This window comes from Microtus oregoni, unplaced genomic scaffold (assembly GCF_018167655.1).
Source record: "Microtus oregoni isolate MIOR12 unplaced genomic scaffold, Mior012 000015F_ref0000493, whole genome shotgun sequence".
Lineage (NCBI taxonomy): Eukaryota > Metazoa > Chordata > Mammalia > Rodentia > Cricetidae > Microtus > Microtus oregoni.
The window spans coordinates 3,892,181-3,999,094 of NW_024543074.1; the positions used below are offsets into that span (position 1 = coordinate 3,892,181).

The 106,914-nt window shown below is 51.7% G+C and overlaps 3 protein-coding genes across 8 annotated transcripts; 2 read left to right on the forward strand and 1 right to left on the reverse strand.

Annotated features, from left to right (window-relative positions):
• Positions 1-41,015: 41,015 nt before the first annotated feature.
• Itga3 (integrin subunit alpha 3) lies at positions 41,016-71,682 on the forward strand. Of its 2 annotated transcripts, XM_041664772.1 has the most exons (26): positions 41,016-41,678; positions 48,904-49,031; positions 49,428-49,507; positions 51,483-51,732; positions 53,486-53,572; positions 53,958-54,165; positions 54,588-54,784; positions 56,181-56,269; positions 56,373-56,509; positions 56,669-56,755; positions 57,631-57,698; positions 57,788-57,924; positions 58,477-58,626; positions 58,714-58,811; positions 59,051-59,198; positions 59,415-59,483; positions 60,009-60,088; positions 60,168-60,245; positions 61,825-61,927; positions 62,089-62,271; positions 62,456-62,578; positions 63,229-63,342; positions 64,326-64,424; positions 69,122-69,247; positions 69,589-69,731; positions 70,411-70,547. In XM_041664772.1, exons 1-25 carry the CDS (start codon positions 41,473-41,475, stop codon positions 69,697-69,699), a joined length of 3,156 nt encoding a protein of 1,051 aa, XP_041520706.1. In that variant the 5' UTR covers positions 41,016-41,472; the 3' UTR covers positions 69,700-69,731; positions 70,411-70,547. The 2 variants fall into 2 exon arrangements, with proteins under 2 accessions (XP_041520706.1, XP_041520705.1); XM_041664771.1 differs by lacking the exon at positions 69,589-69,731 and having other exon boundaries at positions 70,411-71,682.
• Positions 71,683-74,636: 2,954 nt separating this feature from the next.
• Positions 74,637-88,715, forward strand: Pdk2 (pyruvate dehydrogenase kinase 2). Of its 2 annotated transcripts, none has more exons than XM_041665595.1 (11): positions 74,637-74,901; positions 76,517-76,658; positions 83,508-83,579; positions 83,894-84,078; positions 84,890-84,979; positions 85,164-85,241; positions 86,080-86,156; positions 86,256-86,354; positions 86,449-86,556; positions 87,027-87,140; positions 87,636-88,715. In XM_041665595.1, the coding sequence occupies exons 1-11, from the start codon at positions 74,784-74,786 to the stop codon at positions 87,774-87,776; spliced, it is 1,224 nt and encodes a 407-aa protein (XP_041521529.1). In that variant the 5' UTR covers positions 74,637-74,783; the 3' UTR covers positions 87,777-88,715. The 2 variants fall into 2 exon arrangements, with proteins under 2 accessions (XP_041521529.1, XP_041521528.1); XM_041665594.1 differs by lacking the exon at positions 74,637-74,901 and adding an exon at positions 75,166-75,285.
• A 205-nt stretch (positions 88,716-88,920) lies between these two features.
• Positions 88,921-104,103, reverse strand: Samd14 (sterile alpha motif domain containing 14). Of its 4 annotated transcripts, none has more exons than XM_041663807.1 (11): positions 103,501-104,103; positions 102,701-102,766; positions 100,103-100,157; positions 94,775-94,936; positions 94,075-94,363; positions 93,164-93,251; positions 92,995-93,069; positions 92,756-92,915; positions 91,379-91,498; positions 91,142-91,297; positions 88,921-90,431 (listed from the first exon to the last, which is right to left on the reverse strand). In XM_041663807.1, exons 3-11 carry the CDS (start codon positions 100,112-100,114, stop codon positions 90,276-90,278), a joined length of 1,218 nt encoding a protein of 405 aa, XP_041519741.1. In that variant the 5' UTR covers positions 100,115-100,157; positions 102,701-102,766; positions 103,501-104,103; the 3' UTR covers positions 88,921-90,275. The 4 variants fall into 4 exon arrangements, with proteins under 4 accessions (XP_041519741.1, XP_041519739.1, XP_041519740.1 ...); XM_041663805.1 differs by having other exon boundaries at positions 94,770-94,936; positions 103,501-104,099; XM_041663806.1 differs by lacking the exon at positions 102,701-102,766 and having other exon boundaries at positions 103,501-104,102.
• Positions 104,104-106,914: the final 2,811 nt, after the last annotated feature.

Consider the following 106,914-nt stretch of genomic DNA (forward strand, 5'->3'; position numbering starts at 1 on the left):
AGTGGTTGGCAACAGGCCACATGGTTCTGAAAAACTGTTCAGTAGCCAGGCACGTGGGTGCACGCGTTTAGTCCCAGCACTTGGAAGGCAGAGGCAGGAGGATCTCTGTGAGTTTGAGGCTAGCCTAGTTCATAGTTGAGTCTAGTATAACCAGGTTTATATATATAGAGAGAGACCTTGTCTCGAGAAGACAGGGAAGAAGGAGAAAGAGGAGGAGGAGGGAGGAAGAAAAGGAAAGACTAGGAATGGAAGCTGGGAGCCTGACATTTTATGGCGGCTGAGCCTCTGACCCGAAGAGATGGTCTGGGAGAGAAGGAGACTCCACAGGGCCGAGAAAAGCGGCATCTGGTGGTCAGAGATGGGAAGCCGTGCAAAGGGCCCTGAGTGTGTGTGGGGGGTGGCTCTGAAGGAGAGCTTCCAAGAGGAGAATGTGGCCAGGAAGCCCCAAAGGGGCCATGTGGCCTGGCTGGGGCAGCATAAGGATGCCACCTCTCATGGAGTCGGTTGGTGATGGGGAGGAGCAGGGGGCTGTTTACTGCCTGTGCTGAGCTGAGTAGGAGGGAGGGAAGCTCAGGGCAAGTGCAGGCAGCTCTGTCCTGTCGCCTGTGGAGGCTGGAGAGGGGCAGAGAGGGTGGGAGCTGCAGGGTGCCGGCTTGTTGGGAGCAGGGATGTGAGTGTTTGAAATGGGAGCAAGCCTTTTTTGATGTCCGTTGGAGCCAGTGGGTGCCAGGTGCTGGGTGCCATTCCTGAGGAGGTAGGCGGGAGGGAAGGATCTGGAGCCCCATCAAAGGGGTGATCTCTTATGTTGAGTCAGGAAGGAAGATGAAGTGATAAGAAGGCAGCTCTTACTCTGGGCCAGGCTCTGCTCAACAAACTCGAGTTCCCTCACCATTCCCCATGAGCCCCGAGGCAGGCATCCTTGTTCCTGCCTTCTGACAGAGGGGGAAACTGAGGCACAGAGAGGATAAGTAAATGGTAGATTCAAGATGCGAACCCAGATAGTCTTTGTCCTCTTCCTCCTCCTTTGAGACAGGGTCTTACTCATCAGTTCAGGATGGTGTAGAACTGACCGTCTCCCCGGACACAGGATAACTGGCTAGGGCAGGCAGTATCAACTTACTGGGGCTAGGCAGCTTGGTCTTCTGGTTTATTGGCCAAAGGTTATTTGGCAAACATAGGAGCTGACCGTGTGGGCATTTGCTAAGCCAACCCTTGAACTTTTCTGTATGTTTAGAACATCTTAGGGTAAGAAGATGGTTCAAGATGGTTGGGGCTTCCCCACTAGTATGGATATGGTGTACGTGTGATGTTAAGCTATGGGGAGAATTGGAGGAGCCAAAGGCACAGCAAGTCTAAAGGGAATCTGTTGCTGAGGGGACTAGAAAGGGACCGACAGGGTGACAGGGCACAGAGGAAATTTCTGGGTGTGCCGGTGCACTCTCTGGGGTGGGGACACCATAAAATTGTAAGGACGCCAGGGATTGTGGTGGGGAGGCGAGGCTCTGGGCTGCAGAAGGCAGAGGGGTCGACCAGGGTAGAGGCTTGCTTGAAAGGCAGGTGGTGTGTTAATGCGCGCTTCTAATCCCAGAACTCAGGAGGCAGAGGTAGGGCAGAGCTCTGTGAGTTCGAGGCCAGCTTGGTCTACAGAACAAGTTCTGGGGCTACACATAGAAACCCTGTCTCAAAAGCCAAAAGCAAAAAACAAACAAACAAAACATAGAAAGAAAAAGAAAGAAGGCCAGAGAGAAACAGCCAATAGCAGGGGTTGTTCAGGAGTCCAGGTTGAATGGGAAGAAAAGAAAGAGTGGACTGGGCAGCTGAAGAAAGGAGGGAGAAGTTCTAGGTTGGAGAACCTGAGGTCAGGAGAGGCCAGAAGAGGTGCTGGAAGGAGGGGTCCATACACCCAGCAGAACTATCAAACCCAAGTACCAGCCCATACCAAACGCTGGAAGGGAGCGTGGGGTGATAGGAGCTCTCATCCAGTGATGGAGAGTATGTAGGAGAATTCGAGATGTGATGGGCAGATGCTTACAAAGGCAAAAATGAAGATGCAGCTCGGTTGGTGGCGCGCTTACCCAGCACGCATGAAACCCTGGACTCTAACTCCAGCGTGGCCTAAAGTCAGGCATTGTGGTTCATCCCTGTAATCCCAGCCCTTGAGAGATGGGGGCAGAAGAATCAAGAGTTCAAGGCCAGGGCTCTGCTTCTGCTCCAGTCAGTAAAGTGCTTGACTTTGATCTCTGGAACTCATGCTAAAACAAAACAAAACAAAACATAAAGTTGGGCATGATGGATCTTGCCTTCAATCTCAGGAGGAGGCAGAGACAGGCAGATCTCTGAGTTTGAGGCCAACCTATTCTACAGAGCGACTGCCAGGACAGCCTGTGCCACGACCACCTGGCTGAAATGGAAACTTATATTCACACGGCAACTTGCACACAAATGTCACAGCCGTCTTTTCCATAATGTCCACGAACTCAGAGCAACCAAAATGTCCCTGTGAGTAGGTGGGAAAAGGAACTATGGTGCACTGAGATCAAAAAAGAAAGTGAGGGGGCTGGAGAGATGGCTCAGTGGTTGGGAGCGCTGACTGCTCTTCCAGAGAACACGAGTTCAATTCCCAGCACCCACATGGCAGCTCACAGCTGTCTTTAGTTCTAATTCCAGGGGATCCAACACCCATGGCAAAACACTAATGCACACAAAGTAAAAATAAATAAATTAAAAAAAGAAACCGAGCCACCAACATATACAAGGATGGGTAGCTTAACCTTTCTGGAGCTCACAATCCTCCTGCCTCAGCCTCCAGAGTACTAGGACTATAGTGGTGTGTCACAATGCCCAGCTTTTGTTTACAGTTAGTAATAATGTATACTTCAAAGTTGCTAGGAGAATGGATACAAATACTCTTGTATTCTTGCTACTTTTCTCTCTTCCTGTAAATGCACTAGGGTGGGGGTGGTGTCAGTAGTCCCAGAGATCCTGGGGCAGGAGGGCATGAGTAGGTGGAAGTTGGAGTTCTTGGGACAGTGAAGCTATTCTACACATCCTATAATGTTAGGTTCCTGTGGTTAGTTGTCTGTCAAAACTCAAAGAATTATCGGTCACAACGCGTGAACACTGTGTTAACCATGGGCTTTTAGTTCAGCATGAAATGCCAACCCTGGGAAACACATTGCAATAGATATGTCACATTAATACAAATGATAGCAACAGGGAAAGCGGAAGAGGTGGGGAGATGGCTCAGTGGGTAAAGGTGTTCACTGTGCAAGCCTGCTGATGTGAGTTCGAGCCCCAGATCAAGCACCATGATGGTGGAAGGAGAGAACTGACTTCACAGAGCTGTCCTCTGGTCTCCACAATGCTTCCTCATGCTATGGCCTCACGTCTTCACACTGTGAACAGGCACACAATGACAATAGTACATTTAAAAGGGGAGAGATGAAAAATTCCTGGTACCACGTGCTCAATTTATCTGCAAAAATGATCTAACTTTAGGAAAATGAGACAGAATTTTTTGGTTTTGTTTTTTTGTTTTTCAAGACAGGGTTTCTCTGTAGTTTTGGAGCCTGTCCTGAAACTTGCTCTGTAGACCAGGCTGGCCTTGAACTCACAGAGATCCGCCTGTCTCTGCCTCACGAGTGCTGGGATCAAAGGCTCGCATAGCCTTTATATTCAAAGACACTTTCATAAAGCTAAATGCTTATACATGGAGACTTCGCAATCCTCCTGTCTCATCCTTCCGAATGCTGGCATTACCGGTGTGCCTCGTGATGCCTGACTTAAAAAACTCACTCTTTTTTGTTTAGGCTAGCACTCTTGACTGAGTTAGTCCCCTCATGCTCTTTTATTTACTTCTTTCTTGTTTTTTTTTAAATATTTATTTCTTTATTATGTATACAATATTCTGTCTGTGTGTATGACTGCAGGCCAGAAGAGGGCACCGGACCTCATTACAGATGGTTGTGAGCCACCATGTGGTTGCTGGGAATTGAACTCAGGACCTTTGGAAGAACAGGCAATGCTCTTAACCTCTGAGCCATCTCTCCAGCCCTACTTCTTTCTTGTTAACTTTCTAAAAAAGATTTATTTATTATGTATACAGTATTCTGTCTGCATGTATGCCTGTAGGCCAGAAGAGGGCACCAGATCTCATAACAGAGGGTTCTGAGCCATCCTGTGATTGTTTGGGAATTGAACGCAGGATCCTCTGGAAGATCAGCCAGTGCTCTTAACCTCTGAGCCGTCTCTCCAGGCTGATTGTTAACTTCTAATTTTTAAGCATTTATGCATTTATTGGGAGGTGGGGACATACAGATGTCATGGAGCACGTGTGAAGTTCAGAGAACAACTTTCAGGACTTGGCTCCCTCCTTCCGTATGGGTCTCACGGATAAGTCTGAAGTCATCAGGTTTGGTGACAGTCACCTTTACTCTCTGAGTCATTGCTGGTTGCCTGTTTTTTTAAGGGGGGGGGGGAGGTGTTCAAGTTTTTTTTTTTTCTGTGAAACCATGGTAGTTTGGAACTAGCTGGATAGCTAAGGCTGGTTTCAAACTCAGGGATCCACCTGCACCTGTCCCCCGAGTGCTGGGCTTAAAAGCGTGTGTGCTGCCATGCCCAGCTTCTGCTTTATACTCTTTGTCTGGTATGACTGTGTCACAACTGGCTCTCTAAAACTTTGGTCATGGGGGCTAGAGAGGTGACGCGGCAGTTAAGAGCACTGTCTGCTCTAGCAGAGGACCAGTATAGTGGTATATTATTTGTATTTTAATAAATAAATCTTGCCTGAAGACCAGAGGCAAAGCAGAACCACCAGAGGTCAGGTAACGGTGACACACACCTTTAATCCCAGGATTTGGGTGATAGAGTCAGATGGATCTCTGTGAGTTCAAGGCTACTCTGGGCTACGTAAGATCAGTGCAGAAGCAAATCCAGGTGGTGGTGCCTCACCTTTAATCCCAGCACTAGAGGGAATATACAATGAGAGGAGAGAGAGGCTTAGTCTATTTTCAGTCTGAGCTCGCCCAGTTTTGGTAGAAGTAAGTGTTCTCTAGTTGGTTGCTTTGCTTTTTCTGGTTTCCAGGTTGCACCCCAGTTTCTTTTTTCTTTTTTTTAAAGTGTTGGGTTTTTTTTAAATATTTTTTATTATGTATATAATATTCCGACTACATGTATATGCCTGCAGGCCAGAAGAGGGCACCAGACCCCATTACAGATGGTTGTGAGCCACCATGTGGTTGCTGGGAATTGAACTCAGGATCTTTGGAAGAACAGGCAATGCTCTTAACCGCTGAGCTATCTCTCCAGCCCCTGCACCCCAGTTTCTGTCTCTGGATTTTTATTACAAACCAGGGTTCTTGTCTCAGTACTAAGAGAGCTGCTAACACCATTGGTGACTTCATTTGCAGGGGTTCTGGTACCTTCTGGCCTCCTTAGGACAACAGGATGCAGACGTAGAAGGTAAAACACTAATACATATAAAATAAATAATCTTAAAAAAAAAGGGTTGGAGCCGGGCGATGGTGGCGCACGCCTTTAATCCCAGCACTCGGGAGGCAGAGGTAGGCGGATCTCTGTGAGTTCGAGACCAGCCTGGTCTACAGAGCTAGTTCCAGGACAGGCTCCAAAGCCACAGAGAAACCCTGTCTCGAAAAACCAAAAAAAAATAAAAAAATAAATAAAAAAAAAGGGTTGGTCACCTGAGGTTGAGGGGACTGTTGCTTTCTGCAAGTCAGGGCCAGCTGGATACCTTGAAGAGTCTGGTGTCTTCAGGTTTAAGGTGCTGTTTGCGGTCCATGGGTCCCTGTCCCTTCTCTTAACTGGATTGTACTTCCATCTTCTAGCAATCCCGGTAGAAAGAGCAGTTCTCCTGACATGGACCTGGGATTGAGTCTAATTAAATACCACTGGGTCACTGGGCGATGGTGCCTTTAATCCCAGCACTCAGGAGGCAGAGGCAGGCAGATCTCTGAGTTCAAGGCCAGCCTAGTCTACAGAGCAAGTTCCACACAAATGTCACAGCCGTCTTTTCCATAATGTCCACGAACTCAGAGCAACCAAAATGTCCCTGTGAGTAGGTGGGAAAAGGAACTATGGTGCACTGAGATCAAAAAAGAAAGTGAGGGGGCTGGAGAGATGGCTCAGTGGTTGGGAGCGCTGACTGCTCTTCCAGAGAACACGAGTTCAATTCCCAGCACCCACATGGCAGCTCACAGCTGTCTTTAGTTCTAATTCCAGGGGATCCAACACCCATGGCAAAACACTAATGCACACAAAGTAAAAATAAATAAATTAAAAAAAGAAACCGAGCCACCAACATATACAAGGATGGGTAGCTTAACCTTTCTGGAGCTCACAATCCTCCTGCCTCAGCCTCCAGAGTACTAGGACTATAGTGGTGTGTCACAATGCCCAGCTTTTGTTTACAGTTAGTAATAATGTATACTTCAAAGTTGCTAGGAGAATGGATACAAATACTCTTGTATTCTTGCTACTTTTCTCTCTTCCTGTAAATGCACTAGGGTGGGGGTGGTGTCAGTAGTCCCAGAGATCCTGGGGCAGGAGGGCATGAGTAGGTGGAAGTTGGAGTTCTTGGGACAGTGAAGCTATTCTACACATCCTATAATGTTAGGTTCCTGTGGTTAGTTGTCTGTCAAAACTCAAAGAATTATCGGTCACAACGCGTGAACACTGTGTTAACCATGGGCTTTTAGTTCAGCATGAAATGCCAACCCTGGGAAACACATTGCAATAGATATGTCACATTAATACAAATGATAGCAACAGGGAAAGCGGAAGAGGTGGGGAGATGGCTCAGTGGGTAAAGGTGTTCACTGTGCAAGCCTGCTGATGTGAGTTCGAGCCCCAGATCAAGCACCATGATGGTGGAAGGAGAGAACTGACTTCACAGAGCTGTCCTCTGGTCTCCACAATGCTTCCTCATGCTATGGCCTCACGTCTTCACACTGTGAACAGGCACACAATGACAATAGTACATTTAAAAGGGGAGAGATGAAAAATTCCTGGTACCACGTGCTCAATTTATCTGCAAAAATGATCTAACTTTAGGAAAATGAGACAGAATTTTTTGGTTTTGTTTTTTTGTTTTTCAAGACAGGGTTTCTCTGTAGTTTTGGAGCCTGTCCTGAAACTTGCTCTGTAGACCAGGCTGGCCTTGAACTCACAGAGATCCGCCTGTCTCTGCCTCACGAGTGCTGGGATCAAAGGCTCGCATAGCCTTTATATTCAAAGACACTTTCATAAAGCTAAATGCTTATACATGGAGACTTCGCAATCCTCCTGTCTCATCCTTCCGAATGCTGGCATTACCGGTGTGCCTCGTGATGCCTGACTTAAAAAACTCACTCTTTTTTGTTTAGGCTAGCACTCTTGACTGAGTTAGTCCCCTCATGCTCTTTTATTTACTTCTTTCTTGTTTTTTTTTAAATATTTATTTCTTTATTATGTATACAATATTCTGTCTGTGTGTATGACTGCAGGCCAGAAGAGGGCACCGGACCTCATTACAGATGGTTGTGAGCCACCATGTGGTTGCTGGGAATTGAACTCAGGACCTTTGGAAGAACAGGCAATGCTCTTAACCTCTGAGCCATCTCTCCAGCCCTACTTCTTTCTTGTTAACTTTCTAAAAAAGATTTATTTATTATGTATACAGTATTCTGTCTGCATGTATGCCTGTAGGCCAGAAGAGGGCACCAGATCTCATAACAGAGGGTTCTGAGCCATCCTGTGATTGTTTGGGAATTGAACGCAGGATCCTCTGGAAGATCAGCCAGTGCTCTTAACCTCTGAGCCGTCTCTCCAGGCTGATTGTTAACTTCTAATTTTTAAGCATTTATGCATTTATTGGGAGGTGGGGACATACAGATGTCATGGAGCACGTGTGAAGTTCAGAGAACAACTTTCAGGACTTGGCTCCCTCCTTCCGTATGGGTCTCACGGATAAGTCTGAAGTCATCAGGTTTGGTGACAGTCACCTTTACTCTCTGAGTCATTGCTGGTTGCCTGTTTTTTTAAGGGGGGGGGGAGGTGTTCAAGTTTTTTTTTTTTTCTGTGAAACCATGGTAGTTTGGAACTAGCTGGATAGCTAAGGCTGGTTTCAAACTCAGGGATCCACCTGCACCTGTCCCCCGAGTGCTGGGCTTAAAAGCGTGTGTGCTGCCATGCCCAGCTTCTGCTTTATACTCTTTGTCTGGTATGACTGTGTCACAACTGGCTCTCTAAAACTTTGGTCATGGGGGCTAGAGAGGTGACGCGGCAGTTAAGAGCACTGTCTGCTCTAGCAGAGGACCAGTATAGTGGTATATTATTTGTATTTTAATAAATAAATCTTGCCTGAAGACCAGAGGCAAAGCAGAACCACCAGAGGTCAGGTAACGGTGACACACACCTTTAATCCCAGGATTTGGGTGATAGAGTCAGATGGATCTCTGTGAGTTCAAGGCTACTCTGGGCTACGTAAGATCAGTGCAGAAGCAAATCCAGGTGGTGGTGCCTCACCTTTAATCCCAGCACTAGAGGGAATATACAATGAGAGGAGAGAGAGGCTTAGTCTATTTTCAGTCTGAGCTCGCCCAGTTTTGGTAGAAGTAAGTGTTCTCTAGTTGGCTGCTTTGCTTTTTCTGGTTTCCAGGTTGCACCCCAGTTTCTTTTTTCTTTTTTTTAAAGTGTTGGGTTTTTTTTAAATATTTTTTATTATGTATATAATATTCCGACTACATGTATATGCCTGCAGGCCAGAAGAGGGCACCAGACCCCATTACAGATGGTTGTGAGCCACCATGTGGTTGCTGGGAATTGAACTCAGGATCTTTGGAAGAACAGGCAATGCTCTTAACCGCTGAGCTATCTCTCCAGCCCCTGCACCCCAGTTTCTGTCTCTGGATTTTTATTACAAACCAGGGTTCTTGTCTCAGTACTAAGAGAGCTGCTAACACCATTGGTGACTTCATTTGCAGGGGTTCTGGTACCTTCTGGCCTCCTTAGGACAACAGGATGCAGACGTAGAAGGTAAAACACTAATACATATAAAATAAATAATCTTAAAAAAAAAGGGTTGGAGCCGGGCGATGGTGGCGCACGCCTTTAATCCCAGCACTCGGGAGGCAGAGGTAGGCGGATCTCTGTGAGTTCGAGACCAGCCTGGTCTACAGAGCTAGTTCCAGGACAGGCTCCAAAGCCACAGAGAAACCCTGTCTCGAAAAACCAAAAAAAAAAATAAATAAATAAATAAAAAAAAAGGGTTGGTCACCTGAGGTTGAGGGGACTGTTGCTTTCTGCAAGTCAGGGCCAGCTGGATACCTTGAAGAGTCTGGTGTCTTCAGGTTTAAGGTGCTGTTTGCGGTCCATGGGTCCCTGTCCCTTCTCTTAACTGGATTGTACTTCCATCTTCTAGCAATCCCGGTAGAAAGAGCAGTTCTCCTGACATGGACCTGGGATTGAGTCTAATTAAATACCACTGGGTCACTGGGCGATGGTGCCTTTAATCCCAGCACTCAGGAGGCAGAGGCAGGCAGATCTCTGAGTTCAAGGCCAGCCTAGTCTACAGAGCAAGTTCCAGGACGGCCAGAGCTGTGTAAAGAAACTCTGTCTCAAAAAACAAACAAACAAACAAACCCCAAAACCAAAAATAAAATTAAAAAACCCACCAACAAACAAACAAAAGACCAAAATCACTGGGTCACATACCTATCCCCAAACCAGTTAATGTCTCCTAAGGGAAGGGCCAATCTGGGTCCTTGGCTCACTCTCTTGGTGTAAAAAACAAAAAAAGACCCACCCTCTTCAGGGTGAGAGGGTGTGTGTGTGTGAAGGCCCTTCCCAGAAGAGGGTCTGGATGCCGCACAGGCAGAGGCATCAAGGCTGGCCATTACCCCCTTGGCAGGGAGCCAAAGTGCTTTCCGTTAAATCATTTTGGGCTTAATCCCTGGAGCCAAACAAACACGTATCCATTTTATCACTTCCCGTATTATGTTGAAGTGACCTATTGATGTTTCTCTCCCTGAGCAACAAGCTCTCAAGGGCAGGGATCACATTTGCTTCCTACCCTGTCCTCTTAATCTTGCCCTCAGCCTCTGGGATCCTGCGCCAGGTTTGCGCTGGGCTGGCACGCTGTAGTATCGAGATCAGATCATGCTGGGCTACAGGAATCCCTGTCCTGTGTTTTTTCTTCCTTCTCTTCCTGGATTCCTTTAGCTCAGTCACCTGGACATGACGATGGACCCTGTCACAACCGGTCACTTCCCGGTTTGGAAGCCACACTGACTCATGCGTTTCTTCTCTCCTTTCAGCCCATCTCACTAGCTACTCGCTGGACCCCTGAGCTTTTCCCCTGGAGGTTCAACCCTGCTGCTCCCCACCCTGACTGATGCTCAGGCATCAGTAGCCTCCGTCCCCAAGGCGATGGGTATATGGAAGGGGTTAGACTCCATAAACTGCTGATGTTACGTGCGGCTTGTCTGTGCTGTGAAGTCCCCAGACAAACCCTGGGAGGTGTCAGTCTCAGCAGCTGTGGAAGCCTATTCCTTGTCAAAAATCTCCTAGGGGTTCACACAAATCTTGTTCCCTAAATATGGATACAGGTGCCTCCCCAGAATACCTGGGGGGAGCAGGTAGAGAGAAAAAAAAACAGGATTTATCTTAAAACGGGAAGGGATACAAAGAATATGACAGCCAAGATACCTGCCTAGCACCGTGAACTTAGGAGGAACTCCCAGTGGTTAGACAGGTGTGTGAGACAGCCTGGTGGCCCAGGTTCTGCTTGAGTTGAACACTGCCCTACAGCACAAAGAATCCGGCTTGAAGCATTGAGAGAACCGCGCCCCCCCCCCCCCCGCCCCGCCCCAGCATGGGAACTGGCCTCACTGGGACACCATGGAGGTTTTCTGGGCAGAGTACCTCAGTCAGGACCGCGGCAGGGAGGAGTCAGTCCAATACTCCCACCTACTGCTTTCAAACAGTCTGTGCCCTTCCAAGGCCCCCCCTTTCTGAAGGCCTAGAAGACTTTATTTGCGCCAGTTAAATTGGGGTCCTATACCCAATGAGGGTATCAGAGTAAATATCAGTGATTTCATCACATCTGGGCGTGTCCTCCCAGGGACAGAGAGCAAATAAGCGGCCGAGTGTATGTGTGCCCTGCCTCTGGCTCTGGAGGCTGAGAAGCAGGATAAAGGGGGAGAGAGGTGGAGGGTGGGGAATGAAATGCTGAAGACATTATTCAGTACAGGCAGACGAAGACACAGCATCTTAGAGCCATAGTTTCACCAACTCTGAACTCAGAGAGGGAGAGAGACCTGCCCAAAGTCACACAGCGATGCTTTCTGTCTCTCCGGGGTAGAGACATTTCCTCTAACTGGAGCCTCTGAGCTTGCACAGGACCCTGGTGATTCTCGTCACTGCCCTAGGAACAGTGGAGGGTGACTCTGGGTTGAACCTGCCCTCTTTCTGGAGAGAGAAGCCAGGCTGTTCCTTCACTGGAGTTGAGAGGCATCAGCTAACTTCCTAGATCTAGAAGTTGGAAAAGAGACCGATGGCAACACCCAGAGTTCCTTACAATCCTCCTGTTGTGGTGTGGGGAGAGCAGGGAGCCTGGCTACCCTCTCTCCGCCTGGGGGAGCGAGAGAGAGGGAAAAAAAGATCAAACTGCAGGTGGATTTTCCCAAGCATCAGGAATCTCTTTCCCCGGAAGAAAAATAAGAGGCTCGTGGCACACGCCTGTCAGTCTACAGCTTCAATGTTTACGAGAACAAGATGGGTGGATTGTGGGTTCAAGGCCGGCCCGAGGAAGAGCCAAATTCGAGAGTCCTTCCCTGTGGGGAAAGCGCTTATCATGGCTGCAATTACCCTTGTCACCACCAGGCGGCAGGCCCGCCCGCTTCCAAAGAACTAGCGGCTGGGACTTATGATAACTCGGTTGGATGATAGATTTGCTTATTCATCCTTCGTTCATTCATTCGATTATCATTCATTCATGCTTTTTTTCTGAAATTTATTTCCCAAACACTTTGATTGCTCACATGTGCCAGCAGACACTGTTTTCGGTGTGACCAGGACGGGGAGGATGTTCTAGGCGCTTCACCCTCCGTCTCTGCTCAGCAGCCTGTGCAGGCTGTCCCTCGCCAGGACTCCAATGGCGGCAGGTCGGCAGGTGTCTGTGGGCCAGGTCTGAAGCCGCAGGGCCTACTGCCTGGGTTGCTTCCCGCTGCGGACACTTGGAATAATGCCCCTATTCCTTCGTTCTGTAGCAGAGCCAGCGGGCAGAGGGCCCTGAACGAAGTTTGGATTGCTTCCCCATCAATCAGGTCACCCGCAGTGGGTCTCAGGTGTAGCCACACAGTGGTCCCTGGGGCTGAGGTTTTTTTCTCCATCTCTCTTCTTCCTCTAACAAGCTCAACCTCAAACCACCGATCCCAACCCCCCTCTCCTGCCGCTTCCTTCTGCTCTCTTCAGCCACTTTCTCTAGAAGTATATGTCTAGGGAGAGAGCCTTGGGCCCGGGGTGCCTGGGAACCCATCTGTTTTCTTCAGCCCCGCCCCCGCCCCAGCCCCCTGTATTTATTTCCAAGTCACTAGTTTCCTGTGTGTTGGAAGCATCTACTCTTCGGCTGTTGACAGATCCCTCGGAAGCATTTCCTCTAGAGACCGGAGACTTCGGGCTGTACACTGTCCAGGCCTGAGTTCCTTGCACACAGCCTGCCTGCACGCCCCACATGAAGGGGGCTGCATTACTCAATGAAGGCAACTGCACACAGCTGCGAAGAGGGACGGCATGGGAACCTACCTGTGCCTGGGCAGGGTGGTGTGCCCTGAGACGACACTGAAGAACTCGCCCAGTATGTGACACCCTTTGTCCACGAAGCGACCCTGATTTACAGTGGAGAGGTCTGCTTCCCACCCTAGTAAGGGCCAAAGGTCCTCAGTTTACTCTCTAAGGACCCTGAGCCCTGGTGGGCCTGGGGCATCTTGAACAGGTCCCTGGCCCCAGAAGAGATCTGCTACTCCTGCTCCAGCTTCCCCCTCCCTGGTGACTCAACAGCACAGCTCAGCCGGGAGGCATCTGGCTGTGCCCACAGCTCTGGCATCTGGCCGCTGGCTCCACACACGAGGCATCTACTGAGACCTTCTCAGCCATTCTCCTCCTCTTCAGCACTGCGTTCACCGAATCCCCCCAAGTACATCCCGTCTAAGGAAGGGGGGGAGGCCTGGTGCCCCAGCCGCTCCCGTGCCAGGTGCAGTGGGAGTTCCCCTCTTATCAGCTCATCACATTCCGAGCATTCCCACTGGGCTGAGTGGGGGAGGTCAGCCGGCTGAAGAATGCTGAGGGCCTTCAAGTCCAGGGTCTGCATCTGCCGGTCAGCCTTAGCTGGGCTCCTGCGGTGCTGGCCCGCTCGCTCTCCTCCCTGCACCCCTCACAAGCCTCCCTCCACCTCGTACAGGGCTCCCCGGTCTCCTCTCAGGGGCTGTGCCTCCCCGCTGCTCCCCCCACCCACCCACTCTCCTCTTCCTTCCCCTCCATTTTTCTCCACCTCCTTTCTCAGCCTTCTTCCCTCTGCCATCCCTGAATGCCGGTGAGTTGAGAGACAGATGCATAGGGTTCCGTTCTGGCCCTTTCTGCTCTGTGCTATCTTGTGTGTCTTGGGTCTAGGACTTGGGTTCCTTCCACTTTGGGAACACTGTGTTCTGGGTTTCCAGTCCCTGGCTCTAGCCTTTACTTCCTCTCCCCTGAAACATACCACACACATGTGCACACACACATACACAGCACACACACACACCACATACACCACACACACACACACACACACACAGAGAGAGAGAGAGAGAGAGAGAGAGAGAGAGAGAGAGAGAGAAATCTATATCCTGGAGAGATTTATTTCCAAGGGTTCTTCCCAATCCTTACAAGGCTCAAGTAGAGGCCAGCCTCCCTGCCTCCCATGTGGACCCAGGCCCCTTCCTCTCCAGCTGCAGGAGCGAGGGCAGGTATTGATTGGGTCAGTACGTCAAAAGAGTTGTCCTAATCCTAAAATTGGGTATGCTAGCCAAGTGCTCTACCAATGAACTGCATCCCCAGTTATCTGGAGCATGTGTAGTCAGAAACAGATGTTTGTGTCTTTCCTCACTGTCAGAATTGATTGAATAACCAACACATCCACAAGCTGCATTGGGTTGGCTGGCAGCAATTTGCCAAGTGGTCCTGATTTTTCCTGTGGTTGTCAACACACAAAAACACAACACAGCTTTATCTTTTCTCTTCTTTCTTTCTTTCTTTCTTTCTTTCTTTCTATGTTTTTGTTTTTTTTTTTTTTCAAGACAAGGTTTCTCTGTGTAGCTATGTTGCCTGTCCTGGAACTAGCTCTTGTAGACCAGGCTGGCCTCGAACTCACAGGGATCCGCCTGACTATGTCTCCTGAGTCCTGGAATTAAAGATGTGCACTACCACTGCCTAGCAACACAGTTTCTTTTATGCTAACCTTAACTATTGATATTAGTTCTCAGATCACACATTAACACTTCATTTAATAGCAGGGCAGGGGTGTAAGGGGGTAGCTCATGTCTCTAATCCCAGCATTTAGGAATCAGAGGCAAGCTAATCTCTATGAGTTTGAGGCCAGACTGCTCTACAGAATGAGTTCCAGGACAGCCAGGGCTACACAAAAGAAATCCTGACTCAAAACAGATGAGCAAACAAGCAAACAAACACCCACAACACTTCATCCAATAACACATAGACACACAGGTTACAGGATCGCTAAGATTGAGGCGGTGGAGTTCACAGAGGCCGTCCTACAGTGGGAAGCAGAGCTGACCTGAGGTCTAAGGAAGTCTGTGGATGACCAGATAAGGAGTCTTACTACAGGAAGGAAACCAGATAAGAAATTTTATGAACTGCAGGCCCAGAACGACTCAGGCACACAGCTGTCAAATGCAAATCCAGGTGACAGGCCGTCTGAGGGTCAGTTTGAAACGTGCTGGCTGTCATTCATGAGCAGGAGAAACTGAGTTGACGTTGGAGCGTGGAGACAGAGGCAGGAGTCCTAGGATGTGATAACTGTCCTGGACAGAGTTTGTGACAAGGGACCAGGCTAGTCAGTGGGCCTGTCCTATTTGAACTCGGCTGCCCCTTCTTCCCAGGGAGAGGGTCCTCTTGGGGAAGGGGATGATGAGCTCTGATGTTTGTGATGGCTGGGTGTGTGCTCAGGTGTCGCTATAAATCTCTGCCTCCTGGTGTGTTGGTAATGAGATACAGAGTCGTGGGGCAGAGATGGTTCGGGCTGTAAGGAACTTGCTGGTGAACCTGACATTGGGACTGCCATCCCTGGGCCTCACACAGCACAAGGAGAGAACCAGCTCCCCAAAGCTGAGTGTGGCATGGTAGGCACACACACACACGTGCACACACTCGAGTGTGCGTGCGTGAACATATCAGATGAAGAAGTAAAAATGTGCCGAGCCATGGTGGCACACGCTGTTAATTCCAGGACTTGGGAGGCAGAGGCAGGAGGATCTCTGTGAGTACCCAGCGAAACCCTATCTCGAAAAAAAGAAACAAAAAACAATTAAAATAAATAAAATAAAAATGTAATGAAAAAAGATATAGCAAGGTGTGGTAGTATACACGTTTAGTCTCAGCACTTGGGAGGCAGAGGCGAGTGGATTCCTATGAGTTTGAGGACACCTGTCAAACATGAAGAGTTTCAGTCCAACCAAGGTGACATAGTGAGACCATGTCAAAAAGGAAAAAAAAAAGGACACAAAGTCATTGTTTCTTTGCATTTATACTCAAAGTGAAGTGGTTGGGTCAAGGTCGTTGCTTTCTAAAATGGAGTCAGTCTGGGTCAGGCACAACCTGAAGGTTGACATTGGCACAACACCGAATAACCTGGAACAATGACAGCCTGTCCTTACCAGCCCCTTAGCCCATTAGTTTTTTAGTTTAAGTAAAGATCTCACCATGTGGCTCAAGCTGTCTTTGAGATTGCAATTCTCCTGCCTCAGCCTCCTAAGCACTAAGACTTCAGGTGTAGACTGCTATACATGGCTTACACATTTCTTAGCTAAGACACCAGGAATATCTAAGTATAAAGGTGAAATCTGAGAAATTATTACACATTAAAATTGGAATTAAGTGATTATTTGAGAGACAGGCAGGAGAATGACAAGTTTGAGACTACATAGTCTGTGTCTCAAAGAGAAGAAAAAAGTCACCATTTAGCAAATGTCAAAGGGGACTGGAGATGGAGATACTGTGGGAATTAAGCAGGAGCTAATCTAGCACAAGGCCCTGTGTCCGTCTTAAAAAGAGAAAGAGGCCGGCAATGGTGGCGCACACCTTGAATCCCAGCACTAAGAAGGCAGAGGCAGATGGAGTTCGAGGTCAACCTGGTCTATAAGAGCTAGTTCCAGGACAGGCTCCAAAGCCACAGAGAAACCCTGTCTCGAAACCCCCCCCCAAAAAAAAAGAAAGAAAAAAAGGCAAAAAGGGTACCTTTTGGCGGGCCTTGCCAAGGTATGCCACTAAGCAAACACACCATGGACAACAGAGTTACTGCAAGAAGTTTATGGGGGATGGGGAATAGGCCGTGTTGGACTGGGGACATGAGAGAGACAGGGGGACAGAGAGACAAGAGGAAGAAGAAGGGCAAGAGAGGAGCGAGAGACAAGAGCGCGAGCTGGGTCTGGCGGGCACACGTGGCGCAGCTGACGGTGGAAAGGCATCTGGCAACAGATGACGACAGAACTGCTTTGGTGGCAGAGGTGGGCTGCTGCTGCTGGTGCTGGTGCTGCTGCTGCTGTTGCTGTTGCTGGTGCTGAGGTAGAAACTAACAGATGGGGCTGGAGGTGAGGGAAGTGCAGCCCTACAATGAGCAGAAATAAGAAGACCCCACAGGGAAGTGAACCAAATTCTTGTGGCAACTGGGGGAGTCCGCACACCGCTTTGACATCAACTAGAGCTGAGCATTTGCAGTCTGTTTCTGGGCCCAGCCAACAGAGACGCGTACCCAGTGTCCTGAAAGACACACGCAAGGATGTCCATCCCAGTGCTGTGGTTGGTTGACAGTCCAATTAAAAAACAACAAGAAACAAACGAAACTCAGATGTCCATCAGCAGTGAACACAGAAGCGATGTCATGTTTCTAGAATGGCAAACTACACAGCAGTGCAAAACAAGAACCAACACCCACAAGAACAACCTGGACCCATCTCACAAGTTCACAGGTATAATGTTGCAAAAAATAAAAACAACCTGTAACCCCCGTCACCAATGACAAGGGGGCTGGAGAGAGGGTTCAGTGATGAGGAACACTGGCTGCTCTTGCAGGGCACCCTGTTTGATTCTCTTTACTAACATAGTGGCTCAAAAAACATTTGAATTTCCACTTCCAGACTTAAGACCCTCTTTCGGCCTCCATGGGCTCTGGGCACGTATAGGGTACGTAGACAAACATCGAGACAAAATACCCATGCACATAAGACAAAATACAATAAAAATCTAGACACGAAGGGCACTTATTCTATAGCTGTGTTGATAGCAAGTTCCAGACAGGTGTAACTAATCTATGGTACAGAATGAAGGTGACAGTGGCATTCAAGAAGGCAGAGGTTGGCAGGTCGGACAGGAAGCTTGGGAAACGCTGGGACTATCCTATTTCAAGACCTGAGTTCTGGTACTCACCTGTGGCTCTTTTTGAAAAGCCATGCAATGGTCTGTCTTGGTTTACATCTCAATGAAGCCTTTCTGTTGAGGGATGAGCAGGAGTCTGAGTGGGTACAATGTTTGCCCTGTAAGCATGAGAACTTGAGTTCGGATCCGCGGACCCCTTGTAAAGCCACACAGAGTAGCATAGAGCTATAACCCTGGCTCTCTTATAGTGAGGTAGGAGGTGGAGACAGGAGGATGAGTCCTGGAAGCCCTTGGGCCAACCAGTCAGGCTCATGGAAAGCTAGCAACATAAAAGAAACTATTGTCTCAAAGTGGAATGTGAAGTCGACACCTGAAGTTGCTCTCTGACCTCCATGACACCCCGGGGCGTGCACGTCCTCACATTCATGCATGAATGGAAACACCCTACCTACCTCCCCATCCCCCGCACTGATTAGAAAACATTTCCACTAACACAAAAGTGGTCCAAAGAGAGCTATCTCTTCAGCCACCCAAAGTCACAGGGCTCTGGGATGGGAAGTTCAGGTTCTCCTTCTGTTTTGTCCTCAGTCTGGAAGACTCTGGACGTCCCTTCCCCTTCTGCAGCTCACTTTCCTCATCTTTATAAAGCAGGAAGGAAAGAACCCATGCAGGCACTGGCTATCGTAAAGGATGCCCGTGAAGCGGGCATCTCTATTGGGCCTTCTAGAATGTGAAGAGGGCAAGAGAGGTCTAGTTAGTGTATAAGCCAGAGTGAAGTGAAGCTTCCAGGGAACACTTCCCATGGTGTGAAAAGAGCTGAGGATAATGGACCGAGAGGAGGATGAAACCCACAGTAACGACAAGCAGGGGCAGCCAGAGCACACATGACTGCCAGGGTCCACACTGGTAAAAGCTGGGGGAACACGACTGCCAGGATCTTACTGTGTAAAGGGCTGACTCCTTCCTACTCCTTCCACCTCCAACTGGGATGTGGCAGGCCCCAGTGAGAGATAGCCCAGGGATTTGGGTTTGGTTGCATTCCATACCTGGCCTGACAAGAGTTCAAAGCCACTGGCTTCTTCAGGCAGCTGAGAGACAGAGGAAATGGGTACAGCATGCTGGAGAGCAGGCTAGCCAGAAACTCACTTCTGGTTTTCCGACCTGGCCAAGACAGGTAGCCCGGAAGTTTGAAGACTCAAGAGTCCTGGTGATAGGGCCTTGGGTTACATGGAAAAACAGCAGGTAGATTAGATGTGGTTCTGTGCCCGCAGAGGTCAAAGAATTTTCCCATGTTCCTTCCCCCATTTCTGAAGGCTGTGGGTCAACCCTTCGGGCTAAATATAAACACACACACACACACAAACACACACACACACACTGAAGACCCATCTGCCCAGCATGGCATCTAGAGGTTTAAGAAGGGCCCCACCTCAAATCTCAAACAGACCTGATTGTCTCCAAAGCAAGGGATCAGTGTGGGTCCCAGAGCTCCGTGAGAGTCAGTTGGCCCTGGGCAGTCAGGAACAAGGTTCTAGCCGCTGGCAGCAACTCAAGGGTAGCTTAGAGGAGCTGATGCTGAAGCCAGGGAGGAGAGTAAAGGAGCTGCACCCACCGTGCAAGTCTGTCCCCACGAGGGTGCACTGGCTGGTTTTGTGTGTCAGCTCGACACAAGCGAGAGTCATCAGAGAGGAAGGAGCCTCAGTTGAGGAAATGCCTCCAGGAGATCCAGCTGTAAAGCGTTTTCTCATTAGTGATGGGGGGCAGCTCATTGTGGGTGGTGCCATCCCTGGGCAGATGGTCCTGGGTTGATGTGGGATTCCCCTCTGTATGATGATATGCTTTGTTACCATTGGTTAATAAAGAAGCTGCTTTGGGCCTCTGGCAGGGCAGAGTAGAGCAAGGCAGGAATCTCAGGCAGATAGAGAAGAAAAGAAGGCGGAGTCAGGGAGACTCCAAGTAGCTGCAGCTGCCTAAGGAGAAAGCCGTGAGTCATCAGCCAGAACCTTAACGGTAAACCCTGAGCCTCATAGTAAAATACAAAATAATAGAAATGGGTTAATTTAAGATATAAGAGTTAGTTAATAAAAAGCCTGAGCTAATCAACCGAGCAGTGTTGTAATTAATATAGTTTCTGTGTCATTATTCACATCCACCCAGCCTGGAAACTAAAAAGCAGTCTCCGCCTACCCTGGGTTCTAGAAGAAGGGGGCTGAGAAAGCCACGAGGAGCAAGCCAGCAAGCAGCCCTCTTCCAAGCCCTCTGCATCAGCTCCTACCTCCAGGATCCTGCCCTGTTTGAGTTTCTGTCCTGACTGCCTTCAGTGGTGAACAGCAAAGGGCAGTGTAACCCTTTCCTCCCCAACTTGCTTTATGGTCTTGGTGTTTTGTCACAGCAATAGAAACCCTGACTAAAACAGGGGGCTTGCCAGGATTCTCACACTTTTGACTACAATGCTTCCCAGGGACCCCAGTTCTCACAGATTGATCACAAGCACGGCCCATGCTATCAGTACAAAAAGTATAAGGGAACATGTTTTACGGTCTCTGTTGCATGGTGTTTCATGGTGCATCCATGGAGCAGTGGAAGCACAGGCAGGAAGGCCACCCTGTGGGGATGGAGGTAGACCCTACACGTGGGTCAGGACCAGTGCTGAGGGGGCTCTGTTTGCTGTGGTCAAAGAGGCTCCAGTGAACTCAGGACCTTTGGAAGAGCAGGCAATGCTCTTAACCACTGAGCCATCTCTGAGTTCAATTCCCAGCAACCACATGGTGGCTCACAACCATCTGTAATGAGGTCTGGTGCCCTCTTCTGGCCTGCAGACATACACACAGACAGAATATTGTATACATAATAAATAAATAAAAAAAAAAAGAGGCTCCAGTGACATGAGCGGAGGACTTACAGGGATGGGCGTGTGTGGGAACAGAGGAAGACCTGAGTGCCGTGCTTGTTGACAAGGACCCAATGCCTCAGGCCCTGGGGATGTGGCAATGCCTTGAGGGAAGGCAACTCTGTCTTCTAGCCTGAGTGTGAATGCGGACAATGAGTCCAGGCTATCTACCAGTGTGTAGAAAAACTAGCAATGGCTGCTCCTGGATGACTGAAACCCAAGACTGCTCCTCTACACGATCTAGCTGACCCCTCCCCCGAAGTCCTGGGCCGTGGCATAGTTGGTGTATTTCTTCAAAGCTAGTCCACCTGATCCCAGCTTTTCCGTATGTTTGTCTGCATCTCTGCGTGTCTTTGTTCCCTCACTTCGCGAGTCAGGTTTCATCCAATGTGGCAGCCATGGTCTCTAGAGTGATGGAGGTCTGGGGTTCAAGACTCAGCTCTATGCAGGGCAATGGTGTTACACACGTTTAATACCAGCACTCGGGAGGCAGAAGCAGGCAGATCTCTGTGAGTTTGAGTCCAACCCGATCTACAGAGCGAGTTCCAGGACTGAGAAACCTTGTCTCAAAAAACAAACAAAACAAAACAAAACAAAAAACTCATCTGCAAATGCCTTTCTCAGAGAGGCCACCCCACCCTCATATTAAAGCCCAACCACTCAGAATACTGACACACTGATAGGCTTCATTTTAGGGTGTCTCTTCACTGATGCCTCTCATGAACTGGGGAGAGGGGTTTATAATCCTCTTCAAAGCTTTTGTGAGGACTTTGTGCCAAAAGTGCTGAAGTGAACCCTGGGTCCCCTGCACTCTAGGCAATCACCCCCTAAAGGGGAACCTCCAGCCTCTCCAGACTCCCCCTTCCCTCCCACCCTCTTCGTTCTTTCCTCTGCTCCCCTTTCTTTCTCTGGCAGGGTCTTATGTACCCTAGGCTGGTCTCAAACTGGACAAATAGCTGAGCATGACCTTGAGCTTCTGGTGTTCCCGCCCCCACCTCTTGAGGAAGCTTGCCACCATGCCCAGCTTATGCAATGTTGGGGGTGGAATCCGGAGCTTCCTACTTGATGGTCAAGCAAGCTGCTTCCTAGCTATGCCTCCAACCCTTCTAGGACTTTCTAAGTTTTCCAGAGGGGAGCTGGCTCTGAAGGAGTGGGGCTGGCAGAGGGTGGTAGTCATAAAACAAGAATGTTCCAGAAGTCTAGGAAGCAGAAGGAAGATGTGTGGCTTGGGAAGGGGGCCCAGGCTCCTGTGGCTGCCCGCTTTGCCACTCTGATCTCAGGGTGGGCCTGCCTTTGCTGTGCTGTCTCAGGACCCCAAACGCTGTAGACAATGTAACCAGCTAGGTCCCCTGAGTTCAGCACTTCTCCAGGTCCTTCCTTGCCTGTACCCAGTCCCAGCTAGTCTGGGGGGACAGAGGCAGAAAAAGAGACCAGGTCCTATTCTATATGGGAGCCCTGAATCAAGGGGGATGGCTTCCTCTGACAGAGTCCCTGGACTGTGCTGGAAGAGATCCCAGGCTTCTCTGAGTTTCTGCTCCGAACTGGGCACTGGGTGCTGGGGGAGACGGAAAGGGCAGTGAGGTATTGATCCTGTGTGCTCAGGACTCTGGCTCGGAAGGACTGAGAAGATCCAACGAGGGCACTCTTAGGAAGGCACGAAGTACTCTGTGAAAGGAGCCAGCGCAGGCTCCCTCGAAGAATACAGCAGCGTTTTAAAGGCTCCTTCAGGCTGGTAGGATGGCTCAGTGGGTAAGCCCCTGCTGCCATTGTGGTGGAAGGAAAGAGTCAACTCTGGCGAGATGTTCTCTGACGGTCACGTGCATCCTGTGGGGTGCTGTGTGCATGTGTGTGCACACACATGCGTGTGTGTGTGTGTGCGTGAAGAAATACACACTTGAAGCATGAAGGGGCTCACTAGGAGACTGATGGTACTAGTTTCCCATGGTTCTTGGGGCTCTGTGGGGAAAACGATCCCGTGTCTTGTCAAGAGAGGCTTACCTAAAATTCAAGTCTAGTTGCGTGAACCACATCAAAGAGGAAAAGTGTTCTTGTCTCTATTGAAAGCCCCCACCCTGGACAGCATTGCAGGGGACAGAAAGGGACAGTGGTGGCTAAGGAGATGGACCTTCCACACTACAACGGAATCCATGGCCACTTCCGGCCCACTTCCCCTCTTCCTACCAAGCCTCTTTTGGGTGGGTGGCACCTGGATTCCTGTCTCAGCCTGTCTGCAGACATGAGAGTTTGGGAGAGACAGGGACTAAGGGAGAGGAAGAGCAGAAAAGGGGGCGGGGGCGGGTGGAAGCAGGCCGTAGGAGCAGAAAAAGTGTGGGAGAGAAGAATCCAGAAGGGAGCCTGGGCAGGGCCCTGGGATATTGAGCTAGACTCCCAGATTAGCCTCAAGCAGAGTGAGAAGCACCTCTGAAACACCCAACAGTAACTTCTTAACTTTCTGGGGGGGGGGGCACTCCAACCTCTCACTAGCAGGTATTTCTGGGGTGTCATAGGGCTGTCACATAAGGTGTAACCAAATGCCCTGAGGAGAAACCCCCATTGTTAAGGTTGTTAGGCAGCTAGCCTAGAACAACACCCCTGCTCCTGTCAAGATTCGTATTTGTTCCCTTGCTCTGCCTCCAAGGCCTGCCTGCTGCCCAGGATGTGAGGCAGGCAGAGGCTTGTCTGACCCCACCTGGCCCTGGGGGAGTCCTTTCTTGGGAGCTGGGTAAGGCAAGGTAGGGAGTTAGCAAGACTGCTTGCTGCTCCCACTCTGGTCCAGGAGGCTCCTCCCTGTCCCAACTCCCCCACCTTTCCAGAGAGCAGGCTTGAGCCTTGGGATCCAGCCAGATTCCTTCAAGGCGGGTGGGCCACAGAAGCTGCTATTCCTTAAATCTCCCCCACCTCCACCCCAGAGCTCCGGCCTCCCTCTGTCCCCTCCCTGTGCCTAGGGCCTGCTTGAGTGAGACAAGAGTAATGGACAAAACGCAGGGCCTGACCCCAGGTCCTTGGCCATAGGCCCAGCTCTAGGAACACTGTCAGTAAATATTTGGGGAGTGAATAATGCCCCCTCCCCCCAACAGCCAACTCTTTCCTGCAACCAGAAGCCCTTTCTTTGAGAGAAGGTCTTGGTGGCCACCCTTTTGCCTTTTTGCTGAGAGAGCACCAAAGATCTGGGTGATGGGACCTTGAGTATTAGCGGTTTGGTCACAGAAAAGAGCCCTTGAGGGAAAGTTCCATCTCGGTCATCCCCCTGCCTCTTAGCTGGTGTAAGAAAGTGGCTGAGGGTTTGGAGAGATGGCTTAGCAGTTAAGAGCACTGCTGCGCTTCCAGAGGACCCAGGTTCAACTCCCAGCACCCGCGTGGCAGCTCACAACCATCTGCAGCTACAGTTGCAGGGGATGAATGCAGGCAAAACACCAAGGCACACTTTTTTAAAAAATTAATTATAAAAATATATTAAGTCAGGTGGTGGTGGCACATGTCTTTAATCCCATTGTATGGGAGACAGAGGCAGGTGGGTCTCTAAGTTTGAGGACAGCCTGGTCCAAAGAGTGAGTTCCAGGACAGCCAGGACTACACAGTGAAACCCTGTCTCAAATGTGTATCTATCTGTCTGTCTGTCTATCTGTCTGTCTGTATGCATATGTGTGTGTGTGCAAAAGTGACTATCTTTCCTGCAACAGGAAAGATCTATGTTCTCTCCATGCTGGAGAGCCCAGACCATCCATCTCAAGGAGGCACAGACTTCCTTGGAATGGGTGTTCTTTCTGAACTTGATCTTCTGTCCTCCCATCTCGTATTCGACTCTTGGAGAGAAATAAACTCCAACTACTCTTTGTCCCCTATTCCCCGGAGTATTGTGTGTCCACTGCCACCCTACTAGAAGGCCTTGGCCTGGAGAGCTCGCCCCTGAGCTCTGTGGGTCATCTCCCGTCTCCTCACTGGCCTATCGGGAGCTGGGAGGGGAACATGGCTCTCATCCATCTCTGGCCTGAGATCAAGGCAACAAGACGAGGATGCCTTCTAAGGAAGTCGCTGGCACTTTGCACAGCAAGTAGCTGAGCGCATAAAGGACGCTCCAGCCACCTGCCTCACTGGCCGGTCAATGTGTTCCCTGGCAGGATCACTAGGGGATTATTTATTTGTTTGTATGTTTTTGGTCTTTTGAGATAGGGTTTCTCTGGCGTGTGCCGTGACTGCCTGGCTCTATTAGGGGATTTAAAGGAGCTATGTGTGAGGGCATGAGCTGGGTCGAGTGTGGAGCTTGGGTGCTAAAGACGACAACAGTGTGTTTCTTCAGGTTTATTTCCTTATGGACAAAGCTATCCTTAACCCAAATGACAGGAGACATTCTTGTTATGTAATATTGGGCAAATCTGAGTCAGGCACAGTGGCAAAATGCCTAAATTCCATAACCCAGAAATGGAAGCAAGAGGCTGGCTAGCCTGGGGCTACATAGTGAGACCCAATTTCATTATGTAGATCTGGTAAACTAAGGCTCAGTTTCCTGATCTATCAAATGGAGATCATAGCCCCAGGTGTGCCTGAAACCCTAACGTTTGGGAAGCAGAGGCAGGAGAATCACTGGAGCCCAAGTGCTTGAGATCAGCTTAGGTGACATAGTGAGAACCCATCTAAAATAATAAAATAAAACCCTGGACCTTTCAAAGCCACCACCCCATTACCCTGTCACTCTCCACTCTCAACCCTAGAGGGCCCCTAGTCTTCTGCTTGCTAGTCACCTTGTTCATAAAGTCCCTATAAATGGGACATAGCATGAGCAGCCTTGGTGTCCAGCTTCTTTCGTTCAGTGTGTATAGTGGTTGGAATGAGAATGGCTCCTATAGGCTCATGTGTTTGAATGCTTAGTCACCAGGGACTGGAAGCGTTTGAAAGGATTAGAAGGATTAGATGTGGCCTTGTTGGAGGAAGTGTGTCACTGGGGATGGACTTTGAGGTTTCTAAAACCAGTGCCAGGCCAGTCTCCCGGTCTCTCTCTCTCTCTCTCTCTCTCTCTCTCTCTCTCTCTTTCTCTCTCTCTCTCTTCAGTACCATGCCTGTTGCCTGCTCCCCTCCATGATGATAGCAAACCTGTAACCAAGTCCCCCAAGTAAATTCTTTCTTTTATGAGCATTGCCTTGGTCATGGTATCTCTTCACAGCATTGGAATGTGAGGACCTGACTTTGCAAATTCCATTTTAATGAAGGGGCTTCATCTTAAGACATATTATGAGCTGGCAGGGGGGCAGATCTCAGATCCAGAAATGTGCAGTGATAGCAGAAATTTGAACCCTAAGAATAGCCAATTTAGGAACTAAGGAGCAGGGCCATAAAATTTAAGGAGGTCCAGATGTTCCTAGGATGGATACCTTGTCAGTTATTAATGGCTCTCTGTTAGGTTTTTGAGCCCCCAAACTGGCCAATGGTTTCAGAAACTACCTTACCCTATGCCCTCCTTACCCAATCCCAAGACTACAGGACATGAACTCCCCCGATTATGGTGGTTGGTTCCCTTTTAAAAGTTCTGCCCTCCTAGGGCTCCCTGCCACACTCTCTGCACCTCCCATGCTGGGGTGCTGGAAAGGTGTTGGTCCAAACTTGAGTTTGAATATTGAAAACCCCTCATGTAATATGCATCATGAATTCATTTGGGGACCAGAAACTTGGGCATAACAGGAACAGTGACTAAGACAGTGGCTTATGCCTTAATCCCAGCACTTGGGAGGCAGAGGCAGGTGGATCTCTGTGAGTTCAAGGCCAGCCTGGTCTACAGAGCAAGTTCCAGGATAGGCTCCAAAGCTACACAGAGAAACCCTGTCTTGAAAAAAACAAAACAACAAAACAAAACAAAACAAAACAAAAAGGACAGTGTGTTTTCAAGGTTTGCCCTTATAGCTCCCTGCATCAAATTTCATGCCCTATTATCAAAGAAAATTTCATGTGTGGGTCTACCATATTTTTTTATCCATTCATCAATGGATACTGGAGTTATTTCCATATTTTGGTTATTATGAATATTCATGTCCAGGATTTTGTATGGACTTGTTTTGTTTTCCTTGGGTATAGACTTACAGGTAGAAAGGCTGAGTCAAATGTTGTCTCTCTACCCAACCCTTTGAAGAAATGCCAGGCTTTTTTTTTTTTAATATTCTTTTTCTTTTTTTTTTTTTTTTTTTTGGTTTTTCGAGACAGGGTTTCTCTGTGGTTTTGGAGCCTGTCCTGGAACTAGACCAGGCTGGTCTCGAACTCACAGAGATCCGCCTGCCTCTGCCTCCCGAGTGCTGGGATTAAAGGCGTGCGCCACCACCGCCCGGCCTTTTTTTAATATTCTTACTATTAGAATTTAAGGTCTTAATTTCTTTCCTTTTTTTCCTTCTCTTTCTTTTCTTTCTTCCTTTCTTTCTTCCTTTCTTTTTCTTTTTTTTAGACAGGGTCCATGTATCCCAGAAGGCTAGCCTCAAAGCTCACTATGTGACTGAAGATGACCATACATTTCTGGTCCTCCTGTCGTATTTCCCATGAGCAGGCATGCATCACCACACACACATGCATGCTAGGCAAGGACTCTACCAACTGAGCTACACTCTAGCTCTCTCCATGTAGATCAACTCTAGCTACCTCTTCAGTTTTACCAATCTTCAAGAGTAGGGAGTAGTATCTAATGGTAGTTTTGAGCTGCATTTTCCCCTGACGTCATTTTGTGTGCTTATTGGCTCTTTCTCTGTCTTCTTTGGAGAAAGGTCTGTTCAGACTTGTTGCCCACTCTTAAAATATATGTCTACTGTTGTTGCTGGTGCATGTGCGTGTGAGTGCGTGTGTGTGAGTGTGTGTGTGAGTGCGTGTGTGTGTGCATATGAATATATGTGTGTACGTATGAGTGTGTGCCTGTGTGTGTGCGTGCATGTACAAGTGTGTGTGCACAAGTGTGTGTATGTGTGAGTGTGTGCCTGTGTGTGTGAGAGCATGTGTGCACAAGTGTGTGTGTGAGTGCATGTGTGTGAGTGTGTGCATGTGAGTATGTGTGTGTACATATGAGTGTGTGCCTGCGTGTGTGCGTGCGTGTATGAGTGTGTGTGTGCACGAGTGTGTGTATGTGTGAGTGCGTGCATGTGTGTGACATGCATACGGGCACATGAATACCCCAACACATGAGCAGAGTAAGAGGACTCTTAAGTGGAGTTGGTTCTCTACTTCCACATTTACGTGGGATTCTGGGACCAAATTCAGGTCTTGCTCTATAAGCACTTTCTTCTGAGCGTCCCCCCCCCCCCGCCCCCCGTTTGTTTTTATTTTTTTGAGACAGGGTTTCTACATATTATGGTCTTGCTGTCCTGCCTCTGCCTCGCAAGTGTTGGCAGTAAAGGCATGCGCCACCGCAGCCCGGCGCCAGAGCTTAGTTTTATACTTTACCGCAGCACTACACTTCCATCTTAAAATTTAACGATGCTTGGTTGAGGTTTTTGTTGTTGTTGCTTATGGTTTTGTGTTATAGCTAAGAACTATTACCAAAGCCAAAATCACAAAGATTCACTCCCTGTTTTAAGAGTTTTATAGGCTTAGACCTCCTATTTATGTCTTTGATCTGGTTTTTTTGTTTTTGGTTTTTTTTTTTGTTTTTTTTTTTTGAGCTGACTTTTATGCAAGGTTTGAGGTAGGGGTTCAAATGCATTCTTTTACATGTGGTCATTCAGCTCTCCCCTTGTATGTTTACAAAACTCAGGGACTCTAACGCCCCAGGAAATACCAGCTGGAAATGCCAACGTACAAGATTTCAGGCCTTGTGACCCGAGAGGGCTCCTGTTCCGAACACAATGCTGTTCTCCCATCCACTTTGCTTATCGCCATGACTGCTCACCTCATTTGTACCAAAATATATTTACTGAGTAACGCGGCGTGTTTCGTTGAAATAACAAGCTAGGGAGTGTGTAAAAGAATGGGACAATTTTGCCAGAGCTGGGAGGGGCCCAAGTGGTGGGGTGTGTCCCAAGACAGCAACTTGCTTTGAAGGATGGAAGCCTCCAAGACTCGCCCAGGGTCACCAGATAGCACAGGACCTTGGGGTCCAATTACCTGCTACCAACACTTTTGACCCCATGCTGGCTGCACCCTTAGGCAGTACCTGTTCATTGAGTAGGACCCCTGTGTCCAGCCCATAATAGGCCCTTCTGAAGCCGAAGGGACAAGATCCCTGGAACCTTGCCCTGCGTCTCTCCTCTAGGGACCTAGGGCAGGAGCTAAGCCTGGCAGAGCTATCTTGGGCTTCTAGACCCTCCCTTTCCCGAGCGCCCCTTCCATGTAAGATCATCTGTTGGCCCCAGCCCAGCCTTCTCTACTCCCGAAGCCAGAGCACTGGGAATGTGAGGCGGGCGGCAGGCAGCCAGGGGCACAGGGCGGGCCCAGAGGAAAGGCCCGGGTCCGGGTCATTTCCTGGCACCCTTGTTTGCCGCGTGCCCCTGACTTCTGGTGGCTGTTTCCGCCCCGCCCACAGCCTCCCTGTCTGAGTGGGCATCTGGCCTAGAACTGGAATCCTTCCATCCTCAGATCCTTCCCTCAAGACCCAGCAGCCCCTAGACCCATTGAGAATGCCCCTTCTGGATTGGATAGGTCACGGACCCAGTCAGGGCCTTTGCTGCCTTTCCGGAAAAGGGGGTTAACATGGTTTACCGCCCAGGTTTTCTGTGGCTAATAAAGGATACATAGTTGCAGACACTAAAAACTGTCATTCTTCTTTCTCAGTCAGCGTCTCTCCATTTTCTCCCTTCACAAAGTCTTGTCGGACCTTTCCTGACTTCAGGTCTTAATTTGAGTCCTGCGCTTAATCTTTCTGGGCTCCTCTGTGATGGGGGGCAGGGCGGGCACCGCTGGCAGCAGCCTATGTGGCCACTAACTCTTGAGTATCTATTTCCTGACCCAGTGTCCCACTGCGATGGGACCTGTGGTGGCCTGCAGTGAGGATAGTTTTCAATAGAGCAAAGAAGATTCATTCATGTCCTCTCTCTCCAGTCCAGGTAGAGTTCTGTGGTCAGAACTCCAGGCAGGGTGCATGGGGAGAGGGTCTGAGTTTGCTTTCCTGGAGATCCTGCCTCTCAGAAGCAAGTCCACCACAGCCGCTGACTCTCACTGATGCCGCTGTCATCTCAAATAAAAATGCCATTTGTTCAGTGACGACAGTGCAAGGCACCGGGCCGTTTCTAACTCTCCACGGTGAGTCGATCTACAGCTAGGGTATAATTCCTTATTTAAATTCAGTCCATTTCACAGATAGGAAAAGTGAGGCACAGAGATCATAAAATATGCCCCAAATTGATAGATGACCCAGTATGGCAAATGTTTCTTCAGGGAGGATCCACGTAGTTGCCCAAGAAGCCTGGGGGACAGTGTATTTCTATTGGCCGTGAAAGAAGAGCCACAGTCAACAGGCAGGGGAGGGCTGGGCCTCCTTAGCAGAGAGTATCCAAGCCAGGAATCTTGAGAGAGCAAGGAGCAGGTATGAGTATTAAGAGCCACCTGACTGGCTGGGCTGTGGGGTGGCGGACAGAGGGGAAGATGGGTGGGGTGGCCTATGGGGGAACTCATGCTGTCTGGGAAGGGCTTGCTCTGTGTTTCATCCAGGCCGGGGTTAGGGGAAAACAAAGGGACTGTTTTCCCAGAGTCCAGGTGAGACGTGTAGGCCTCGGGCCAGATGCCAGGGGCTTCCCTAGTCCAACCCCAATTTGTCCTCTGGAGCCCTGAAGTCTAATGTGTAGTGTGTGTGTGTGTGTTGTGCACCTCCCTTTGCACCCCCTTGGGGATAGGCCAGAGCCTTGGTCCACTTTACACTCTGGTAGGTCAGGTGCATATCATTTGTGGACAGGAAAACAAGGTTATCATAAATGGATAAAGAGGAGGCACTGGGGCTGCAGCCAGGCCACCTAAAGAGCTACCCAGGACTGAGAGGGATTCAGGGCAGCATTGAAAGGCCTGCAGAGATTGACACCCGGGGGTCCTATGTTGGCTGCTTCCTGTGGAAGCCAGACCAGTATAGCCTGATCAACATCACGGAGAAAGGGTTTTCACTGGTGTGTTGGTCTAGACTGCCACAGGGTCTCTCAGGACTTTGGACTTCCGGTCTCCATCCTCGTTCGGGGCGTTGACAGGTTGCTAGCTTGTATTTCTGTCTTGGAGGCCCTCATGGTCCCACAGACTCATTGCCCAGTCTTCTTTCTGTGTCTCAACCCTCGTCCTTTGTCCTCTTTGTACCTCTTCCACTAGGTACCAGCTCCAGCTCCACATCCTCATCTAAACAGCTCTCAAGTCCATCTGCATCACTACAGCTCCCCCCCCCCCCACGCTTTCTTACCTTCATCCATCCATGCATGGTCTCCTTGGTGCCCTGAATAATCTCCAGGTTGTCAGCTTGTAGCCTGGAATAACCTGATAAAGTTCCCTTTGAGTAGAGGCTACTGAAGCCTTACCCTTTGAGTAAAGCACCCTGGGCTTCCTGACCCTGGCTGCCAGGCGTGTCTGTGCTCATGATTGCCAATGTAGACCCTGATCTTACTGCTCCTCATTGTTTCTGCCACCCTGCAGACCCTGCAGACCCTGCAGACCCTGTACACCCTGCTCTTACTGCCCCCTCATTGTTTCTGCCACATTTGCCTCTCCAGCCCCTTGTCCCTTTCGCTGTAGTGGTGCCGAGCTGTGCTTTGCCTCAACACTGCATCCCAAGGATGTCACCTGGAGCAGTTCTGCCATTGAGGGAGTAGCCTTGATGTCCTCTGAGCCTCATCCGTCGCTTCCATTCAGGAAAGTGGGCCAAGGTGTGTGTGTGGGGGGGGGGGGGCTAGGTGAGGGATGGGCAAGAAGAAAAAGACCAGAAAGTAAAACCTTCTTCTCCATCCCCATCGGAGCCCCCGCCCCGCCCCGCCCCCACTGGTCCCACTAAATCTTTGCTTGTCCCCGCCCTTTCCCAGGCTCTAGCCCTTTCTCTCACCCCCTTCTCAGTGGTCTGACTCATGTGTGCCCTGGGCCCTCATCTCTGGCCATGCTGTCACATCCTGCCCCCTCCCTGCCTGAGAGGAGGAGGACTACCCTTGCCACGTGGGGCTCCTAGCATCTTGAAGCCCTCTGAAGGCCGGGCCTTCACCTAACCCAGAGGGTTCTAATGATGAGCTTTGCTGTGATTCTAACGGGACAGAGCCCAAAAGAGGGGGGTGTGAGTTGTGGCTGCCGGCTGGAAACCGGCATGGGGCCACTCTGCCTTGCCTGCCGGTTCCAGGCTCCTGGGAACACAGCGAGCAGAGTTTGTTTCTCAATCAGTCTGCCCTGGGATGGCTGCCTCCTCGGTTCTGCACCAGCTTGCAGCTAGTCTTCAGGTCAGTGAAGGATCTATGTCCACGGCCTTCCTGCAGGTGACCCCAGGAAGGCATGGGGGGAGGTGTCCACCTGTATTACTCAAGCCCTAGGTTATGCAGAGAAGGCCCGGAGGAGGAAGTGAGTCAGTGGGCAGAGCAACTCATGCCTCAAAATTCTGACTTTCCTTTTCAACCCACTGGGCCAAAACCTTTGTCCCAACAGGATCTTAGGGGTGGAGGAGGGGCTGGCAGCCATGGATGTTAAAGAGACAGAGCCTCTTCCACCATTCCACTGGATTCCTTCTTTGTGGGTGGAGAGCCGTAGGAGCTGGTGACTGACTAAGGCCAGCTAGACCTGTAGGAAGTTGAAGACCTGCGAAGTGTCAAGGGCTGTCACAGGGCTGGGAAATAGAGATGTCGCTGTAGGGACCATGACAGCTGCCATTAGCGTGTCAATGACTGGACCCTGCTTTTGCAGCTTCAACAAGCCTGTGAGTTTGGGATCTTTGTGCACAATGTACAGATAAGGAAATTGAAGCTAAGGGAAGTAAAGGGACTTGTTTAAGGTCACAGTCCCACTACTCAGTAACTACACTGCCATCTCAAGTTCAAAGTCAGTGCAAGGCCTGGAAGTTTCCAGTGACTGTGGAGGTGAGGGATGGAGTCACAGAGAGTGGAAACTCACAAAAAATTTTGAAGACCAAGAGGACTTTTTCCATGCAGTTCAGTAGACAAAGGGACTTCCAGGCAGAGTAGTCACGTGTGAGGGGTGGTGGTGGAGAGGCTGGGACAGTACGGTGACAGGAGGAGCAGGTTGTGGAGGGAGAGGGACATCAGCATGTCGGTAATGGCTACCACCCTAAAGAGGCCAGGCCCGAGCACCAAAGCCAACACAGACTTTGTCCTGAGAAAGTTGCAGGTGGAGGACAAGACGGGCCTTCCAAGAGCTGGAGGGACTGAAGCTAGGGTTGGGGTGGTTGGAGATGGCCCTGATAACCCCAGGGCAGTCCCAGCTCCAGAACAAGGCAGACAGGTGGCTCAGAGGCTGTAACTTCTAAGCTTGGAAAAAACACAAGGTAGCAAAGAGGACTGGGTACTGAGAGCAAAGGAGGCACCAGGCAGAGTGGTTCCCTAGCAACCTGGGAGTGAGGGACTCCTGAGGGTGGAAGTGAACGTGTAAAGAACACACAAGGTGGGGGTGGAAGGGTGGACAGATGGAGATCAGTGGGGAGCAGTCTTCATCCCTGGACCAATGAGCAGGAGGAGCAGGGCCCAGGCTCCCAGCTGGGAAACCTACAAAGCAAGGGAGCCAAGAGATGCCCGGGGAGTTGAGTTCTTCTGATTTTTCACTGACTTAGATTCAACAACTACAGCCACAGGACTGGAGCTTGGGGTGAGGTGCTAGCTAGTTCAGGACCTACCACCATAGGGTCTCAGATAATAAGGGCCAATGAGATCCAGGTGTGGGGTCATATGACTCTAATCGCATTACTTGGGGCCTGAGGTAAAGAGGATTGTGGGTTCAAGGACAGCATGGGCAACATAGGGAGACTCTGCCTCAAAAGTGAGTCAGCGGAGGGGTCAGCAAGATGGGCCAGCAGACTAAGGCACTTGCTTCTAAGCCTGACGACATGAATTTGATCACCGGGACTCACATGGAATATGTATGCACTCATGCATTATACACACATACATAACATGGAAAATGAAGAGCCAGTGGGACAACTTTTACCTATTTGTCAAAGAGACACAATGGTTGGATGTGGTGCTGCACGCCTTTAATCCCAGGAGGCAGAGGCAGGTAGATTTCTGTGAGTTCGAGGCCAGCCTGGTCTACATAGTGAGTTCCAGGACAGCTAGGGCTATGTAGAGAAACCCTGTCTCAAAAACAAAACACAAAAGGAAACAAAATGGATATAGGTTTTCCCACTTGGGTGGCATTGGTTTTCGTCATGCTAGAGACAGAACTCGAGGCCACAAGCTCACTAGGCATCAATCCACAATCTACCTAGAGCACGTGGGGCAGGGGTGGGGGTGAGGGGAAGCATGTGTGCACACATGCGCACGCACACACATTCTGCCTTTGTTGTTGTTGAGACAAGGTCTTGCTATGTAGCACAGGGCTGACTTCAAGCTCACAGCCTTCCTGCCCCTACCTCCCAAGCGCAGAGAGTACAGGTGAGCCTTAATGTTCTGTAATCTTTATTTCTGCCCGAGGACATAATTGCATTTCTTTATTGCATGCGTGTGCTCAGTTTTTGGTTACTGTGACAAACACCCGAAAGAGAAACAGTTTAAAGGAGTGTTTATCTCTTCACACTCTGAAGGGCGCCGGCTATGGTCACATGACTCCTTTGCTGCTGGGCTGGGGGGGGGGTGGAATCGCCACAGTGGGCACACGTGGCAGAGCTAGGCAGCTTACCTCATCACAGACCGGAAGAAGAGGGGCAGGAAGGGGCTAGGGCCGGCTATAGCCCCAAGATGACAAGATGACGCACTCAGTGACCTACTTCCTTGAGCTAGGACCACCTCCTAAAGTTTGCATCACCTTCCAGAAAGGCAGCACAAGCTGGAGACCAGCTCTTCAAGCAGAGCCTGTGGTGACCCTTCATAGTGTAACAATAAAGCGCTGAGATTCCCACAAAGATAACAAGTCAAGTCACTGGGAAGCCACAAGGACCTCTGCCTCCAGTAAGGTAAAATGAAGCACGTTAGTTAGATGGACTGCCACACCAGGAGCGTGTATTTGTGCAAGCCGGATGCCACCCTCCTGTCCACCAGGCCATTCTCTACCCATTGTACCAATCAGCCATGGACAGGAGGATAGGCAAAGGCATGTAAACCTCACATAGCCTGTTCCTGAGGAACTTATTGTGGAGAAAAGGATCTGGAGTCGGAGAGCCCTCAGGGTGGCTCCAGACAAGTCGGAGAGCGCTCTCAACTGCTGCATCTTGGGTGACACCTCTGTGTCCCAGGGATCTTAGAAGGGACCACATATAAAGAGCCAGGCCATAATACGTGCTCAGTAGATAGTAGTTCCCTTTCCATGGGAACATAAAAAATTCAGAAGTGTAGTCACACAGGCAGACAGGTGGGAGTGTACAATAACATACAGGACACCATTCACAGACGTGTCCTAGTGAAGATTTCTGTAGGGATCCTCCATCTCTAGTGAAACATACAAGACACCATTCACAGATGTGTCCTAGTGAACATTTCTGTAGGAATCCTCCATTCACAGATGTGTCTTAGTGAACACTTCTGTAGGGATCCTCCATCTCTAGTGAAACATACAAGACACCATTCACAGATGTGTCCTAGTGAACATTTCTGTAGGGATCCTCCATCTCTAGTGAAAAGGGTGGGAGTGTACAATAACATACAAGACACCATTCACAGATGTGTCCTAGTGAACATTTTTGTAGGGATCCTCCATCTCTAGTGAAAAAGGGTGGGAGTGGTGGATAGAGTCCCCACCTGCTCAGATTTTCCACCCAAGCATAGAATTTGGTCAGTAAGAGCCAAGTAAAGTTAGCCCTGCCCCTCACTCCCCCCCCCCACACTTGTGGAGTATTTGTGTATACAGGAAAGATGTGTCTCTGCCTAAGGCGCCTTCTGATTGGTCTAATAAAGAGTTGAGCAGCCAATAGCTAGGCAGGAGAGAATAGGCAGGACTCTGGACAGAGAGGACTCTGGGAAGAAAAAAGGAGATGCCAGGGAGACACTGAAGAAGTCGGACATAGAGTACAGAGGAGAAGTAGCCAAGCCACGTGGCAGAACGAAGATTAATAAAAGCAGGTTGATTTAAGTTAAAAGAGCTAGTGGAACAAGCCTGAGCTAATGGCCAAGCTTTCTTATTAGTAAGCCCCCATGTCATTATTTGGAAGTTGGCGGTACAAAAAAAGACAGACTCACCACAGGCCCTGCCACCCCCCCGCCCCACACACACACAGGGAAGGGACTCAGCCGGTGGGCCCACAGCCTTTCCTTTTCAAAGTGCCATCCTGACTTTACATAAAGAGTGTGGCAGAGCCTATTAGAGTCAGGAGCCAGACAAGAAAGGAGGGGACCTGGGGTCAAACCAATGTCGACACAAGGCCGTCCCTTAGGCAGTAGGAAGAAACCCTGCTGGAAGAGGCTGGAAGAATGAGAGGCAGTCAGCTGTCAGGGAAGTTTCCTTGTTTGGGGTAATGTACTAGGGACCCATAATGGGACATTGCCCACTGATGTACAGAGCCCCTTCCTCTTTAGTTATCCTACATCAGGACCCTCGCCACCTCTGCCTAAAGTCCATTCTCTCCCTCACATACCCTTCTTCCCTCCTACCCCTCCCCTGCTCCTGTTTAGTGAGTTTCACACCTTCCTCTTCCTCCTTTTCTTCTTCTTCTTCTTCTTCTTCTTCTTCTTCTTCTTCTTCTTCTTCTTCTTCTTCCTCCTCCTCCTCCTCCTCCTCCTCCTCCTCCTCTTCTTCTTCTTCTTTGCCTGTCCTGGAACTAGCTCTTGTAGACCAGGCTGGCCTTGAACTCACAGAGATCCGCCTGCCTCTGCCTCCTGAGTGCTGGGATTAAAGGCGTGAGCCACCACTGAATGGCTTATTTTCTTCTTCTTGAGACAGGGTCTCCCCTATGTGGACCAAACTGATTTAAAACTTACCAATTAGACCAGGCCAGTCTCAAGCTCTCAACTTCCTACCTTTCATTGTCTTTCCTTGGCTCCACTCCTACATGTTGGCCCCTCTGTGTCTGTCCCGAACATGACAACCTCAGTGTGTGCTGTAAGCAGAACATGGTCTATTTCTTTCTCTTGTTTTCTTTTCATTTCTGTTTTCTTTCTTCTTTTACACAATAAACATGCTGTTTCTAATAGCCCCCTCACCTCATACACATAAGCTCTATGGTACAAGACAATAGCAGTTTAGCCTGCTTGATGCTGAGTTTTGAGAATGCTTCCTGGAGTCTGGAGACATGGCTCAGTTGTTAAATGCTAGGCTCCAAACCAAAAAGACAGAGGAGGGGGCCAGATGAAGCCCTTGTTAGTCCTAGTAGGGGACTCAGGTCTGAGCTGAGGCTGAGAGAGATTTTGCCTTGAGGCTTGAGGCAGAGAAGGCTGAGTCTGGGTCAGTGGAAAAGGAAATCTGATAAACCTAATCATACTCAGCCATCACCACCCCCCTGCAAGAATTTTGTATCTTCTATTGGAGTCAGAGGGTGACCTGAGTTTAGGTTCAGTAGCAGAGTTGGTCCATTTAGCTCTGCAGATCTGAGGAGCCTTGAGACACGGGATGCTGACGGAGATTAATAACAGAATGTTTTCTCCAGCCTTCTTGCTTTCGAGATGGGGCTCCATGGCTTGGGATAGGAAGGTATCTTTGCTAGCCAGCACTCACTCTGAGCAGCAGGCCACTATGTGTCCTTGTTATTCCTGCAGGAGCTGGCTGGAGCAATGTAGTCACACTGCGGCGAACACAGTAAGTGCTCCAAGAGGAACGGAAGCCGCCGGCTGAGAATATTGACATTGTCACTGTTCCAGCTGGGAAAACTTTACCCTAAGTTAGGCCAACTTCTGCATTTCTTCTCTCGAGGTCTCCCGCTCTAAGCCTGTCTCTCTTTTGGGCCCCCTCCCCCTTTTCTTTCTCCCAGAAGCCTCCCTGGCTCCTGCATAGAACGCACAGTTTGCACATTACGGTAGTCACTTGCAAAGGCCGAGGGATCTCATCGAAGGTTTCATTCAAATGTCAAGATGAATAGCACCACTCATGAACCAAGAAAGCACGAAGGGTTTTGTTATTTACACAAAGGCTGTCTCTCGGGGCAGCAGGTCCCAAATGTCTTCAGAGCCAGGAAGGAGGATAACCTGGATTTTTCACTGTGGTTGGGGGTGAGCTGACAGTGTAAAGTCAACTGGAGGGGTGGGGTGAAGCCGGCAAGATAAAGTCCTTCAGAACAAAGAGTTTCAGCCCCATGGCGTGGAACTGGGAGTCCTCTCTCCAGATCTCCAGGCCAGGCTCAGACAGTCCACGGCTCCTCCATTCCAGTCCACCCCTCCCCGTAGGTCTGTCTGACACTACCCACATTCCTCAGTTGGGTCTGTCTTCTCCCAGTCTCCCAGCTCCTGCTCCCACGTTCTCTCTGGACACTCCTTTGGACTGGAAATGCCATCCCTCATCCCTTTCCTGCTCCTGGTCCCCAGATCGGACATGCTGGTCCTTCCTGTTTGGGACAGTTTACGAGATAAGGCCTGGCGTGGGGCCCATCTGTCATCACCACATGACGCAAAGCTATTTTGGGCAGGACCCCTGGCTATACCAAGTGTCCACCCTGGCCCTCCTGGCCCTGGCTATTGACACACTCTTCTAGGAATAAGGCCAAGAACCAAGGGAGGGCAAATGCAATGGCTCGACTTCCCATTCAGCTTCCTGTTCCTTGACCCCAGATGTCTCTTAAACCTCTGATAGCTTTGGGACCACGAGTCAAAGCCTGAGAGAGGCCGGGTAGCTCTAGAAGTCACAGCGCGGATTAATACCTTTCTAAGAGCAACCAGGGACAAATATCCTCTCCCAAACGCCACCCAGCAAACTGTTATCACAGCTGCTCTTGTTTAGGTATGTCTGGCCAAACAACATCTGCCTGGAGTTTCCCTTAAAGCACAGCTGTGGCCAGTGGCGTCCAGTCTAGGGTCTGCCTTACTCCCTTGCCATGGTTTGTGTGGCTTTGGACATCCAAATACACCCCTGAAGTTTGTTCCCTCAGGAGGCAAACAAGGATGACAATCCTGACTTTCACAGGATTGGTAAGCTATGAAGTCAGACTGGGGCCACTTTCTGGGCTCTGATTCTAAAGTGTACTCCTAACTGTGCCTGGTTAAGGATGCTGGCTGTTCAAAAGCCAATCTTTAGAGGCTAGCCTGAGCTACGTGGTAGATGTCATAGCAGGCTGGCAAGATGCCTCAGCATGTAGAACACTTGCTATGTAAGCCTGATGACCTCAGTTCAACCACAGAACTCACGTCAAAGGAGAGGGAAAGAAGGAGCGATCCCACAAGGTTGTCCTGGTCTCCCTATGCACACCACTGCACATTCTAGACACTGCTGAGTGGGTCTTGGCCGCTGGTCACTTTGTAGACCACGCTGGCCTCGAACCCACTGAGATCTGCCTGCTTCTGCCTCCCGAGTGCTGGGATCAAAGGCATGCGCCTCCACCACCATCACCACCTGGCAACATCTCAGAGTTTTTTTGGTGTTTGTTTTTTTTCTTCCCCCCCCTCTGGCCAGAACACTGCAATTCACTTTATCTCCTGGGACTAGTTCCTAAAACAGGCAGGCTACTTATCACGAGCTAAACAGTGCCGTAGTAAATATACATTAGTTTGTAGGAAAAGACAAGGGGAATGATGTTACAAAGGTCATCGGATCTTCTGGTATCTGCAAAGCTAAAGGAAGACAGATTGTTTAGCAGTTACCATTTTAACCATTTAGGTGGGGCTTCTAGTTAGAATTCATTGTGCCAGGCAAAAGGAAGGGAAGTACTAAGTAATGGCCGAGGACACTCCCAAAGGAGAGGCCCTGCCACTCCAAATCTCACCAAAATCTGATTTGTCCTTAAGTGTTGATCATTAGCATAATGGTTAAGGCGGCTTCTGGGGTTAGATACTGTGCAATTGGAATCCTAAAGTGTGACCTCAGCCAGGTCGCCCAACTTGAGCCTTGGTGCTCCCATCTTAGAGCAGAGGACACCTTGACGCGTGGTGTGGGGATTTAATAATCCTAGACTGTCTTCCAGCAGCTCACTCTGCTCTCACTTCTTTTTAACCCCAGACTCTGCCCGGCTGCTTCTGCACCAGTGCAGGCACTTGGGGCTGCAAAGAAGTCACACTTACATTCTGTAAGAAGAGCTGTCCCCCTCTCCCCACACCTCCTCCAGGGCTGTGTCTACAAAGGTGCACCCCTCAAACAAAACTGCTGTGCCTGATGTAGGGACAGTCCTGCTCCCACAAGTAAATAGGGTGATAGGTACAGACCCGGGTTTGCATCCATTACATAGTGGTGACCATGACAAACTCTCAGTAACTGTCATTAGTAAAAGGCAGTGCTGTCTCTAAGGGCTGCACCTTTGGGGTGAAGGCGTAAGATCATCTATGTGGAAATGAGCCTCTTCTAAGGTCACGCTGTGGAGACAGCGAATTGGACCCAGAATGCACTGGCTTCTCACACACCCGAGCAGAATCCTATTGGATGGCTCCATTTCCTGTTTTCCTTGCTGTGTGTGTGTGGCAGGTAATAAAAACTGACTTTAAAAAGTAGTATTTGTAAAGCAGTTAGCATAGTTCCAGCTGCAAAGGGTGCTTTCTTCTTATTATAAGAACATATAGAAAACGATGCTCAGAAAAAATGAGTCTTGGTTTTGCAACAGGGGAAATCTAAGTTAGACTTTAAAAAGTCCCTAATGATCTCTTGGAGTTCTCTTTCGGTTTGATTCTTTCCCGGATAATGAGATCTTTGAGCCTACCCCACCTGTCTGCAGCCGGCACCACCTAGAACAACTATGGGAGTTGAGGTCCCAGTCACAGCCCCTAGAGACAAAAGCTTCCCTTTGCTAATTACAATTACTGATGGGTTATCATCACCACCGCTAAATATATCTGTCTGGCTTTACGGAGGAGCCGGTTCCGGCTGGGATCAGGACAAGAGCAGGCGGGTGGGCAGGATAAATACTACTCCATATCTAACATCGAGGGCTCTGAGTATGAAGAAAGTCCGGAGACACACAGTCACCTCTTAGGGACTCGCAGCGCGGCGGAGGTCCACATTCCAAGCAGCGGGGCAACGAGGACAGTTCAACGAAGAGCCAGTGCCTGGTCTGTCCAGTCCGGACCGTGGTGGTGGCCTTGCCTAGAACCGCCTCTTCAGTTGCAGCCGCTGCGAAACGCCAGGCAAAACCCACCTCCGGCCCCGCCCGTCCAATCCGTCTTGCGCTGAGGGCGACGCTTCCAGGGAGAAGCAAGCCGCTGGGAGGGGAAATCCAGGCTTTAAGGGTTCCCGACAGGTGTCTGAGAGAGAGGGCGGAGTCAGGGTAAGAATGATGGAGAGGGAGGGGCGGCGCTGCCCCTTTAAGAGGCGGCGGCCGAGCGGGGACCTTTTCTCTTTCCCCGGAAGGAAAGCGGAGCTCGGGCTGGGCTCGCAAGGTGGGGAGGTGCAGGGCTGGGCAGTGGAGAGGCGGGGCACGCGCTGGCGAGAATCCCTCCCTCCTGCTTTCTTGGCGGTCGAGGGTTTGCCTTTTCAGATCCTCCACCTAGCTGGGATCCAAAGAGCTAACACCACCAAGGGGGCGCGGCCGGGACCATCTAGGGTGCCGGGTGCCCAAAGTCGGGCACGGTGACCTGTCCACCCAGCCAGCGGGAGAGTAGATCCACGGACCTGGAGAGGATTGGAGAAGCGCCACCCCGGAGCAGACGTGAAGCTGGCTGGACTAGGGCAAGAAATTGCCTAGGACTTCGAGCGCAGTGGCGCTGCGGGCTCGGGTGTCCTCTGGCGGCGCCTGGAGCAGGTGAACCGTTCACCACCCCCAGTGTTGAGCGCTCTTGTGTTTTCGCCCGGCCCGGCTCACGCTCGCAGCCATGGGCCCCGGCCCCCGCCGCGCGCCCCGCGACTCTGGCTGGATGCTGGGCGCCCTGGCCTTGATGGTGGCGGCTAGCGGCCGGGTAGCCTTCGCTTTCAACCTGGACACCCGATTCCTGGTGGTGAAGGAGGCGGTGAACCCGGGTAGCCTTTTCGGCTACTCGGTCGCCCTCCATCGGCAAACCGAGCGACAGCAGCGCTACCTGTAAGTCAGCCTGGCGGCGGCGAGACGGGGTGTGACGGAGGGTATGTGCGCTGATGCCTGACCTAAGCTGAGTTGGAGCCCTGGGCCCACTGACTTCCAGGTCTTCTGCTGCTGGCCTTTCCTTGTGAGCCAGTATTAAGGGGGCGGGTGTGGGGCTTGGCGGGAAGTGGAGGATTGGGGGCAGTAATCACAGCAAGTGCTGACCTGGCCAGAACCTGTCTAGACGCGGCCGCTCCATGCTTCAGACCTCTTCGGAGAGCAGAAGTTGGGTTTCTGTTTTCCAGTACCTTGAGAATCCAGTACCTAACATTAGTTTCTTTCCCGGGCTGGGAGAACCCTGTAAAATAAACACATATTACACCCCTCGTCCCCTCCGCCTGGGGAGAACCCGAGATCTATGCGTTTAAGCCCCCATTACATCTTTCATTTAGTCTGTGGCCACAGCAGCCACGCCCTCTGCAGAACCAGGCTGGACCGCTTCTCAAGGGCTTGGCATTGCAGGGTGAGGTGATGAAGTAGCTGGGCATTTGGAGCTGTCCAGAGACTCCCTCTGACCCCTAGAGGAACAAACAGTAGGAGACAGAGGAGGCGCTGTCTTAAGCCTCAGAGGCCAGAGCCCACCCGGAAGCGGTGGGGTACTCCCACCAGACATTTCCCTGCATTCCACAGATTCATGTTGAATCAGCAGCCCTGAGTGTGTTTGTTTTGGTTTGAAGAGGGAAATGGTGTTTTCTCTTTCTTCGCCTCTCCTTTGCAACAGCTGCGAGAAGCGGGAAGAGCCTAGTGGAGCGGGGTGGAGGAGGGGAGGAGATTGTGTCCAGTCACCTGCCCCTCCACTGGTACACTCAAGTCCAATGGGTCATGTCCAGGCGTCTGAGGTTTCCCTACTTGGGTTCTGTGTGCTGAGGTTGACTAGCTGAGGGGGGGGGGGGGGGAGAGCACAGAGGAGGTGAGGCTACCCAGGGGAAGACAGTGACGATTACACAGACCCCTTCTACCTCTTTGAGTCAGGTGGCTTGCCAGGCATTTACTCCTACCTGGCCTCTGACACTTACTAAATTAAAAGACACGGTCAAGGTAAGAGTGTTGAAACCACTCTCAGCTCTGGCTGGGGCGTGTAAAAACTTGAGGAAGTTTGGAATGTTCAAAGTCCAGCTTACTTCAGTCTGCCTCTGCCCTGCCGGCCCAGCCCCTGATCGGTACTGCCCACCTGGACTTAGCCTCTACCCTACCTGGCCCCTGCAGAAGGTAGGGCCACCACACCCTTCCTGACCTGGCCAGGCAGATTTAACCCTCTGCCTTGCTGAGGCTCTCTGACAGTGCCTTGTCCTCCCCTGTCTTAGACAAGAACATAGTTCCCTATGTTCTGAAGCTGAAGGGGTACGGTCTGACCTGACACAGGAGAAGAGCCCTGGAAAGAGCAAAACACAATTCTGCAGTCCCCTCCCCCCCCGCCCCCATTCTGTGGCTTTGAGGAAGATATTTCCTTCCCAGGGGTCCAGTTTCTGGCAGGATGAGGTTGTACCTGGATCTGTATGCTCCTTCCTCCTTCCTATCTCTGCTGGCCTGCTACCTTGACATTGTAAAGGGAGAAGCTGCCTGTTCCTGCTCCTGTTGTCTTGCCTTGGCTCTGTCTCTAACACCTGAGCCTTCGTTTTCAATGCTAGTGATGCTTTAATGAGGTAGCATGTCTAGAACGGTCCCGGCAGGTCCAGCTCTCCAGCGCACGCTAGAGGCTCAGGGACTGAGACTGGGATGGAGCTGAACCTCTCCCTCCTGTGGGTCCTACCCAAGCTGGCCAAGTGAAAGACTTCTGCTTTCCTCTCCAGGCAGCTGGAGAGAGTGCTGGAACTGATGGGGCTCCCAGGGCAGGTGGTTCTGGCCAGATGGGTCTTCTCTGCCTTGCCTACAGCTGCTTCTGTACCTTAGCTCTGTCCTTCTGACTGAGTTCAGCTCTCCAGCCCTTTGGGTTTAGCGGCAGCTGGGATTCACTACAGCCAGCTGTGTAGCCAGATGTAAGCAGCTGCCCAAGTGTTCTAGGGGACTAATCTGTCAAACTGAAGCCTCAGGTTCTGTCAGCATCGAGTTCCCTTGGAAGAGCAAGGGTGGCTCATAGTTCTTCCTTTGGGGTCTGCCAGCTGTTCAGGGGCTTCTGAGAGTATATGCACAATCATGGATTTGTACTTTGTTCCTGGGGGACCAGGGAAGGGAGAGCATAGCTTCTGTGTAAAAATCCAAGATACACTTATTTATTTATTTATTTATTTACTTATTATGTATACAATATTCAGTTTGTGTGTATGCCTGCAGGCCAGAAGAGGGCACCAGACTTCATTAAGGTGGTTGTGAGCCACCATGTGGTTGCTGGGAATTGAACTCAGGACCTTTGGAAGAGCAGGCAATGCTCTTAACCACTGAGCCATCTCTCCAGCCCCACTTTCTTTGCTGCTACAACCTTCACCTCTATAACCCCCATAGCCCATGCTTGCAGCACTTAGTATATGATAGTGGGAATCCGGGCAGAGCACTCGCTTTGGGCTTATTTGAGACATGGTCTCTCTTTTGTGGCTCAGGCTGTCTTAGAACTCGCTTTGTAGACCAGGCTGGTCTCGAACTCACAGAGATCCACCTGCCTCTGTCTCCCGAGTGCTGGGATTAAAGGTGTGTGCCGCCACCACCTGGCTTCACCTTGAGCTTTTTGATGTTTCATGAAGTCCCCTTAGAGGGAGAAGAGCAGCTCATCTGAGAAGTGGTCCCTAGGCCTCCCTGCACCTACTCTGCTCTTCCCTCTTTTTCTGACCTGGCCTAATTGGCTGTTTCCTCTGAGCCCCCTCTCCCTTTTGCTGTTGAAAATGAGGGTGTCTGGGAAACTTGGGAGGGAGCGACTCCTGGAAATGAGGTCATGCCTGAGGTAGGCAGGGACCTGGCTTACCTGCTGGGCTCTCTTGAAACATGCTCCCTGGGCAGGGCGGGTTCCTGGCAGCCCTTATGGCTCGTGCCAGCAGAAATGGTACAGCAGCTGTGGCTGTGGGAACAAGGCCTATATGTGGTTTATCCTTCTCTGCTGGCTTTCTAGGCCAAAAGGCTTTGAAATGGGCAGGAGGTGGAGGAGGGTTGAACTTGCAGAAAAGAAAGTAGCAAGAAGGATTGATATCCCGTGGGGGTGGCATACACCTGTCATGCCAGGACTCAGAGGAAGGCAGGATTGGCAGTTTGCTGGATGTCCAGGCTACATAGTAAGATTCTGTCTCAAAAAAAAAAAAAAAAAGGAAGGAAATGTCCATTGCAGTAAATCAAAGAATGCCATACGGGTCAAATATGGAACACCTACTGAAAAGTCAGGGAAAGAGGAGAAACAAGAAAATCAGTCTTGTTCTCTTTCATTTACAGCCCTGCTAAGGTCTCACTCTTCCATCTCTCTCATTCTCTCTTCCCTCCAGCTTGTTGCTCTGGTTCTAGGGCTGAGTCACCAGGGGAGGGGGGCTGGGTAGGCAGCATGAGGAGAGGTTGGGGAAGATGGCGAGGGCTGCAGTTTTCAGCCGCCATCGACGAGCCTCTGGGGAGGTGGCTAAATCAGGCAGCGGGGCATAGAGCTGGCATCCAGGAACTGACCTCCCCCAACTCAGGCAGGAGCGGCTATTGCCTTCCCTCCTGCCCCTACGCCTGGCCTAGGGGAACAGCAACCACAACCCCAAGGAAGGCCTGGGGTTCCCTGAAATCTTCCCATAGAAGCCACCACACACCTTCCTGAACTGAAGTTGAATCGAATAGATTTTCTGTGAGCATCACTCCACCCCCCGGAGTCCCGAAGGCCTCTTCCTCTTTGGGGTGAGCCAGCCTGGTGCCCTGAACTCTCTTGAGTGCCATTCCCCAGCCTTTTCAGATCCTGCCATTTTCTGTTCAGTTATTCTATTAGCTTTGAACTGCTTGGGAGGAATGGAGATATTGAGGGCTAGTCAGGGTGAAGAGTCCCACTCCCTGCACTGGGAGCTCCGGGGCTTCCCAGAGGCCAGGTGGGGCTTTTCTAGCTGGAGCCAAATGAAAGGATGAGGAGGCTGCTGTTGAGAGCCCTCGATCTTCCATTTCACTCACCCATCTGCTTCCAGAGGTGCTCTCCACTCCCCCCTGCCCAGCTTGACTCCAGGAGAGGGAGCGCCTATCTCCTGAGAGCTAGGCATCCCCACTTGCCTTTGCCCCTTCTGTCTGTGGATGGGGGCTGGGTTCAGTGGTGATCTGGGAGAGGTCAGCTTTTAGATTTTCATTTTTTTACCTGGACCCAACAGGACTCTATTGATATAGAGTATAAATGAACTGCTATTCATTTATACGTAATACTTTACATTTCGTTTCACATACCGGTAAGCTCTGTCCCAGCCTTGGGATTCCCAACCCCGACCTTCCCTATACTGGCTGTGGTAGGAGGAAGGTGGACCCTATCCTCTGAACCCCTCCCTCCATCCATATGCAGGCCTCTGGTTGTAGACCACTGCATTCTGGGCTGGGAGCCAGAGGGCCTTAAAGGGCCTCTGAGCGGGCCAAGTAGGAGCTAAAAATACTCCAGGGTATGTGGGGGAGCTCCCAGTGGAATCTCTCAGGAGGGCGGAGCCTGGGGATTAGGGAATTGGCCCCTTCCCAGTCCCCATCAGTGGGCACAAGGCTGGCACCAGACAAGGACAGGAATGTGAAGATTGTATGGAGTCTTATTCTAACCCAGCCATAGTTTGTGTTTGCCTCTGCCCGTTCCATACCTCCCGCAGCTAAGAGGAGGGGTCCCTCGGTCCCTCCTTGAGACAGATTCAGAAGGCATGCAGACCCTGCTCTTCAGTGCCCTCCTGCGAGATGAGTTGGCCAAGACAGTGGCAGCCGGGAGGGCGGTGCGTCCACTACATTGCATGCTCCCCAGGTCCCCTGTCCACCCACTGAGGCTTCCAGCTCTTCGAGCTCCTTGGAGCAGACCCCACTGCCAGCCAAGTCTGAGCTTCCTTTTCAGATGAGCGGATGCCAGCCTCTCCCTCCCCTCCCCCAGTGGCTGCCTGCTATCCTCAGGATGTGAAAGTCCTACTTCTATTCACCCCTTCCTCCTTCTAAACAATGAAGTAGTCTGTCCTTTTCTCTCTGCTTCAGGTTCCCTAACCTGCGGTATTGGAATTCCTGAGTCCCTGGAGAGAGTCTGGAGTCAAGTTAGGGCCAGTCCTTGTACCATAAAAAAACCAGAGCGACAGTGCTCACACCAACCATGCCTTCTCAGAGAGCCCATTTGTTTCCCCCAAACCCTGGAGTAGGGGTGTCAGCTGGGCTTCCCATTTTACAGATCAGACACTCGAGACTCTTGCCACAGTGCTTGTCTTATGAACGGGTGCCTAGCTCCCAGGTTGAGCTGTTCCCACAGGCCCCAGCTTCTTTCTCTCATTTGTCAAGCATGCCTGGGGGTTGGGTGTGTGCCTGTGTTGAGCCAAGGTGGTCAGGCAGGTACCCTCCCTAGCCTGAACGAAAGTTGGCTAATGGCCTGGCTCCCTGACCCCTCCCTAGGGCGCTTGGGATGCTGGAGAAGCTTTGCCTCTGCCCCACAGCCAGGGAGGGTGATGTCTGAGCTGCAGCTGTGAGGTGCAGGCAAAGGTCCACCCCTTTCCTAGAACCTCCAGGCAATTCATTCCTGACTCCCAGTAGGCGGAGGCACCCCAGGCCCCAGCATGCCCGGGTCCTGCCCTGCCTGCTCCTTGCTGCCCTCGCTCCCAAGTCCTAAGCAGGGCTGCAGGCGCAGCCTTTGCTCAGCACTTCCAGGCTGGCAAGAGACCTGGAGCCTTGGAGCCTCAGGGCCACGGTGTTGCTGGGCTAAACAGAGGGGCACCTGGGAAGCTCTGCCACCCAGGAGGCTGAGTTGGCAGGAAGGTGACAGAAGGCAGGTTCTAATCAGAATATTAAAAGGCTACAGGGAGACAGAGTAAGAAGGATCTTCTTTCCCAAATGCCTGAGGGTCGTCTGAGATAGGATTTCAGGGCCGATCTCCTGTCTGCTCTGCTTAAGTTTGGTGTGGGCTGGGCTTCCAGGGTTCTAGCCCCCTTGTGTCCCTAAAGATGGATTCTGGGGACAAGGTGGTAGCTCTTGTCCACTCTCAGCCACTGGACCTCTGCTCTTGGGCCACATTAGTATCCAGCCCCACGTCCCACACCTGTGTGCTTGTCTCAAGGTGGGGATGGGGCAAATGGAGGCGTCACTCAGCTCACTTAGAAACCTGTGCATTTTAGAGTTGGATGCTCAACAGTTTCAAGAGGAGAGACCCAGGCCTCCAACAACTCACCCATCCTTACACAGAGTCTCTCTTCTGCCTTTTCTGCTGCCCCCAGGACTTGAACCCAGAGCTACCATATTTTCACATCTTCCTTTACCTCTGAGGCCACAGGATTCCTTCACAGACTCAGATCTGGGGCTGGGAATGTCCTTTGGCTGGTAGACCACTTACCTAGCGTTCTGAAAGCCTTGGGTTAAATTCCTAGCACTACGTAAAACTGACCACAGGGACACGTGCCTGAAAACCTTAGCATTTGAAAGGTGGAGGTGGGGGAGGGGGTGGGGAATCAGAAGCTCAAGGTCATCTTTGAACAGGGAGTATCCTAGCCTCAGCTCCAAACCACACCGGATGGTGGTAGCACACACCTTTAATTCCAGCACTCCAGAGGAAGGGGCAGATGGATCTCTATGAGTTCGAGACCAGCCTGGTCTACAAGAGCTAGTTCCAGGCAGGCTCCAAAGCTACAGAGAAACCCTGTCTTAAAAAAAAAAAAAAAGACCCAAACCATATCTGACTCTGTCACTGCCTTGCCTGGGGTCCCTCTAAGGCCTTTGTCACGGCTTCCTGGGTTCTGGTTGTACAGAGGGCTGGTGTCTGAATCACTGGCTTGCTCATGCTTCCTGGCCGTAGCACATATTGTATCCTTGTCTCGGGTGCCCTTCCTCCCTTCTTCACTGGGTGACTCTGAGACATTGTCCTCACACTCAGGTCAGGGCACCTCGTGTACAGACCTCCATGCTGTCTTTGTGAGATGCTTACCGAGTGTGTGTTTCCTGGCTGCCTTCTCCGTGACAGGCTCTCCTGGAAGCCAGGGCTGAGGTTTATTAATGTCCCATCCCCAGAACATGGTATGGAGCCCATGCTTACTGAGTGTGGATTTGCAAGTTGGCTGGAGGGAGGCTTAAAAAGTCTGGCCCATCTGCCTCCCTTTCCCAGGCTTCTGGCTGGTGCTCCCCGGGACCTCGCCGTGGCTGACGGCTACACCAACCGGACTGGCGCCGTGTACCTGTGCCCCCTCACCGCCCTCAAGAACGATTGTGAACGGATGGACATCTCAGAGAAAAGTGAGAGGAGCTAAGTCAGGAGCCTGGCAAAGGGAGCCCAAAGAGGAGACCACAAGGCTAGCCTGTTAGCAAGGCAGGGTGGCTCATGCCTATTATTCTGACACTTGAGGCTGAGGCAGAAGGCCAGCAAGAACAAGGTCAGTCTGGGCTACATTAGTGCGTTTCAGACTAGCCCAAGATGTATATGGAGACCCTGACTCAAAAACAGACAAAGCAAAGCAGGCCTGCTTCTTGTTCATCTGGGAAGAGGAGCAGAAGAAACAGGAAGTCATATAGTGTGAGCTCAGAGCAATGACAGGCAGGACATAGGGAGGAGGGAGGGCTGCCCCTGGGAGACTTTGGGCACTGGATAATGGAATGAGGGACCCTAGTTCATGAGCCCTCCCTTTCCTGCAGGTGACCCCGACCATCACATTATTGAGGACATGTGGCTTGGGGTGACGGTGGCCAGCCAGGGCCCCGCAGGTAGAGTGCTGGTAAGTGAACACTTAGGATCATTTTTCCAGAGCCAGGAGGACAGCAGAGGGTGGTAGGGGACCCTCTGTGCATGGCTGGGGCCTTTGCAAATGTCTTTCTATAGCCTCATGTCTTCACGGGCCTGTGTGTTCCCTGATTCCTGCACTATGGGGAGAGGGTTGTTTGATGCTCTTCCAAGGCTGGGCATGGGGTGGGTACTGTGTGACCTGCACGGATGCTCACCACTTGTGGGAAAGAGCATAGAGAACGCGGAGGAGGAAAGGGCAGAGAGCGCCCTAGGCAACTGGGTGCTGGCAGGCACTCCTTCCTGGGAGGCTGGCTGCCGGAAGGAGCACAGCCCTGGTGACCCTGGCTCACCCTGGCACTGATTTGAGTGCCCCTCCCTACTATCAATTGTCACCTTCTATTGGTGACAATTCTTTAATGTCAGCCCTTGGGGATCTGAATTTCTGTGTCCCAGGCTGACATTACTTAGGTTTATATAAACTTTACATAGAGTGAAAAGGGCAGATAGTAATTTTTTACGAGCTTTGACCACAGTAACACCCATGAAACAGAACGTGTTTACATCACTCCAGAAAGTTCTCTGAGCCACCTGTGGGCAGTCACCACTCCTATAGCTATCGCTGCTGTGATTTCTGCCCTTTGAACACCCTCGTAAGACAGAGGTTGGCAGTTCAGTTTCCCAGACCACCCTTCTGTACCCCCTGTTGTTTGTAGGCGTGAGTCTAGAAGTTTGTTTAAGCGGCTGTAGACTCTAGGATTAGCTCCTTACCCACCTTCACTAGTCAGCAAATGTTTAGTTAGCGCCGACTGTGTTCCGAGCACCAGAAATTCAGCAGTGCCTAAGGATGAGCTCCTGTGAACAGCTAGCGCCTGTGACGTAACAGAGAAGGCAAATAAACAAGATGCCACCTCTTCCTAGATAGTGTGTAGCCGAAAGGCTAATCCAGAACACTTTTACCCCCTGGAAGCTGGCTTTCACTATTAGCCCTGGCTGCCTGGAATTCACTCAGAGGACCAGGTTGGTTTCAAACTCAGAGATCACCTGCTTCTGTCTCTGTCTCTCTTGTGCTGGGATTCAAGGTGGGTGCCACCATGACTGGCTCAGAGTCCTTTTTTACCTTATAGTTTGGGTTTTTTTTTTTTAATTTGTTTGTTTTGGCTTTGTTAGGGCTCAAACCCAGGACCTTGAAAACGCTAAGCTATGATGAGCCCTAAATTAACTGTACTATTCCACTGAATGTCCCAGTAACTGTATATGATATAAGAGCTGGAGAGATGGCTCGGCAGTTACGAGTGCTGGCTGCTTTTCCAGAGGAGTGGGGTTCAATTCCCAGCACCCACATGGCAGCTCACTACAGTGTGTAACTCCAGTTCCAGGGGATCTGAGGCCCTGTTCGGGCTTCTGCAGGCACCAAACGTGCACATGGTGCAGACATACATGCACACAAAACACCTATACACAAAAAATCAGATAAAAATGAATTTAAAAGTTATTATATGAGAAGAGCTTGCACTTGTGCTTGGCATATAGTAAGTACTCGATAACTGTTCACTGCTATTGCTAATGCTATTATTATTATTATTATTTTAAATGATCCTCTCACTAAACAACAGGGTCATCTGGGGACAAGAACAGCGAGTCCCCTAATCTCTCTGAAAATAGCTCCTTTTAGACCCAGGAGCCAAAGCCCCACATTCCCTCACCCTTCTCCAATTCCTTTCACCAAGATCTCTAAGCTACTCTCAAATTTATGGCTCCTAGCTTCTCCAGATCTGCTCCTGACCCTTGATTTCTCAATAATGGAAAGGGGGTACAAGTTTCAGTAGCCCCACAGGAAGACAAAGAAGCCAGAGTTCCTGTTCGGCCCTCGACTCACCAAGCAAGCAGTGCCCCGGGTGAGAGACGTAGCTTGCCATGGGTTCCCTGATCCTGGCTAAAGCTGTGTGTGTGTGTTTGTGGGTCCCTAGGTCTGTGCCCATCGCTATACCCAGGTGCTATGGTCTGGCACAGAAGACCAGCGGCGTATGGTGGGCAAGTGTTATGTGCGTGGCAACGACTTACAGCTGGACCCCGGCGATGACTGGCAGACCTACCACAACGAGATGTGTAACAGCAACACCGACTACTTGCAGACCGGCATGTGCCAGCTGGGCACCAGCGGTGGCTTCACCCAGAACACCGTGTATTTCGGTGCCCCTGGTGCCTACAACTGGAAAGGTGGGAACGTGGAAAAGGAGGGGCAACAGAAAACACCTAGCCCCACTGAGTCACTGGGACAAGTCTTTAATCTCGGGAGGCAGAGGCTGCACTTCCAGGGTGAAAACCCTGAGTTTGAGGCTAGCCTGGTCTACAGAGAGTGCCAAGACGGCCAGAGCTACATAGTGAGACCCTGTCTTAGAAACAAACAAACAAATAAATAAATAAAAACAAAGAAGAAAGGAAAGAAGGAAAGAAGGAAGGAAGGAAGGAAGGGAGAGAGAGAGAGAGAGAAATAAGGAAACCTAATTGGACTGTGGCCTGTCTGACATCAGCTGGGAAACTGTTACAAACACGCTTCTGGTGTGGACACTAAAATCCAGTTTAGGACTTGTTAGAATTAAAAGCAAAAATGGTCAGCAAAAAAGTAGCACTACCCTGTGGTCCGGGCTGCTTGTAGACTGAGACAGGAGGATGCCATAATCCTGCCTAGGATATACAATGAGTTCAGACCCAGCATGGGTAACTTAGCAAGACCCTGTTTCAAGATAAAAGGGGAGGACAGTGCCGAGTTCAGTGGCAGAGCATTTAGCTTGGCTTGTGGGAGGGTCTAAGTTCAATCTTCAGTACCACAAATTGAGAAGGGAAAAAAGTTAAAAATGCCCCTCCTCTCCCCCACCCTCCCTCATCCCATTTCCCAACGTTCACAGTGTCTTAGGACTCCTTCCACATTTACTTTAGTATTTTTTAATGATTTTTAAGAGATTTATTTATTCTCGTATTTTATGTATATGAGTGCTCCATCTTCATGAGTAGCAGCAGAAGGAATCTGATCTCATTACAGACAGTTGTGAGTCACCGAGGGTGCTGGGAATTGAACCCAGGACCTCCGGAAGAGCAGCCAGGGCTCTTAACCTCTGAACCATCTCTCCAGCCCCTTATTTTACTATTTACCATCTTAAAAACAAACAGGGTCGAATGAAATGTTCTGCTCTCCCACTTTTCATTCACCATAAGCGAGAAGCCATGCTTCAGGTCAATACACACAGGACTGCCCTTCTGAGGTCATAGAAGCTTTCACTGTCCCAAGATTTGCTTAAAAGGCTGGAGAGGCGGCTCAAGCACCCACTAGGTGGCTAGAAACTGTCTGTAATTCCAGTTCCAGGAGACCTGATGCCCTCTTCTGGCCTCTGCAGTCATTACATGCAGGTGGTGTACAGACAACAAAACACCCACGTCTACGATCTCGTAAGCCAGGTGTAACGTACATGCCCACACTTGGGAGGCTGAGGCCTGAGGATCATGAGCTCAAGACCTGTCTGATCCCCTGGAACTGGAGTTCCAGACCATTGTGTACCACCACGTGGGTACTGGGAATCGAACCTTGGTCTCCTAGAAGAGCAGCAGCCAGTGTTCTTGTCCACTGAGCCATCTCTCCAACCATGCCCCCTCCCTCATCACAAAATTCTTAAAGAGGAAGTGATTTATTGGCCAGGTGATGGTGGTGCATAATTTAATCCCAGCACTTGGGAGGCAGAGGCAGGCGGATCTCTGAGTTTGAGGTAAGCCTGCTTTACAGAGTAAATTCCAGGACAGCCAGGGCTACACAGAAGAACCTTGTCTCAAGAAACAAACAAGCAAACAAAGGCAGTGACTTAGAGGTGGTGGCGCTCACACGCGAAAGGGATCATTGTGTTGTTCACAGAGGTGGGCACGGTAGAGGGGAAAGGTAGTGACCCATAGTGTTTGCTCCTCTTCCCTGATCTTTCTGCAGGAAACAGCTACATGATTCAGCGGAAGGACTGGGATTTATCTGAATATAGCTACAAGGGCTCCGAGGACCAAGGAAACCTCTATATTGGTAAACTGGTGCTGGTGGCCCACTGGGAGGATGGGAGAAGGCAACTTGATCCCTAACATACTAGCCCTTTTACCTCTGGTGTGCTGTGGTGTGAGACTGCAGTGAAGATGTGGCATTTAGCTCAATTAGCACACACTTACTGAGTACCACCTGCATGGGAGACTCTGGTCCAAGGCTTCCAGATGCAAAGCTGGTTGTGTCGTGAAGCTCCAAGTCCAGTACGCGAGGGAGGCTACCCTGCCCCCAGAGCCCACTTTTTTGCTCAGCTGGCACAGAGGAATAGGAGCTAATAAGAGGATGGGCAACTATGGGGGGATAGGTCCAGCATAGAAGGGGACACATTTACTGGGTCCTTGATTGAACACCTACCTCCTCTTCATCCCAGGGTACACGGTGCAGGTAGGCAGCGCCATCCTCCACCCCAAGGACATCACTGTTGTGACAGGTGCCCCACGGCACCAACATATGGGCGCTGTCTTCCTGCTGAGCCAAGAGTCAGGTGGAGACCTGCGGAGGAGGCAGGTGCTGGAGGGCACGCAGGTGGGCGCTTATTTTGGCAGCGCCATTGCTCTGGCAGACCTGAACAATGATGGGTGAGAATCTTGGGTCGTGGGACATCCTCTGGGACCAGAGAGAAAGGTGGGGGGTGGCAGGCTAGGTCCGAGAAGGAAGCTTTGCATCACACATTCACTGTGTGCAGCATCTTGCAATCACACTTTGTGGGAGTCTGGACATCTGCATGTCATTTGCATGACACCCATGCTTGCTTGTCTGTACCTGTCCTTCATGCCTATCATCCCTAAGGTGCCAATGGGGTAGGAGCTTCTTCGGCTGTGGTCTCTGCCTGCATGATTTCTCCATAACATGAATTTACTGTTTGATGGGTCTTGGGGGCTTTCTTCGTGGCCTGTGGTCTGGTGTGTAATTTGCTCGGTTGCAGGGCCCCAGCAAAATCATACTCATTAAACGGAGGCAGGGGCCAACCTCACACTCCCGTTCCCACTCTTCTGCGCAGGTGGCAGGACCTCCTGGTGGGCGCTCCCTACTACTTCGAACGGAAAGAGGAGGTAGGGGGTGCTGTCTATGTCTTCATGAACCAGGCGGGCACGTCCTTCCCGGATCAACCTTCCCTCCTGCTTCACGGCCCTAGTCGCTCTGGCTTTGGCATCTCTATAGCCAGCATTGGTGATATCAACCAGGATGGATTCCAGGGTATGAGCCTGTACCCCTCCTTCAGCACCCCCACTGACTGAGCACCAATTGCATCCCAGGCTTGACAGGACTCACAACTCAAAGGGATGCTAGAGAGGCTGTGCAGATGATGCTGCAGAGGCTCGCCTGAGTGGGCCATAAGTGGTTGGGCTGAGATTGCACGGAAGAGAGGAACAAATAGCCCGAGCATAGGAACTTCAATGTAATATACACTACTGAAGTGTACGCTGGGGACAGGCCGGCGGATGCTCTGAAAGCCAGGCAGAGTAAATGGGGCTTTTCTATCTGGGTCACAGAGAGAGTAGGGTGGGGAGGTATCCAGAGAAATGGTTAGAACAAGGATGCTATATGAAGGCTTGGCACTTTGGAGGGTGATTCTGGAGGGGTGTGGTAGGATCAGAGATTTGCCATATGAAGTGATGAGAAAGGATGGGGACAAGGAGGGCACCTTAGTGGCATTGCCTTGCAGGTGCTCTGTGGGACCCGGAGAACAATACAGTCAGACCCGGGGAGAAGTCACGGGGAGGACACTTTAGTGAGCCGGTTTACTGAGGGAGCACTTAGCTCGCCACACATCAGTTCTCTGACAACTTCAGCTTCCCAGAACACAGCTGAGAACTAAAGGGAAGGCAAAGCTTCTTAAGAGGCAGAAGCGGATGTGAGAAAGGTCAGCCAACAGGTGCAAGCACTTCCCACCGAAGCAAGGATCTGTGTTTTCAGCTTAGGGTCCACGTATGCTCCCTGACTTCCTTTATGGTTACGTAGACCTTCTCAGATCAAATGTAGCAGATGAGTCTGGCAAAGATTAGGATCATAAAATGCGTTGAGTTTGAGGAAACACTGCTTAGCTTTTTAACAGTCTTGACACTTGAAGGTCCACTGTACTGAGCATTGTAGTATTGTTATAATCCAGGTTCCTGACAGTGTGGCCTCGGGATTTCTGTCTGCTCATCTATAAAGGGATAAATAATAACAGATACCCCCTCAGCATTCTTGTAAGGCTCAAGTGGAATGGATGCTGTGAGCGCTGGCAGTTACCAGTGGGGAGTGGCTTCTTTTCTGGTCTTGAGAGTAAATGTCATTAGGAGAACCAGGGTGTCTGGAGAAGTGATTGATGGGGGAATAAGGGAAGTGGGAAACTGGATTAAGCTGGGGAACGTGGGGCACAGCTCTGTCTGAGGCACTGATCTGTTGTCTGACTTTGAGGAAGATTTTTTTCCGCTTTCCCTAACCTCCATTCCCACCAGAGCTCTGAAGCTATGAAGTTCCCTGTTGCTCTGAATACTTCTGCCAGTGTGAGGTCACTGCCACACTGGGCTCAGTGGTCTACAGTAGAGAGTGAAGGGGCTATGGAGCCTGGAACGCCTGGTGACTCTGCCCTGTCTTTCCTCCCCAGACATTGCTGTGGGAGCCCCATTTGAGGGCTTGGGCACAGTGTACATCTACCACAGCAGCTCCAGGGGGCTCCTCAGGCAGCCCCAGCAGGTAGGAATGCACAATGACCAGTCAGATACCCCTATCACCCAGGGCCGCCTCCTCCTCCAAGCATGGTTCTGAGCCAGTCCCTTCCACTTCCTCCTGGCTTCAGATAATCCACGGAGAGAAACTCGGACTGCCTGGCTTGTCCACCTTCGGCTACTCTCTGAGTGGGAAGATGGATGTGGATGAAAACTTCTATCCAGACCTGCTAGTGGGAAGCCTGTCAGACCACATTGTGCTGCTACGGTGAGCTAGGAGTCTGTTGGTAGGGCATGCCTCTCCTCTGTCCTCGTCTGTATGAGCCTCAGCCCTGCCCACCTGCAGTGATCCACAGAAAACTGAGCCCCAGCCCTGGCCTGGGATAAGCAAGAAATACTAATTCAACCCGCTTTCTTGTTAATATAGGGCTCGACCTGTCATCAATATTCTTCAAAGGACCTTGGTGGCCAGGCCAGCTGTGTTGGACCCCTCGCTTTGTACACCGACCTCCTGGTGAGATTGTCACCCCAGTTCTTCCTCCCCACTTCTATGTCTAGGCAGGCCAGCAAGGCTTCAGGCCCCAAGCCCTTTCTGGACACTCCTGACACCCCAGCATCAGCAGCTGGAGTCTAGGGCCAGCAATACCTCCCCTCTCCGATATCATTTCAAGTCAGAGTACCTTGCAGGGGCTAATGTGTGAGCACAGGGTTAGGAACTGGAGCTCCGTACCATCTGGCTTAAAGCCCAGCCACTCATTGCTGGGGGAGAGCAGGGAGGACTCGGAGGAGTGAGGGCTGGGAGGAAGGGGAAAGGAATGCTCTTAGGTGCATGGGTGTGGGGAATGAGACTCACCCTGGGCAAATAATTAGTCCGAGTCTCAGATAACATATAAACGGTAATGACTAATTCACAGAGTTCTTGAGATAATTAAATGAAATAATATTTTTTTTTAAAAAAGCTCTAAGCACAGGATGCTGTACCTCAAGTGTTCAACAAAACAAAAAGTTGCGAGGAAAGTAGTAAAGACCAAAGTAGTAAAGATCATAGGGACCTGAGGGTTTCTGTGGATATCAGCCTGATAGCAAAAGGGGACAGTGAGCTGAACAGCAGGGGATGGGGGACAAAAGGAAGATCCGGAGGTCCCGAGACCTGGGCTGGGCCACCAGTTGCCTAATAACTCAGACAAATCCTGTTCCCTGGGCCTCAGTTTCCTCACTGGCGACCTTTAGAAACGATGAAGTCACCACAGCTTTGTAGACGCCCCAGTTTTGCTCCTGACTTTCCCCCCACAAGGGTCCTGAGTCCCCTTTGCCTAGCACAAGAGTGAGAAGTAGGACATGGCTGTCCCTCCCACTGTGACCAGGCCCTGCTCTGCGTCCTCCCAACAGTGTTCAGGTGGAGCTGTGCTTTGCCTACAACCAAAGTGCTGGGAACCCCAACTACAGGCGGAACATTAGTGAGTTCTGGGCACAGGGTGCTCAGGTGGGAGGGGTGGGGTGGGGGATGCTCACCTGGCCACCTACTGACTGCTGGGTCTGTCTGCAGCCCTGGCGTACACACTGGAGGCTGACCGGGACCGCCGGCCCCCCAGGCTCCGATTTGCCAGCAGCCAATCGGCTGTGTTTCATGGTTTCTTCTCCATGCCGGAGATGCATTGCCAGACACTGGAATTACTACTGATGGTGAGGAACTGTAGGGCAGGATGTGGCCTCTGAGATCTCTGGAAGAGGTGGCCAGTGTCCTCTAAGTCAAAGCTGAGGGACAGGGGTATCCCCAAAGACAGAGGTTGGGGAGGAATGGGGGATGGGGATTGGTGGGATGGTAGCCGCACACATGTTAGGAGAGGGATCAGCCCCGGGGTGGAGATGGGGTCAGGGCTTATTACCTTAGAAAAGAGGTCTTGGCTCTGGTCCAGTCTTGAAGAATGTGTCCCCGACTCAGGACGAGCTCAGTTCCTCTCTGAGACATCATGGTGTCCGGGGAAGAGAACCTGGAGATCCGTGAAGTAAAGGGGAACACCCATCTATGGGAAGAAAAAGTGCTATCTCAGGGGATTTGGGGCAGTACAAGATCGTAGGACTCAATTTGGTGATTGGATTAGTGCAGATTCAGCTTAACTTGGGGGTTCAGGGTAGAGAGAACCCTAGCTCCCCCCTGGGGTTTAGTCTGGCTAGGGTTTAGCAAGCTAGGAGGATCCATCTTGGGGGCTGGGTTCACCTCACCCTCTTTCCCAGGACAATGTCCGTGATAAACTCCGTCCCATCGTTATTGCCATGAACTACTCCTTACCTTTGCGCATGCCCGATCGCCTGAAGCTGGGCATGCGGTCTCTGGATGCCTACCCAGTTCTTAACCAGGCACAGGCTCTGGAGAACCACACTGAGGTGAGCAGAGCCTACCCTGGCCAGGAGGGCTGTGGGGTCAGACAGTAATAGGGGGTGCAGTCCCCTCAAAGCTGCCACTGTCCCCAGGTCCACTTCCAGAAGGAGTGCGGGCCGGACAACAAGTGCGACAGTAACCTGCAGATGCGAGCCGCCTTCGTGTCTGAGCAACTGCAGCCTCTAAGCAGGTGGTATCTGGAGGATGCTGATTGGTTAAAGGCTAGGCGGGGCTTCATTGGCTGGCGGAATTGGGGTGAGGCCTCACTGGCCAGGATTAGGGTGGATATGGGGAGACGGGCTTTAATGTGCACTGTTAAGACTGAATGGTCAGCCTGGTTGGCCCAGCGGTGGCTTTCCCAGCCCCGGACAAGGGGCGGAGCCTAATGGAGGTGGAGCTTTTGGCTTAGTTCTGTGCTCCTCTCTTCAGGCTCCAGTACAGCAGAGACACCAAGAAACTGTTCTTGAGCATCAATGTGACCAATATGCCGAGCCACGAGCGTGCTGGGGAAGATGCCCACGAGGCACTGCTCACCTTGGAGGTGCCACCCGCCCTGTTACTGTCCTCAGTGCGCCCAGTGAGTACCCACCGTCCAGGCTCAGCCCAAACCTGGCTTCCTATTTGCACCCCCAATGCGTACGGCATACGGTATAATATAAATTATCGTTTGTTGTGGTGTGCTGACCTCCTCCGGGACTGGACTACTTTTACACAACCTCTAGGAGTTCAACCCGTGCTCCGTAGTAGACGGAAGACTAGCAAAACCCTGACTTTATTTACTTTCTTTCCTCAGTCCGGGACCTGCCAAGCTAACGAGACCATCCTGTGTGAGCTAGGAAACCCCTTCAAACGGAACCAGAGGGTGAGACCCGGCCACATCCTCCACTCCTGGAGGGTCCTCGGGCGAGCTCCTAGCCGTCTTACCTGCCCGATTCATGGGATTTCTTGAAGCAAAGAACCAAAGTGGAGGAGGGGAAGGCCGAGCAGGGGGTGAGAAGAGGCCAAGGGACTAAGAAATGGAGCCACTAGGGAACTATGCATGATTCTAGGGTAGGTGCAAGCGAGGAGACCTCTTTGGTTCTTTTTCTACACCTAATGCCATCTCTTATCTGATGCCACATCTCAATTTCCCCTGATATAAAAGCTATTTCACAGAGTGGGAAGCACAGGCTTAGAAAGTTTCAGTAACCCGCTTAAGGTTATACAAAGTAGCAGAGACCCCCCCCCCCCACCCTCACCCAGTAGCAATGATGTCACCCAAAGAAGAGACATGGAACCAGGGATGGATAAGGAGGAGGGATGGAGGTCCCTTGTCTAGATCTCTGCCATGCCATAGCCCCCTGCTGCGTTTCAATGCTCCTTTCTGTTACCCTGACCCTTGTGCTAGATGGAGCTGCTCATTGCCTTTGAGGTCATTGGGGTGACCCTGCACACAAGGGACCTTCAGGTGCAGCTGCAGCTCTCCACGTGAGTGATCCTGAAAAGCTAGTTTGGTCAGGGCAGAGCTCATGTCCTGGTCTCCTTACCGCCTGCGTCTTCTCCTCAGGTCAAGTCACCAGGACAACTTGCAGCCCATGACCCTGACTTTGCAGGTGGACTACACGCTCCAGGCCTCACTCAACTTGTGGGTACCGCGCTGTCCCCTAGTCCTCTGTGCCTGAGCCAGGGCCTCCCTACCCTCAAGGTGTCTCCTAAGCCCCTCTGACACTTCTCTTGGTCTGGTGTCCTCCTGGGTCATCTTTTCCTAATAACCATGAGAGTTGTATTATTTTTTCCTGCAAGGCAGGTGGCAAGGGCAGAACTAACACCTGGGGCTAAGGTGGTGGTCTTTGCCCTTCATTTGAATGTTTCTGCTTTATTTTCTGGATATTTATCTGTGTGTATGTGCATATATGTATGACGAGTGTTTGCATGTACACATGTGAGAATGCAGGTATGTGCATGCTGTGGAACACATGTAGAAGTCAGAGGACCCTATGAGTCACTGGGTCTCTTTGCTGTTGGCCGTTGCATATACCGGAAAGCGTGTGCCGGGCTAGCTGACTAGCGTTTCCTCAGAGACCCTCCGGTCTCCATTACCCACCACACGTTAAGAGCACTTGGACTACAGATGTCTGCAACCATACTCGGCTTTTAAGTGGGCTCTAGGGGGATTTGAACTCAGGACCTCACACTAGCATAGCAGGCGCTTTACCCGCTGTGCCACCTCCTTAGCCAGCTCTTTTTGTCTTTGATTCACTTTATCTTATGTGTATGAGTGTTTGTCTGCATGTGTGTGTGCATCATATGTGTGTCTGGTGCCCTTGAAGGGCAGGAAAGGGTGTCAGAGCTCCTGACACTGGAGTTACAGATGGTTGCTAGCCATGCTGTGGATGCTGGGAACTGAACCCGAGTTCTTTGGAAGAGCAATAAGTGCTCATAACCCCTGAGCCATCTCTTCAACCCTTCCCCCACCTTTCTGAGAGCCCAGTAGACATCTTTTTTTTTTTTTTTTTTTTTTGGTTTTTCGAGACAGGGTTTCTTTGTGGCTTTGGAGCCTGTCCTGGAACTAGTTCTGTAGACCAGGCTGGTTTAGAACTCACAGAGATCTGCCTGCCTCTGCCTCCCGAGTGCTGGGATTAAAGGCATGCGCCACCATCGCCCGGCCCCAGTAGACATCTTTTTTTTTTTTTTAAAAAAAAGATTTATTTATTTTATGTATACCAGTGTTCTATCTACATGCATGCCTTTATATCAAAACAGGGCATTAGATCTCACTACAGATGGTTGTGAGCCACCATGTGGTTGCTGGGAATTGAACTCAGGACCTCTGGAAGCATAGTCAATGCTCCTAACCTCTGAGCTATCTCTCCAGCCCCCCAGTAGACATCTTATTGACTGCATCCTTGCCTTGTGCCAGCTATTGCTAGCTCCACCTTACAGACGAGGAAACTGAGGCTAAGAGAGGATCAGTAATTTGTGTAAGGCCACACAACTGGTGTGTGATAGAACTGGAGCTTATACCTAAGGGGACCCGTAGTCAACCAGCCTCAGCACTGCAGTCCCCTCTGGCAGGGCTGTGGCCTCATGAGTTCATTATAGATGGCTGTGAGCCACCATGTGGTTGCTGGGAATTGAACTCAGGTCCTCTGGAAGAGCAGTCAGTGCTCTTAACCACTGAGCCATCTCTCCAGCCCTTGATGCAGGTCATTTTCTTATCCTAGGATGACACATCGGCTACAGAGCTTCTTCGGTGGCACAGTAATGGGTGAGGCTGGCATGAAAACTGTGGAGGATGTGGGCAGTCCCCTGAAATACGAATTCCAGGTAAGGGCACCTCTGGGGTCCTGGCTGGAGGCGCTTATGAAAGGCAAGGGGGACATTGTTCTGGGTCCAGGGTTCAAAAATGGGCAGGTGGAGGGCTGTTGAGTTGTAGAGAGTTTTCCAAAAGTTGGTAATCATGACACACAGGTCATGTGTGCCCACAGGTGAGCCCAGTGGGAGATGGGCTGGCGGCTTTGGGCACACTGGTCCTAGGTCTGGAATGGCCCTATGAAGTCGCCAATGGCAAGTGGCTGCTGTACCCCACGGAGATCATCATCCATAGCAATGGGTCCTGGCCCTGCCAGCCACCTGGAAGCCTCGTCAACCCTCTCAACCTTACTCTCTCTGTGAGTTCATCGGTGGGGATGCTCCATGTACACCTTATCTGCATGCCAGAGGGCAGGAAAGCCAGTGTCTTCCCCGGCCACTTCAGTCCCCTCCCCTGTCTCCCATCAGCTAGTCTCTCTCTCTCTCTCTCTCTCTCTCTCTCTCTCTCTCTCTGCCTCCCCAACAAATCTCTGCCCTCTTCAGGACCCCGGAGACAAGCCACATTCTCCACAGCGCAGGCGGAGACAGCTGGATCCCGGGGGAGAACAGGGCCCCCCACCTGTCACACTGGCTGCTGCCAAAAAAGCCAAATCTGAGACTCTGTTGGTGAGTGACCAGGGCAGAGGTGGGCAAGACAACGCAGCCTGTCACATGGCAAGTGGGCATCAGGGGCCCACGAAGCAAGGCAGCCAGAGACCACTCACACAGAGATACAGGTCTAAAGGGGTGCTGTGGACCTGGGCCTCAGGAGTCTCCTGCCAGGCCTCAGGGAGGATCCATCACAGTGGACTCAAAGGGGAGCTGCGGACTGGATTCCAAGGCCTCACACCCTGTTGGGGGCTGTTTTGCTTGGGCATTTGGGGTAGAGTGTAGAGCAGAGTGTCCTACGCAGGAAGAGGTTGAGAAGCAAACATGGGGACCCAGGGGAGGCATAACTGGCCAGAGAGCTTGAAGGGGTATCCCAAGCCAACTGACAACACGCAAAGTACCTGGCTTGGGGGAGATTTCTGAGGCTGGGACTTGGCAGCCTGAGCAGGGTCTATGCTCCTATTCGTGTTCCCTGAGATGAGTTTAGCCCAAGAATGTACCTTGAATGTATGTTTAAGAAGTAGAGGAACACACATGAGCAAAGCAATGTACAAAACCCTTTGTCACTCGGGGTAGGATGAGGTCTAGAAGGGTAGAGGTTAGCAGAGGCAACATCAAGTCTGGAGAGCCAGGCAGTCTTATGTCTGTCTATCTCCTGTCCACGTCAGACCTGTGCCAGTGGCCGTGCCCGCTGTGTGTGGCTGGAGTGCCCCCTTCCTGATGCCTCCAACATCACCAACGTGACTGTGAAGGCACGGGTGTGGAACAGCACCTTCATCGAGGTTAGTGCTCCACTGTCCTCCTCCTGGATGAGGAGAATGGCAGGGAGGGTCGGTGACAGCCAGTGGTGTGTGTGTATGTGGTGTGTGCTGTGTCTGTGTGCTATGTGTGGTGTGGTGTGTGTGTGCTGTGTCTGTGTGCTGTGTCTGTGTGTGTGGTGTGTGTGGTGTGTGTGTGTAGTGTGTGTGTGTATGGGGTATGTGTGTGTGGTGTATGTACTGTGTGTGTGTGGTGTGTGTATGTGTGTGGTGTAAAACAGTGTCATGTTCTGCACAGTTGTGTGTCTGTTGGTATAGGCCATATCCGTGTAATGGTTGCGTGTCTGTGTGTGCATGTATAAAGCTTCCAAAATGACCTCTCGTGTGTCCATTACATTCTACCGCGGTGCCTTTGCCTCTGGGCCCCCCCTGCTGGAATGCCTGCTTTCTTTCTGTCTCTCTCTGTGTGTGAATTCCCTGTTCAGCCATCAAGGTCTCCATCGACCTTCACTTCTCACCCCTGAGATCCTGTGTAGCTTCAGCAGCTGGAGTCCACTCTGCTTCCACACTATACAGAACTTCCTCAGAAGTCGCAAGGGTCATCTGTCCTGCCTGGATAGGTTATGGTGACTCTCATGCCAGCCTTCCCTTGCTACCTAGTGTGACCTTTTTTTAGGACTAGACTCAATTGTTCTGGTCTATGTAATTGGTTTCTGTGATAAATACTCAGTTTCCAACATGGGATCACAGAAGTCACCTAGGCAAATGATGGGGGTGTGGCTATGTGCCAGAAACAGGTGCTGGGTAGATTTAATCCCTGAGCCTGACCTAGACTGTGACCTTCCCCGTCTCTGCTGTCCCAGCATCAGCACAGGACCCAGTGCACAGAGTAGTGAGTGACATGCATTGTGTGCGTGAAGAGGCTGGATGCAGGGCCTTGCAGGGTACTGAAGCAGGGAGGCTGAGAGGCTTCAGCTGCTAGCCCTGACCCCTCTGTCTTCCTTTAGGACTACAGAGACTTTGACAGAGTCAGGGTAGATGGCTGGGCCACTTTGTTCCTACGAACCAGCATCCCTACCATCAACATGGAGAACAAGACCACATGGGTGAGTGGGTGTGTTAACAAGAGCAGCGGTCTCAGGCCAGGCCACACAGCACAGGGCATCTCTAAGAGAACGCCGATGCTGGGCCTGATGGTATGAGCCTGCCATCCTGGTTTCTGGGAGACAAAACAGAAGGGCCGTGAAGGGTCTTCCCAGGCTATAGAGTGAATTTAACTTACTGATACTCTGTCTCAAGACTAAAAGTGAGGGGATGAGGAGGTGGCTCTACAAGCATGAAAATCTGGATTTGGATCCTCAGCTCACAGCACCTAGTTAAAAGCTTTTAACTACATGCCTGAAACTTCAGGCTGTAGGCCAGGGAAGGCAGAGGAATGCTGGGGGCTTGCTGCCAGCCAGTGTAGACCAAACAGCTACCAGTTCAGTGAGAGACCCCGCCTCAAGGCAAAAAAGATAGAGAATGACAGAGGAAGACATCCAACGTTGATCTCTAGCCTCCAGAAGGGCACGCGTGTATGTGTACACACACACACACACACACACACACACAATTTTAAAAGAGAGAGGAGGCTGGGCATAGTGATGCACACCTTTAATCCCAGCACTCAGGAGGCAGAGGCAGGTGGATCTCTGTGAGTTCAAGGCCAGCCTAGTCTACAGCATAAATTCCAGGACAGGCTCCAAAGCTACACAGAGAAACCCTGTTTCGAAAAACAAACAAACAAACAAACAAATAAATTTAAAAGGGCTGATCTTGGAGGGGTAGTCTAGAGGCTGCTACAGAGGACTAACTCAAGTTTGAGGCTCGCCTGGGCAACTCGGGGAGTTCAAGAACAGCTTGGGCTACAAAGCAAGACTCTGTCTCACAAAAACTCAAACCAATCAAACAAATCCTGAACAAGAACAGCATTTGTATATATGGCTAGAGAGCCCATTGGGATAACATTTAACAATAAACATACAACAACAACAAAAGTAAATTATGGGCAGGGAGAAAAAGCCAATCGTCTCTCTTTGTCAGATCTTTTCAAGTTATTCCAGTTCAAGTCAGATTCAGGAAATTCCAAAGGGGGGAAATGTTCTAAGTGACAGCTGGAAGAATTATGACAGATTGCTAAGAATTTGTTGTGGAAAGGATGTTAGTGGAAACACACAGGAGATACACAGCGCGGGGTGAAGGGGAGCTTGCCGAAACACTCCGACTCCACGGAATGAAGAAGAGTGGAGAAAGGGACAAGGGACAAAAAATGCAGTCCGTGTTAAAGACTGCCTCCTCCTTCCTGAGACAGGGTCTGATGATGTAGCCCTGTCTGGCCTAGAACTTACTTTGTAGCCCAGGCTGGCCTTGAACTCACAGAGATCTTCCTGCCCCTGCCCCTGCCTCTGCCTCTGGGATTAAAGGCGTGTGTCACGATGCCTGGGCTTTTTTAAAAAAAGGAAATGATTTATTATACCGATGTGTGGGTGAGAGAGGCAGGCATGCTATGGTGGCCATGTGGAGGTCATCTGTCTGCAAGGAAAACACTCTGACGTTCTCGCCAGCTCTGAGATGCATTCTCAGTGAGGGCATAAGAAAGGTCGTGGTGGCACAGGTCTATAATCCCAGGATTCGGGATGATGCAGGAGGACCAAGAGTTCAAGATATTAGAAGAGTTAGAACATATTTGAGAAAGAAAGACAAGTTACCTCACACCACCAACAAAATGCCTTGAGGTTAAATGAAGTATTTAAAATTTGGAATTAAATGTGTTCCAGAAGAGAAAACAGAATAATTTAATAGTAACCCTTAACCATGGGGAGAGTGAACTATGTATTTGGTTTTTAATTAAAAATTTATTTTCTTGTGTATGAGTATTTTGCTTGCATGCATGTGTATCACAGGTATGCAGTGCGTTCGAAGACCAGAAGAGGGTGTGGTTCCTGGAACAAGAGTTAGCAGACTGTTGTGGGTCACCCTGTGGGTGCTGGGACTTACGTCTGTAAGAGCAGGGGCTGAGCCGTCTCTCCAGCCCCCCTTTTTTTCTCTGAGATAGGGTTTCTCTGTGTAGCCCTGACTTTCCTGAAACTCACTCTGTAGATGAGGCTGGCCTCATACTTAGAGATCCGCCTGCCTCTGCCTCTCAAGTGCTGGGATTAAAGGTGTGTGCCACTGGTCCTTGGCTCCAAATTTTTTTTATTTTAAATTGTATTTTTTATGAAGAGGGAGCATGTGTGTGCCACAGTGTGCACGCAGAAGCTATAGGGCTCTTGTAGGGTCGATTCTCTTCTCCCACCCCATGTGGCTGAGCACGCAGACTTGGGCTGTCAGGATTGGCATCAAGCGTCCTTACCTGCATCTCGCTGCACCGTTATTTGTTTGGGGGACAAAAAAATGTCACGATGTAGCCCAGGCTAGTCATAAACTTTTGGAGCAGTCCTCCTGTCTCAGCCTTCCAAGTGCTGGCACTAAAGGCGTGAGCCACCAGGAGTGGTTTTAACTTTATTAAAGCCAAAAGTCACAAAGGATGAATCTGAAAAATTAGTCTTTATGAAATGGTAAATCTAGGTACAACGAAAGGCGAGCTGAAAGGACAAGTTCCAAAGGAACGTGACCAAGTGTGGGCCTAGTTTAACACGTCAGTATAAAAGTATATGTGAGGTGAAATACAAATACTTAACTTACACTTAGAGAACTAAGAAGGAGCTGGAGAGATGGCTCTGCAGTTAAGAGTGCGCACCGTGCTTGCAGGAAACCTGCGTTCAGTTCCCAGCACACACGTCAGGCTGCTCACAACCAGCTTTAACTCTACTCCGAGCTCCATGGGAGCCTGCATTCACACGCACAGACCCACACACAATAATCCCAGCACTCTGGAGGCGGAGGCAGAAGGATCTCTGTGAGTTCAAGGCCAGCCTGGTCTACGTGGCAAGTTCCAGGGCAGCCAAAGCTACAAAAGTGTCTCAGAAAACAAGCAATCAAAAAACCCTTTTAAAGAAAAACAAAAATAGCAAACGGGTTGTTTGTCTATCTGATTGGAAAATACTAAAAAGAAAAATGTCGTCTGGCGATGGTTGGTGGTGGGAAACGCTACTGACTTGAGGATAAATTGGCGGCTCCTTTGTGGAGATGCATTTGTCAATATTCATTAAAATTTAAAGCACCCATTCCCTTGAATCTAACACATGCTCATATATTTCAAGGAGCTCACCGGACAAGCATGCTAAGATGAATATATGGGGGGTATTTTAGAGCATTGTTAATAGGAGCTGGGAGTGGGAAACCATCTAAATGTCTGTCAGTAGGAGATTGGCTCAATAAAATGTGGTCCACTTCTACAATGACTGTGCGGTCCTCAGAAGAGACCAAGTTGGCCTTTATCAATTGCGAGGGAGAGATGATGATAGTAATAAAAAAAATGGGGAAGACGAAGCTTGCAGAGGTGTGCATATAGTATGACCCCATCAAGGTGGGGCAAATGTATCAAGTATATAGAGATAGCTGGGGAGGGCCCATGGGTATAATCTCAGCACTTGGGAGGTTGAGTCAGGATTAAGAGTTTGAGGCCAGGCTGGGCTAATATAACAAGAACCTCTCTCTCTCAAAAAAAAAAAAAAATTCAGCGCAGAGATTTACTATGCATTTTGTTATTTGTTTGTTCATTTATTAATTAATTCATTCATTCATTCACAAGACAGGGTCACTCTATGTAGCTCTGACTGTTCTGGAACTCACTATGTAAACCAGGCTGGTCTCAAACTCACAGAGATCCCCCTGCTTCTACTTCAGAGTGCTGGGATCAAAGGCATGTGCCACCCTGCCCAGCTTGTTTGTTTGTTCTTTGGAGGTAGGGCCACCTGTAGCCCAGGATGGTCTTGAACTCCCAATCCTCTTACCTCCTTCTGGGGTCACCAGCAGGCATGAACCACTATTCACTGTGGTGGTGGGTTTATCCAGAGCAGAAAATTACTGGAAATCTTTAATTTTCTGTTATGCTTTTTTAAAAATCAAACTAATCTTAAAAGAAGTGAAAATCAAGCATAGTCGTCTAGAAAAGTTCTACTGCAAAATCTGAAACTTTCTGAGCTACAAATAAAACAAAACCCCAAATCTGAAGCACTTCTGGTCGCAAAGCATCTCTGGTGTGGGCTATTTAACCCGAATATACGCATGCATGCGTGAACACACCTATGCTGTTTGCTGTGCATTGTCTGTGTGTTTTTTTTTTTTTACTCTGAGCAATCTATTCATACTACCCATGTTTAATCCTGTCCAACAGCCTATGAGTAGGGAATTATAATCCCCAGTTTACAGATGAATAACAGAGAGGTTGCATAACTTGTTCAGGGCTACATAGCCGGTAGATAGCAAAGTTGGACTTGAACCCAAGTAGCCTGGTTCCCGAATGCATGCTTTGGGCCATGCTGCTACACTGTAAAGTAGCCGTTAAAGACCTCTTTACCAGAGCACGCAAAAGCTCCAGAGAAATGGAATTGCTACCTCAAGGTCACACAATTTACCAGGACCAGAGCTGATATGCAAGTCCAGATGTGTGGGTCACAAACTCAGATGCCAGGCTACCTACCAGATCTGAGGCAGTCTCCCTGGCTAAATTTGTGCCTAAGAAACTGGACACAAGGACCTGCCAGGGCTTTTTCTAGTCCTTGATCGCCCCCTACTGGCTGTAGATCAAATAACAGTCATGGGTCTTGAACCCTGGTCTCCGCAGACTGGCCCCATTGAGTCACGTCTCTCTCCTCTGCAGTTCTCAGTGGACATTGACTCAGAGCTGGTGGAGGAGCTGCCTGCTGAGATTGAGCTGTGGTTGGTCCTTGTGGCTGTCAGTGCCGGGCTGCTGCTTCTAGGGCTCATCATCATCCTTCTGTGGAAGGTAGAGACTCCCAGCCTCGCGGGGCTTTGCACTTCACCCCCCCTGCCAGCCAGCGCCAGCATGGGTCACCCCTCCCTCCATCCCACGGCTCTGCATCCCATTCCTCACCTCCATGTCAGCTGCCCTTTCCCAGACCCTCCCCGCCCCTCCCCACAGCTCCCAAGTGCCACCCACGCCTCCTCCTCGGGAACTGCAGGCTGCTCTGGCGTCTGGCCACCCACCAGGCTGGGCCCAGGACTTAGCCTTCCAGGTCCCCATCTCTAAGCCCCAGCTCCCCTTCTGAGTACTGATGGCCAGGTCTGCCAGCACCCCTGATGGCCATCCCCACCTCCTCCCTCCAGTGCGGCTTCTTCAAGCGAGCCCGCACTCGTGCCCTGTATGAAGCTAAGAGGCAGAAGGCTGAGATGAAGAGCCAGCCGTCAGAGACAGAAAGGCTGACCGACGACTACTGAGGGGGGCGCCCCCCTTGCCCCAGCCCACCTGGGTAACATGGCCTATGGGCCTCCTCTCCGCAACCCCAGCTGGCTGGGGCCTCTGATTCTGTCTTGTCTCCTCCTCTTGCCTTAGGGCCTGCTTGGATCTCACTTGTCTACCACCTCAAAGCACAGGCCACCTTGATTACCCCCTGGACCCCCACCTACACCTGGCTCGCAGGAGCTTAAAATCCCAAGAGCATGCTGGGAAATCCTTCCAGTGAGCATGCTGCTTTCTGAAGGACTGAAAAAGAGAAACAGTCAGGGCTAGACCCCGCCTCTGTCTGATCCCCAGGCATGCCCACAATGACTCTAAGCCCTATCCCCCTCTCACTTGGAAGGAGAGAACAGAGAAAGACCAGCCCTTTTTGTCTCGAGTCCCACACATCTCCCTAGGATAACTGTCTCACCTACCCCTAGCACTGGCCATTGGGATCACTCTGTCTTCCTGGCCTACAATCTCTGCATCTGCTTGGTCTCCACCTGCCTCTGTTCTCCTCTGTGCCTTCCTCAGCTCCTCCTTCCTCTGGGCCTGAGGTGGGGATGTTCATCCTCCCATCTCATACTGAGGTTGGGATGTTTGGGCGTGTGTGTGTGTGTGTGTGTGTGTGTGTGTGTGTGTTGGGGGGGGCATCGTCTCCCACTTGAATGCTGGATACTGACACAATTTCTCTTCTGCCTGAACTCCAGTGTGACTTCTTTAAGCCGACCCGATACTACCGGATCATGCCCAAGTACCATGCAGTGCGTATTCGGGAGGAGGAGCGCTACCCGCCTCCAGGGAGCACCCTACCCACCAAGAAGCACTGGGTCACCAGCTGGCAGATTCGGGACCGATACTACTGATATCCTCCCTGCCACCACTCCCAATTCTTCCTTTCTTCCTATTTATCATAAATTATGACTCCGACAGTCCAAAAGGGGCCACACAATTGGCTGGCACCAGTAGGCTCAAGCATATATCCCTCTTCAGTGCAGGAATGTTTTCTGGGGCCCTAGACTCTCCTTCAAGACCTTGTGATGCTGAGCACAGCACAGCCCTGGACACTGGACATACAGGGCCTACTGCTAAGGGCCTGTTCAGATATACCATGGAAGATGCCACGACCAAGCCTCTATCTGTGCCAAAACCAAGCCAAAGCACCTCTACTGGGAGCCAGGAGGAAAAGGTCCCTGGTGTGGTGACATCTCTCTTCCACACCATATACCCCTTGAGCCATTGTCCCTGGACTGACTTTTCCGTCCAGAATAAAACTACTGACGACAAGGACACAGTCGGGCCCAGCTGCAGTTCCTGGCACCCACTGGAGAGTAGGGGATGTTTCTGTGACTTGTGTGCTCAGACCAAGAGCAATGAACTTAAAAAAGCAGGTCCCCAGAATGGGCTTTATGAATGGATCTCCAAAACCTTGGCTACAGATGGAGTTGGCAAGAAACGCAGCCCAGAGGAACAAAGCAAAACCATGGACAACCTGGACACACTGTGCTGGGACTGACCTGGAGCAGGGTAGCATCCTTCAGAGAGCAGGGGATCAATCCTGGCCCAGCAGATATTGGCAGGATGCAGGGGAGATACTTCTGACCCATCCTGGCCACCTCAGCCTGAGCAAGGCCTGGAGACCCCACAAGACCATGTGGGGTGTGATACTTGAATGTAGGGCAGGGGAGAGGCCAACCCCTGCCTCAGCTGGCCGGACTTCACTCCGCCCCCTTGACCACAGAGATGGCATTCTGAGCTAGCTGTCCATGGCTTTCTGAGAAACCTCGCCCTCACCCTCCCCTAGGAGCTGCATCCCCGTTCTAGCAGTGGAGGCTGATTCCCAGGTCTGCTCCCTGAGCCCCGCCCACAGGCAGGCCCACTCCCCAGCTCTGCCCCTCCAAGGTACTATAGCAGCTTCCCCTACCCTGTACCGTCTTTGTATATGGGCTTCTCACTAAAATAAATAAACAATTCCAAGTTTGTACAGCTGCTTCTGCACCTCCCCGAAGCGGTCCTGACTTGTCTCGGTTCAGGCTAGAGGAGTGATAACCTCCCCTAGTCGATCCCTGGACGATGGATCTAGCACCCTCCTGCAAACTGTGCATGGAGAATTTTAATTCAAGCCCAGAGTTCACTTCATGAGAAAGTCCAGTTCTCAGGAGCGCCGTGGGGGAGTGCTCTTTTTATGTCAAGAGTTGTGGCCTGTTCTTGTGGTGTTCATTTGGGTATCGATTGCTTCCGTTGATTGCTAGACTCTGGCTTGGATTTGGTCATAGGGAGAGAAGGGAGTTGAGAATGGTCTTCATGCTCATGCAACCCGGGCTGAGCTCAGATGATGTAGTTGGGGATTGGGGATATCAGGTTTGCACACAAACTGGCTTTGGAGAGAGAGAGAGAATGAGAGAGAAAGAGAGGGGGGGAGGGAGGGAGGGAGGGAGAGGGGAGGAGAGGAGAGGAGAGAGAGAGAGAGAGAGAGAGAGAGAGAGAGAGAGTTAACTCATACTCTGTGCCTGGCCCTTGATAATGCACTCACCCTTGTCATCCTCTGCTTCCTCATTGTTGGGCTGGCAGATGTCTAAGGATCCCTGTACACAAGCCTGGGGCCACTTTGCCTCCCTCACTTTCCTTTTCGCTCTGTCTTCTCTACTACATGCCAGGCACTGTGCCCAGGGCTAGAGATAAAGCAATGACTAGGTCAGATACAACCTGTGCCCTCCCGAAACCAAAGTCCAGTGGGAAAGACACATGAATCAGCAGTTAACCCTCAGTGTGGGCAGCTCTCATGTCTTAAGATCGGGAGATCTAAGGGGGCATGTAAAGAGGCTTCCTAGAGGAGGAGAAGGCCAAGCAGCCAACCAAAGACCTGAAGAATAGGTACAGGAAGCTGAGAAAAATGAGTCAGAAACACCCCCACTCCCAACCCCGCTGCCAAAAAAACAGCTCGGATTGCCCACGGATTGGAGATTAGATTAGATGCTGGTCAAGGCAGCAGGTAGATTGCCTTGGGAGTGGAACAGGGGAATGTGAGACATGAGTAACAAATGGAGCCAAAGCAGATACTAGGACAACTGGGAAGGCTCCAGAAAGCAGGGGAAACGCAGAACTGGGAGAGAGATGGCTCAGTGGTTAAGAGTGCTTACTGCTCTTGCTGAGGACCTGGGCTGGGTTCCCAGCATCTGCATCAGGCAGTTCATAACCACCTGTAACTCCAATCCCAGGTAATGAGATTCCCTCTGGCCTCCACAGATACCTGCCTGCTCGTGGTATAAATAAGCTCACTCAGGCACACATACATACAGATTATATTATATTACACATACATACACACATACTTTAATTTGGTTTTTCAAGACAGGGTTTCTCTGTGGCTGTCCTGGAACTCTCTCTGTAGATCAGGCTGGCCTCACACTCAGGGATCCACCTGCCTCTGCTTTCCAAGTGCTGGGATTAAAGGCGTGCACCCCCACAACTCATATTTCTTTTTTTTAAGTGCCTGGTCTATAGAGTGGGTTCCAAGACAGCCAGGACTACACAGAGAAACCCTGTCTTGAAAACAAAACAAAAAATTAAAAGACATAATCCAGGCAAACGGTGCCAGGCACACAGCATTACACTCTCCACAATGAAACCTTGTTTTTTCTTGGCTACAGTTATAGACTGGAGTGGGGGGGGGGGCGGACATCAGGCCAGTCTTGCACATCCTAGAAAACACTACCACTGAGTGATCACCAGTTTAGCACCAATTCCTCCTCCCACTTTTTGAGAGCTCATTAAATTACCCAGGCTGTACTGGAACTCACTCTCCCTTGGGTGGGTCTTGAAGTGAAATGCCCCTGCCTCAAGCCTCCAAGAGTAACACCAGGCCCTACTAAGCCAAGTCCCTGTTTTGGAACAAAAGTCAACTCTTAGCTGGGGATGTGCTAAGGGTGGGTCAAAACGCAGAGAACTAAAGAACCTCTGTAGGCCCAGAGAGTGGGAAACATACCACGTCTTACCAAAAGAGGGCGCATGACGTTTTGTGGGGAAAGAGGCCCGAGCTGCTGGGATTATTGCGGTTGAGCTCCCTAGCTCCTGAATGCCTCACCGGCCGGGAAGACTTCTAATAAGGAAGTCAGCGGCACAAATGGTTACCTTCTCAGGCTAGGTACAAAGAAGGTTGCCTTCTTAGGTGGTTGTCCAAGACGTTCAAGGTTTTATGTTCAGTCAAATGAACTAGGTAGTAATAAAATGGAACTCCCTAAAATGAACACTGGCAGTAGCTCCTGCCTCCTCCTCTGCTAGTCCTGAGAGGCTTGGTTCCAGGTGTTTTTGTTGTTATTTTATCAATATTGTGCTAAGCAAATGCCATACCCTCTGAACCACACTCCCACCCCAATTTTGGATGTTTTTCACATGAGAAAAGAAAATGACCCTTTTTCCCGGGCTACTTGGATATTTATGGAAAGCCAGTAGGTTCCACACATATAGGATAGACTAGTACAGACTTGCAAGAGTTTATTCTGGGTCCATCATAGGAGTGGGAAACCACAGAGCGCTCCTATGGCAGAACAGGTGAGAATCAAGACAGGTGAAACAGGTGCCTTTAGGAAAAAGACAAGGCAGGGAAGAAAGGGTTAAAGGAGAGGGAGAAAGGAGGAGACGGAAAAAGAGTTAGGGAAAGGCAAGTGTAGAAGGCCAACCGAAGGGTTAGCGGGACTCTGGGAAGGAAGGGGTTAACCCGGAGCTCGCCCCCAAGAAGTCTAGGGGAGTTAGCGGCCAGAGGCGGGACTTGAGCACAGCCGTGGAAAACAACAGGCCACCTCCAGCACCAACACGGTTAAGGGGGTGGGTCCCGAGAAGAGCCACGTGTCGAAGCGCAAGGCTATTGGTCCTCCCGGAGTTGTTTGTGCGCGGCCATTGGCAACGTCAGGGCGCAGGGACAAACCGATTGGTTAGGCGTTGGAGGTACAACCAGGGCAGGGATAGGGAGGAGGTGGCCGAAGCGCTTCTCCGGGCCGATCTGGGCCAAGCGGAGGGCTGGTGCCAGCTACTCCAGGTCCGGGACAGCAGCAGAAGCCGAGCCAGAGCCTCGGGTGCCGTCGCCATGCGCTGGGTCCGGGCGCTGTGGAAGAATGCGTCCCTAGCCGGGGCGCCCAAGTACATCGAGCACTTCAGCAAGTTCTCCCCGTCCCCGCTGTCCATGAAGCAGTTTCTAGACTTCGGTATGGAGTCAGCGTAGGTGGGCACCGGGGGCGGTGGGCGGGGAAGAGGAGACCCTGGCAATGACAGGTTAACGCCCGCCCGAGGTAGAGATTCTGGGTGGCAGGAGGGTTGGTTTGGAAGAGTATGGACAGGAATGGGTAAACGGCGAGGCAAGCCTGGCTGCCCAGAAAGAGTTAAAGGGTGCCCCCTTCACACTGCTGCTAAGAATGGGGGCTCGAGGAAAGCGTTGGGAGGGGCCATGGAGAGTAAGAGGCACTGATGATAGAGCTAACGGGAGATCTTGGCTACTGAGAGTGGGGACCAGAAGTAAATAGGGGACAGACGTGCTGCTGGGAGTACCAGGGAGATCCAGTCGTCTGGAAGACCTGTGCTGTTCCCGAAGGGTGGGGTACTTCTGAACTGAGCGAGCGAGAAATCCCGGGGCAGCTGGGAAGGGGGCCCTCTGAGTAGGAGGTGTTGGCTGGAGGAGCTCCCCTGAGTGGTGAGCCTCCACCAACTGCAGCTGCCCACTGGGCAAGGACACTTGAAGATCAAATCTGTTCTGGCCTGGCAACCTTTCCTAGCTGAGCAGAGCCCGAGTTACCATGAGCTAGTCAGGTGGCTTACACCCTTCTATGGCCGTGCCTGGGTTTCTGGAGATCACCCGCTACCAGTGTTTTGGGGATTGGGGGTGGCTTTGGGGCAGGAGAAGGCTGTGCCAAGTGGTGGATGGAGACATGGTGTGCCCCTCTCTGTCTACATGGCATTCCCATGGTGCCAGCTGGCGATCAGGAGTGGGCCCAGGTCTTTCAAGAGTTGGCTGAGGTTACAGCTGCGTCACAGACAGGAAGACAGGGAGGTGGCAGACAAGATTTGGGCACCTGTTTTCCAGGAGGTGCCTCTGTTTCTCCCTGTTCTCTTGGAATCTTGAGCTTTGCTTGAAGGGAAATCCTTCAGCCCCAGCAAAGAATGGCAGCTGGAAGGGACTTGCAGGAGTCCGTTCTCCTGTGTGAGGAACACCGAGCCCCTCAAAAGGATGCCGGCATACTCTGGGTAGCAGAAGCAAGGCCTGGTTTTGACCCTAGGTCTCCTGCCTCTAGGCTAACAGTTCTCATTCCTCCACTGCCTGTCCCTCTTGACCCTAGACCAAGGTCCCCATTTGCTTCACAGATGGTCATTAAACATGGCCAATCCTTCATTGGCATCCATCTGTTTCTTCAGCCTGGATGAGATGGGCTGCCTCCGGGATAACGCTGAGTGTTCCTACAGTCCTGGGAATCTTGTCACAGCACCCCAGGGAGGGAAGGATTTCTTAGGTCCCTCTGCCCCCTGGGTCAGTCCCCTGAAATGATGCCTCCCTAGAGGGATGGAAAGAACCGTGAATCAATTTAGGCCAGAACAGTTCAGAATGTGCCCCAGGCGTACCTTGTCTCCCTGGTTAAAGGCAGTGGGGTTTTCACTGAGGGTCAGTAGATACTACTGCTCCTGGAGTGTAGGCGAAGAGGGCTGGTTCGTTCCCAGCAGTCTCTGCCTACACTGACGTGTCAACCTGGGTAGTGGGGTCTCTGGGAAGGCTCCACGTGGTGCCAGTTCCCATGGTTTGCAGCTGTTGATCGATGCCTCTCTTACCCTCAGGATCCAGCAATGCCTGCGAGAAAACTTCGTTCACCTTCCTCCGGCAGGAACTGCCCGTGCGCCTGGCCAACATCATGAAAGAGATTAACCTGCTTCCCGACCGGGTGCTGGGCACCCCCTCAGTGCAGCTGGTGCAGAGCTGGTGAGGCCCCTCATGTTCATCGCCCTTCCGTTATCATCGTGTTCCTCGATTCTTGGGTCAGAGGCTAGGGCAGAGGCAAGGCACACGGGCTCCACGAGACTGGGGAGTTGCCAGGAACACGTGGAAATGCTCAGCCTGAGCAGGGACAAAGGTCAAGTTCAGGCCGTGTCTCACAGTCCTGCTTTCCCTAGGAAACTAGGGTTCCTCCAAGAAAGTGCAGCTTTCCCAGCCAGAGTCATGCTAAAGTCAGCAGTAACCCTTGACCTGCTCCTGGAGCCCAAGCCCCTGTTTGCCCAGGTAACTTGGGAAAACAAGAAACAAGATGACGGTGCAGTTATCCAAGTGGCAAGACAGTTATCTAACTGTCTTGAATACTGGGGAAGCACCCAGTTAAACACAGGCAGCACAGTCGTCCCTTCCCAAAGCGTTCCAAGGGCAGGGATCAAAAGTTTATTACAGGTAGTCGTAGGCACAGAACTCTATCTAGAGCTGGTAACTGGAGGCCACTAGCCAATAACTTCACATGAATTATAAACAAAGGTGTGTCTGTCCCTGGGCGTGTCCCTGGCTGGTCATCAATGGGCTTTTGTGGCAATCGGACAGAAATCTTGTCTTCAGGATTTGCGAGGTGGAATGACCGAGGTTTCCCTGGAGCTTGGGAGCTTGTGTCAGTCCCGTCTATGGACCCAACGCTGTCCCGTGTCTAAGCAAGTAGCAGCTGACTGTGCCACTCAGTAATAAAATGTGCCTTTGCCTAGCACGCCAAAGCCCTGGGTTGTTCCCTAGCAGTGGAGAAATAGCTTAGGCGGCACTAAGTGACACTGACCTATCTATAATCCTAACTTGGGGGCTGAGGTAGGACAGTCAGGATTTTAAGGCCAACCTGAGGAACTTAGTAAGACCCTGTCTCAAAATCAACTAAGGGCTGGTTTGGGCCAGGTGGGACAGTGGTGGCTCACACCTTTAATCCCAGCACTCAGGAAGCAGAAGCAGGCAGATCTCTCTGAGATCAAAACCAGCCTAGTCTACACAGCTGGTTCCAGGATGGCCAGCGCTACATAGAGAAACCCAGTCTTGAAAAACCAAACAACAACAAGAACAAAAGACTGGGACTATAGGTCAGTGGTAAAGCAGCTGCCTGCTCTAGATGGGGCCCTGAGTTCAGGTCTCAGTGTCACACAAACACAAACACAAAGACGCAGCAAGTTTCCCACAAGGAGCCCTCGGTGTTCCTGGGAGACGAAATTCTGCCAAGACAGGGCAAACAAAGTGCAGTGCAAACAAGTGGAGTCGTCACGAGCAGGGAAGGTTAGAGGTTTTTTGGTTTTTGTTTGTTTATGAAGTGACATTGATTGTGACATCTTCCACTACAGAAGTATAGCGTGTCCATTTTGACACTCGTGAAACACAGAAGCATAGACAGAACACATCCACCCTTACCCTCTTTCCTACAGTCCTTGCTAGGATGTCCTGCGATTCTTTGGTGCCCTTCCAGCACTGCGTCTGTGCAGGGATGTGTAGCTCCCTGGCTTATTCTAGAGAGGTGGGATCCAGTAAGGGACAGGGTTGTACACACAAGGTCAGGTGTGCTTTAGGTGCACAGCGCCTGCTGACTGACGTCATGGAGAAAACTGAACAGGGTGGAGGCAGTACCTGTTTTCCTAGTGGTTAGGAGATTGAAGCAGGGGGATAATGCATTCAGGAGTTCAAGACCAGCCTGGGCAACATGTTTCGAAACAATACAAATGGGAAAATTGAAATGGATGCGCAGAAAGACTTGGATACTCCACAGCTGGAAAGAAAGGCAAGGCTGTGAATGTAACTGAGAAGGTAAGGGGTGGGTGGAGGGCCGTTTGATTTTCAGGTGACCCAACCAGGTCACCCATCACTGAGCACTGCACCAGGAGGTCCAGGACCTCTGAGCCAGTCTGCATGTCTTACCACAGGGTGGCAGAGCTGTGGGGAGGGAACAGAAGGTACCATCTGTTCTCCCTGCCCTCCTCCAGTCTGTCCGGCTGACTGGCTTGGCTGGCTCACCAGCTGGTCCCTGACTTCATGACAGGACTTCTCAGAGCCCTCCCAAGGCGCTGTCCTAAGGCAGTCAGGCAGGGTGCCATGCAGAAAGCAGGAGGAGGGCAGGGGGTTGCTGGACCGCCTGTGACTCCCCTTCCCGAGAGCCCTGAGACATCTTAGGGCTTAGCCTGACTTATTCTTCCCTCAAAGCTTGGAAGGACTGCCAGGACATAGCAGGGAGGGGCAGAGCCAGAGAAAACATTCCCCCAGTGGATAATTCAGCCTCCAGGAGCTTGCCAAGGGGGTGGTTGGTCATCTTGATACACTAAAGAGCTGCAGAGAGGGTTTGCAGAGCCGGTGGGCCTCAGCTACAGCAGGAGAAGCGTAAATGGGAGGTCTGAATTATTGCCGGAGCTGGGGTGTTTTTCTATGTGACAGTATTGGGTAAACTCTAGGTGACTGGGATAGTGGGCTGGTGGGAGTGGCCAGGCCCTTCTTCACAGGGAGCCTAGAAAGAGGGCCACTAGCCTGAGGCTGCTGGGTATAGAGCAGAACCTCCCACAGGAGACACGGGAGGGAGCGGCAGGCAGCAGAGTTAATACATAGTCATAGTTAATAGATCACTAGAGGCCTCGGCTGGTGCTTGAAATGATGATTCCCAGTTCAACATAAACCTGACCAGTTCTCTAGCTGCTCAGACCTGGAGTAGTGATGCCACATCTTGGCAGTTACTGGAAGGTGGGGCTACCCCCTAGGCCTGGCAACAGCATGTGTGACTCTTGTGACTTAAGAGTCTTGATGGGTGCACAGCAATGTGGCCTTGCTTGGGCTCAGCTTCCTGGCCTTTAAGAGTGGCGTCCCAGGCTGTTTCTCAGGGTTCCATATTTACTGAGAGTGTGAAATGCGTCGTCTTCGTTAGGCTTACCGTTGCTGCGATGAAACACAGTGACCCAAAGCAACTTGGGAAGGAAAGGATTTATTATGATGGACACTTCCGTACCATAGTCCATCATTAAAGAAAGGCAGTACCAACTTGCACCCCGTCGCTTACTCAGCCTGCCTTTTTATGGCACCCAGGACCACCAGCCCAGGGTGGCCTCACCCTCCTCTATCAACCACTAATTTAAAATTGCCCTACAGACTTCTCTATAGTCCGGTGTTATGAAGGCATTTTCTCAGCCAATGCTTCCTCCTCTCCAGTGACCCTAGTTGGTGTCAAGTTGACATAAAACTAGCCAGCACACACATCTAGAATTTAGACAGTGCCAGCCATGGTCCCATGCTTCTGGGAGGTCACACTGGTAGGTGAAAGGTGATATAATTATGTCAGATGTCTCAGAGGCAATACACAGTGAGGAAAAGGGGTCCGCCAGATGACAACACATCCAAGGTCGTTGGAGCATCAGGGGCCATCCTGTGTGCCGGCTCAGGTGGTCCTGTAGTCTTCATGACCTGCCCTAGCATGGAAATCTCTCCTCACTATCTCCAGATAAGAGATGGAGGTGCAGGAAGTGGGGAGCCGTGGCTAAGGTCAGTTAGGGAGTAGTGGTAGATCTGGGCTTCAAACCCAGACCACAGGTCCCAGAGGCTGCATTTGGGAAGGGACAGGAAAAAGGCTTTGTGTGGGGTTGTGCTGCAGGGCAGTGATTTCCACATTCCCACACATATCTGTGGGAAAGGGGGCTCACCTTCAGCAATGATTCGTCTTCTGGTGCTACCAGAGTCCAGAGGAGTATCCATTGGTTCCTCTCAGGAGGAAGACTGCCTGAAGAGGCTTGGATGGGTAGGAAGGTTCCTCTAGGAAGCACAGCCAGTGAGTCACCCCCGTCACTGAGTTTTGTGGGGTTGGAAGGAGTGTGTGGAGGGGGATGATTTAGTGGAAGGGTATGTATGTATGTGTGGATGGCCATCACTCTCATCCACCTTCCTGGTTGGTTTATCCACGAGGTGTGTAGACCCCAGGCCTTGCCTCTGAAGAGCCCCAGTCCCACTCTACAGCCCTTGTCCTGGGCAGAATAGGAGGCCAAAGGCCCACCCACAGGAGCTGGAGTCTGCGGGAAGCCAGCCTGTCTCTCCTGGCCCATACCAGGTAGCTGATGAGCAGTCCCACAGGTAGTGATCCCCAAGGCATTTCTTAAAGCTAAGTCCTACCCCACCCTGAGCCTCCTGCTGTTAACCCCATCTTTCCCTTGGGCTGGTGCGTCCCAGTGGTCTTTGGGAACAGCCATGTCCAAACCTAAGCCCACTGCCCATTCACAGAGTGACTTCAGAGGTGAGCCGTTTCTACTCTCTCCCTTCATGCAAATAGCCATCCTACTCATGTGGCCGTGGCTTGCTTCATGCTCTTGTTCCCAGCAGCTTTTGATGCCGGTCCACACCCACAGATACACAGTCTTCACATTTACACGCTCACTCCCTTGGCTCAGCCATCCCTCCACTCCCACACACTACTTGCAGGTGGCTGCACGCCCTCCTCCCTCCACTGCATGCCTCTCCCCTCAGGCCTGCATTCCACTCCCGGGAGGTTATTGTCTAGGGGATGGATGGGGGTGCCTCTGTGTTATCTTGAGAGGTTGGGAACACTAGATTCTACCAAGGAGGGCATGGGTTAGTCCCTAGGCCTTCCCCCTCCAGACCTGGATGCACACTTAGCCTTTAGCTTGCCCAAGTAGCCCATCCCAGGGTCTCTCTGAAGGATACAAGTTCTACTCCAGGTAATGTGGAAGGCCAAACCCGTGGTACCTCAGGGCTAGACCAAGAGCCCTGAACAAAATCCCCCTGTCTTCTCCCCTGGGTCGCAGGACTGCATCTAGCCATAACTCCCCATGAAAATGGCCCTTTGAGGGGCAGGCAGACATGTGAGTCTCCACAGTGAACCCAAGCAACCCCAACAGCACTGCCTTTGTCGGTGTGTCCAGGTACCCTATGTTCCATTACGGTGGCCATGTAACCGTTTCCACTTCTTCCCTGATGTTCACTGCACAGTCCTGCCTGGGCTTGGAAACTGGGACCCTGTTTCTTCCTCGGGGTGTGCCCAGAGCCTCCTGCCTCTGACTCTTCTGTCCCCATGCACCCTGGACCTTGAGCAGGGGTCATGTTGACCCCACCTTCTAACTGTTCCCTTCTCTTCTTTCCCCTTCCCTCTTCCACATGTTCATGCTTGTAGCTTCTCTCCCAAGTACCCCCTTCCTCAGAGCCTCCTCATTAGTGACCAGAGGCCCTAGTGGGCCTATGAGCCCAGGAGGGCAGCAGTGTAGGCCACAGCAGTAGCTCAGTGAGTCAGCCATCATACCTCTCTAAGGAGACTGAGGTCCTCCTGATGGCGATATCTGCCCTGGGTAGGGTGAGTATAATCTGACAGGAAGGTGGTCTCTTCATCCTTCCTATTCTTGCCAGTAAGCAAGAAGAGCAACTTCCACAGATCTTGTGCTAGGTTCTGGCTGGGAAGGACAGGGAGGAGGTCTGGAGCCCCAGACCAAGCCTGTCCCTGCTCCCAGTGCAGGCTAGCCTAAAGTGTGGCATGGCTCATAGCCTAAAGCACAGGCAGTAGTGAAGCTGAGTGGTTGTACTCAGCTGGTGACAGGTTTGGAGCCACCAGCATCTGAGTGCTCACTGTGTGGTGGGGATAAGAATTTCCACCGTTCTGGTGCAGAGACAAAGCCAGAGAAGTCCCACAGCTTCCCTGGGGCCACACTAGAACCCAGCAGAACCAGCACTTCTTTGATGTCAGCTGCGGGATCTACACAGAAGAGAACCTGAGTAGAGGTTGAGGTGAGAGTCTGAGCAATGGCAGCTCTGTAGGTGGCAGGAGTTCTGGATACCCATGAGGCTTTGCTATACTCCTATCCAGCTGTGATGCTGCTCCAGGGCTCCTTCCTGCCTCTCTTCTCAGAGCTCTGAGTGCTTTGGACTAGGTCCTAACCTGGCCTCTCTTCTGGACACACTGCTGGACCTCAGGAGCAATCCCTGACAGGGTTTCAGGGAGCCCCTCCTATCCTCAGGCCAGAATGGTTTTGCCATAAGGAACAAAGGGAAACTGGTACCCCCGCCTTTCCAGAACAAGACACAGGCTGGGCATATCTGTAGGGGAAGCTAAAGTCAGAGCGCAGTGGGACAAGGGGTCAGTGGTACCAAATTGGCACCATCTACTGCCACAGGCCCACCTCATATGTAGAAGCTCAGTGCCTTGACTCTGCCTTGTCTACTAACCTTTCCCAAGTGGAGAGGAGACCCTGCTCCTCTGCCAAGCCAGTAGGTGGAGCAGACAGTAGGGCCCACCCACACCCACCCTGCTCCTGCAGGGCAGAGTAAGCCTCCCTGGTCCTACCTCAGGACAGAACTAGCCACACCTACTCACCCTTCTCAACTGAGGCTCCCTAGAGAGTTTCCAGATGACTGTGGGAGCGGCCCTGTGCCAGCCAGCTTGTCAGCTGCACCCGTCGTCCACTAGATACCTTATCTCCTTGTGGGAAGTGCCAGGATCTTTGTAAAGGCGCTCAGCAAGGCAGGTGGATGTCTGAGCCCTCTGTTACTGTGGCCTTTGGTACAGTTGGGCCTCAGTACCCTGTCCTATGCAGCCTCTAGCAGGGGGTGATTTCTGGTCCCTCCTACGATCGCTGTTCTAGGATTCTGGAGCGGAGAAATGTGCTGTAAGGGAACCAGCAGATTCGAGGTCTCCTTGTACAACTTACTAGGTTGCCAGGGAGACCCAGAGCCCATGAAATGGGGAGTTGATTGTCTGCTTCAGCTCTGTGCTGGCTACCATGGCATCTGAGGGGGTGGGAGGGAGCATTCTGTAGTCTCAGCTGAGCTCAGGCCTCTTCTCCCTTCCCACAGGTACGTCCAGAGTCTGTTAGACATCATGGAATTCCTGGACAAGGACCCAGAGGATCAACGGACCCTAAGCCAGTGAGTGAGCACCCTCTTCAGGGACAAGAAGGCGGGTGCAGGCAAGGACATCTTGGTCAGGACCCCAGGGATGGCATGCCAGCTGGGTGCAGGAGGAGGCCCCTGCCTTCAGGAGTACCCTAAGGAAGTGGGAGACAGGCTGCTTGTGGGAAATCCTGGTTGTCTGAGAGCGATGCAGACTCCAGGTATCAGTATGCCAAGAGAACGTGGGGAACCCTGACCTCAGGAACAGACCTTCAGCTGCAGGCAGGAAGATGGGTGGGCAGCTGGGAGAATAAGGGTGGGGCCCAAGCCTGAGACTGCCCTCTCTGCAGGTTCACCGAAGCCCTGGTCACCATCCGGAACCGGCACAACGATGTAGTACCTACCATGGCACAGGGAGTGCTGGAGTACAAGGACACCTACGGCGATGACCCAGTCTCCAACCAGAACATCCAGTACTTCCTGGACCGCTTCTACCTCAGCCGCATCTCCATCCGCATGCTCATCAACCAGCACAGTGAGCTCTGGCCGCCTCGGAGAGGGCAAGGGGTCCTGGCAGGGCATGCCGGGAAGGGCCACCGCCCCTGACAGGAAAGCAGGGCTCCCCACGAGTTACTGGCTTAAGTCAGGTGTGGTAGCATATGCCTTTAATCTTAGCACCTGGGAGGCTGGGGCAGGAGGATCGTATGCTTGAGGCCAAGCTTAGCTACATAGTGAGACTTTGCCTCAAAAAAAAAAAAAAGTAAATATATAAATAAAAATAAGCCAGGCAGTGGTGGTGCATGTCTTTAATCTAGCACTTGGGAGGCAGAGGCTGGTGGATGTCTTGAGTTTGAGGCCAGCCTGGTCTATATAGTAAGTTCCGAGACAGCCAGGGCTACACAAAGAAACCCAATCTCAAAAAAAAGGGGGGGGGGCTGGAGAGATGGCTCAGCGGTTAAGAGCACTGGCTGTTCTTCCAGAGGTCCTGAGTTCAATTCCCAGCAACCACATGGTGGCTCACAACCATCTGTAATGAGATCTGGTGCCCTCTTCTGGCCTGCAGACATACATGCAGACAGAGCACTGTATACATAATAAATAAATAAGTAAATAAATAAATAAATCTTTAAAAAAACCAAACTATACATTTAATAAGGTGTGATGTGGGAGAAGCCTATAGAAGGACTGCTTAGGGGTATAGAGGCCGTAGGAGGCCTGAGCTGGGGAAAGACCGGACTTGAGGGTCATGGTTAGCATGGAGTGTACCGAGGCTTACAGATGAGGCTTGGGAAATCGGAGGGTTAGGCCCTGTGAACTAACCAGCAGTGTCCTTTCTGTCTCCACAGCCCTCATCTTTGATGGAAGTACCAACCCGGCTCACCCCAAACACATTGGCAGCATTGACCCCAATTGCAACGTGTCTGATGTGGTGAAAGGTGAGCCCTCCCACCTCCCACACCATAGACCTGGCCCATAAAGGAGCTCCAGGGACCCTTCCCATATAACCTGGACAGAGGGTGACCCATTCCCAGTGGGTAGGGGCATGTCCCCATGGGTTTCATGTTGGTGATGCATTATGGGCCAGCCACCCATAACCTGAGTGGTTCCCTCTCCTCCCAGATGCCTACGACATGGCCAAGCTCCTATGTGATAAGTATTACATGGCTTCACCTGACCTAGAGATCCGGGAAATTAATGGTAAGCAAATGAGCTGATGTGTGTGCATGCGTGATTGTGTGTTTGTGTTTATGTGTGTGCGCGCACAAGCGCGTGCATGTGTTTCAGAGCACTGGGGACAGGCTAGAGCAGGGGAGCTGGAGGGTCAGACTCCCCTAGAAGGGAGCTGTTCTGTATTATTAATTTGCTGGATAACTGCTTTTCATTTGACACGTGCATCATGTAAAGAAGACAGGCAAGCTCTTGCCCTCGCAGAGCTGACGTCCTTGGTACTGGGGAGGTCGGGACCTATGGCAGTTTACTACTGAGCATGCAAATCCACCAGCTAATTTCAAAGCCTTGTAAGTGATAGGCTGATGTCTTCGTCCTTGTGCGAGAACAAGGACGTTCTTTGTAAGTGAAGGACATGATGTGGGGGTCAGAGGACAGAGGCCAGGGAGAATGACGTGTGAAGGGACACCTCCGCAGACCGCAGTGGCTTAATTAAGAGATGCTTCTGGGTGGCCAATACCTGCATTACTAGCTACGGCAGCTTGGAAGGTGCACAGCCACCTGTTAGGTACAGCTGTGGGGGGAGTGGTCTGGAAGGTGCACAGCCACCTGTTAGGTACAGCTGTGGGGGGAGTGGTCTGGAAGGTGCACAGCCACCTGTTACCCATAGCTGTGGGGGGGAGTGGTCTGGAAGGTACACAGCCACCTGTTAGCCACAACTGTGGGGGGGGGTCTGGAAGGTACACAGCCACCTGTTAGCTGCAGCTGGGGGGGAGGTCTGCTCTGAAGGAACAAGGGCTACAGGGTCGCCCTGTCGATAAGATTGTGGACCCTGCTGTGCTTCTGTCCTTGGTCTTGATTCCCGCAGCCACCAATGCCACCCAGCCCATTCACATGGTCTATGTCCCCTCCCACCTCTACCACATGCTGTTTGAGCTCTTCAAGGTAAGAAGGCTGCCCTTCTGAGGGGAGACTGGGAGGGCCAGCCCTAGGCCCTCAGCTTCAGCAGCACTTCCCTTACCGTGTCCTTCATTCCCTCCCCAGAATGCCATGCGGGCCACTGTGGAAAGCCACGAGTCCAGCCTCACTCTCCCCCCTATCAAGATTATGGTGGCCTTGGGTGAAGAAGATCTGTCCATCAAAGTATGGGACCCTCAACTTGGGAGGCCATGGGGATTAGGGTGAGGAGTGGAGACTGTAACCCTGGAGGGCATCTCACGTGTTCCTTGTCTCCCAGATGAGTGACCGAGGTGGGGGTGTCCCCCTGAGGAAGATCGAGAGGCTTTTCAGCTACATGTACTCCACAGCCCCCACACCCCAGCCTGGCACTGGGGGTACCCCACTGGTGAGATGGCTTCCTTCTGCCCCCTTGGCTCCTGCTCTCCTAACTCCCAAGCATACTCCACCTCCACCCATGACTGTGTGGTGACAGTCCTGAAGCCAGGCCTTCCATCTCTCCACTGCTTGCCCCCTGCCTGCTGATAATCTCTCTGCCCATCCGTCCATCTGTCTGTCCACTGAGCTGTCACTTCTCCCCAATGCTCTCTCTTCCCTCTTTTTTTCTGAATTGCTAATTGCTAGCACTTTTGTCCCAACTCCTGTGGAATAGGCAGCGTGGGCTTAGGGAAGGGGCTCAGGCCTCTGGGTCGAGCTCTCCTTTCCAGCTTCCCTCTCTACTTCCTCTGAAGTTCCCCTGCCTACCATCTACCTCCGTCTGCTCCAGAAATGTCCCTTCCTCACCCGTGCCCCAGCACCCCTGCCTGTCCCTAGCTGGGCATCCCTGGCTCACTTTATGACCTGTGACTTAACCTGCAGGCTGGTTTTGGGTATGGACTCCCCATTTCCCGTCTCTATGCCAAGTACTTCCAAGGGGACCTGCAGCTCTTCTCTATGGAGGGCTTTGGGACAGACGCCGTCATCTATCTCAAGGTGAGGCCCATTGAGGGCAAGTTTGCTGCTAGCAGGTTTTTACCCATCCCTCATCCTGGCTCCAGACTCTGAGCTAAGCCTTGGCTCCTCAAGTGTTGTAACTTTAAACTAACATGGTAGGGAATGTCAGGGGTCCAGGGTCTGTGAGTAGGACCCCTCTTCTGGGGACTCAGGCTGGAAGAAAGAGGGGCTTACAGATCTTGGCCTTCCATGGAGTGGGAATGTGCCTTGGTGAAAGATAGAAACCACACAGCCCAACCTCCTCCCTCTCTCCTTTGTCCTTTGAGGAAACAGCTGTCTGGAATGGACCAGAGCAAAATGCAGAAAGTTCAGACCCTTTAGGGACATTTCTAGGTCTGGGGTACCTGTCTCAGCTAGTGTCTGGTATGGGGCTGACTGAGACGTGGGTTAGGATGCCAAGGGCAGAGATCATCAGGGCCCAGGTGGGAAAGTGTGAGGAGTGGGGAGCAGGAGGCTGATGGTAGTGCTCCCTAGGCCCTGTCCACGGACTCAGTGGAGCGTCTGCCTGTCTACAACAAGTCTGCCTGGCGTCACTACCAGACCATTCAGGAGGCCGGTGACTGGTGTGTGCCGAGCACAGAGCCCAAGAACACATCGACGTATCGGGTCAGCTAGGGGCCTTCTCTCCCTGGCTCCTGGGAGGATGCTGCCACCTCTGAATCCAGCCACCACAGGGACCTTCCCTATCCCCTGGGGTACAGAGGGTGAAGCTGGGTCTCCCTAATGGCCAGGTCTGTCTTTGTAGGAATCTCAGTGACCCATCTGTGGTGGTCCCTAAGTGCCAATCTGTCTCTATGGAGAAACCTAGGGTGTTTCTCTGGAGTCTGGTCTCCATGGTGATGCTTGAGGGTTGGGGATGGCTCTACCTATTGGGTGCCCCAGAGACACTTCTCCATGGCAGTTCTCCCAAGACCAGAGCTGTCAGTTTTCTACCAGAGACCCCAGGTCCCCCTCACTGCCTGCATAGTCCTGGCCTTCCAAGTGGCTGCTCCGCTTGCCTTATGCCCACGCTCCGGACAGGTATACTGGGATGTGTCCTGTGTCCGTGTTAAGAAGGATGGAGTGCCCTCAGGTCTGGAGAGAGGATGGAGGGAAGGGTGCACCCTTGCCCTGGTCCTGCAGCCTCTCTCTGCCTCTACTCTGGACACCAAGGCTGCAGCTGGGAACTTGAGAGTGGGTGGTGGTTTTCACCCAAGGCCCATGTCTAAATTAGTAGCACCTGGGAAAGCCCAGCAGTAACCTGCCCCACCAGGATTCCAGGACGATCTTGGCAATATTTGTGCCACTTCTTAAACCCTTGCCCAGCATGTCCTCACATGCACTCCCCTGCCCAGTGTACACCCACCCTATCTTGCCTGCGCTTTAGACCACCCCCCCCGTGCCCACCATGTGTGCACAGGTGACCCATCCCTAAGATATCCTATGTACATAGCCAGTTTTGTAAAATCTCAGATGCCTCCCCCTTCCCCTCAGCACACAGGGGTTAAAGCTGTGTGCCCCTCCCAGTGGCTGGGATGATGACAGTGACATTCACAGTAAACAGATGAAATCACACTGTTGTCTGGCTGTCTTGCTGTGGGAGGGTGAGTCCACACACACACACACACTTGTGAAGGCTGGTCCTCCAGGGCCAGCTGTACCCATGACCCAGCCTAGTACAGCACAGGGCAGAGTCATAAGCTGGCAGACGGCTGCCCAGTGGTGCTCAAGGTAGAGCTTAGTCCCTCGTCCCAGACAGAAACCTCACTGGTGTATGGTAGGTATTTATTGAAAGAAGTTGAGAACCATCTTCCCCTTCACATGCAGGTGGGGCACACTTGGCTCCTGACAGCTTTAGGGACAGTAGGGCCTCCACCCTCCCCACCCAGTCTAGATAGATAGTCTAGATGCCAATGCCCTTATACCTTAGTTTCCCTCTGAGGCCCCTCTCCCAGTGCAGATGACTGAGCCCAAGCACAGGGCCCTGGCCTTCAACTGCTTCCCCAGGCAGGAGAGAGGGAGTTAGCATGCAGGTCCTGTCCACCCCTCCAGGAAGCTGGGAGGGGTGGAGGTTTCTCCTCAGAAACCTCCTGGGCCCAGCAGTAACTGACCAGCACCTGAGAGGCTGGGTCAGCACGGCACCTGGGACCCTCCATCTCTGAATGTGTCCTACAAAGGACACGTGCCAGACCCACCCAGGGCTGGCCCAGTCCTCCCTGTGACCTAGCAAACCTGAGCTAGCAATGTTTGTCAGTTCTAGGCCCACTGAGACCTTGACACACCCAGGGAACCTGGGAGCTGATGGACCCTTCTGATGTAGCAGCTTCTAGGCCACCCTCCAAGTGTGCCCCTGCCCGGCTAGGGTGATGAAAGTCACCAGTTCAGCGCCTTCTAGGCACTCATGGGGAGAATGTCCTGTGTCCCCAACAGCCTCCATTTATCCTGTGCCCAGAGGAGGCTGAAGCACTCTGTGAAGAAGTGGATTCTAGTTCTGTGACCCAGTGGGAGAGGAGCAGTGTCGTCCCGCCCACTAGAACCTACAGGGTAGTGAAGGGGAAAGAGAAGAGCCCCCTTGTCCCCGCTCTGCAGCCCTTACAGAGGCCAGCTTACCCTCCACTGCCCGCTCCTCTCTCCGTTGAGGAGGTGTCTGAGAATCTACCCTGAGTGCCCACCGGCCTCTCTGAGGAGAACTGCTTTCCCACCACACAGCCACCTTCAAGAGCTGAGGAGACACAGCCCTGTCTCCTGTCGGGATGCCCAGGCTTCTCTCTAAGCCTAGGAATCCTGGTCATGGAGGGCCTCTCCTGCCAGCTTACTTCCTGTTCAGTACCACTGTAACCAGAGGGAAGAGGTTCTGCTTGAACCAGGTTCCTCTGGGCTCCAGATTTGCTGCATTCCTGGCCTCTGCCCTCATCATCTGCCACCTGCTTCCCCCTGGAACTCTGTGCCAAACAAGTCCTCGAAACTGGGTTTATTACTGGGCCTTCTCCCTGGGATCTCCTTCCAGAGGACTTGGTTCAAACAGGGTGAGAGGGGTCATGTGCCCCAAGAACCTGGTGCCTAGACCCGACTTCCCTGGTGAGGCCCGTGCAGGTGGCTGCAAGTGCACCAGGGTTCCAGCCCCGCCAGCCATTCCTAGCTCTTCTTGGCCTCATGCTCACGGCGCCGCAGCTTCTCCCGCTGCCGTGCAGTCTTCTCCTGTGCCTTCCGTTCCTTCTCAGCAGCCGCTGCCAGCTCCTTCAACTTCCGCTTCACCAGTGCCCGGTCATGCGAGTTGCTAAGCCCCAGGCTCTGGGAAGAAACCCAGAGTGAAGGAAAGAGGCCCAGAACACTCCTCCCATGCACTCCCTGCAGCCCCTCAAGTCTGCTCCGAAGTATGGCCTTTGCCTAGGGATTAGCTAAGAGGAATGGGTTGCAAGTGGCCATAGAGATTACAATGGCACTAAGCCATTTATGCCCCATCCTTGACTCTGGATCCTCAACCTAGGTGCCATGACCCTACCCAATACCCTGAGGCCCTCAAGATGGAGAATGATTTGCTCAAGGTCCCACTGCAAGACGGCAAGGTCTCTCCCCACTCGCTATGGGATTGGTCTTGAAACCCAGGAACGTCCAAGCGTTGGAAACCACCTCTCTTCACTGTAAGCCTTAGCACACTCCTGTCACCAGGCTCTGAGACTGAACATGGCATGGAGCTGGCCAGGGAAGAGGCCTGCCTTTCCAACACGGGATGGTAGTCCAAAGGGTGAGGTCAGACTGGAACTAGAAGGTCAAATGGAAGTGATGGATTTGAGTTTAAGTCAGACTGGGGCATCATAACTACACTGCAAAGACTGGACCAGACCCTTGCCTAGAGGTCAGAAGCCAGGTCAGTGGCCAGACAGAGAGAGGCAATCCCAGATCAGTTCAGGAGACAAGTAGGCCAAAAGTCAGGACAAAGGGGAGGCGGTCCTTATGCTTTAAGGCTACCTCAATCTGGCTAACCTTGCACTCCGACCTACCTTCAGTTTGCTCCCATCCAGCTGCAGGAGCTGCGGCCCATCCACCTGACGGGCAGCAAACTCAGCGGCGTACTGTTCCAGGTTGAGGCTGCACAGCCACTGGCCCACCTGCTGGCTAGTCCAGTGTTGTATAGTAGGGAGGGACTCGTCCAGGAACTGTGGTAGAGATGGGGAGGGTTAAGGGAGCCCAGTCTCTTGGCCAGGTCCCCAGCAGGAACAAGGCCTAGCTTGGCTCACCTCATCTGAAGACTGGGACAACGTGTGGTAAGGATAGGAGCACTTGGTCTCCTGTCGAGGACCACTGGGGATCTTGGGGCTGCTGCTGGGAGGTGTGGAGTCATCACTCAGGGTGGATTCCTGAACAGAGAGGGATGTGTGCTGAGGCTCAAGTTCACTCTCTGCCACTCCCGAGCCCATCACTCTGACCAGACGGAGCTGAAATACTGGACTAGCCACCAGCAGTTGGTCCATGCTCCTGATTGTGAGCCCAGAACTAAGCAGCCAGACAGAGGCTGTGACCCGACTGAGACCTGAGCCCTCTAGGGGGGAGCTGGCTACCTAGAGGACATGGCACTAGCGTTAAGTTGGGCAGAATAATTAACAGGAGTGGAGGAGGCTAGGTGCTGCTGCCTTCGGACGGCCCTCCAGGATTCCCCCAAGGCTGTGTCCTGTGTGCCTCTCCTAGGCCTCTCGCATCCTGACTGGCGGGTACCCTTAGTGGCCTTGGGTCTCTGGGAGGACTTGGGCTGTGTTTCACTCAATGTGTGTCTCCTGGGACCAGCACAAAGGGAGGGGCTGAGGGAGGATGTAGGGGTGGTTAAAGAACAAAGCTGCACATCAGAAGGGTCTCTCCCCTGAACCCCACGATTGATGATTCTCCTAAGCCCTGGCACCATACACATCTGTGGGCAAGTCCCTTTTCTCTGGACCTCATCTGCCCATCTGTACAGTGCAGATACTAACGCCTGCCTTGCCTGCATCACAGTTAAAGGCACACATGTATCCTGGGCTCTGTGAAGTATTTAGCAGTCTGGGAATGTAAGGGGACTTTAGTATTGCTGGTGTCGATGGTTCTCATTTCCTGGGGTCTGAAGCTTTCAGAGCTCTAGGCATGGGTCCTGTCCATCTCTCTATCTCCAGAACTTCCCACCATGCAGGAGGCCAGCTTTTGATGGTGCAGTCCAGACCTGACTCAAGCAGAACAGTAAGAAACAAGGGGCCCTGGGACGGAGTGAGCAGTGGGAGCTCAGTGTTCCCACAGGAGCGCTGAGAGCAGGAAAGCAGTGTGGACGGTCATGAATGCTGAGCCAATGAATGAACGAAACCAAGAGAGAAGATGGAAGTCGTGAATGAGTAGGTGGCTCTATGGAGCAATGTGAAGGTCCCAAAAAAAACCTCTGTCCCAGTCCAAGCCCTGATGAAATATGCCCTTGTTATGACCCTGGAAGCCAGTGTGGAGTCCTGGGGTTACACACTGGCAGGATGGCACACTCATGTAGCCCCAGGCAGACTGGGCTACAGAGTAAAACTGACTCAGGGCAAAAAGATAGATGGAAAGGAAGGCTGGACGCTAAGAGGGAAGGAGAAGAAGAAGGAATAAAGACCTGGGCTTACCTGGGAAGCTGACTTCTTGGGGCTGAAGCCCTCATGTTTAGGGGAACAGGTCGGGGAGGTGGTGCTCCCTGAGGAAGCAGAGCCTTTGCCGCTGTCTGTGAACCAGGAAAAGGGCAGGAACGGGGAGCTCCCTGTCCTTCCAGAACCTTCTACGGATTCCCTGTGGAGAAAACATCCAGCATGGTGTGGTGTCCAGGGGAGGACAGGAGCTGTGGGTGGGTGCCATGGGTACCTCTCACCTGCTGCCCATGGACAGTCGGTTGCTACCCTTCTCCTTCCGGCTCTTGCCAGTGGACGCTCGGCGGAGAGTGACCCTGTAAGAAGGCAGGGGGAATGGAGCATACCTGCCCACTGTGATGCTCAGACCCCAGTTGTTCCAAGGACCCACGCAAGACCTGCCCCACTCACCCCAGGTCCAGGAATTTTCTGCGAGTCCTCTTATCCAAGCCGATGGTGGGGCTGGCAGGCTCAGGGGGGCTGGTATCCCGGCTGTCATCTTTAGGAGGAGAGGGGGAAGAAAACAGCTAAAGCGACGGTTTGCGGTTTGCTTGCCTCCTGCTGCTGCCCATGTGGGGTGGTAGACATGTCTTGACTTAGAATTAGGCCATCTGGCTCCGGGGTTCTTCATTAGCTGTGTGACCCAGGAGACGGCACTCTCTCTGTTTTTGAGTTCGCCTTCATTGCAAACATAGAGACATGCCCATTTTACAGTATCTAATGGGAGCCTAGGCTTTTACCTTTTACAAACTGTAAAAACACTTTACAACTGAGGGGGGGGTAGGCCTATTAATGTTTGTTAGTTCATTGGTTCGTTTATTTTTGAGACAGAGTCTCAATGAAACCCAGGTTGGCCTGGAACACCCTATGTGGCCTTGGTCTCCTGATTCTCCTGTCTTCACCCCCTGGGTACTGGAATTACCAGAGCACATCACAGTATCTTGTATGCCATGACTAAGGCTTCCTGTATGCTAGGCACATACTACTGACTTTATCTTGGTCATCTTCTACCCATCCTTTCAATCTTGGCTCAAGTGTCACCTCCACTCCAGCAACTGTGCATAGCTTTTATTACAGTTTGTAACTATATGTTAATTACAGGATGGTTTGGTTGTTTCTTTCCTAAGCTACACATCCCCAGAGGCCAAGGACTGTATCATTACTCTGTTTGGTCCCAGCGATGTCTGTGGCATAGTAAGCCTCTGTAAATGGAGAATGGAACCTGTTGGCCATCCTTCCATCTACCCTGTAGCCGCCATACCACCGGGCCAAGCTGCGGTTCCCATGCTCGCCGGCAGGGGGCATCGCGCCTGCGGGCTCACCTTCACTGTGCGGTTCTGCTCGGGCATAGCGGCGCACGAAGCTGGGGGAGCTGTCCGAGGAGGGTGCGGAGCACGGAGGCGAGCCAGAGGTGGCGGCCAGGCCCTCATGCGAGGCAGCGTTGTGCAGGGGCCGGTAACGGGCGAGGGGCGAGGGCGGTGGCTCGTCCTCATCCAGGCTGCGCCGCAAGCCGGGGGGCTCCAGGCAGAAAGAGCCGCTGGCGGGGGAGCCTGGGCCCGAGTGCAGAGGCGAGCGCAGCCGGTGCAGCGGGCTACCGCAGCCGTCGGTCACCTGGAAGAAGGGCAGCCGCTCAACCAGCGCTCCCTGCCCTCACTCCCTGGAGGCTGGAGGCCAATTTCCTCTGTAGGCTATACGTGGAGCCCCAGGGGAGCTCGGTTTTCTGGGGCCTGGAGGGTGGGTTCCTTCGGCCCGGGGATGGGGAGTGCCTGAGCAGTGACAGGGGAGAAATGGCTGATCACATGAAGTGAAGACATACTGCTTCATTTGCTAACTGTGGGACTTCCCAAACCCTTGTGCTCTCTGCTTCTTCATCTTTAAAATGGGCTAATATCTTTTCTGCAGAGGGACAGGAGCCAGAAGTGAAAAGCTAGCTGACCTTTGGGTGGATGACTGTTGGGTCTCTGGGGGCACACTCCCCTGGAATTGGGGGGCGGGTGTGTGTGTGTGTTACCCCAACCTTGCCTCCGGGCCCATCGGAGCCTTCCCCATCCTCAGCAGAGCTGGCACTGTCTCGTAGTCTGGAGCGGGAAGGCCGGTGTCTCCGGCCCTTGGCCAGCAGCTGGGCCCGGGCTTTGTGTAAGCTGCTGTCCAGTCTGGTGGTCTCTGGTACAGCCAAGTCCAGGTCTGCAAACAGAGACCAGAGCCACCTCAGATGACCACCCTGACTCACACCCCAAGCCATTAAGCTGATGCTTGGTGGTGCCACTCACTTCGACAGTAGGTGAAGTTCAAGCCTCCTACAGGCTGGCTTCCCAGCCCCACCTGCCAGTGCCTGCACATAGCACAACTGCCTGGCCCTCCTGGGGGCACGACTGGCCTCTGTGCAGACACACCATGGGGGTGAGAGGAGGCATGCCCACCTGGATCCTACGGTCTGAGTGAGAGTTGGCAAGCGGGTGGGAAGTAGGGTGTAGAGATGGCACCTTTAGTTCTGTGGGGACCAGGGGAATGCATCTGCCATGCACCCAATGTGATACACGCATCGCATCATTGTCCTCAGAGCTACCTGGAGAGGGGAGGCTACGGCATCCAGGACACATTTACAGCTGAACCAACTAGGCTCAAAGAAAGCAAGTCACAGCTGGAGCCACTGGCTACTAACAGTCTGGGGTTTGGGTGTGGCTCCAGAAACAAACCCCCCTGGGGACCCCATCTTGCTGTGCCACATTCAGGGCCGTGTTCAAGGACAGCAGTGTTAATGCGTATGAAAAGTCCTTGGTTGAAGTGAGGAAGGGGACACCCAGACACCAGTGTCAGTACCCGGAGCAAAGTTCCCACGGGTCCTTCAAGCTTGTCTCGGGTCCTGGGCTCTACAGCCCAGTGCTAGGCCCTGTTAGAACCTGGAGGAGGTGTAGACACATCTCCTGGGTGTGGGCAGAAAGCACCAGGTCACAGTTTTGCTTTTTGTTCGCCTGCCTGGAAAGAAAGCATCACTCTTGTTCTGGCCTTGACCTTGGTACTGGGGTCTTCCTGGGCTTCAGGATGAGTCAATACGCTCCTGTTCGCCCCTCTCTTAGTATCTCTGCCCCCCCCCCCCCGTTCCATCCTTCACACCCACTCTTCTTGCCTGCTTCTCTCTCATCTGTAGACACCCCAAAGGTACCCCTACTCAATGGCCGCTTTGTCTATTCCCAACTCTGACTCCTCTACTAAATACCAAGCCTAAACACAAAAGCACCTACCAGGGAACCTACAAACCAGGGCCCCCTAGTGCCTTAGCCAAACACAACCGATAAAAGCACACCCATCGGAGTCCTTTTGCCTTTAATCTCAGCACTCATGAGGCAGAGGCAAAGGATCTCTGAGCTCAAGTCCAGTCTGGTCTACAGAGCGAATTCCAGGACAGCCAGGGCTACACAGAGAAACTCTGTCTAACACACACACACACACACACACACACACACACACACACCACTCATTGGCTTGCCTGAGATTTGTTGCCTCCAAGTTGGACAGCTGCGAGTTACCCTTTCCCCTCAGCCCTCCTAGACCCTGTTCCCGCATGGATAGTCAGCAGTGGCTACCTTTCCTCCCCCCCCCCCCCCCCGCCTCCACCATGGCTGGCCTCCCTATCTTGGTAAACAGTGGTTCCATCTTTATTGCTACTCAAGCTAAACCCTGTGTCTTTTTTGACTCCCCTTGCCTCCCTCTTGACCCCTTTCTTATAAATTAATTTAGCTGCATTCCTGTTAGCCCCACCCTCAAAATAGCTAGCCCTATTGAAATACAGAGGTGAAGCGTGAGACTGTTTTTTAATGATATTCAGGGCAGTGGAGATGAAGAATGGGAGGGGTGAAGCAAGTCTGACCAGGGGTTGACCGTGGTGGAGATGGAGTGACCAGAACTTGAGCACATGACAGGGTGCATTGTACTCTTTTTTCTACCTCTGAGGTTGTCTGAGGTTTTCATTTCTTTTTTACTATTATTTAACACACACTCTCTGTCTCTGTGTGTGTGTGTGTGGGGGGGGGGTGCATATGCATTTGAATGCAGATACCCTCAGAGTTCAGAAGAGGGTGCTATATCCCCTGGAACTGGAGTTACAGGCTATTGTGAGGTGCCTGACCCTGGGTGCCCAGAACTGAACTCGGGTCCTCTACAAGAGCAGTGCCCACTCTACAGCCCAAGCTCTTAGATTTTGTCAACAAAATATTGTTTATGAGTGAGTTTACACATGTATACCTGTGCACATACAGAGAGGAGTGGGAAAGAGATCGGGGGAGGGACGGAGAGAGGAGCACCAGGTCTAGGTTCCCATCTTCTCATGCCTGTTATTATAAATGGCCTCCTGTGCCCCTTTCCCACTGGGTGCCCTCCAGCACAGCAGCCAGAATGATCCTAACGCGAGGTGTCAGCTCTGTCACTCCCTGCTCAGAACCACCTCGTGCAGAGTCAGAGCTAAACCCACAGAGGCCTTCTAGATTTAGTCTGTGCTCCTGAGCTTCAGTCACCTCCCTGAGCTTCTGCCTCTCCCTTGTCCCCTCCTCCCACCCTTCCTCTTACAGACCCAGTTTGCACCTCAAAGCCTTTGCATGTACAGCGCCCTCCCGTATATACTCCAAGTTGTCAGTTCTGCCTTTTCCTGGATCACACACCACTCTCTGGCATCCTGAACACCTTGCTTATTGAAGCCTATGCCTCTTTCCACCTATTAGACTATCAGCTCCGAAAGGACAGGGTTTTCTGGGATGGTACCACGGGCACCTGGCAGCTCCTGGTGCACAGCAGGTGCCTGGTGAATACTCTAAAGAAGGGAAAAGGACAGGTAAGGAGCTATCCTGAATGGGCAAGGAAGTAAGAGTGACTAGGGCTACTGCCTCAGACTTATTTGGTTGCCAGGCTGAGGCCCGGATGACCATAAGGAGAGTTGGGGTTTTTCAAGACAGGGTTTCTCTGAGTAGACCTGACTGTTCTGGAACTTGCTCTTTCGACCAAGCTGACTCAGAGATCCCCCTGCCTCTGCCTTGTGAGTGCTGGGATTAAAGGTGTGTGCCACCACCACCACTGCCGGCCAGAATGAGGTTTTTTTTAGGAAAGGGAATGGTATCGTTCTGGGTTTGAGGTGTCAGGAACATGCAGAAACAGCCTGAATGAAGATGGAAGTAGACATTTGTCCAGGGATGTGGTGAGGGGCTGGGAGGTGACAGTTACTGTCAAGGCTGCTCTGTTGGATCCAGATGTGACTCACTTCATTCCTGATGAAGAACATCTTGGTGTCCCTGGAATTAGCCAGGAGCCAGTAACAGTTCTCACTTCTCGAAGTGTGTGTCACTGAAACGTCCTACAACCTTGGAGGAAGGGACTCAGGATCCCTAGGGCAGCTTTAATTTGCCTAAGAGCATAGAGCTGGCAAGAGCTAGTTAGGGTCAAAGACAGGCAGGCTGGCTTGTTAGGAAGTACCAGACATATTACTTGTGCCCTTTCTGAACAGAGAAGGAGGCAACCTTATGTCTAAACCCTCATTTTATGGGTGGAGAAACTGAACTCCAACAATAAAGGTTTGGTCAGTTGTATGGAAGGAGTAAAAGTGATAGCCAGGTCTGGGTCAGTGCTCTAACCTTCTCTCCATTACTGGTACCCAGCTGGTACCCAGCCATCTGCATCAGGGCGATAGATCCCTGCTCCACATGGCAGAATGGGCATCACCTGTGCTGGAGAGCAAAGGGTCTCCTGAGGGCTTGCGGGTACAAAGCAAGGTGGGGCCATTCTCACCAGGGTCCCTCAAACTCTCCTTCCATCTCTTCCCTTCCCTGCCTCCCCCTCTGGGCTCTGGGTAGTGAGAGAGATGAATATTTAATTGTTTTCCTATGAGGAAGCACTCCAGGCAGTGCCCAGCTACCTCAGCAGACGGGAGGAAAACAAGAAAGGATTGGTGAGGAGCATGGTGGGAAGACAGGAGACAGAAAAGCCCTTCCCCCACTAAGGGGAGCGCACCTCTATGGACCTGCCTGGACTTGTGTAGAGCCGGCCTCAGAGACAGGGAAATGCTGGGGGAGAGGGGGAGCTGGGAAGGAGCTGGGGTGGGGAGCAGTAGCAGAAGCATCAAGATAACAATACTGGAGTGACCAGCGCCAGCGGCCATAGCAAGAAGGAAGAGAGGAGGGAAAGGCAGAAAGAGATGGGAGGAAGCAGAAGCTGGAGCCCTGTGGCACCCCATGTTTAGGAGCCCCTTGGGGTTGCACACAGGAGTCACCCACTCAAATTCTGCAGGGGACAGCTTTTCCACAACACAGTCACAGAGTCTGCCATATGCATAGAAGCCAGAGGTTGATGGCCTCAATCCCTCTCCACCTGAGTTTTTGAGACAGGGTCTCTCGCTGAACCTAGAACTAGCTCATTTGGTTAGAATGGCTGGCCAGCAAGCCCCAAGAATCCTGTCTTCCCGTCCACAGCACTAAGATTACAGGTGTGCACGGCTGTGTCAGTTTCGTTGTATTTGAGACAGGCTCTCTGTATGCAGCCCTGGCTGTCCTGGAACTCTCTATGTAGACCAGGATTGTAGGCCCATATTTCTGTATGGCACAAGAGCCATTAGCTCCGTCTGAGCTGATCAAGTAACTCTGCAGACAAGCTGTCTCTGTTTAACAATAGCCAGGATGTGCTGCTCCTGGTTTCTTCTCGTCCACAGCACTAAGATTACAGGTGTGCACAGCTGTGTCAGTTTCGTTGTATTTGAGACAGGCTCTCTGTATGCAGCCCTGGCTGTCCTGGAACTCTCTATGTAGACCAGGGTGGCCTCAAACTCAGAGATTTACGTGTCTCTGGTTCCCAAGTACAGGGATTAAAGGCGTGTGCCACTACGCTTAGCTTGTGCCCGGTTTTTATGTGAGTGTTTAGGATTGAACTCAAGTCTTCATGCTATCATGCTACCTTTTTTTAAAAAAATTATTATTATAGTGTGTGTGTATGTGTGTGTGTGCATGATGTGTGAATGTGAGTGTGTATGTCACCATGCACACACAGAGGGCAGAGGATAACTTTTGTGGACCTGATTCTCTCCTTCATCCTTTATGTGGGTTAGGGGAACCAAACCCGGGTTGTACAGCTAGTGCCTCTATCTGCTAAGCCATCCTACCAGCCTCCATGTGATCTTCAAAGCAGGTCTTATCAGCACTCCGCATCCTACACCCCTTGTCTTTGAGAATCAAATGATACACTGCATGTGAGACCAGCTGCACACCATGCCCTGAAGTGCCCTATCTGTCCTTATCCCATGCCATGCCCAGTAGACTTGACAGAAGGGCTCCATGGCTAGGTCTAGTGCTAGACATGAAGTAACAGAGAACTTACCAAAAACTTCATCCACAGGTTCTCGGAGCTTTGAGGAAGCCATGACTCAAGAGAGCTGAGAAGAACAAAAAGGAGAGAAAGAAACCACGGATAAGAGATTCAAGTTGGTTGTGGTAGTGAAGAAGCCAGCAGCCTCCCGCTTCCGGCCCACCCACTGCATCCCCTAGAATTCCTCCTTTGGTCCTTGGAAGAGAAGCCTATGGGTGCCGAGGCAGGAGACACAAGCAGGAAAGCCATAGCACAGACTCAAGCAGCTCTTGTGAGCTGGGCCTAACTACTGGTTGTGACTTCACATTGCCTTAGGTACTCCAATGCACAAGGCCCTGCATTGCTTTGGGCCCTCCAATCGCTAGCATCCGGAAGCCTCCATCATCAACTGCCGAACATCAAATCTAGAGGTCATGGGGCTTATTAAATCCAGACCTGTCATTTTACACAGACACAGAAGAGGAAGTGGCTGGCCCAGCAATTAACGGCAAGTACAGATTTAAAACCAGGTTCTTCCATCCACTTGCCTACCTAGCTTTATCTGCTTTCCTTCCCTCCATCCCTCCCTCCCTTCCTCCCTTCTTCCCTCCCTCCTTCCCTACCCCATCCATCCAATATCCATTATATTTATGCATCTTCCCATCTTTACATCTACCCATCTTGCATCCATTACCCCGTCTGTCTTCCTCCTCCATCACTGGGGCCCCTCACCACCTGCTTTTCTGAACTGTGCGGGAAGCTGGCATCACCAGCTGGGCCATTCACTGTTTCAGACAGAATCCCAGTTCTCACGGGTCCTGACAGACTCACAGATGCAGCAGGGCATTAAGTGTTCACAGCACATCTCTGAAGCATCCAGAAAGTTCTGGGAGGAAGTGTGCATAGGCAGGACAGGGTTGTACTGTTGTTTGGGTTTCTTGTCTTGTTTTGTTGTGAGACGCAAGAAGAGCAGGCAGGTAAGGAAGGGAAGCAGGAGAAATATATCAGAAACACCTTGGGCAGGCTTCCTAGCAGGTCTAGGGGACATGGATAAGAAGAGAGGGAAGGGGCTGGAGAGATGGCTTAGCAGTTAAGAGCACTGGATGCTCTTCCAAAGGCTCTGAGTTCAATTCCCAGCAACCACATGGTGGCTCACAACCATCTAGAGTGGGGCCTGATGCCCTCTTCTGGTAGAAAGGTGTACATGCAGGTAGAGCACTTGCATATATACAGAGAGAAAGAGACAGAGAGAGAGAGAGAAATATGGGGGAGACTTCGAAAACTCCGGTCTCTGGGAGAAAGGCAGGTCACTGGACTGGACCACGTGTCCTCTAGTTCTCCTGTCACTTCACAGACATCCCGTCTCTGTGAGCTACTGAGCCTGACGTGTCATCTTGGTATCCCCACGTTACAGGTATGAACCTTAATAGCTAGAATCAGACGTTGACCCAGTCCTCGGCTTCACAGCCCTGTCCTAGTGGCGTGATCTGCAGTTCTGCTCCTGAGGAAAGGACACTCTCGGGGGAGGGCTATTGCAGAGGGAGGGGAGCTGGTCTATACTGGCTAGGATTAAGGAAGGCAAGTATTAAAACCACCTCCATCCACTAGGCTCAGGGATGCTGGGAGCCGAGCCAAGCATGCCATATGGAAGGGAGGTCAGCAATGGCTCAGCTAGGACCCCTTTGCCGTTCTTGAACTCAGGGGACTAGGAGCCGAGATCTAGACTATTTCTTCCTGGCTAGAAAGGTCAGATGGAAAGATAGGTTGGCCCTCATCATAAACTGTATCTCTTCGTTGGATCGCAAAACCTTCTCTGACTAGGATTCAGCTGTCCCTTCTCCAGATTGCTGTCCGGGGTTACTCCCCCCTTCCCCCTCCATTTGTCTATACTGTTTTGCCAGCCACTTCTCCGGTTCCTGAGGAATGGAGACCTTTTCATACTTTACTGGTTTCTTACTTGGGTCTTATCTCTTCTTGTCAGATGAGCCCTGTGTTCTCCCTTCAGACTGGAGTCTCAGGGTAGGAGCTGCTTCTCTCACTGGAATGGCTGCTCTTTGCAGAGACTAATGACGCCTCCCCTCTTAAACACAGCCCATGTCCTTTATTGAAGGCCTCAGTCCAGCCACCAGGCGAGGTCCTCATGTGCACCGAGGTCTGTTTTAGTCCCTTTGGGTGGACTGGGGCCTCCAGCTCAGACTCTTAGCCCATCCTGATTCAGCACAAACTGCTCCTCTTCCTTTATCTCTCTCTTAAACAGCCAGCTCCCGTATCTGGGGGGAAGCTTTCCACACTATCCCATGCGAAACTCCACAGAAGCATAATATCTGGCGGGTCACCTGTCCCCGCTACCCAGCTATCTTCTCCCAGAAACCCAGCTTCACCCACCCTCCCCCTCATACACACACTGTCTCACTCACAGGTGTTGTTCAACTATACCAGGGTGGAAATGAACTTGTCCCCTTCGACAGCCTTTGGGCTCCCTTGTCATAGACCACTCCCTTCCCCAACAGCCGCCAATTCCTAACGGGCCACTGGTGACCTCTGACCTTTCTCTGGGAAAAGGAAAGGCAGGTGATTTCCAAGATACCCTGAGCCCAAGGGAAGGAGAAAGCAAAACAAAAGGTATACAACCTGGGAATGGAACAGAAGGAGCAACCAGCAGACCCAGAGGTAGAGACTGACAGTGTCCACAGGGAGCTGAGAAGAAAGAGCAAGACAGAATAGACCCAAGAGGCTCAGGAAAAGCAGCTGGGCAGCCTTGAGGACCCACCATGGGGTGGGAGAAGAACAGAGCACCTGCCCACAAGGCAGAGGGGAAAAGAGGGCCCAAGTAGAAGAGGGGGGTGAGAGAGAAAGGGAGACAGTGGGAGAGAGGCAGCTGACAGGTCGCAGGAGTGCTTGACAGCAGGCTGGCATGGGGAGGCAGTTGTAGAGCCAAGAAGGCCGTGCCCCTCCCATGCCACCAGTCTTAAGCCAGCTCCAGGCTTGGAGAAGTCCGCAGGAGTTTGACAGCCCATCAGAGCCCCACAGAAGATGGGGTTGGGGAACGGCACCCACTCCTATCAGAGTCCCCTCTCCCTAATCAGAGGGCAGAGCTGTTTCTCCAACCCACCGGTCCAACTGCCCGGGTAGGAAGGAGTTAAGGCCTCTCCCCCAGCCCCCACACCAGTTTTTCTTTCTTTTTCTCTTCTTTCTTTTCTTTTTTTAAAATTAATTTCCCTAGGCAGGAGGAAGAGGATTAGGGACACAAATCCTATTTCTGTTCCCTCCCGACAAGCCCAGCTCCCTGGTCCAGTGAGGTCTCCCTAGGGATAGAGGAAGAAAGGCCCTTGTGGCTTAGATTCATCTAGCCCCACTGGGGGGGTCTCACCTTGAGTCAGGTAGTGTCTGGCCCCGCTTCCCCTTCCACCCTAGGAATCCCGGCCCCTCACCTCCAGCATCCGTCATTTTCAGCGTCCAGCGCCCCGGGAACCCCTCAGGCCCATGGTTCTCGAGGCGAGTGCCGGGTGTGAGAGGGGTGGAGGACTTTCAATTCACCCCGGCCGCGGGGGACTTCGGGCTGGCTCGAGTCGCTCCATCCCAGAGTGTTGTGGGGGAATTGGAGGGGAGGGTCCAGCAGGAAAGAATGGAGAGGCGAGGTGTGTAAGGATGCAGGGAGGTCTGCGGGAAGCAGGAGACGCGGGCGGGGCTGGACCGGGAAACCTGACGGGAGGATGTTCCGTGTGTGCGTGCGTGTACGTGTGTGTGTGTGTGTGTGTGTGTGTGTGTGTGTGTGTGAGAGAGAGAGAGAGAGAGAGAGAGAGAGAGAGAGAGAGAGAGAACGAGCGAGCGCCTGAGAACCAGAGCCACCTCCCGCCCCGCCCCCGCCAAGCCCCGCGGATCTTGGACTCTCGCGCCACAGGCCGATTTGTGCAGCGTCGCGAAGGCTAGGTCCGTGGGGGTCGCCTGGAATAATGCAACGCGGGGGGCGCTTGTGGGGATGCCGGTCACCCCGGAGACAAAGAGCGGGAGGGAGGGAGGGAGGGAGGAGGCGGGCGGGCGGGGCGGAGACCGCAAAGACCGAGGGGTGGAGGCAGCGGGTGCCCGCGGCGGGGGCCGGGATCCCAATTGCCCGGCTACTTCTCGGACCGCCGGCGTCGTGGTGCTAGGGAGTCTGCGCGCTAGGAGCGGGAGCGGCAGGGAAGCGACCACGGGGGCGGTCCCGTTTGGGGACGCACGGGGCTTTCTGCCCCTTCTGCAGGGTCTGTGAGGGCTTCTAAGTCTCTGGTTCTTCTATTCAACAAACGTCTGCTGAGCAACCAGCCCGGGCGCTGAAGCTGGAGCGTACCTGTGCTGTAAGGGTTCGGCCAAGTGGGACTTCCCAAGACTGAGAGCTGTGGGTCCCGGAACGAAAAAGACACTTCAAGTTCTGGAGGGGGCGTGCACCCGAGGCACTGGAGTAGGGCACAGGGAGGATTTCTAGAGGTGTGTGGCTACTGCAGGCCAGGCTACACAGGCTACAGGAGACTTACTCATGAGCATTGCTAGATGGATGGACCAATGGGGAAATGAGTTGAGGCTGGAGGGTTGATTCATTCTGCTACCCCGCACTCTCCCCCCCCCAAAAAAAAGGTTAACCGAGGAGGGAGGAGCTTCAACATGCATTTTAGGAAAATTCGTTGGACAGCCCAGTGGAGAACAGACTAACAGACTGCAGGGGGACACCGGAAGTCTGGCACCGGCCTCAAGGGATTGTTGAAAGATGACAGCAGTGGGTATGAAGATTAAAGATCAAGCTGAGAGCAGTTCTGACTATAGAATTGAAGGCATAGACAGGATCTGGAGCCGGCTGGACAAAGAATTGAAAGAAGGAGGGGTCTAGGATGGCTGTGGATCTTGTCTGGGGCCCTGGCAGCTCTGGAGCTAAGGGGTAGGGTTGGGTGGATGAGCTCAGACTTGGACCTGGTGAGTCGGATATGGTGGCAGCTCAAATGTGGTGGCGGCGGCGCTGGATGCCATCACCAGTTAGCTACCCCGCAGCAAGACTTAGGGCGTATTTGGTACCAGGCAACAAGTACCAGGTTCCTCTAAGATACACAGATTCAAAAAGAAAATGGTTTGTTCAAGGGTAGATAACGACCTTGGAGAAGGTCTAGGCACTTAGTGAAATTTATAGGGTCTGGAGAGAACTCCTGGTGGCTCATGGGAATGGGAGACTGCCAAGGGCCTGAGGGCAGCAGCATGTTGAATCAAGTGGTCCGTAGAACAGAGTGGGGATGGTATCAATGGGGTTCAGAGCATCCCAGAGCTCGAGGACCTCTGGGTATCTTCAAAATCTGCTGAAGTCTGGTTAGACGGTAGGTTCACGTGGAGGACATGATGTCTCTGGTGACCACCTATGTAGGCAGGCTCTAGGGCAGTGGTTCTCACACCAATGCTTCAACCCTTTAATACAGTCCCTGATGTTGTAGGGATCCCCAACCATATTGTTTTCATTGCTACTTCAGAACTAATTTTGTTACTGTTATGAATTGTAACTAAATGTAAATAGCTGTGGTTTTGATGGTCTTAGGTGACCCCTGTGAAAGGGTTGTTTGAGGCCCCCAATGGGGTTGTGACCCACAGGTTGAGAACTGCTGCTCTAGGGTCTTTATAGGAGGTGTGTGTTTCAGTGCTGGAATGGGCCTTTTCCTATTCCAGCCTAAGGTGCTGCGATCTGGGGTGGGGGTGGGGACCCATTTACTATCCCTCCTCTGCAGCAAGTGTCAGGGTTGTGACACAGCTGCTCTAGTTCTTACAACTCAGTAGATGATGGTAACAGATGTGATGTTTGAGATGACAAACATCACAGTCTGCCTGCACTACCTGACAGCCCCCCAAATGGACTTGTTCATGGGTAAGCCACAGCTCAGGCCTGCCTGAGAAACTCCCAGAAAAGCCATACACAAGGTCCCCAGGCTTACAACACACTCCTACATAAACATCAAGTGCTACTCAACCACTCCTTGGAACATCTCGGAGGGGGCCCCTCCTCACATAGCATCCAGGGTAGGTACGGGATACTGGCCTTCCACGTTAGACACTTGGACTGTCAGACTAGAAGCTCTTACCTCAAGTCCATTTGTCTTCCCCACCCAGGAAGCTCCAACCGCTTCATTTCTTGGCAAGGTTTCCCGAACAGGGACTTCTAACCTAGGCATGATGACCTGAGACCTCATTTAGGGAATCTGTCATGGAATTCAGGCCCTCCAGAATCTACCTGCAGCATTCCCAGGGTCCCCAATGTGCCAAGGATGATGTGAGGACAGGAAATGCCCTGCGAGGCCACCACCATTGCCAGTTTTCTGACTGTAAGGTAGGTGTCAGAGATGGACAGGACTTGTATGGCCCTGAGGTTGCAGAACCAGTTTTGAGGGTAGTCAACAGGAAGCCACTATGTGGCTCTACACAAGTTCTGTGACAGAATTACCCGCTAGGAAATGGCTGCCTCGGGCTGTTCCTGAGTTCTAGAGACCACTCATCTCTGGTGTTGTCAGGGGTGAAGCAAAGTGACCCAAGAGCCTGGAGATTGGGACTTTTGTTTCTTATTGGAAGAAGCGAAGATGAGAGTCCCCCAGGGTTCAAGTTACTAAAGCACAAGATTTGCCTCCCAGCTCCTGTGCAAGAAAAGTGTGCTGTCTACTGTGGGGCTAGGTGCATTCGCTTCTGGGACGCACCCAAACTTCTTCCTGGAACTGGGAGCTAGCTAATAGGGCAGCTAGGACTACAGGAGACCTCTCAAGCCAGCCCAGGCCAAAGAACCTTCTCTGTGACCTTGGGGACAACAGTGCTCTGAAAGCTATCTTCTAGGTCACCCAAGAACTCTT

Coding starts and splice junctions, on each gene's coding strand:
- Itga3 (XM_041664771.1), top strand. CDS start 41,473: ATGGGCCCCGGCCCCCGCCGCGCGCCCCGCGACTCTGGCTGGATGCTG. Junction 54,166..54,587: donor GCAGACCTGAACAATGATGG/GTGAGAATCTTG, acceptor TCTTCTGCGCAG/GTGGCAGGACCTCCTGGTGG. Junction 69,248..70,410: donor TCATCATCCTTCTGTGGAAG/GTAGAGACTCCC, acceptor CCTGAACTCCAG/TGTGACTTCTTTAAGCCGAC.
- Pdk2 (XM_041665595.1), top strand. CDS start 74,784: ATGCGCTGGGTCCGGGCGCTGTGGAAGAATGCGTCCCTAGCCGGGGCG. Junction 86,157..86,255: donor TGCTGTTTGAGCTCTTCAAG/GTAAGAAGGCTG, acceptor TTCCCTCCCCAG/AATGCCATGCGGGCCACTGT. Junction 86,355..86,448: donor AAGAAGATCTGTCCATCAAA/GTATGGGACCCT, acceptor CTTGTCTCCCAG/ATGAGTGACCGAGGTGGGGG.
- Samd14 (XM_041663805.1), bottom strand. CDS start 100,145: ATGGCTTCCTCAAAGCTCCGAGAACCTGTGGATGAAGTTTTTG. Junction 93,252..94,074: donor AGCAGAACCGCACAGTGAAG/GTGAGCCCGCAG, acceptor CTCCTCCTAAAG/ATGACAGCCGGGATACCAGC. Junction 92,916..92,994: donor CGACTGTCCATGGGCAGCAG/GTGAGAGGTACC, acceptor TTTTCTCCACAG/GGAATCCGTAGAAGGTTCTG.